Raw genomic sequence first — 142364 nt, 5'->3', positions numbered from 1 at the left:
AGGCAAGACAGTTGTGTTACTGAGTCAGTGTGGCACGGCGCAAAATGTCTATTTCAGGGCTCGTTTTAAGTAGGGTGAGTCACACCGGAGCACTAGAGGCTGCATACGTGTGTGTTTACCCCCGTGTGCTTGTGTGTATGTTTGTGTATGTGTGGAATTTTGATGGGGTGCCACCAAGTTCCTCTCCCTCTCTCTCCCCCCTTTTCTCTCTCTCTCTCTTTCTCTCTGTCTCCCTCTCTCTCTCTCTCTCTCTCTCTCTCTCTCTCTCTCTCTCTCACGTGCCTGCCTGGAGGGTGCGGGTCTGTGACAGGTTAGGCGTTTTTGGGTCGGGGCCCGTCCTCTCTGTCTCTGTCTCTCTCCCTCTCCCTCTCCCTCTCCCTCTCTCTCTCTCTCTCTCTCTCTCTCTCTCTCTCTCTCTCTCTCTCTCTCTCTCTCTCTCTCTCTCTCTCTCTCTCTCCCTCTCCCTCTCTGCTCCTAGCGGCGAGCTGGCCCCAGGACAGGAGGACAGGCAGCGACTTCAATCTGTTTGGCAAATAATGGCAATGAAAAAAAAAAAGTCAAGCGCACCCCATGGCCCAGGCAGAAAATAGCCGCCGATGCCATGACGTGTTAGCGGCAAGGGCGGCGTGCTCAGGAGAGGATTTACCTTCCCTTAAAGAGAGAGAGCGGCGAGGAAGGCAGCGCGTGGGTTTGTGAGATATGCGAGGGTGTGAAAGAGAGCTGCAGAGGCGAACAGACAATGACAGAAGAAGAAAGGGAATGGAGAGATGTGAGGGGAGAAGCAAATGAGCAATGGAGACCACCTCATGCTGCTTGTAAAATGTCAATGGATCCCCGCAGATGTATTGATTATCTGCTCTGCTCTTAATCTGCCTTCAATCCCCCCCTCGTCCTCTCGCTAAAGGAAGGCAGGACAGAAGAGCAGAGATGGAGAATCAGGGTCGCCGTGGCGTAAATGTGGAACAGACCAGGCTTTGTGTTTGTTTTTGTTATGAGGCGAAACTGAAATTGATGAAACGGGAAACACACTTTCATCATGAATGTGACTTCAGCGACAATGTGGGAACACAAAATCAAAATACACAGGATATGTTAAAGGTGGAATCCTACATACTAACCGAATATTCAAGGTTATACAGCATATTACTGTCAAAACGAGGCGAGTAGTTGTTATTTGCATTATTAAAAAGCTTTTGGCAATAATAATGTTGCAATATTAGGAAGTATTCACTGAAGATTATCTGCTTAAATTCAAACTGGCTGCATAAATCTTGCATATGGTTATTATTACTTCATGCTTAAGGGGGAGAGTTTTACATTTAAAGCAAAGATTTCATAATCTGCTAAATATGAGAAAGTTTATGACTTTTCGTTCTTCCTGTTTCCCCTCCTCCTCCTCCTCCCTCCCTTCCTCCCTCTGTCTCTCTCTCTTTCCTCTGCCGGCAGTTTGCTCTCAGTTCTCCAAAGGCGTGTACGCCATCATCGGCCTCTACGACAGGAAGACGGTCAACATGCTCATGTCCTTCTGCGGGGCGCTGCATGTCTGCTTCGTCACGCCGTCCTTCCCCATCGAGACCGCCAACCAGTTTGTCATCCAGCTGAGGCCGGAGCTCCAGGACGCGCTGGTGGGCGTGATCGAGCACTACGGATGGACCAAGTTTGTGTACATGTACAGCTCCGACTCAGGTAGGAGCCTCGTAGTGTTGTTCTGTTCTGCTCTTATCTTCTGTGAATCCACTGAAAGCTTTGCTACATCTGCATGAAAAGATGCAGCTGAACACACAGTCACAGTGGAGCAAACACAGACATTGAAACTCACTTTGAAAACATCAGGTAAAAACATTATTTCAAGGGGCTGAGAAAGGAAAGGCCGGCGGTGAGCTTGTGCTCGTGTAGAGGAGCGTGTAATGTTTCAACTGACCTGGAAGGATGGAAATCCCCCAAAATCTCTCAGGCGAAAGTACCAGAATCTCCATTTTTGCAGTGAAAGATTTGATATCACCTGATTTAACACGCTGATGCAGACTTTGGGCCATATTACTGCTAATTCATGAGCAGAATTGCAGCATTTATCCATTGTGGTAGTAGAACAGTCAGTGCAGCAGACAGATCATCTTTGAATACCAGTGTTTTAAGTATCGCCACAGGAATTCTCTTGTGCGTGTGCAAAAAAGCAGTTTCAGTACTTACCCAGCGACACTGTCACTGGCAGGATCGTCATATTGCCATGGCGACGACAGCAGTGAGGTCAATCGTAGCCATTGTGCGGCAATGAGCAGTCATCAGAGTGTTTATTCCAGACCACTGTCTTTGCACAGACGTAGTGGCACAGAGCAGAGTATTGACCTGCCCTGGCCAGCAGATAAATGGTACAATGGAGGGAGAGATTAAGCTTCTTTAGCCGGCAGTCATCAGTGCGAATCTGTGATGCAACAATGGAATAGGATTGAATCCCCCTCTTGGTGGAGGTCGAGAGACGGCAGGTGTTCTTATACAGCCGCTGTCTCCGCCTCTTGCTTCATTTCAATCACACTTCTTCCCCAGCCAATCTGCCAGACACTTCCCATAATGCATTTTCTCCACCACCGCATCTGCATCAGGTGTGTGTGTGTGTACGCGAAATACATGTATGTTATGAACAGTGCGCTTCATTCAAATGTAAATCTGCAAACATAAACACAGGCTTACTCCAACTTGCTTGATTTTGACTGGTGTGAGGGAAACACGACGGCTTAAGTCGGCTCTCAAAGACAGATGCCTTCCTATGCTTGTTGGCACCCTGCACACACACACATACACACACACGCTATTGAGCGGGAACAGTGGAAATTTCACAGTGGGCTTAAATCCCATTGATGCGTGATGGCCATAGTGCCACATATGTCTCGCTGATCTCTCTGTGATCCCTTAATTATCCAGTCACAAATTGTCCACGTGTGTGTAGCCTGTGTGTGTGTGTGTGTAAGGTCATTTACCCTCATGTGATTGAGTCGTAGGATGGTGGAATCCATATCAGTGGTCCACTGTTGCCTGGATACTACTCAGCAGCTCCCCTTGCTACACGGTTATTTTAAGCCTTTAAGAAAAATCATTTGGTTGTGAGGAGTGTGTGTGAGTGTGAGTGTGTGTGCTCCTAAGTCCATCTTGTTGTTTGAAAAGGCTAAAAGTTTCCATAACCACATATAATGGCATTTCTAAAACTTTAATAAGTGTTGAGTCCATTACCTGAGCAGCGAAAGGGGCAAATGACAAAGATCTGTCTCCCTGCACACAGCCGCCATTAATAAAAGCATCTCTCATTTTATTTGCTAAAGCAGAGAACAGGAAAACAAATTTGATAGCCCATTAAAGCCATCGTAAACAATATTCAGGAAATGGTTTCTCCAAAGTGTTATTTTCTCTATTCTCTATTGCCCGATTCCCCTGGTCTCTGTGTATTGCCTCTGGCCAGGAGGGTGCTCACGACTGCCAGATTCCATTATGTTATTATTCTCATCCGGGATGCCTTTGGAGGAGCATTTTTACCTTGGCTTTTGCCCACAAGCCTCCTTGTCACGCTGGCTCTGATTTATAGCGGCGCATTAGCCACCGAGCTACGTTTTTAAAAAAGGCACAGGAATATTCAGTGAGACAATAGGCAGCTGTAGAGGGAGGGAAGGAAGAGAGGAAGGTCAGGAGAAGGGTGTGTGGAATGCATATTATTGCTTTTACAGTCACACTGGTGGGATTGAAGCGAAGCCGGAGAAATTCTCAATTCTCGCTCACCGTTTAATGAGACGCCAGCACTAATTTTAGCCGATCCTGACTCCTGCCCAGCTGTGTGCGCCGGTGCACACGTGCATAATAATGTTCCCAAATTAGCAGATGAACAAACACGAGCAGTGTGAGGGAAGATGTCGGATCATTACAAATGGGGAGTGAAGTGAAAGGCATGATGGGAAATTAAAAAAGGGGGCAGGGCCTTCGCTTTTCAAATGGCTGGGTCAGGATGTATCACTCTGAACAGAAACCTGTCACCACTCAAGGACCGCCCGCCTCCGTCCACAGGCACTTGTCCGTTCTCCTCGGGAGCCGTTGGCGTTCCGCACCGCCTCGCAAGATTAACGGCCTCCTGTATTACCACGTCTATCATCGCTTTCACGGCTCCCATTAAATCTGTCAGCACCAAGGACTACAATTATTTACTCACGAGCAACAGTCTATGGAAAGCAGCGCCATAAACACCGCACAAAGTTGCTGCGTACGTTTCCTGTAGCGTTTTTACGGCCGTTGTTTACCTCCTAAATGTTCGTCCCTGTCATTTGTCTTATGGGTTTCTGACTTCTAAACATGTTTTGGCCGTCGTAAGTGATGAAACACCATTCCTCTTTTTATTTCTGTAATGACGTGATGGCAAAGACAGATAAGCACCTTGAATTGTCAGGAGAGTTGCCAGCGTGCATTAAAATATGGCCAAGCAATCATCCGTCAGGGGCTGTCAGTGTGGCTCTGATTCTTCTTCACCCTCTTAACTGTGGATACAGCTAATTTACATTTTTTGGGATTTATCAGGGAGCGCGATCAATCCATCATCTTTTAATCCATATGCTTCATCATAAATTATATATATATCATAAAAGTATTGTTGATTAACATGGATACATCAGCCAATAAGTTATCTTGCTTATTATCTAGCTACTTACAAAAGATATAAATCCTTTCATACAGTGTGTTTCTTTTTACATGAATTTATGAGTTTTTACAAGCTTCCACTGAGAAAAATAGTCCCGTTGCAGCTAGCTTAGCACCTGCGAGGCTACGTCAACAATAGCAGGAGAGTCTAACTAACCTACTAGCTAGCTGCAAAGCAGCAGTATGTTTAGAGTTTAGAGTTGAATTGCACATTTACATTCATTGTGAAATGCGACATAGTGAATAGGACATCTTCTGCCGAGTGGATGTTGATGTTTTGGCTTGTTTCACTTTTGAAAACCTGACTCTTCTTGTTGGCTAACGGTGAGAAGGCCATGCTAGTTTGCGGCTCGCTAGCACTGCTGATAACTCTTGACGTATTGATACAAAGGAGCTGGACTGTGTGAAACAGAAGTAACTGATAGGACCCTTGAATGCTGTTATTGTCTTTGTGACTGTCAGTTTGACACATTACAGAGAGCTGTTTAGTATCCTGTTATATCATTAACAAACAAGGCGTAGAGACATTAGCCAGTGAAAAGAAATGATCTACGGTATATGAAATGACGTTCCAAATCTTTGTACTGGCCGTAATTCATTTTTGTAATTGCTGTCACTCTGCTGGGGATAAAATGACCTTATTTACTCAGTGAAACAACGGCGGCTGGCAGCAACAGAGCAATCTGATTGGTCCACTGCCAGCAGCAGGAGTGTGTCATATTGTAAATCAGAGTCTGAAATCAATGTGTTCACTAATCACCTTTTATTTTCTGCCTTAGCATGAGGCCTATAGCCCACTTACAGCTCTAACTCTTCCTCTGTGAAGCTCAATGGCGTCAGCGGCCCGTCTGTGTAATGGAGTGGACGTGTCTGTAATTGGAGCTCGGAGGACGTAAATCTGCTCTGTGAATGCGTCGTCTGTTATCATGCAGCTGATTATTTGTTAGTGTGAGTGTGGTGATTATTTAACCTGGCACTGTACGAGAAGCACAAGTGCACCTGTGTGTGTGTGTGAGTGTGTGTGTCTCAGTGGGCTTAATGGACTGTCCCACTCGCTCACACACTTTATCACCAAAGCTTTAGGGGAGATTCTGATGGATATGCTTATCAAGGCCGGTCTCCTGAACACTGCTCCGCCTCTGCTTTGTTCAGAAGTTGTGTCCATTTATCTCTCTGCTCATAATGTAACTACACACACCGAGATTAACCTGCCCGCCATTTGTTTTGGTGTCAGGCTGGATAATAAAACGTAGGCGCTCAGCAGGTGAATAGCAGCCATTCGCTTTCATTCCTCTTAAGCCTCTTTTCAGAACTTTTGCTGCAAAGGTGCACTAGGTCACACATTTAGTTTCTTCTCTCGTTCAATCAGCTTTTATATAAGAGTGCAGAAGCGTAACCAAAAGTGTCTGACTCTCCTCTGCAGGACTGGCAGTGCTGCAAAAGGTTCTGGACACGGCAGCGGAAAAGAACTGGCTGGTGACGTCGGTCAATGTGGAGACCATGACCGAGGCCTCCTTCCTGAAGGTGTTCCAGGACCTGGACAAGAGGAAGGAAGGCCAGATCATCATCGACTGTGAGACGGAGAGGCTCACTGGCATCCTGAAGAAGGTAAAGAAAAAAAGCTTTTGGAATGATATCTTGTCATTTTTTTGAGTAATACTTTGGTGCTGGGAGTTTGATGGCTTGTTTCAGAAAAAGCCTTCAAACTTCAGAATAACACTGCAGCCCGTAGGTGTTTATCAGATGAACAAAGGAAAGCGGGATATAAATGGGGAGTGGAGGCTGCTTGGTGGTCCGCCATGGTGTTTAGTCTGCCGGAGCATCAAGGACAGGAGAGATAAATAACACGGCGTTCAGATGGAGCAATTGTTCCGTGGCAGAATCAGCACTTATACCTGTACTGACTTTGAACGGGAGGAGGATTGTTGTCATCGCAATTAATGACACGCATGCCACAAAGTGTTTACGCAGGCAGGATGACGCTTTTAGGCTCAGATTGTGACCGACGTAAAGAAATTGTCTCGGGAAAATATTCACATTGTTTGTTTTGCTCGACTGTGTCACTTGTGTGATTTATTTCTTTTCATAAAAACACTTGCATGCTTTTTAAAGATGCACATGTGACTGCACCACACACACACACAAACACACACACACACACACACACACACACACACACACACACACACACACATGGTCCCCATCTGTATGTGGAGGCTGCTCTGCGTGAGCGTTATTGATGGCCTGGTGTCTGCCGTTAAGGTTATTGCATCAGTTCTCCCCAGTTTACAGGAGCTGAGGCTGAGAAGTTCTCCATTCAGATGGCCACCATCAATCACCCACATCTGCTCCCTGTCTCGCAGTGCTGCCTGTGCACAAACACAAACACACACACAGGCCAAACAATGGATTATACACACACATACTCACACATAACGCCTCTTCTGCCCTTTAAACTTAGTCCACTGTCCACCTCATTCATCTGGCACCGCGACACTGATTCTACTACGATAATGTCAGCGAGCGTGACAGTGAGTCTGTGTGTTTTTATGAGCTGAATGTTTTGATCTCTGGAGTCTTCTGGGAGCGCGTTCGGTACAACAGAGTCGTTATCCTGAACGCCTGTGGATTATTTATCAAAATGTTTTCCTACAGAGCAACAGAAAGTGCACTGTTCTCTCAGGGGTGAACTCAGAATGACTCTTCTGCCTTGGTAATTAAAAAAGCTCCTCGCATTCCAAAACATTTCCATTTGTGTTATTAGTGCCCTCCACCCCCCACCAACCTCCCACCCCCAGTGCGGGCTGTATCAGTGTCACGGCTGGTGTGTGTGTGTGTGTGTTTGTGTGTGTGTGTGTGTGTGTGTCTGTGGTTTTTTCCTGGCCTAAAGGCAGGCCACAGGGCCCGCCTCGCGCTGGGGTCACCATTAATAACAAATGCCACCGTCTGTCACGACCCACAGCATCATTAGACCAGCGCGTACAGACATACAAATGAGAAGGCACCCCGAGCGTACACCAGGGAAAACGTTTGCAGAGAGCAGGACGAGTGAAATATGTGTGTGTACTTGTGTGTGTGTGTGTGTGTGTGCAGTGGGCAGGGACGGGGAAAAGCAGCAGAAGCATCTTATCAGTGTTAAAGCTGTTAACTGGATGGTGCATCCTTGTAAAATTAGCACTACCCACTCTGGCTTATAGTATGTGATTGCCCAGTATACTATGATAACACACACACACACACACACACAATATGATGCTGGTAGTTCACTTTATTCCAGAGATGGAGTCTACAATAGTAATGAATGAACCACTTAACTGGTGAGCACATGGTGCTACACACACACATGACCTCTACCTGCCCAGCCAGAGATGGAGTGTGGGTGTGTCACCTATTGATATGAGATGAAATTCCATGGATCAAGAATGTATTGATTTACGTTATCTAATTATAAGGTGGATCAAAGTCTCAGGTGTGAAGCAATGGAACACACCACATCAATTTGCCTCTCTTTTCTCTTTTAATTGAATATTTTATGTGTAAGAGCACATTTGGATAAGAGGGCAGAGCAATTTTCTACAGAATCTGTAATATGGAGACACCAAGGTGGTCACGGTGTGGGATCACAGGGGAGAATGTGGAACATACCTCCAGTTTTCGAGTCCCTTTTGCTCTGACGTCTTGTTAGCCTACTTACTGCCTGCAAGGACAAGGTCAGGTACGGTGTCGCCGCTGCACTGCTGGCACTGTCAAAACCCTCCTCTCACTTTCTTATACACACACACACACACACACACACACACACACACACACGGGTGAGTTTCTGCCGCTGCTACTGTGTCACAGGCATTTTATTTTCTCTTTCCTTCTGTCCTTGTTTTCCAGATTGTCGAACAAGGCAAGAATGCAAAGAGCTACCACTACATCCTGGCTAACCTGGTAAGATGACATCATCCATATTATCTTCGCACTTACCTGTCTCCTCGACTTGCCCCTCCCCCTCCCCCATTTCTCTCCAAATGCACTTTGTTCTATATAGAATCCTTTTTTGGGAATTTACTTTGTTCCTAATACTTCAGCTTTCAAAGGGATTTCAGTCCGCCGGTATTTTATTACTAATTTAACAGACTTGCATGTGCATAATCATTTTGCCTCAAACTACCTCTTCTTTATGTCTTTCATGTGCCAATCCATTTCCTTCGTCAGTGGTATCACTCGTTCCTCTTTGACGACACCTGCAGACATACCCAGAACAGGAAGCATTAGGCACTGAGAAGAAGAAACAGACTCTGAAATCCGCGCAGACCTGCTGTGATGGGAAAAGGTCACGGCGCCAATGTATGCAAGCCGTACATTATATCATTAGCTCTCTTCATCCGCTGCCACATTCCCAGTGTGAATGGTACAAAGAGCCCTACAGCGTTACTCAGGCTCACTAAATGCCACCAAATGAAGAGAAAATTAATATCAACAGACGCCGCGCTGATATCAACATTACTATGCAGCTGCTGGCGTCCACCATTTTTCACTGCCGAGGTTTTAGATTAGCTCAATCTCTGGTGTCTGGCCGCTTTCGCCCCAGATTGAATTTTAAATGATAAGGCTCGGACGGTAATAAAGGGCCGATACGCAAAGTGGCCACAGTGATTGATAATGGGCGCCGCTAAAAGGTTGAGGCAGAAATAGCTTTTACGACGTCCTTGTATGATTTCCTGATTTTGTTAATTCACCTGTAACCGCACCGTGTGTGTGTGTGAGAGACCTAGAAGAATACTAAATAGTCAAGGAAAAGGAAGGTTTCTTTCTTATTTTGGTAATATTTGGTTAAGAGCTGTGTCATAGATCTCCCCTCCCCCCACACACCCCTCCCCTGCCCAAGCATTAGGAAAGCCTAGTTTCTATAGTAACCTGTTCAGCTCACTGCACTGCATTAACTCGTACATGGAGCGTGAAAAAAAAGGCACAACTCTGTCTGTTAAGCTGATGAATATGGGCGACTGGAAACACAGCAGGTTTATTTGCGAGATGGAGGAGAGGCAGAGTTTGAGGGAGGTGGAGAGTGTGGGATGATGCAGCTCCAAAAAACACCAAGGGCATGAAATGTTTACAGCTTTAGGTTAGTGGAGGCCGCTTTGTCTCTAAAGGCTTGTCATTGTGGTGTCTCAGTAGGGAGTGTGTGTCCGACATTGTCATAGCTGCAAATCTGAAGGAGGGTCACGCCCAAAGAAACGCGGCCTGAACTGCCATTTCCTGTTTACCTCTGTAACATCTTAACTTCCACATGTGACACGTTTACTTACATGTCAACACAGTACAGTACAATGTGAAGAGAGCAAGTTTTCATCCAGGATCCAGTGTTTTGCAGCCTGTAGGTGTGTCAGCTCAGGCCAATTTGTCATCCGTTTTCACTCAGTTAGCACAATGATGAATCATAAAGCAATTTTTGTACATTAGTATGAGACCAAATCTGCTATCTTTTCACTCAAAAGTGAACACTACATTTTGAAAACTACAGTATAACTTTGATCAGAGTAACTTAAAGGCCGCTTTAGAGCTGACAGACAATCCAGACAGGCACCCTCTGTCTCTGACTGTCAGAACGTAGCTATCTCAGACAAATCAAAGATAAATCTTCAGTCCCCCCCCCCACCACCTCCTCTCATGCCCTCTTCCCCCACTCCCACCCAATCCCACTCTCTGCCTCGTCTTCTCTTGACGCTGACAAGCAGCCTGCTGAGAGACTGAAACTGCCCCTCCTGCTCTCTGCTCCACTGAAAAACAGCCTTCCCCGCAAAATAGTCAGAGGAAAAAATACAAGTGGGAGATACCATTACAGTAAATCACTCCCTTCTCTTTTTCGACTCTGCCCAAGGCGCCGCCAGCATTGTTCACAGGACTCTACAAGGTCTCGATCCCGCCATTGTTAACAGTAGCATGTGAAGAGTCACTCTATCAGAGATTAGCTCCGGACTACTCTCGCCACGAAATTAAGTTTCCAACTCTTGCTTCTTCTAGTCCCTTAGGAAAGACACGCATGAAGTCTGCTCAACGGGATAACCCCTCTGCAGAGAAGCACGAGGATTAGTCATCTTTATCACGCAGCCTAATTCTGCAGCCGCCACATACGTACATGAAACATCTGAAACCCCCGCGCTCACTTTCACGACGGGGATTCTCATTTGAGTTTTCAGACTCCACACAACCCCGCTGTGTGAAGATGGACTCTATCCGTTTTAATTGCCCGCTTGAGTAGCGAGTGGTCAAACATGCTGAATTACCTCTCTGGACAATGTCAAGATGGAAATTACAGTCAGATAATGAGATGTCCTCTGAGAAAAGGACATCTGGTGTGTGCTTGGCCTTGTTCGTCTCAGACGGAGAGTCCCTGAGCGCTCAGCGGCGCTCCAATTAAATCATCATCGGATTTAGGGTCATTCTTCTCCTGTCTGTCTCACCATTCCCTCTGCTTGTCAACCCTCTCCCAGGGGTTCCTGGACATCGACCTGACGGACCTCAGGAAAGGCGGCGCCAACATCACCGGCTTCCAGCTGGTCAACAACTCTGAGCCCAGCGTCAGCCACGTTGTCCAGCAGTGGATGGAATTTGACAACAAGGATTCCAAAGTGCCCAAGAGCGGCCTCAAAGTATTTACTCCTCCCTTCATCTGTTTTGCTCTCTTCTCTTGGTTTGTCCTCTAAGTACACATGTAAGGAGCGATCTGTCGTCTTCATGTCACTGAAATTGATCGACTGTAGTCACAGAACCAGGGAGACGGAGAAAACTGATTTTTCAGTGCTGTCAAGCTGGAATCACCTCTGTGTTATTTCCCCTGTTAGTCAGTTATTTTGTTTGTATCTGTCAGCAGGATATTGCCAGAAGTTATGAAAGAGGTAGTATTAAATCTGGTGAAGAGAGGAGTCTGGAGCTGGGGAGTAAATGATAAGATAACCAATTCAGATCTGGGATTTGAGTCAAGTATCGGGTTTTTCTTAACCGTAACAGCCATCGAACCCGAGATGGAGAAGTGATTCTGAATCTAAACAGAAAGCTTACAGGGTCAGGAAATTAATTCAGAATCGAAGTAGAATGTGATTCATGTCCGTGGGTGTGAAAGCAACGCGTTTTATTTGAGGTTTTCACACTCTGAATACGTTCCAGTTCCCACTGTGTTTCTCCTCAGTGTTGAGTGCTAATTTCCCTTAAAATGTGAAGAACTCTGAAATCGTGTCAACTATTGACAAATGTTCCTTCGTTTCTTCTCTGTTCTCTTTAAACTTTTCCCACTTACATGTTGCTGTGCTTGCTTCAGTTTGATTGGGCTGCTCTCTCTCCACAGTACACGGGGGCGCTCACGTATGACGGCGTGAAAGTCATGTCCACAGCCTTCCAGTATCTACGGAGACAGAGGATAGACATCTCTCGCAGAGGCAACGCTGGAGAGTGCCTCGCCAACCCGCCAGCGCCCTGGGGCCAGGGCATAGACATCCAGAGAGCCCTGCAGCAGGTCTGCACACACACCGCAGACAGAAGCATGCTAATGCACATGCGTACATATATAGAAGCATGCACACGCTCGCACACGGCGGTCTTGAGTGGCATATTGGCTAACAGCTCCTGAGTTGGGGTTGGCTGAACAAATTAGGTCTCATTCTGTCGCATAAAGTTCACATTAAGTTGCAGGAGAGCTCCCCGGTATCAAATGTGACATCATGGCTAGTAAACAAAAGCTGGAGGCAGTAACACACCACAGTGATCGTCATGAAATATGACATTAGCAATCGAATTCAGAGAAGGAATATTTCGCGGTGGGAATTGAATATGCAGGACTGGACAGACCTCTGGAACACAAAGCAAATGAACCGTCAGAGACATGCAGAGTGTTAGAGAAATGAGATGCATGCAGGCTAATGTATGCAAAACCATGTATGTCACTGGGAAGAGGCGTGGAAATTTATACAATATTTTAACACGCTAGATGAATGCGATTGCAAATTACAGTGTAAAAGATATAATTAAAAGTCACATAAGGTTGATTTGGATCGCCATACACAGTATTGCGGTGTGTGTGTGTGCGCGCGTGTGTAACCTGAAGGCTTCTTGTCTGCAGAGTTGCTGTGCAGAGGCCTCGGTCAGAGTCAATCTCACCATCTGCCCACGGATAGACTGGAGATTGAAGCCGTGTTCGCTCAATTAAGTCCGTCGCGGAGCCAAGACAAACACACCGCGCGCTGCACACATACATGCACACCGTCTGCCACTCAACCACCGCCGGGACGTGTGTAAGCACGGCGGCAAAACACTCACTGATGAATCCTCCACAAACACAAGCAAAAACGGCCTGGAGTATTAGTGACACCGTTCATGGTTGATGTTATCTACAAATGTGGTTACGTACAGACTGACTGATTCGCTCTGTGTGTGTGTGTGTGTCTCCTGTAAAGGTCAGAATAGAAGGACTGACCGGTCACATCCAGTTTAATGAGAAAGGCCGGAGAACCAACTACACGGTCAGCGTGATGGAACTGGCCCCATCTGGACCCAAGAAGGTACGGCCAAGCCTCCAGCTCATGATTATATAGAATCAGAAGGTGCGTCTGCAATATTAAGCGACCCCTTGTAACCCCTGAACTCGTTTCAGGTGGGCTACTGGAACGAGGACGAGAAGTACGTGACCACCGCCAGCTTCGTGCGAAGCAGCAACGACACGTACGGCCTGCAGAACAGAACGTACATCGTCACCACCATCTTGGTAAGTGTACCGCGGAGGAAAGGAAAGGAAATCCGGAGTGTTTGAGGCGCGAGGAATGAGCGACAGGGCGAGGAGCGAGGCGGGGAAACATTTTTCATCTTCTTTCATGATGGTGTTCCTAAAAGTTCATGGCTGCTGAGAGAGTTCCGCAGACATCTGTGATTGTATCTCACGCTCCCTCGCTCTCCTCCTTCCCCCCCCCCCATCCCCGACGCTATCCTGCCAGTTTCCGTACCTGTCTGGCTCCTGCTCGGAATCAGAATCACTTTATTTTGGCGAGTGCGATACTAGTGAAGAAGGGATTTGTCTTAGTGACACTAGCTCGCTGACATGCTGACAAGTAGCTGGGTTCTATAATGCATGCTTATACGTTTTAAAAGGGTGACACAAGGACGACATGAGAGAGAGAGAGAGAGATAGAGAGTGAGACATGCCGAGCAGAGAGGAATGAAATAAATTATGAGCGGAGGAGAGAGAGCGCACATTTCTGAGCGTTAATGGTTTTCTTCTTCTCTCATCTCTTCATTATGCGCCTCAGGTATCAGGTTTTTAAATTATGTCCGCGCATAAATAGCAGAGACGGACAGATGTGAGTGATCTGTGCTCAGAGTTGCCTTTACAAATGGGGCAGCAACTTGGTAATGGAAGCACCTAATGGAAGTTGGGCTAACATTAGGCTTTTATAGAAGGGTAGGGAATATTCCTGCTAATACCCGATATATGGTATAATGTAGGCGTACTGAATATCTTTGAACGTCTTTGTGGATGCAGAATGCTCACCGTGTCTCTGCCTGCGTCAGAAATGTAACACGCGGCTAGGAGAGAGTTTTCCATGTCTTTGTGAATACATCCTGAGTCCGGCTGCGGTACACTTTGTACTTCAGGCGTATCTTTCAAGTGAGAACATCTTTTTATCTCCAGCTGCCATGTAATGCTGTTAGTTATAGCAGATAGAGCTATTAAGTGTGTGTGGACCGAATGTAGGGGTGGGGGGGGGGAATACAGAAGCCCGGGAGCCGGTTTGTGCAGACTCGTCGCCTCGGCAGCCTTCGGGGGTCCAGCGGGGGCAGCGTGTGTGCAGCTGATCTCCGCTGCGAGGGTTAATGGGGTGAAGGATTTCGACTACATGCTTCCCCTACAATATCCTCCCCTGCCCTGGTCTGTGCACATGACCAGGCTCGGGGTTAGCAGAAGATCTGGAGGAGCGATACAGGCTGTGTCTAATGTAGCACTCAGGCGTGTTTCCCCTCACCACACTGGAACGGGGTGAAATTTTGAGGGATCTTTCTTTTTCCCCGCAAAGCAAGGGATGGTTTCTCAAGCGGAGATGGCGTGCTTGCTCGCTCGCTCCGTTCAGCCGCCTGGAATTACTTTAATAGGCTTTCAGCGGGAAATGGCAGCATGCAAGAGTGAATTATGTAATTTCCCGAATTCCCCTGAGGTCTGTTTTTAAATTGGTCCCAAGGGAATAAGAGTTTGAATTTTACCAATTATTCACTGATATATCCATACCTTTGCATCTGTCTTTGTGTATCATCTGTGTGTTTGCATGTTTACAGTATTTGTTGTGTGTGACGACTGCTGTCTCTTGCTTGTCATCCACTAATCAACTAAATGCCATCGATGGATTTGTGAGGAATGAAACTTCATTTTGATGTCCTTTTGCTAACTAGAAGCATCATGAGGGACTTAGCAAACTTATCAAATTCAGTTTGTTGGTCTCAGAATAATGATTCTGCATATGGAAACATCTACAGCCTCAAAGGCCTTTGTACAGATGTTTTCATTTGACTGCAGATTATATCGTCCGCAACTAATTGACAGTTGCCCCCGGCAGTGACTTGTTGTTTTAGTAATCGACTCGCTGACTTCTCCACTAAACCTCTAGTACTCGTTCTTGTCTGCCTGTGTTACATTCAACACAGCTGAGCGACAACTCATCTCAGCGGAACTGTTAAAGGTCAATGAGCGTGAATCCTGGAGGACCATCCCTATGCCATGCCATACCATCTACTGTATGTGTACGTGTGTGTGTAAGTGCACGCTTCTACTTCTGCACATGTGTGGCTGTCTTCTGCCGCGAGCGCACATCCTGTCGGAGCGCCCGCCTGCCCGACCTTTTCTCCAACGTCTCCCCGGGGTCCCGTTTCTCCACCAGAGGACCGTGGCTTTCCATGTGTAACAATGATTACCTTCATCTCAAACCATAAAGAGCAAGAGAAGCCAGATCATTTTAACACACTCTGGGAAAACACCACCGCCTCCCCCGTCTCTACACCTCGATGAAATACGGCGGTGGGATTTTCTCAGTTCAGTGCGGCTTCAGAATGGCCTTAGAGTGGGCGCACATTACAGCCAGAGGGAACTTTGAGGCCCCCTAAGTACTCGAGGACTATTCATCCAGTGCTGCCTGGAATTGTGTGTGAAGTGAGTTTCTATATATAAGATCAGAAAAAGGTGCCTCAGCTTTAATTTGTCACAACACCCAAATCGCTGTCTTGATGAACAAATGCTGGAATGACTTGAAGAGGTCAGCTGACACACACACACACACAATTCCTCCCCGCCTACTTGTTATCGACACTCTTATCACCGTGGCGATGCGTAATGATCACACTTAGGCATCTTTTGTGTTGGAATTAAAATCCATACCATCCAGGAACAAAGCCAAAAGAATACCTTGTAATTTCCCATAATTACCTTTTCTCCTGAACCTTTCATGCCGACAATTGTACTGTATTGAGCCCGATTCTTCTTCTTCCCAAAGCCTCAGCGATGAACTAGGGGGGAACAAGATTGTGCTCATTTGCGACGAAGCATCCTCCTTTAAAATTTGAATATAAACTTAACTACATGCTAAAGCTTTATTTTCCAGCTCTAACACTGTCTCTGACTTAATGCACTTAACCAATTACAGTGCTGTTAAAGTCAACCATTTACAGTAAGTCCAAGTTAGGACAGCAGAGGTCAAGGCTCTAAAATGTCGGCCTTGAGTTTTAATAATGTGCCGTTCCGATAATTAAATTTCAAGTAAGGGACATTAGTGATATTTGCTCTTACATATTGATACCCTTCATCCCGGCAGGAGTCTCCTTATGTGATGCTGAAGAAGAACCATGAGCAACTTGGGGGCAATGATAGGTACGAGGGCTACATCGTGGAGCTGGCTGCGGAGATTGCCAAACACGTGAGCTACAACTACACGCTGAAGGTCGTGTCGGATGGCAAGTACGGAGCCAGAGATCCTGAGACCAAGATGTGGAATGGAATGGTTGGAGAGCTGGTGTATGGGGTGAGTGTTAGAATTTGGACATAATCTCTGCAAAAGCGAATTTAGGCGTATTCTGACAAGTATAAAGTCAGTTTGGCAATATTGTAGAACATAAAGAACCATTAGATGTAGGTATTCCAAAAAACATTTTCCTCTGACCTGTGTGTTCCTGTTCTTCACTCAGAAAGCGGATGTCGCCGTGGCTCCTCTCACCATCACTCTGGTCCGCGAAGAAGTGATTGACTTCTCCAAGCCCTTCATGTCTCTGGGCATCTCTATCATGATAAAGAAACCCACCAAATCCAAACCAGGCGTGTTCTCCTTCCTGGATCCTTTGGCTTACGAGATCTGGATGTGCATCGTGTTCGCCTACATTGGCGTCAGCGTTGTCCTGTTCCTCGTCAGCCGATTCAGCCCGTACGAGTGGCATGCCGAAGACTACGAGGAAGGGGGCGAGCCGCAGACTCCCACCCAAGCTTCGGCCTCTAATGGGGTCCAGCAGGGCCAGACAGCAGCGCAGCAGAACACCAGTCAGCAGAGCCAAGAGCAGACCAACGAGTTTGGCATCTTCAACTCCCTTTGGTTCTCTCTGGGCGCCTTCATGCAGCAGGGCTGTGATATCTCACCACGGTAAGGAAATGAGAGCATAACTCTACTGCATTGTGTCCACGGTCCTTTGAGTCTCTTGCTTTTATTTGTTTGGGCTCAGAGACACGCTGAAAGCCACCTACGTACGGTATATTGCTGTCTGCCATGGCAACCATTCAACCTGCTGAGTTGTGGTGTCTTCCTCGACTCATTCGGGGGTTTTGTTTATTGAGAATTTGTTTGTTGCCAGACGGTTCTCATACAGAGCGCAGATAAAAGGTTGATGAAGTAGAGCAGAGGGAGTTTAGGATGTGGTCATGTTGCAAAATGTTGTAGTTTTGCATCCTCGTGTCTCCGGATTCTCCCTACACTGCATAAACCTGCCACAAACAGGACAGTAAAACGTATTATGTGGTTTCAAAAGTTGTTGCCCGTTCCCTACTTTTACTTTATTTCATGACATTCTGCTCTTATCGACTCCAACTCAGAATGTCTCTCTATTAGTCCGCCATTAATGGTTTAGTTTTTGGGAAAACATTGAGTCCTAATGAAGGACGGTGAAGGATCTTGGTGCAGGTTCACGAGTGGTACATGTTGGCTCCTCTCAAGTGCTCTCATGAGCTCTGGTACATTATGTAACACTCTGAAAAGGTCACCAATTAAAAATCTCATTAAGTGTCTGAAATTAGAGGCACCAAGGTTTGACTTTCTGAGCTCTCCGTGGGGACTGATGGTGGGGAGATTATGAGGATAACGTCAGTGTCATCACTATCAGCTCTGAACCAGTTGGGACAGGTTAGGTCACCATGTAGACAAAGAGCTTTTCGTCTTTGAATGTTTAAGTTCCAAGGTAACCAGAGGTGTGATTCATAAAAATGCATCGTCAGCGCCACGCCACTGTCGCTGCAAACCAGTATCCCACTGTAACCTTATCGTTTCTGATTATTTACCAGCAAAGAAACACAAATTGCATATACTACAGGTATTTTACAATTATTAGAGAAATAACAATGTGCTCAATCAGTCTTCAGCCAGTGTGAGTGGCTGAAGGTTAAAGAAATTACACTTCAACTGCTTCGCCTTTGATTGGCTCCCGCTAGGTGACTTTTACAAGTATCAGTAGGAGAGCAAGCAAGAGCCGCACCACCTGCAGGTTCACGAGCTACACATATAGACCCGGTGTACGCCATGGAGGCACAGATTTCCGCTTTTCCGACATTTACCATTTTCTGCCCGGAGACTCTGTTGCGTCTCTTCAACGGTAGGATGAAGCCGCGTGGGAGAATGACGCGAATCTCCCACAAATCATCCCCTCCCCGCTGTTTGTCTCCATGTGCTTCATTTTGCCTCATGTATGTACACTATGCTTGAGCACACGCGGCTTCATGCATTCAGTATATGTATCGTATTTGCATTTTGTTCTTGCTGGGCCAAATCAATCTCAAACCCCCGCCAGCACAGGTTGTTCCCGCGCTTGACTTGACGCCGGCGTTCTGCCGATGCCACCTCCGCCGGCTGCCAAATGAACCAATTATAATGCATCTCACAAGTTTTCTCGTCAGCCTCAATAATCGTGCCAAGATTGATTGTCTGGAATTTTACAGCAACGTGTCATCGAAAGCAGCGATTTGTAAATGTAATCTTGCTAATCTTTGCGGTGTTTGGCACTTTTGGGATACAAAACCAACCCTGAAGAGTACGCAGAAGAACGCTGATAGATTTTTTAGACTTTAATCCTTTCGTTTGTGCGTGAAGACGGATTGCGAGTTGAATATCGCCTCTTTTCCTCTGGTGACAGCCGGGGCAGTGTCACGCGTCCTGTTGTCTTTGGTCGTGATTGAACGACGCTTTGGGAGTTGGTAGTCTGCTCGCCCGTCTCTTGACAACCAGCGCCGGTGAATGTTTGACCCCCGTGAATGCTGCCCCGAAGGAAACATCTTCCCCTTGAAAAAATTTGGGTGACCTAGTTGCTCGAGTTAGCACAGCAAGTAGGCACACACACACACACACACAGTCACACACACAGAGGGAGAGAGAAAGAGAGAGAGATTCGTGTTGATGTATCTTCTAAAGCGTTAGTAATTCCTCCGCTAGAATTAAGAGGACGTGTTGTGTTTTTGTCAGGTGAAATTAGGGGGAAAGCTTTGAACTGTTGTGTATTTAGGTTGCGGCTTTGTTGCCTAACCTGGTTTACAAACATTCTGTGTTTCCTTTAACCTACTTCCAAGCTTGCAGTGAGATTTCACGGTCGGACTGTTATATCAGCTAAGCGTCCCTAAAATGTAACATCGTAACCTATATTATCAGATTAAGGTCTGTTTAAATTGCTAATGTAGCTTAAACATAAAGCTACATATCAAATTTACTGCGTTCCAAGCAAGAATTACTAGAATCAGAGAGAAGACAGTGACGCTTTACATAACAGAGTCTTATTATAGAACTTGCAAGGCATTTTTGTTAGTTTGCGTGTAAAATTGCGTGTGACATTTCCTGAGCATGTGCTCGCAGAGAAATCGCCGCCGCGCCGTCACCGCTAATAAGTGAGAACAGGATGTTCTGGTGCGCTCGGCGGCGCTGAAGCAGACAGTTTGAGGCTCCGCACTCTGCGTTTAATCAGACACAAAAGGCCAAGGAACAACACTGATGATCCACTCTGTCCTGGATTAATCAGCCAGCGCCTTTAATTTCCCTGTGCCTGTATCTGTGCACGTGTGTGTGTGTGTGTCTGTGTGTATCTGAGTGAGTGTGTATACGTGTGTGTGTGTTCTGGTTCTATTTAAAGCTACCACTTATTGCATTTCCATTTTCTTTGTCTGCTGCTTGATAATATCTGATTGGACCGGAAGTTATCGGTGCATCAAGACTTGTGTTCGCGTGTGTTTGTGTGTGTGTGTGCGCGTGTGTGTGTGTGTGTGTTAGGCTATACTCCTATTGGTGCCTTGATGTAACGCGCAGTATGTAAATGTGTGCGTGTGTGTTTATGTGTGTGTATATAAGACAATTCCGCTCCGTCTGCTATTTATTCTGTGTGAGGCCTTGTTTACTTTGCTCTTTCTAAATGTCAGCACTGTCAGTCAGGCCCTCCCGTAAGCCCCGGTCCGTGCTGGTGGGTGCTCCTCGTGTTTATCTCTGCAGGCAGGTGGACTCCAAGAGTGACCCCCACCCACCCGCCAACACTCACACACTCACACACACACACACACACTCATCCATCCACACATTCTATAGCAGCTTTCATTGTGTGAGAGGAAGGATACTTATCGCACCGCGCCAGATTTCCCTTTGCGTCCATAGGTGAAGGATTAACCCAAATCTCCTGTGGATCGGATTCCACCATCAGCATTTTGAGCATTCTCTCCATTAAGCCTTAAACTCCATTTGGAAAAAGTTAGTACAAATCTACATCAAGGCCGTTTCTATCTCAGCGAATCAGGCATCATTATCGGTCCAATAAAGCCGAGCTGAGGGTCGCAGATCAGAGGCCTGATCTCCATGTGCAGGATGTAAGTGATAATGGGAATTTAAAAGGGTTATGGCAAAAGATCTTAAAGGGCCGTATCATCTGATCTACAATCCTAATCCTGTTAAAGGGACATAGCTATCAAAGTTGTAATTGTGATTTAACTGCAGCTTTCAGGTGATATTCCTCTCCACATCGCAGCGCTTGGGGTCATTTTTAGTTGTTTTTTTATCTTTCCTCATTGAAAACTATGAATACAAAATATTTAAAGGCGAGTTCTAGCCCTCCTCACATATTCTGTGTGAGTGTCCCTCAGTAGGACCTTTTGGTTTGATGCTTTATACATTCCGTACTGAACTAGTTTCTTCTGAATGAAACAGGGAGGAAAACTGAAATAAAGGGGCGTGGTATCATGAATGAACATGTCTGATCTGTGTGTGTGTGTGTGTGTGTGTCTCCCCCCCCCTCCTCGGCAGCTGTGTTGTTGCTGCCGGTACACCATTTGAGCCTGAAATAAATCAGTTCTGTCACTCACGGCCCGGCCTGCCACAACAACAATTTGGCAGCCCGGCGGTCAGAGTCATTCAATAATGGATAATGTATCTGATGTATTAGGGTAACCTGGGGAGGGTCAGTGTGTGTGACGTTGAACTTTTCCCTCAAACACAGAGGCCTGCTTATGCACCCACACACACACACACACACACACATTTTGTTTTCCATCCCCAGGCTTCTGTTAATCAATCAATAGACAGAAAACACAATCTGAATTCATTTATACAACTTCAAGGAGCAAGTAGAAGACATTTTTACAAGTCAAGCGTAAACATTTCCCCTCCAGGTTTCAAAAAATAACTAATTATTGATCCTGTATGGGGATCAGCATTGTATGACACTTGTTCTTTCTGTCATTGATTATTATTAGTGAGGAGAAATCAGATTAAGTTGCATAATTGCCACGTTAGGAACTGTAGCTCCGCAGATTTGATGCCAGGGGATGATTTATTCATGAAGAGACAGTTCAGTTTAGTTCACGGCATTACTGATGTTTTATTTATCTGGAAATCATATCACACGCGTGGCATGAAGGCAGCTTTGATCATACATCTGCGCGCACACTCACCCGCACACCCACCAGTGCACACAGACATGTACTCAGAGGAAGACAGGGGAGGGTGGGGGGGGAGTGAGGATTACCCTTGTGTAACGCACTTGTATACACACAAAGACGGCGTTCTCTCTGAGGTATAGAACCTGTCAAATCTGCATTTAAAACACAGCCGCACAGAGCCGCTCAGAGCCGCTCCGACCCCCCTGCAGAGACGCTTCGGCCGTGATCAGGCTGTGACATTACGCCGGCGTCCGTCTCCGCCAGCATGAATTATACACCAGCCTCAGGGCCGCCTGGGAAATATACCGAGACCAGAGTAAACATCGGCAATACATTTGACCGGAAAGATATGTGCGGCGATGCTTGCCGGGTTTATCAGTCGCCCACGTATCTCACAGCCGGTGTGCTGAGGAGAAGCAGATAATGAGAGGTTTCCATGTGCGGTGGCAATTCTGTCCAATATTGGTGGTTGTCTCGTAGGCCCAGAGAGAGAGGGAGACAGAGAAAGAGAAAGAGAGAGAGAGAAAGAGACAGAGGAAGAGGGAGCGAGAGATAGAAAGAGAGAGAGAGGGATAGATAGATGGGGGATTGGAGAGGAAAAGAAGGAGGAGGAGTGAGATGACTAAAGTCTCTCTCAGCTCAGCTGTACTGTTTGGAGCACACAATGTGCTGCCATGGCAACAATAAAGAGACACTGATTTTCCATCCAGAGGAGTGTGTCTTCAAATGAAGTGTCAAAATGCTCTTACTGGACGTGTTGACGGACAGTATCATGTCCTCAGACGTGTTTATGCACCCTGACCTGCCCAACCTCCCAATGGGAGTGCATCGATTTGTTAGGAAACAATCGTGACGAATCTGTGTGTTTGGCTTTCTGCTTCCCTGCTGGAGTGACTAAGAGCCGCCGTGTGTGTGTGTGTGTGTGTGTGTGTGTGTGGGCGCGTAGCGAGCACTCTTGCAGTTCACCGATTGATCACAAGCTTTGCCAGCGCTGACTTATCTTCAGGTTACATGAAGAAGAGATGCAAGCAGCATCCGTGGTAATTCAAATGACCAGTTGTGAGGAGCGTGTGTGTCTGTGTCTGTCTCTGTGTGTGTCTGTGTGTGTGTGTGCAACCACAATTACAGCCGTATCGATTCCACCGTTCTCACAGTCATTACACACAGAAAATGGAATGGATGGAAGCTTGTGTGTGTGTGGGGGGGCCATATGTTGCAAAGAGCCACCTTAATGAAAATACTGCGCATTAAACAATTACATAGCATTTTACACTGTAACACTCCTGTGGAATTTTTTCCGTAACTCATTTGAATAAGTGTAATTACCGTCTTGTGGTGCGGTTGCTGTGGGCCGGTAACAACATTATCATAATGTTCTCTTTCCCGACTCGGCAGTATGGTAATGTTGACCTTTAGAGGGAGAGAGAGAGATTGTTTTAACAAGCCATTATTTCTTTTTGCTCTCTGCATAAAGCCCGCGCGTTAGCCCGGCCACGGAGATGAAAGGAAGTATATAATCTATCAATCACCAAAACCAACAATAACAAGCAAGGCAGTCGCAGTAAAATCAGAAAGCAGACTTTGCCGTCGTGTATTTGTGCATTGCGATATTGGCTACAACGCCTTCTCGTTCCCCCAGAGCCTCATTTAGCCACATTAAGACGGAGAGCGGCGTAATGAAGTGGAGGAACGCTCCGAGCGCACTGTAAGCATTAGACGAGTGCATTTTCAGGAGTGCCTGTTGTTTTCCGCGGCCCGACGCGCGCTAAAAGCATCAAGTGGCACATCAAACCAAATTGGCGCGTCTGCATTCGGGCTCGGTTCAATATTCTGAGTGGCGGCAAAACAGGGAGACCAGAGATGCCATTTTGCCGCCGGTTTCAGGAGCTGTTGACCTACGGGGTGTTAAAATGAATGGAAAAAGAAAAAAGCACGTTTATCTTTTCCTTTTCTGTTTTTTTTTATTTGCTGAAATTATGAGGTGTTTTGCTTTTATAGAGCCGTTGTTATCGCCGAGGTAATGGAGGGGAATGGAGACCTTGACAAAAAGTTTTATTCTCTTGTAAAAACTCACAGGAAGCTGAGGCATGAATGAGGTAAAGCTAATTAACACCAGCCCCTGGAATTATAAATCAACCAAAGGAAATGGCTATTAGAACAGAAGAATGCAAATGAGGTGCGAGGAGGTTTAATGTGAATCGATTCATTTGTCTGCCGCTAATCTGCTGGGTAATCTACAGCAAATCTGCAGCTTTAATGTCACTTTGTGTCCCTAAAGCCCAATCTGAACTCCTCTAAACCTATTTAAATGTTATCGGACAGCGGTGGACTGCTCTCTCCAGGTTGGGGTGTGAGTGTGTATCTGGGCTCCGGGTTGGAGAGCGAGGATAGGATGGAGGGTGAGATCCATACTGGACTGTCACAGGAAATGCAATCTATACGGTCGTGAACTTGCGAGTCAAGGATCCAATCAAGGGGGTGGGGAGGGACGGGGGGGGGGGGGGGGGGGGGGTCTCCTGGATGAACTGGTGTCTATATTCGGGGCACGTCAGGGAGGGGACCTCGGGGGGGGGCCGGACCAGAATACGCCGTCCTCCCCCAGCTATACATCCCATATGGCTGAGGGAACGCCTTGGGATATAGGAAGAGATACTGTATGTAGGCTGCTTTACTTAGCCTGCTGCCTCGCTGACCCAGACCCAGATAAGTGGAGGAGTTGGACGGATGGATGGACGGATGGATGTCACAGTCCATTGATGCCGTCTCAAATCCATTTTGCCCAAAACCATTAAATTATTTTCACGCACCGATAAGTTGCCGTCGTCTCAAACACAAAGCCTATGTTGACGCGGTGTGTGTGTGTGTGTGTTCTGAGGTGAATAACGGTCCGGGCCTTGAGTCGACAGTCATCACGTTCCCTCATAAAAGGCTTTTGGTTTATGTTGAGTAGTAATTGTCGGGGCTTGTAAATACAAATAAAGGTCACTGTTTGATTTGATTGAACGTACAAAGGTGATTGCATGAGAGAGCACAGAGAGACGACGTCACTCGTGTCTCCGTGTCCCTGTGTGTCTTTGTCTCTGTGTCCCTGTAGCCTTCTGTTGATTAGTAAATGTGCCTTGACATAAATAATGCAGTGGTGCTTTCTATTTTCCCCCTCCTAGTTCTGTCATCTAGTATGAGCTGTGTTTGCAAAGAACAAACTCACAAACACGTTCATCCTTTCATCTTGAATTAATTGATTAAAGACTCATTGTTCTGTGCTCACCTCTGTGCTTCAGATGATGTCCACACTGTCACAGATGCGTCCTCTTCACATGGATGAAGCAGTTGACCGCAGACTAAATGATGTCATGATCATCTGCAGTTGGTCCTAGTTCCTTCATACGGAAGTGCCTGGAAAGTTTCTGGAGTTATTTCATCGAGTTGTGTTGATTTCTTTGTGTCCCTGCCAGCGTCTGCGTCATGTTTGATCCATCAAAGCAATCAGGAGTAACTTTCCTCCTGATTATTAAGAACCCGCAGCTGTTTAAAGCATTTTTTTAAAAACCTGTGTAGCCGAGAAAACTGTTTTTCACGATCCCCTGTCTTAGAATCACTCTGCAATTAGAGGCCATTTTCTCTCTCATTTAAACCTCTGTAATTCCTAATCCATTGTAATATGGCCATTACCGGCTCATTTTTTACACTTGCTGAAGCCATTAGTCATTGCTAATTACCATATTGAATAGAGGCAGGACAGCCGGGGGGAATTCTAATGAGAGTTTAGACCAGAATCTCCAAGAACTGTGGGTGGAGATCATGTGGCGTCAAAGATGAAAGTTTGCCTTCTGACGCTGAGAGACGAGGCGGCGGCGGCGGCGTTCTCGACCTGCACACACTCACACCTGCGTGTACGTGCTCACAGCCTATATGTGGGGCTGCGATGTAAATAAATACAAATTGAAACCCCTTATATTCCCCTTTGGTTTGCTGATTGGTGCGTAGCTGCTTTCAGGAGCGGCACAGCGAGCATCAGCGGTGGTGAGGTTGTGCTTTTACTGCTCCCATTACCGTTCCTGCTCATTGCAACGCAATAAAAGAGGCAGGATGAATAATTGATTAATCGTTGCCTTAACAAGGCTATGAAATTATAGTGCTACTCTGAAGATTTCCTTTACTGTAATAAGACAGCATAGTTAATGCTTCGCCAAGGCGCCCAGCAATAAGGTTCGAGAAGGAAAGGAGAGGAGGGTGCAGAGGAAAGGAAGCACACACAGAGATACAGGTGTGTGTTTGCCAGGGAAGGAGGTGGACTGCTGAATGAGATCACACACACACCTTCTCACTTCCTTTTCTCTCTCCCAAACTGTGACCCTGTTGTTTTCTTGCACAGAGAATTCACACACACACACACACGCATTGTCAAAGGAGGGAAGTATACGTGTCTTTAAATGTGTGTGAGTTTGTGTGTCCGTGTACCGCCTGTGTGTGTGTGTCTGTCTCTGTCAGTTGCGAGCAGTTGTTTTGCTGGTCCAAAACAAACCTCTGTCAGCCCCCCGGCACACGAAGAAGAGACAAACAGACAGCAGAACAGACGCAAGGTACGGATAGAGGGAAGTGTAGAAGAAGAAGGAGAGGAAATGGAGAGAGTGAGAGAAGGAGAGAGGGAGAGAGGTGAAGAGGATGCCAGAGCTCGACAAATGTCAGTATGCATCTGTCTAATCCTCCTTCAATCACCTCCCTCGCTCGCTCGCTCACTCGCTTGCGCTCTCTCACCCCTTTTCTCTCTCTCGCTCTCTCACTCTTTCTCTCCTCTCTCTCTGCTGCAATTTTCTCCACATGGTGAAATCTTAATGTTACATCCATTTTAACAATGATTGTTAAGAAAGAAGATCATAACTGTGAGCGCACACCAGTTTTTAACACACTCGTCCTCACACACACACATCCTCACACACACACACACACACACACTTCAGACAGCCCTGCATTCTACCAGCTTCAGCATCCACACAATGTTTGCTCTCCCTCCCCTCCGTCTTGTAAAACCTCGCTGCTCTTTCATCATCCAGCCGTCATCTTCAAAGCATCTTAAACGATTATGTTTTTGCTTCTTCGTCTTCGTCTTCTTCTCCTTCTCTGTACTTAATCTGGCTTTCATGCTCACGCGCCATTTGACTCAGCAAGCACGAAGGTGAACTGCAAAAGCCTCTGTTTGTTTCAGATTTGTGTCATTTTAGGCTTCCACACTTCGGTCTCGCTCCAGCGGCTAACGTGACACGGTTCTGCCGTTGCTGCCCGAGCCCTTCGTCCTCTTCCTCCTCCTCGTCTTCTTCTCGAGCTGAGGAGACGTATAGAGTGAAAAGACAGAGGATGTTTCTCAGGGGATTTTGCTCGCAATTCATCCAGTTGTTGTTGTGAAAGTGCAATTAGAGCGACAGCCAAGTGTTCTCTGCTTATTAATCCGCAACAATTAATACGCGAGGCTCTGCGAAATATATTGGCAACTTTCTTAGGCTGAGATTAATTTGGCACGAGGAAGAAGAGTGGGTCTGTGTAAAACTGCTTATCTTTCCTAAGCACGCTGGACTAAGCTTGGTGCGAGGAGAGAGTGTGTGTGTGTGTGCGTGCGAGTGCAGTAGGGATTGTTTTTGTAATGTAGGTCATTTTCTTGTGGTTTTTAGATTTTAACTGTTTTTATATCGGGGAGAAAATGGACCAGGAAGGATTTGTTCCTGCTTAAAGATGAAACGGAAACAACATGTCCATCTCCTCTGGACAGGAGGCGAATCCATACCTACCTATACATTACATGTGCGGTGTGTCTGCAGCGTATGCATCTACATCCACTACTGTCCAGTTTAATATCCTTTCCCTCTGTTTTTAGGTCTCTATCTGGCCGCATTGTTGGAGGCGTGTGGTGGTTCTTCACCCTCATCATTATCTCATCATATACAGCCAACTTGGCCGCCTTCCTGACAGTGGAGAGGATGGTGTCTCCTATAGAGAGCGCCGAGGATCTGGCCAAGCAGACGGAAATAGCATATGGAACACTGGACGCCGGCTCCACCAAAGAGTTCTTCAGGGTGAGCAGAAAAAGAGGCGCCAATAGACACAAGTTTGGCCTTTGGATACTTGAGACATGAAGTGCACTCTAACACTCTCGTCTCGTCCTCTCTCTCCCCTTCTCTCCTCCTTCTGTTCACCCGTGGTTGCGTGACACCAGAGGTCTAAGATAGCTGTTTTTGAGAAGATGTGGTCCTACATGAAGGCGGCGGACCCATCCGTGTTCGTCAAGACCACAGACGAGGGTGTGATGAGAGTCAGGAAGTCCAAGGGCAAGTATGCCTACCTGCTGGAGTCCACCATGAATGAGTACATAGAGCAGAGGAAACCCTGCGACACCATGAAGGTGGGAGGAAACTTGGACTCTAAAGGTTATGGCATCGCTACTCCCAAGGGCTCCCCCCTCAGGTAAAGCCCTGCCACTGCAGTGCGAGCGGATAAAAGCCGGCGGCGCTTTTATCTGCAGGAGCGCTGCTCATCTGTCACTTTATGAGTTGTCCATCCAACTCACACACTCACACATTTGTTCACATTCAAACACAGTTTGAATTCATTTTGCCATCAATTTCACTTCTGCATCATAATAGCATGCGACATATTAGTATTCATTATTCCATTCTGCATTATGTGAAAGCCTCCAGATTCCACATTGTAAGCATGCCATTATCTGTAATTGTTTTTTAATGTTCCTACACTTACTGCATACAGTCACATCCATAAGGACATCTTGCATTGTCACCATTTAAGGCCATCATCCTTCAAATTGTGTCCCCTGCATACAAAATGAACGTGAATTTAAGCGTACATGACATGTGAGCACGAGCAAGTGGGAAGTGGGACTATGAGACGTCCGGGCCTCTTTTGGAAGCACTTACTTTTCCGGTTAGCTTTTAATTTACATTCTACGCTTCATGTGTTTTGAAACCAAACCACACGTTCCTTTCCTCTCTCAAATCGACGGGGTAAATGAATCCCTCCCATCTTCCCGCCTTCCCACTTAAGCCCGAGCTCACACATTGAATCTGAATTCCTATCTGACTTGGATTTGTAATTGCCACGTGCAAATATGAATTCACGTTCAGTGATGCAATGTTTGATAATGCATATTGAAATTATTTCTGCCATTTAATGTCCGAGAGCAGCAGCTGTTGTTTCACATCACATTAACACCCTAACCAACTTCCCCATTCGTGTTTCCGCTTTACAACTGTGGCGAGAGAAGAGAACGAGGCCGAATCTGAAGCTTTTAATCTGTCTCTTAATAGGGCCTCATTCGTTTTAATGAAGGGAGCCATATGGGACGATTTCATTGAAGCTCACTGAGGATTCATTTGGGGTTCCACCTTGGTTGACAGCCAAAGGTCAGCGCGTACTGACAAGAAGTGGCACGTTTCCCTCCACCGACCTCAGACAGCCCATTTAAACTTCACACAAAGCAGATTTTTACACAGCAAATCGCTGCTGTGCTGCTGATAAGGCAAACTACAGAAATTAGTCTGCTCCCAAGCTGTATCGTCTGATTAACCCGGACCTACACTAAAGCAATTGGATACACTGTCGAAATGCTGAGGACGGCCTCCGTTATCTTCCTCTCTCTGTGTTAATTACTTCCACAGTGACGTCTGTTATTTTCAGGTTACCACACAGGCCACTCACAGATGTCTGATACTTACTTTCATTAAGCGATAATGAACATTTATAATTGGATACGTTGGAATTAAAATCTGGATTTTTGATTATAATATTTTTCCACGGTCAGAGACGCAATTGACTCGTCGTGCTGCTCATTTACAATCAGACATCGGCGAATGTGCTGCGAATTCAAAGAGCTGCGTTCCGTTGTACCTGCCTGGCATTCTTAATAATCTCCATGCATGCACCCGACTGGGCGCAGGGAATACATTCCCTTGTTTGCATTGCAGCGCAGGCCCAATTGGAACCAGCACTTTGCAAAAGTAAACATGTATAAAATGACGCAACTCTTCATTTTTACAGGATTGACTGACAACCTGTTTCTGATTTCATATCTGTTTAATTTGTGTCCAGCCCACCTGCATGCCCTGCCTGACCTGTTAACCCCCATCCCACCTAACATGGCCTTAAACAGACCAAACTAACCCATGACCTGCAGGTCTCTGGATCATCCATGTCCACACTTCTGACTTCTTTCTTTCTGTCTGAGTCGGCTGGGCTGAGAAAGAATTCATAGGTTTTACCAGCGCTGAGGACACATGTGTTCCCTACAGCTGTGTTGTGCACTAAAGGTTGGGGACAAAGACCCTCTGTATCTCCTGATAAGAAAGGCAAAATACCAGCAACCCTCAGGAAATTATTATTTTACCCAGTGAGTGACCTTGAAAGGACAATTTAATATCAAAATGCCAAAAGCTGTCAAGATCTTCTATTCTCCCTTTTTCGCCTTTCTGTGAGCGGCGCATGGAGAGAGTTTTTGTCCGCACCCTGTCAGCTATAGGAAATGGACACACACGCTCGCCAGAGAGAGAGAGCAACCACAGGGGAGACGCCTTAGATGAGGAGCTCCATATAGTTCCATACCCACAGACATCAGGACTCCCATCCGTGGCTGGTTTCCTCTCAGCGGTGCAGTTCATTCATTCACGCACGTCAAAGTCTACTTTAGTCTCCTGTCAACACAGGTTTCTACTCAATCGGGGGGAGTTAAGGGTTGAATATTGATCAATTTAGTTGCCATAGCGACCCCTATGCTGTTTGCCGCTGAAAGGAAACGATCATCTGCGGGCTGACTTCTTGTATCTAAGGCGTCTCCATGTCTGGTTTGTGTTCTGCTTCCCTCTGAGGCCCCCTGCTTGGTAAAACCTGACTCTACTAAGGGCACTCAACATTTCAGCCATCGCAGAAATACAACTAACACATACGCATCTAAAATCCCTGACTCCTGTTTCATACCAGTAGCGCCATACGCAGGAGTTTCAAATAGTAACTCAAGTGTTGTCATAATCACCACCACCATACACAAAATCTCTTTATATCTGTCCCATAGAGTGTCAACCTAATGGCTTATCGTTTTACATTATCTTCAAGAAACCCAGTTAACCTGGCAGTGTTAAAACTGAACGAGCAGGGCCTCTTGGACAAATTGAAAAACAAGTGGTGGTACGACAAGGGAGAGTGCGGCAGCGGGGGCGGGGACTCCAAGGTCAGAGCCACTTTGTTAACCCACCACCACTGGGAGGGGGAGGCGAGGCGGGTAACCGGCAAGCCCACACTACGCCAACAAACTCCCAATACTCTCTATAGGGGAGCGGGTGGGCGGACATTCAGGCCTGGGCGGGGGCATGGAGCGAGGGGACATTTCTGTTTCCCCTCCTTGAGTAAGAACCAAGAAAAATGAGTCCTGTGAGCCGTTCAGAGGCTTTCTTAAGGGTATCAATCTGTGAAACTGAGTATGAGCAGTGTGCCGGTTACCCAAAGTGATATAGTAATACACATCTACTGCCTTAGAGAGTGAGCCAGTCAAGATAGATGGAGTATTAATGCATATCACTTTAACTCTGATGTTTCTAATGATGTCTATGCTGTACATATGTATGCAAGTGCGTGTGTGTCTGTGGGTGAGTGTGTGTATCTCTCAAACATGAACGTGTGTATGTATCTGCTGCTCTGTGTCTTCTGAATTAATAACATAAAATAACATTGGTATATAATATGTTATTTATGTTATTTCCTTATGGTTGGAAGAATCCCAGTAAACCTAGCGGTGTTGAAACTCAATGAGCAAGCCGTCTTAGACAAACTGAAAAACAAATGGTGGTACGATAAAGGGGAGTGTGGCAGCAAGGACTCCGGAAGAAAGGTCAGTCTCCAACCCCATCCTGTCACCTCACAGCACCTCCCCAGCATAACCCTGATCCTGATCCCTAGACCGGCCCACAAAGCCGGGCGGACACTGCACAGTTTAGGTTTATAGCACGTGGGTTGGTGTATGTTTTCACTCATACTGCTCGATATATATCTAGTTTTTGTCTTGGGATGATTTCGGATAGTGCTTTACTTTACTCCTCACAAAATGACGCGGTTTCATATCTCAAATATTGACAGAAAAAGACGCACACGGACCCACAGATGGCTTGGAAAATCAATCAATCAATCATTTCAGTAATTAGGCTACAGAGGTTGGCACAATTCATTGAACACTACTACAATAATGTCCAAATATGTTCAAAACGCTCGTTCTCTCTTCCTCCCTCACTCCCACACACACACACACAGGAATTTAAATGCTAAGTGAAAGTCCTCAAATTGCACGAATTGACAGCAATTTTCTGTCATTTCTGCCAGACAGAAACGCCCAGTCGTTCGGTCGCATGTCCTTTTTTGGGGGGCAGCTGGGTTTCGCCCTCCTACTTTAGTTGCACACACACGCGTTGATCGGGGCTAAAGATTTTGTCTCTTACCTCCCCAAATTCAGATGCAACCGCTAAATCGAGGGTTAAGTCTGTGCAGTGTCCACCTGGCTTTGGTCCAGCCAAACCCCTCAGCCTGCCAATTTACTGCTACTGATGAGCTGTCAGAGATTTACTGTAGATAAATAAATAATGTGTGATGGATTGGCTCAGCTTTCCTTTAAAATATTACGGTTAAGAGTCATTTGCCAGTAAGCATCCAAATTAGATAAATCCTCTTCATCTATATGGATTTTTAAACTCACTTACACGGCCCTAAATCTATAGATTGAGCATGAGTCATACTGAAAGGCATTTACTGTCACTTATTAGAATAAAATTCCTTTAAAAGAACAAAAAAGGAGGAAGATGATGTCACTGATATTTGTGGCAGCTCCTGTAATGATCCCGCCCCCCTTATGCTCTCTTACTGTAATGTGGAGTGTGTGTGTGTGTGTGTGTGTGTGCATGTATGGATGTAAACCCTGACCTAACTCTCTCTCTAAGTCCACCGGTGTGTTTGCATGTGTTTGCGGCCCGCCTGTGTGGCTCTGCCTGCCAAGTAAAGCTTCTTTGCTCTTTAGATCATATACCTGCGCGTTTGCTTGGATTACCAGCTGAACCTTTTGATCTCATGTGTCAGGGTAGGGGAGGAGGTGTTCCACCGTCCTTACTCTTGCTCGTGATTTGCCTCTGGAGCGACAAGGTGTCAAACTGTGTGCCACGGAGGGCTAACTCATCTGGGGCTCTGCTCACAAAAATTCCTAGAATACCCGACTTAAATATTCATGCCGTGCTCAGCGGCTGACAGGTGATGCATTTACCCAGAATCCAACCATCCAAGAAAAGTTTCCTTAATGTCTCAGTGCTGTATTATTAGCCTTTCTCTTTGGTATTCAGGATTTCATCTCCAGGTGTTTTCACACCTTTGGTCTGCTTGAATTACACCCGGGGTTGTTATCTCCCCGAGTAGAATTCATTTGCACTTGGGTGGGGACCAAAAAAGCTTCAGTGAGATCTGTTTGAGGAGTTTGTCTCACATAACATGTCTGCAGATTCATGTTTTGATATGTTAGCATGTCACTTATGATGATATTAGCCAGAATATTAAGTGTTAGTCTACGTGTAAACAGCTATATCGGTCTATAACTCACAATTTGTGACAATCCCCGTGTAAACGTTCACCTCTGCCTTTGCCTGAGGTGACCGCTGAATGTAACGTTAGTTTTTGCTAGCAGGTGAGGTAGCTAGTATAGTAGCAGCTAAACCTGTCAGACGTGAGTGAACGGAAGAGAAAGATACCGGAATCATCCGTTGTGACAAAGATATTAGTAGAGATAGACGTGGCTCACCATAGATACTGTAGTTGATATCTTGATGTGAAACATATCTGACGGAGGAGCACAGTTTTTATTAAATTTCCTGTGTGAACCCAGATCAAGTATGAGCGTCACAGACTGTAGCTTTGAAAAGCGTCGATAATTCTAAGACCTTGCTTTGCGTTTAGTCGCTTGTGAACTTAACCTCGGCAGATTTGACTGAACATAAATATAAAGTGAGCGGATGAATTCCTCTGTGACATCGCACGGTTTGGTGTGTCGCTGGACAAAAGCCGTCCGTTTCCTCCGTGGCACATGGTTTGACATGTGCCTTCCTGTAAAAAAGAATATTAACATCGCACTCAACTCTGTGCCGCAACACGCTATTATTCTGAGGCAGGGTTATCAAAATGTATTAAAATGCGTTTGCCAGTTTGCCCTTGGGTTTAAAATCTGCTTATTGAAGTGAATTGAAAAATAAAAGCCAGAACATCAGCAGTGACTGGAGTTTCCTGGGGCTGATACGCTGCGTTAACTGTACGCTCAACTGTCTGTGGAGGTATAATAAGGAGTAAATGCTCTCCCAGATAGAAAGAGAGCTTGATTTCATGTGGCAGTGAGCTCTCAGAGTGGCACAAAGGCTTCTCCCAAAATATATTTACCTAGAATAACAACATTTAGACCCCATTGTTCCATCAGAGTCTCTCAGATCGACTCATTTAAGTCGCAAACTTAATAATCCTGTTTCATTAAAGACTATGAATAGCCTGAATATACACACAGAAGGTAGGCGATGCTCTAATGGAGAGCGGTGACCTACAAAGTGAAGCAATTTCAGATTCGCTCACGCCGTAGATGGCTGAATGTACGCGTTTTACCCAAACATCCTCCTCAAAAATGTGAGAGGAAATATCTACGTGTAAGAGATTCAGATTTTTTGATGAATGTGATATTGTAAAATTTCAAAAAAAAATGTGTTTGTGTCTCAGTTCAAGAAATGTAGAAAAAGAATGTTTCAACTGTTGCTGTTTTGTTTAGTTTTGTTTGTATGTGTGTGTGTGTGTGTGTGTGTTAATGTGTGTATAAGTGGACTGTATCGCTCTGTGTGCCTGATTATGCAGACCTTTCTGTGTGTGAGTGAGAGTACGTGGCCCCATTTACATTTTACAGCTCCATATCTGTGTACTTAATCTGGATAATGACACTCCGTGTCAGAACTTGGTGTTTGCACCTCGCATTAAGAAGCGTTGTCGTTATCTGTCTGCTGCCAGTGTTGCGATCTGATCTCGGTAAAGAGATCACCGCCTGTCCGTGGAGGCACCATTTTTTTTTAAGAACTATTAACGTTTTGTGAAGACTGTCAACATTGAGGAAGTCATCTTGCAGCAAGCGACTATTCCTGATTCCTTCCTTCCTGATTTACGTTTTTTGTTTGGATCTTATTGCTCCCTGCCATATTTTCCCGCTCTGGATATTGTTTCTGGGTACTAATCGCATTTTAACGCAAGACGTAAATGGGGCCTAAGTGTGTGTGTGTGATGTTGGCGCGTGTATGGATGGGTTAATGTTTGTCCCTTTACTGTTCATATGAGTCGTTGAGGTTGTGATTCCTATGTATGTGCTTGTGAACGTGTGTGAATGTTCTGTGTGGAGTGTTTTTGCGTGTCGGTCCCTCCCTGTGTCCGACGCTCCTCACCGCTCTGCTCTGCCCCTCCTCCCTGTTCCTCCCGCAGGACAAGACGAGCGCTCTGAGCCTCAGCAATGTGGCGGGCGTCTTCTACATCCTGATCGGAGGCCTGGGTCTGGCCATGCTGGTGGCACTGGTGGAGTTCTGCTACAAGTCCAGGACCGAGTCGCGCCGAATGAAGGTGTCCACCGCGCGAGCCGCTGCTGCCTCAGCCGCTCAGGCCTTTCACTGCTCAGCCTTAGACAGTGGTGCTAGCGCCCCCTACACAGAGCTGCAGAGCTACGGCCTGTACGCCAACAACACTGTTAAGATATAAGGGCAGAGCACAGCCACGGGGTAGGAAACAATGTGATCAAGCCATGATGATGATGATGATGATGATGATGATGATGATGACAGCCGCCTCCTCACCTCTGCCCATCTAACCGTGATCACAGTAGGGCCACTCCTGGCTTCCACCGCAGTGCCAACGCTCTCCTGTTCCTCTCTCCCTCGCTTAGTCTTTACGTCACTGATCTGCAGTCTTCTTGAAATCACTTGATTCTAAATTGTCCTTATGCCTGTTATCCATATATGGTGCTAAGCATTTAGCAGCATATGACTCACTAAAATATTCACTAAAACAAAAATAACTAATCAGTTATGTCTTGTGTTAGTGTGTGGATTGTTGTGTTTTTATTTCAATTTGCTTTTTCCAAACCTTTAGTTCAGTCCCAGTAGAGTTTATAGTCACTGCAGTAGAGGTTCTCAAACTATGCAATGTGTGCAATTGATGGCTCCTGTCACGCCAAATCTCTATTTATTCACATCTACATTTTATAACATTTTTGCTGTGATTGCAGTTTTTTTCTCGACTAGTTCTGCATACTATAACCGACAGACATCATTCAAACGTCTATATCTTTCATATATTCCAAAATATTCAGCATTTTTCAGCTGAAACCCCTGACTAAATCCCATTCAAATCTCCCAAATTTCCCTTTATGCCCTCAGGCCCTTCTGACTTCTTCATACCTTCAGGGAGAGAAACCATTCAATCATTTTTCAGGCCTTCGTGCTCCAGGTTTCCAGCCAACCATTCAGTGTTTTCAAATATTTCACGGTTTTTCAGATGTCACAAGTTTAGAAATTCTAAAAAGATTTTTCAGCTTTCCCCTGTGTGTGTATTGCATCTTGTTAGAGTGGAGCCAAGTTGAAGCTGATTGGCGAGAGCCTTGTTTGTCCTCTTTCAGAATATCTAATAATCTTAACGTGTAATTTTGCTGTTTCTGCCTTAAAGCGAAACCAGGAAGTTCTCTTGCTTCTCAAGGTCCAACACATTTTCAGTCAGTAGTTACAGTTTTTGCTTGAGTGCCAGTTATTCAACAAGCGTTATCCAGGCGTTTCTGCTTTCGAACCGCCTCAGCTCTGTGTGGCTACTTAATTGGTTGCACCTGTTGTTTACAAACAATGGGCAGCTTCTTCATGCTTCATTCAGGTGCAGGACATCTTTCACTTCTTCAGTATTCCCAGCTAACTTCCTCTCTTAATAATTTTCCGTACTTAAATGGCTTTGAGTTGCTTGCTTGTTGATGAGGTTGTGCATCGATTGTTTCGCTTGCTAAGTTTGAGAACCACTGCGCTCCAGTGACCTCACAGCACTTTGACTCTGACAAAGTGTCACTTTTACATTGCAGGTATACAAAATAGGGCAATTTGAATCAAAGTGGTACCTGTATCTTCCTCTGTCACTCTCCGCTGCTCCCTCTTCTCTTCTCGCTGGTTGTCTCGCAAAGCAGGGCCCATTGTTGTGAACATCCTATATATGTATACCATGAGGCAGGCCTGGTGTAGCTCACATGTTTTTATTCTCTGCTTTAACCCAAAATAACAGAGCTCAGAATTTGTTGTGTTTTTCAACAGCTGCACTATCAGATTTAGCTGTCACGCTTTTCCACCCAATCGATTCACAACAATAACAAAATCTGTGCTTCATTCTTCCAACATCAAAGGTGTGTGGGCACTCTGAGATACTCCTCGTGTAAACAGCAGGGGGAAAAAAAACAAGCGAGGCACGGCCAAGATGAGAAGCCGTCTTCAACATGAATCTCTTATGTTTTAATCAGCGCACAAAGAAGCACCTGATCAGTATGCTGATGAGTTAGACTCCGCGCCTGTTAGTCCAGCGGCGCTGTTCTGCTGTTTGGCTTGAAAGAAACAACACCGCTCCAATTAGAGGCCAGTGTAATCCACCGGTCCCCATGCAACACTCACCGGCTGCTCCAGATTGTCAGCGGCTTGGCAAAAAAAAAAAAAGTAATCAGCTTACGACGGACACACACAAACGCACATGAGCGAACACACGCTGGACACACGTAGCATCGCGCATCATTAGCTCTGCTTTTCGAGCCCCGTGGCTTTTTATTGCAGTAGAATGGAGAATGGAGCTATTAAACCAATGAGTGAAGCCTTTGCTCCCGTCTTACTGCCCACACCTCGCGCCTGCTCCTCCTATTACAAATTAGGACATTGATGCACGCCGGCCAGCGCCGCGGTTTACCACCTGCGAGTAACATTCAGGACGAGATAAAGAGGATGAAAACCAACACCCTGTGACTCCTAACAGCTCGTTCGACTCCTTTATTCCTTAACGCGCCAGCACCATATTCAGTAGAAACAGCTGCTCATTCACATAATAAGTAACACGTGGAATCGCACAGCAGCCAAGTTTAATGGAATAGACATTCTAACTGTTGCATTAGCTTTATCTGTTCCCATTAGGACACAGCGCACGTCTGTGAGATAAGCCGCAATCTCCTCTACAGCTTGTTTTTGTTTTGTCCCCCCGCAGCAATCCATCAACGATGCCATGCGCTGCTCCACTCTGACCAGGATGAGCGGAAACGGGAGCGGCGGAGAGAACGGACGCATCCTTACCCACGACTTCCCCAAGACCGTCCAGACGCTGCCCTGTATGAGCCACACCGCCAGCATGGGACTGGGTGCCTCCGGTATGTGACCACCGCATGACTCTGCTGGCGGCCGGGATCAGGCAGGGTGGGGCAGGAAGAGAGCGCAGAGACTCTTTGACCTCCCAGTCATGGCCGTCATCTGTGGTTTGACCCGTTAATTATCCTCCCGGCTGTCAACATGCCCCCCCCGACCCCCCCGACTCACACAAGACTTAAAACTTACTGCCAAAATGCACTCTTTGAAACCACTCCAAACTATGAAGACACTCGCCGCATTTTTTTAAAATAAGAGGATGTTTGAAAAAGAGATCGATTTTAAAAAAAACAAAAAAAGAAGGGGATTGTGCTGCAATAAAGAAGCTGTGGACGTGGGCGTTTTTCGAGTTTTTTACAGTGTTCATTTATGTGAGAGAATTGAAAAAAAAAACAGGACTTTTCTTCAGTGTGACGCCTGCGCTGTGCCATTTCCACAGAGCTGTTTGACGTTCGTTTTGCGTGTGCAATATCTTCACCTCCACTGCTGATCTCGTCTACCTAAACGCTTCTGATGGCGGCTGGATTGTGTCTTTGCACAGATGTGGCAGAGGAGGAGAAACACTTGCTGACTGCTGTGATGGTTCCATATTGTTTTGGGGACATTACGACTCTTTCACACCACACAACCGATCTAGAAAGGACAAGGACGTTCAGCCGTATTTTCACGCGATTCACCCTCGATTGAAGGTTGACGCTCGCGAGTGGACGGAAGGGTCTGCCACAAATATCCAGCGCACACATTGCTGCTACGGCTCATTTAACACGCCATGCCTTGTCGTCATGCCACATGACCATTCTCACGACGAACGCACACAACATACACTTTACACTCGTTGCTACCGGGTTTAGCCAATAATAGACAAGAGTTTACGTATTCTAATGTTCACAAAGATGAGCCGACCGTCACCTGTTTTTACAAGACAGAAGCCAGGGTAGAGAACGGAGGAACATTTACGTGGAGACATAAATGTGTGGCTATGTACAGTACTGAGTGACCTTACACTGTATTCTACTCATTCATATTTTAGCGAGGCTGTTTTCAGCAGAGATTGACGAGATTGACGCGACGTAATCCGGAGAAAGACGCCGCCGTCGCGCTATTGTTAATCGCCGCTGCATAACTCTGTCAGCCCTGTGATATATTTTCCGCTGTGTTTCGTCGTAATGAAACGGGCAGCGCAGCGATTCACTCTCCGTTTATTGAGAGTGGCATATTCCCTGCAGATTGTCTGTGGCCTATAAAATGAAAGTCTGGCCTGCACTCTGGCTGTTGCTAGCCAGGGCGGGAAGTGGGCGGGGCCGAAAGCGCCAGTTGTGACTGAAGCTGTCGACAGTCGCTATGATCGGTGTTTATAAGAAACCAAGGTTACCGTGGTGGCGCGCTCCTCTTGCTTTCCAGCTCTCCCTTTCAGATCAAGTCAAGAAAGGGGAAATCAGAGTGGCAGGCCCCGGACAGCAGAGGGCAGAGATGACGAAGGACAGTCTGGGCCTTCAAGGAAAATTCCACCCCTACGACATTTCCATCCCTGTTAACAGACGACTATTGGTGATGTACTTTGTGTTTTTGGATTTATTTGGTTTAGTGGTGTGTTTTGTTTCTCCCTCATTGTGACTGACCACACTTACAGAAGGACAACGGGAAAGTCACGTAGAGAAAAAGAGAACTAGCCGAAGCTCTGTGTCAAAATAACAAAACCAGGCTTTGGAATCAAAGAAGCACATTTTTGATTTCATTGTGAAGGAAATAGTGTATTTTTATTTCAAAATTTGTTCCACATTTTGCTGCTGACTCCACAAATTTCCGGCCCAATTGGCTTGGTTCAGCAGATTCTAGACGAGGGGACTCACCAACAGGTTGACAGTTGATGGCAAATTACAACACTAAACAACACACATGACTAATATGTAACAGTTTGACATCGTCAAGGGGTTGGCTGGTTTTCTTTCTGTTGTGAGTTTCACCTGTTGAATATTTTAGGTCAGTTTCAAACAACAAACGCGCTCTCTCGCTGATGTTTAATCCCACCGCTGAGGCAAAGGCAGCAGTCGTCCTTTACTTCCACTACTATCCATTCGTTTTTGTTCCTCTTGTTAATTTTCTGCTTTAAGAACCAAATTTTAAACATCTCGACCTCCCGTCTCTCCACAAGGCAAGCAGGAGGGCCGAGTTCACCGAAACCCACACGCATCTCCACCTATTATGTATATAAAAGGCTTCTCTCTCCTTCTCAAAGTGAAAGTGTGTGTTCTCCTTCCGACCACGCCTCAGTGTATCTGAATTAGTTATATGTGCGAGTACTTTTCCTTTCTTCCTTGATCTATGCGTCTTCTGTTGCTGATGTTGTATTAACTAGGACACAGCACAGCACTCTTTTGCGTGGAGGCTTTTCCCTTTGAGAAGATGTTTTTTATGCCATAACAGATTTGTAAAAAGACACTCAGTGTTTGTATTATAAAGGAAAGCTGGGGTGCCAGGAAGTGTTATACACTTTTGGAAAGAGTGTACAAAGTATTTAAAAACAAAAAACAAAAAAAGGCTGGTGTTGAATAATCCGTAGACGCTGCTGTTACTGAAACAGTTGAAACCAGTTTTTGAGTTTGTTTCTGTTGAATTTGTTGAAGAATTTCCTGTTGGTGTTTTTTTAGTGTTTGGATCTTAACACCACTGAGTATTTCTTTGTTGCTGTTTTTTTTTTGACAGTATTTTACTATGAGATTGGAGTCATTTTGTTCGCCAGAAACATCAGTTATTGTTGTTTTTTTCCAAGCATCCGTATGGGAAAACAGACAGTAAATGGGTTCACTTTCAGAAAATATATACAATAATAACCACGATTAGGATTCAGACTTTTAAAGATATAAACTTTTTTTCTAACCAAAGTGTCCTGGAAGGAAGTCATCATGCTTTTGTAACTGAATAAAGAATAAACTATGTGCATTTGTCCAGTTTTATTGTCATTAAATGTATATTTCACCACCGTGGAACACAGTGATGCAGGAAATACAGGACATTTATGTTTCTTTTACTGTGAATTTGAGGTGATTTTGATCGAATTTAGTTTGAAATACTTACTTGAAGCATTCCCCGCTTCTGCACAACTAATAAATTAGCACTACTGACAGATATGACTTCATATACCATTAGAAACAAGACACAGGCAGTCACAGAAGATCAGAAAGTAGTACACAGTGGTCTCCAACCCAGTCCTACAAAGGCTGCCAACTTAATTGCTTGCACCTGGTATCTCAAGTACCTGAGAGCACAGCTGAGAACTTGGAATACAAGGTGCAATCAATTAATGTAATAGCAGGATACACAACTTGTTGGATGATCCTTGTACTACTGGGTTTGAGATTCCAGCAAGTACAGACAGAAAGCCTAAGCTTCAAAGCAGACCTGTGTATACACAACAATCTTTGCTGCATTGGAAATCTATGGCAGCCACACATAAAGGCCCATGCAACAAACCTACAAGAAACCTAAGCTCACATCTCCCAGCAACAAAGTCAAGCACATTTAAGACTTGAATCACAATTACAAATTCCTCTGCAGCCCAAACTTTAATTTTCTCTCAATTTCTTGCTTGGGTGAACACAATTCCAACAGGCGCCGTCTCGTCAATTCCATCCACTTAAATGGAGCGGCTTGTGATGTTCTGTGAAAGGCGCTCCCTGATAAAGCGGATGCGGTCTACAAGCAGCTTGATGCGTCTGCGGGATCTGCGGGACGCCTCTATTGTTTGTCCTGATAGTCAAGAGTGGCCGTGACGTTTCAAAAAGCTGCTGCTGCTGCTGGTGGAGAAACTTCCTGTGTACGTTTACGCCTGAAATTTACTCCACACATTTTCCCGACAAAACCTTTGATCGCCACTTGTGTTTTCTGTAGTTGTTCTCTCAACTGGAGAAATTCTGGAAGGGCAAAAGAGAGAAAAGGGGGGGAAGAAAAGCAGTTTGATGAGTTGGAAGAAACTTTTTTTTGTGTGTGTGTCTCTCTCTGTACTGTAGGTGCAGAAGGGGAGAAAGGTGAAATTGTGGTGCGAGACAGAACTGAAAAACAGTCGATTGGTCATCTGTTTCTGCATCAGCAATGGAAGAAGATGAGGCGTTTTAACAGGAGGGTCCACTGTGATTATGACGAGTGTGTGATGTGTGTGTGTGTAATAGTTGCTGTAATAGGCGCTATAGATCTGTTTTGCTTTTCACTGAACAAACGATTGTGTTTATGGGTAGGACTCCCACTGTGGCTCTGTTGTAGTTCAGAGATTGTTTGTTCAATGCCATGATTGTGTGTGTGTGTGTGTGTCTGTGTGTGTGTGTGTGTGTGTGTGCTTCCTGTATGTTTTGGAAGAGACGAGTGGACACCGACAGGACTGGAGGAACACAGAATAAAATAATGTCCCTGGGTTTTAAAAGCCCAAGTAATCATCTCTTATCTAAAATGAAATCTGGGTGCATCACCTGTCCTGGATCCCTGAGGACCAGTAAATCACGTCCCAAGTGCTAAAACAGGTGATGTCCTTTGAATCCTTTAATGGTCTTTGGGGGACGCAATAAAGAAGGCGCGCGTGAATAAAAGGAGAAAAAAGGTGGAGAATGGCGATAGAACAAATAGAGAGGTGAGAGGATCTTGTTGGAGCCTGGAGTATCATTGAAAGTGATTGCTGCCTAATTGTGTCCAGGTGCAGATGTCACACACTTTCTTTGTCTCATTAGGGAACTGATGAGGAGCAACAGCACCGCACCTACATAAGTGGACACACACACACTCCACACAAACAAGCACATCCACAGGTTTTTGTAATGGGGACACTTGATTAGGCACAAGGCCGGTTTCCAAGGGACAAACACACACACACACACACTTTTAAACTTTTTCTTGTAAATCAGTGTTACACGACTAAAGTCTAAGAACATATCCCTCAGAAAATGTCATGTTTACAATGACAAGACTGCTAGCTTTGGCCAAACACTGTCTGTCTGTGTGATCTGGCGCGTCTGATAATATAGCAGCAGTCTGTAACATCATGAAGTGGGTGGAAAATCAGATTAGACCAGTAGATGCTGTTACATAGACATTATATTTTTCAGAGAGTGATGCCAGGATACATATTGTAGCTATAAGATGTCTTTCCTAATCACAGATCACACTTTATTGTGTCTGTGCTCACCTTTGTAGCCTGGATTGACACAAAAAGAACAAACTGTTAAAGCTTCCATGTTTAGGGTGTAGTGAGCGTGTGTGTGTGTGTGTACCTGGGGGATGTAGCTTAGGCTGCATGAACATTAGGAGGAGGATTAATGTATGTTTTGATGAAAAATGGCTTCCCAATCTCTGCCATCTCCATTGGCTTTGGACTTGACCCTCTTAACCACACACTCCTGACAATAATCTGTGTGTGCACTTACATGGGAGCGGGTTGTGTGTGTTCTTTACTCCGCCTCATGGTTTTTGTTGGACAAATGAATTTTTGTGGGGAAGCTCAGATTGATTGTTTTCCAAGTCAAATCCATTTTCTGTCTCTCTTCCTCTTCACTTTGCGTTCCATTAATGTTGTTATGAACAGACATTCCCCAATGTTGTTGTGCCGTCTGTTCTCTCTGGCAAGTGGAACTGTGTGTTTCCAAATGGAGGAGGAAAGGAAATCGATAGCGGTGAAGCTCAGGTTGGAGGGACAGAGTAAAGTCTTGCAGCCGTCGGCGAGGAAAAGGCTTCTCCTCTTCGGAGCAACTCCAGCAAATTGCCAGAGTCTGTTGGAAAAGGGCACACACACACACACACAGACTCATGGATGTTGACTCTTCCTCATTATTTTTTTTTCTTATTAGTCATTTGTAATTCACCTCTCTCACTCTTCCTCTCTGGCCCCTGCCGCTTCTTCTTCTTCTTCTTCCCCCTCTTACACCCACAGGCAGCTGCAGGCAGCGGCTGTGCACATTTTAGTGTTAGTTAGTTTATAGAATGCACGGGCAAAGGCATGCAGCCGGTAATTAAGTGCTGGAATTGCATCTAATAATGTTAAAGGGGACACATACAGTCAGAGGGAATACATGCAAACCACCAACACATATTAAAGGTGTGATTACGAGTCACAGTCATAACTAGAAATGTGACTGCGATTGCAATTGCCGAAAGGTTTTGCCAAATGCTGAAGATTGAAGTGTGAAAGCCTGAAAAATGTTGGACCTTGATGGCTAATCTTGCTGTGACGAGCTTCAGAAGGCACTTCAATGTTCCATTTCTCTTAAATTGACGTTACTCTGTTTTGAACATCTTTTCCTTGCGTCTTAAGTAGACAGGACAAAGGGTGAGGTGTAAAAAGTGGATGCTGTTGCTGGGTCCCTTGGGTCCCTTGGGTAGTTTAGACTGGTTAGCCTGAAGGGAAAGTTGCCAATAGAGGAAAAGCCACTACGTGTGAACACAGCCTTGTTTTAAAACTAATTAGCTTGAAATGTTTGTCAGAGGGCCTACATAACCGAAATCTCATTCAACGTCTCCTCACTCACTCCCTCTTCAGTCCCTGAGGCCGCTTCCCCCGTCATCTGATTGGCTGGTAGCAAAGTGAGATGTGAAGATGCATCTCATGACGGATCGACAGCTTGGCCTTGGGACGGCTTTACTGTTCGACTCGGCTCTGCTCTGAAAACAGGCCCGTCTTTCCAGCCTCACATAAGCGGGCGGAGCGACACAGACACACTGGCCCGAGGCAGGACGGTCATAAATACTGCTTCATCACTTCAGCGGCCTGTGCACAAATCAAGGCTCACAGTTTGCTGCTTCACTTATCCCATTAGCCGTTGATTTATAAGTGGTAATGGAGCTGTATTGGTCTGTAAATGAAAACGTATGAGGTTATGATGAGTTATTATCCAGTATGAGGTTTATTGGTCTTTCCACTCCTCTGTGGCGTTCAGGGTCACCCAGGGACCGGCTGAAAAGGACGGTCAATCACAAGGAAAGCCTGCAAGTGCGTCGCTTTCAAAGATTAACTGCGTCCTGTTTGAGATATGTGTGTGCGGGGGGGGGGGGGGGACACAAAGAGTCGCTCTGCTGCCAGCCTCGACAGCCTAAGACTGGCACCCTGAACCCTCCTCTCTTCCTCTGTCCTCCACCCGTCTGTCTTTGCGGGGCGCGAAGGCAGAAGGCCTTGAAGAAGAAGATGGATCGCGGTAGTAGAAGCGGACAGAAACAGCTGGAGAGTGAAAGAGGGAGTGAGGGAGAGATGTATGGCGGAGCACATCGGCCCTGACAGGATGACAGATGAGGGGATTATAGTGCGGGGCTACTTTCCACTGCGATCAAACTTAGGGAGCCTCCCCGTATGGCCCAGGTGGACCCCCAGCCAATCTTCTCTGCTGGATAGGGTCAGAAGCAGGAAATATCCTCCAATTCAATGGAATATTTCACTCCGTATGCTGGAATACCTCTGTTAAATCATCTCGGTGCAAAGCAATGATCCCGTTCTCATTTCTTTCTTCTTTTTGTTTAAAGTGGTCTGTTCCTTTTGGACAATAGAAGATATTTTTCATTCCATCAGTGAACAGAGGAGGTGTGAGTGAGCAATATGTGTAAGTATTCCCATTTCACGATCAAGTACATTCGATTTCTATTCAATTTTCCGTAGTTGTTTGTGTTCTTCTCATTTGGAGGTTTATTTTCCAAAACTTGCACAGAGAGACAAAGCGAAAACACTCAACTCTCTCTTAAAGAATATCTGCTGTGCACACTGAGTGAAAACAGACCCTCTTCTCTTATTTGAGCCACTGTCTCTTTTTGAGTCCAGATTGGCCAACTGCATCAGACGCAATCACAAAAACACTGAAATGTCCCTGAGTAGAGTTTGTAGTGCAGTACTTGCAGGGTAGTCGTCTCTCTTCAGTAAAGGATTGCATACGCCCGCTTGGGTCTCAATGTCCTTTGAAAGACTGGCATCAGTATATGGAAACTTTTAGCCTTTCTCCCTCTATCAGGCCTAATGCATATTTAGCAGGCACACAAATCCAGTTTGCTGAGACAGTTGCAATTACCCATAATGCATTACTGCAGTAATCTTCCATCATTTAGATATGTGTGCGTGTACAAATCTAGTGGGAGCACGCGTATATGCAGGTTTGCGTGTGTGTGCGCGGGGGGAGGGGGGTTGTGCATGCAGGTGTGTGTGCAGTGTGATTGTGATTTAGGTAAACACACAGTGTGAAGTAAACCCTGAATAATGGTTTCAGCCCCAGCAAGAGTAATCAGTGAACCCTGAGCTCAGCCTATTGAAGTTTAATAACATTCTGAATGTCAGAACACATGACAGCAGAGGAACATAATCCCCTCTCCCTGGCTGCCAACTCTCTCTCTCTCCCCTCTCTCTCTCCCCTCTCCCTCTCTCTCTCACCCTCTCTCTGTGCACACACACAGGCTTTGTTAGTGCTTTTCCGATTAGTCTCTCTGATTTAAACAGCATTTAAAGAGCAGTAAATAAGGGAGAGTTCCAGCTCGACGGTTCAGAGGGGTTTTGTCATCTTATCGCCAGCATGGTTGACATTTCTCTGTTTGATAATTGGAATGAAAGTCACATAACGCTCTCCATGGCATCTTTGTGTCGTGGCGGTTGGGTGTCTGTTTAACTGGTGTGTGTATGTGTGTGTGTGCTCAGTGTTAAAGTGAAACACCTTCTCTGCTGTGAAACCATGACTTGTTTATGTTTGACACCTTGAAATATTTCTGAAGCGCCGCTGGTGGGGGGGGGCAATGTTTTTAAATACAAAATGATGATTCTCTGTGTAGGTGCATACACACACACACACACACACACACACACACACACACACACACACACACACACACACACACACACCACAATGTGAACATACTCAAATACATGTAACATTCTGCATTTAATGGCCTCACCAGGAATTCTTAGTTCCTTATAGCAACAATAACAATTTGAAGTCATTTGCACTGATTGTTACTCACAGTGAGCTGAGTAAGAGTACTGATGAGTAAAAGCAGAGCGTTGAGGTACAAGAAGGGAAGGAAACAACCAATTTCAGAAGATGTCTTGTCAACGTCTTGTTTCAGATATGTATTTCATCTCTCACACTACCTTGGGATGCAATTTTCATTACAATGCAGCATTACAGGATATTTGATTGATGGCTTCTGTTGTACTCACTGTCACTCCTGCTTGTGTTATTCAAAGCCATTGATAGCAAATATAGAACACGGAAGTAAAGATTACACAGGAAGAGAATAATTCACAATGCTGATGAGGCTGTTTGCATGTGAATGCCTCATTATCATGAGTTTGCATTCACTCAATACCTGCACACACCTCTCTCCTCCCCCTCCCTCCCCCCCGCTCTATCCACACCATGCCTACATTCCCGCTCTGTTCCCCTCTCTAATCTGTAAAACCGCACATTTGGCCCGGCACACAAAGTGACGAGAGACATTTTCCACATTCTACCGGAGGCAGCAGACCGTCACACCGGAATGTCAATGCGTTGTCGGGGGGGTGGAAGAGCGGAGAGACGGAGGGATGAATGGGCGGAGGAGTGCAGGGCGGCCAGGGCGGGAGCGGGGCCACTCCATTGTGATTTTTTTTTTGATGATTATTCTAATCCCACCAAGGACCTCTCAGGCCTGAACTGACTGCCTTATCTCCCCTCCGCAGTCATTCTCTCATTAAAACACAATCACAGGCCACCAACTCTAATAAACCTTCCACTTTCCCTTTGAAAGAGAAAGGGGGGGTGCAGATTACAGTATTCTGTCTGGCAGGCCGCCTGTAAGCGTCGCTAGGGGACGGCAATGCTGTTTCTAATCACTCTACAGCAAAAAGGCTGTTTAAAAACATCGGATTTGGTGACTTTTTCGTCTAATTCAATAAATCCACGTTCAAAAAAGGTCAGTGTTTAATAAAGGCTGCGGGGATTATAAAGGGCCGAGTAGGTTTGGGCAGCGGGTAGCTTGATTGTTTTTTTCTTTTTGGTTGCCGTGGAGAATTGACTTCCAACACACTTCTGAAAATCCGTGCACCTGGGACAAGTCGTGCAAAGTTAACGCCGAGCCAAACACCTCGGAGCAAGGCAGCAAGCAGCCCTCCATGCTGCAATCTGCAATACCTTTGATTACCGCACCCCCACACCTTCATCTCCTTCTCACACACACACACACACACACACACACACACACTCACACCCTCCAGACAGCATTTTTAAACCCTCTTTAACTCAAATGCGGTGCAGTGGAGTGAGCTAGTTTGTAGCCACAGTAAACAACTTCAGCATTTTGGAATGTTGGAAGTAACGCAGTGCGTGCAGTGAGCGATGTTGTAATCCAGTCTCAGGACGTACAGTATGTTTGTTCATGCAGGGGAAATAATCACGCCATAAACGAGCAAAACCGCCGTCTCGCCAGTTGTGAAGAATGATTTGTCGCGCTGTGACTGCTGAGCGCCGCAGTGACCAGATTTTTTGGGCTCCACTGATGATTGTAATGGGGGAAACGTCGAGATATACGAGGTAAATTAGCCAAACATCTGGAGATTGGGCAACATCTGCGTTTGTACAAAGTTAAACACCCAAACACAACGGCAGCAGGCACTGAAGAGTTTTTCTCCAGCTTCCACATCTTCGTTCCTCCTTCTGAGCATCTGTTCACGAATTTGCGTCAACGTCTTCTCGAGGGTCCACCAGCAATTATATCGGACTAGGAAATGGATAATCAATGAAAGCTGTCTGCCACCATTTACACAATGCTGATTATCTTGCATGTAAATCTATACTGGGCCGTTTTGTGCCTCACTGTTGCTCAGGTAACAGCGTGTATATATTTCCCCTCATTTCAACTTTTCTATTGAGTTCTTCAACTTTTCTTTGAGTGCAAGTTTAGCCAAGGTGGGCACAGACAAGTCCTTTCTTGAATATTCTAGAATATTTACAGAGCAGACAGAAATGTAGACAGAATGGTAAACGGGCTAAAATCAATAGGTAAGTAGAGGCTAATGATTGGCAACCAAACGATAGGCAGGTAATGCAAAAAGTCTAACAAAACATCATCAGAATTTGCATGCAGGAAAGCAGAGATAGGGCCATCAATGTTGTTTTCCATTCAACGTCCGTTATGAAAATTTCCCTGGTCAACTTCTGGCCTCCAAGCATTCTTCGACTAACAACAACTCAGAACGGCAGGCAACAGATGATCCGTGCACCTGGGACAAGTTGGTTCCAAACTCCCTGTTCAATTTGTTCCAAAGAGAGAAAGTGTTCAACCCACACAGGGATGGGAAGAAGAAGATGCTCACTGTGTGCCGTCCTCTCGCTTTGACATTAGATTTGTTTTGGTCGGCTAAGCTGGGAGATCTTGCCCGAGATTGTCTTGGAATTCCGTCTTAAATGCTGTTCAGTGGCACATTTCGAAGGTTGGATTTTCCAGGATCTCAGTATAGCTGAAGGCAGCTTTAGTGACAGAAAACAACAATCTGAAAGTGAAATAGTGATATTGTGCTGAATGAGCGCTCCAAGTGTTTGATCCAGGCCAAAGACCCTGTATTGAGGGGGCTCATCTGAGTTTGTGCTCTCTGCCCCCTCCACCTGGACATGGCGGTGAGGTGTAAAAGAGGAATTTATGGAAATTATATGCATTAAAAACGATGAGGAGAGGAGCCAAAGTCAGAGCAGGCAGCTGTCATTGGTAGTGATTCAGAGGTCTATGAGGCCTCTCACTTTGTTCCTAAATTATTCATGCAATCTGTCAATGCTGCTGTCTAGGCAGACTATACTCCTCCTGTATTTGGTGGTGACAGGGATCCTGCCTGCACTGCGTTCACCACTATGGTCTGCGTATGGAGCGTATGTTCCCCGCTCATACAGCAGCCACATACACAACACGCACATGGTGTTTAGTTCTCTGGCATTTCTTGTTTTACCCTCCTGAGACCGGGACATTTATTTTGTATCCATTTTTAATTTGTCCTTGCTATTTGGGATTAGTGGGACCTAATTAGCATGTGATCATATGTGTACTTTAAATTAACACAAAGAGTACAGCACATTTCTTCCTGTCTGCCCTGTTTTCTTGCGACCCAAAGTGGTGAGTAAACCACCAGGGGCAGTGAAAAATGTTCAGACAAGAGGACAAGTTTTAAGTTAAGCACATTGATGTTAAAGGTGTAGGGAAGAAAAAATGCGACGTCCACAAATGAGGACGCAGGGTCTCAGGAGGTTAACTCAGTGGCTCTAGAATCATCTTACATTTTACTGAGGATTGCCATTGTGTTTTTTAAGCTTATGCAACATGAGAAACACTCACACACACACACACACACACACATGCCGCACACACATGGCGTACAATCACAAAAGATAAAGAGTTTCCCCCTCTGATCCTAGCGAGACGTAGCTCTGCTGCAGTTCCACGTCTCTTTATACAGAAGTATGAAAGACAGACACGGTTCAGATGTATTATTGAAGAGCTCCCTCAAGCGCCTCTATCTCTCTCTCTACACGACTTGGGGAAAAAAAGAGAAAGGATATAAACTTTAGCAGATGAATATTCCACTGCAGACACCTGCTGTGACTCTAGCGACATCTTCATAATCCTTCCAACTTGGTGCCCGCTGAGTTCTGTGGGGACGGCGTGGCTCAAACTGAGACAAACGTGACCGAGCGTCATGGTGATTCATCGGTCCATCTCTCAGCGTTGGGGCGGTTAATGTGTATCCAGAGATGCTGTCACACTGACCTTGGTTTGTTTGCATGTTTTATCTGGATTTTTGCATTTGTAGCACATTAAAACAAGTGTGAAAAATGTGTAAGCGAATTTGGTTTCAGGCATTAAGATCTTATTTAAGACTTTGACACTGCAGATGCTCACATGGAGTGTTTGCACAGCTGCCTCGGGGGGGGCTCGCTAATGTAAACCAGATTGTGAAGAAATATATAGGCTGAAAACAGACACACACACACACACACCCACACGCACAGATGCACTTATAGACACATACGCATATGCCAATGCACAAATTTACACATCTGCACACACACACACACACACACACACACACACACACACACACACACATATTTGAATGCACAGGATGTCTGTGTCCAACGGTGCTGTAATTAGAAAATGTCCGGCGAGCAGATTAACATTGTAACAGTAACCAAGGTTGAAAGGTTCGCATCCATGACAACGGAACATGACAATCAGAGGACGTTGCTCGGCGATGAGATTTCACTGCAGAGCGCCGTGCTTGTGGTTCAAGCTGAACCACCGGGCCTTGGTTTGGTTGATAGTGATCTTGGATTGAATAGATTGGAGCTTGCGGGCTTTGAACCAGTTCAGCTCCCACCCTCCTCACCTGATTTGGCCCGTTTGCCTTCAGACGATGCCAATCAGCCGAGACAAGGACTGCTGAGGAAACTGGGATAGCAATCTGTCCAGAAGCATTGGCAGAGGTGTGTTGAGTTGGAAGGAGATTGTGTTGAGAAAACTAAACACCTCTTCTCGAGATCGTCCAAGAACGGGCCCAGAAGTTTTCAGTCGACCCCTGGCATCCCTTTGTTTCTGTTTTGAGGAGCTCAGATATGATTCTTTGCCATTCCCTTTGCCAATTGTGATAATAAGACAGTTTCAGTGAATGCTTTCTCATCCAGGTCATATCTGAGTGGTGGCATCTCTGCCGTATTGTCCCATTGTTCCCGTGCTCACTGTAACGATAAAAACCAATAAATGCGATCCCCGGCCGCAGCTAGGGATTCTGCTGTTTCTATTCACAAGTTCTTCTTATCTCCCAGACGCACCTTTGCTTCCACAAACTTAAATCCCAAACTCACCCCTGGGTGAGGCGTTCTCTCTCCCGTTAGAGGCGTCTGTGATTTATTGCTGAGGGGGGGAAATTACGAGCGTCCCTGCAATGAGACCAAATGGGGCCGATATCAGCGAATTCACTGAAATGTGCATGTTTGTCAAAAGAAAGTGGCCCCATATTGATTTTCTCTACTTTATATCCTCTCTCTCTCCTTCAACTGCTTTTCCATCTTTCATCATAGTCGGGATCATCACCCACTCCGCTCTGCTCTCTTTGTGTTTGTGCTCAGACGTATTATAGATATTATTATTATTATCACATCACACTGTCTTTCATTACCCACAAGGGTTATTATTGCTTCAGAGTTATATCTCCTTTGTGTCACCTACCTGAGTTTCTGTTTCCCTCCACAAAGAGCTGTACTTTGAGATTGTGGCTGCGTGTCGTGGGTTCAAAGCAGAGAAGAGTTCAGCAAACTATGTCAAAAGTACAACTTTAAGGTCCTGATTCATTCTTGGGGTATTTCAATTTCGTGCTACTTTCCGCTTCTGCTTTGTTCTACTTTTCACTCCACTACATTTCCCTGAAGCTTGCGGTAACCAATTATTGGGCAAATTCAAACCTTCAATTCAGAAAATTGGTGTTGTCAAGTTTTACGTCGATGACACAATGCTTTTTATTATTTGAGTTCCAGTAAAGGAACTGATTTAATCTTGCAAATGACCTCTAAGTACAGAGTATTATAAACTTTCTCTCTCTGTTTAGAAGTTTCTCCACAGTGAGTACTTTCACTTTGAGCACCTCTGCACAGGTTTGCTTTATTGCCTTTATATTTATAATAGGTACCAATATTCCATCACTCCTATGACTTCTGTGGCGATACACTCTCTTGTGGTGCAGCGAATGAGGCTGTGCAACATTTTTCGTAAGTTCAGCTGACGAGCTGGTCGTGTTGGTCACCACGTTCCTGTTTGTCAACACCTTCAATTCCATTTCCACTGGAGTACATCGCTATCCTGGCTCACACGGCACCGCATCCAGATGGAGAATTAAACATGCAAACACACTCAAACTGCTGCTTGTATTTGGCTCTGCCAGTGGCCTGAATTATTAAATTTGTCTCTCTTTGTCGCTTTCTTGCCTCCCATGCCTTAGAGCGAAAAAACACAACACATAAATGCACAGGGCCGCTTTTTTTTGGTGGCAAAAGCACAACCAGGTGTGTGTGGCAGCAGGTGGTAACTCCACGAATCAGTGAGCCAGTTGCATGACATCATGTCTCCTGCAGCGTCCCTCCCCCCTGCTTCTTCTGTCTCCATCCTCCGTCTCCCAGCAGGTGATCCGATCTGCTTCATTTATTTGTCTTTTTTTTCCTATCAGGGTTCAGACTCTGCTGGGGACACCGATGTGTTTTTTTTCTTTCTAAATTTGCTGACATTCTCTCAGTCGGCACCAGCTGTTGCCTTGGAGATTGGCTTTCTTTGTGATGGGGTGAAGAGATAACTCATCTATCTTTTTTTGACATCTTAAACTGTCAATCACGAGCCTTGGAGGGTGACATTCCTTTGTGCTCTTCACAAATCAATGGTTTCAATGGTCACAGATCTGCTCTCTTTGTTTCTTTCTGTGTCTCTTTGTTTCTTTCTGTCAGAGTTTTCATAATGTGTCCTGGGCTTCTGACACACACAGGTGACCAATAAGACCTCTAAGAGGCACAAAAGCGCAACTCACGGGTTTATCATCGCACCGACACTCAGGGGGATTATGCAAAGACAGAGAGAAGCAAGGTAAATCAGCTTCAGACCCACAGGAGGACACACACACACACACACACACACACACACACACACACACACACACACACACACACACACACACACACACACACACACACACACACACACACACACACACACACACACACACACACACACACACACACACACACACACACACACACACACACCATGCGTACTGACACACTCCTGCACATACAGGCTCGCTAATCCTCCAGAGAAGAGAGCCATTGAGTGCTGCAGAGAGAAAAAAAAACAACACACAGATTTGGCAACTTGAGCTCTTTCCCGCTATCTTCTTCTTCCCCTCGTCGCCGCTTCAATTCTGCACGCCTGCGTCCGCCTGAATTACCTCACCACGTGTCGCCTTTCATGCTGTGGAACGTAAACAAAATACTTTTCTCACTTCAAAGATTGCAAGAAACCAAAGCTGAACTATTTTGTCGTCTCTAAGTATGACATCACTGCTGTACCTTTGATTATTGGATGACGTCACTTTATTTGAGCGGCTGTAGAGTCTGACACTGTTGGAAGCAACATTGGAAGCAACGTTTTCTGTGTTTTCTAATGAAACATTTAAAGGGAAGTTACTTCTTCTCGTCGTGACAAATGTTATTTCCCAGCTTTGACCAAAACGTGACGCATCTAATCTGAAGAGGAAGTGAGACGTGCCGCCACACTACTAATCTTATAATCCCACTTTTGGACATCAAACTTTGCCAGACTGAGACAACAGAGTTCCATATCTCCTCTCACGCTTTTTGGCTCCTTCTATATCGCACAGATGCTTTTCTATTTGAGTTCACTTTCTTTTTGCTCAGAGGCCCCAGTGAGTTGTTCCATAATTATGGAGGATAGTTATTAAAGATTTACACTCACTGGATTTTATGATTACACTTTTTAGGACTTTCACCAGACCACCATCTTAATCCTCTGCAATAATCTAACGTTCAACCTGAATGTACCTAAATTTAAATCTAAATTTTGATCCTAAACCCAAATTCTAATCCGACACTGTCCTCATTCAGAGGGATTTCTTTCCTGTGTACAAGAACACACACACACATACAAACACACACACCCACACATGCGGCCGGCTCCCCCCCTTGTGATAACTCCTACAAAACGCCTGTCATCCTTACTCAGTCATACACAAGCGGGGAGTCAGCGGAAGCCGATAGATCAATTTAGCAGAGAAAAGCTGTGGCATTCTTCAAATGTAATGGGCTTTGATGTCGACGCTGAGCTGCATTACAGAAGCCAACTGAAGCCAGTGAGGCCTCTTTTCATCTGCCTGCTTCCTATGCAGAGGACGTTGGCAGGAAACGTGCCTCTCACTTCTGCTCTGCTCTTTTCCTCTGTGCCCATAAAGGAGTGGAGTGGAGTGGAGTTAACGCACACCTACAGTGGCTCACACACACACACACACACATACACACACAGCTGCTTTCATGTTCTCTCATTGCTCATCTGTGTTCTCCGGAGCTGTACGGGGAAATAACGACTTCCTCTCAGGCCCTTTCATGTGATGGGTTCGCGCTAAGTCTCACTCTTGACCCTATTTGTGACACGCCAGCGATCACCGGGAGGCCGTTTAAAATGCAAAAGTCATATTCTCTTTCTGCTTATATGAATGCAGCTGTGATGCTGGATCAGTGTGGGCTCTGATCCTTCTACAGCTACAGAGCAACCCCTGGTGGCAGCTTTGTTTATGGCATGGAGTTGAATTTTTTTCAGTGTAAAGATGAATGATTTGTCATATTAATTGTGCTGTAATTAGTTGCTGTGGATGCTTAAAGGAGCCTCCCTCTGGACTACTTGAGTATTTCTTAACAAATGCACATTATGATGATGATAATGACTATTCAGACCCGCTAATATCGTCTGAGAGATTTCACAATTAAAATGAAGTGAGCTAATCTGAAAATACGATACAGACGGCTCTTCACTCGGTAGAAATTCGCTCTCTATCCAATCTAAATCTAATTTCTGAGCAGAAGCCTGAAGCCTCTGTCTGTCTATCACTTTGTCTGTTTGTCTCTCTGTCTGTCTGGCTGTCTGTGGCTGCAGCTGCTCCACTTCCTGCTTCTCTGCTTAATTACAACACTTTCCAAAGCGCCAAATTGTTTTGCTATCAGCATTAGAGGCGTTTTTCAGCCCCATCAGAGTTTCATCTGTAACCATTTTGGACACGCTGTGAAATCACAATAGATCCCACAGCTGCCATTTGGACTGTAATGTCACTTTAATGACCCGACATTTGGTCACATAATTCAGATACAAAGCAGGCACATAAAAGGGAGATTATTCTGATTACTTTGGCCTTTATTATTTAAAACATTTACAGGGAATGTGTTGGGCTTTTTGAAAATGTCCTTAATTTTTGAGAGGCATTTCGAAAAAAGGGTTTGTGTTGTTCATTAGCAAGGCTGCAACATTTCACAGTGTTCTCAGCTCAGACCTGATGCAGTGGATCAATCAGAGGCTTTTCTAGAGTTGGCCCTGGAGCCTATATGTTCTGTTTTCACTCAGTGTGTACCGCAGTGGCGCTATGGAGAGAAGAAGTGGATCTGTGGGTGATTGTTTTTAAACAATCACAGAAATAGCTTAAGATTGAATAGATTTTGATACTTTATACTTTTCCTTAACAACAAAGTGATCTGATGGTCTGTGAGTACTAAATTGTAGACATGCAGGTTTCCTTCTCTACTCCACGTTTCACATCAGCCAAGATCTCCTGCTAGTTGCAGATTGCCGATTTGTCGTTATCGCAGCCGTCCTCTCCACACAAGTGCTGAACTCAACATCCAGACAGTTGCTGCCAAGGAACAGCTCACTTATCATGTTCCATTTTCCCGAGATAATGTGGATTAAGTACAAATTGCTTTAAATGTATTGGAGAGCATTTGGTGATGGGCAGTTGAACTCAAACTAAACTCAAACTACAGCTAATGGACATCTACCAGGCTGAAATGGAACAAATGAAGAGCTGTAGTCTAAATTATGCATGTCTGGGCTGCAGGGCAATAGCAGCATAACTTTAGCACTTATTAAAACAATGTACGCACATTAAACTTTCATTGGACACGACACAAATAGCTATATAACTATACTGAAGGAAGTCATCATAGAGATTAAGTTCTGCTTTAAAACAAAAACAAATGTGAGACAGTCTGGTGCTGATAGTTTAACACTTTACTCAATATCAAGACGACATTCTTTGAGTAAACAGACACACAACATGTGCAGATAAATCTGGAGCCACACATCAGGAAATAATGCACAAAAATAATGCACGATTGCGTTGGTAAAATAACTCCATTCCACATTTATGTCTGTAAATTCAAGAAGTTTCCCCAGTGTGATGCTTCAAATTTCAGAATACAGACTCCATTACTCCATTAATTCATGACCTAAGTGTTCCAGGCCCTGTGGTCTCTCTGATGTTAATCGTGGCGTGATAGATTCAGTATCTGTTGCTTTGAGTTGTGCTTCATCACTACACTAAAAGGTTGTTGTATTGATTCGTACGAGCTGCATGCACAGGCGTGTGTGTGTGTGTGTGTGTGTGTGTGTGTGTGTATAGTGGACTCATTCTGACTGCTTTGTTAAACTTAAATTAGACATGGGCCATGAAAAGATGGGGCGCTTCACTGATCGCTGAGACTTCAGTGTTGATGTGATGACTGTGGTCAGACTGAGGTCACTTCTTTTCATGGCTCATAGTTTGACAAGTGACAAACAAAATCTGTACACTATTTAACTAACTTTACTACAAGATAAAACCCACAATAGAAATATGTATGGCACAGTCATCAAAGTAAAAAAACAGCAGCTCCTTAGTTTCACCAAGTTAAGCTTCTATTTGATAGTAAATTAACTTTAAGGAACATTGCAACTTGAACATTCCATGGAATGTAGCATAAACCAAACGAAATAATGACTAAATAACACACGGATCGAAGATTTTAAAAGAGCATGTTTTAGTTTAACTCTAAGACTCTCAGGCACTCAAAGGCACCGTGACAGCGTGGTGAGGGGGCCATGCAGACAGGGACAGCCAGGGCCAGAGGTAGTTTGTGTGGCTTTGATAGAGGCCCCACAGGAACCCAGTCCAGACCCCAGGAATCCCAAGAAGGTCCTGGAAGTGAGGGGGAGCTGAGTCAGCGATAACCTCTGACTCACAAGGAGCTGAGATGACAGAAACTCTTATCAACCACGCAACACCACGAGTTCAATACAAATCAACAAGTGGGGATGATTTTTGGTAAAAATCACTGCTTTCTAATTCACAGCTGAGAGAAAAACACAATCATGTGATCAGACAGGTTCACAAAGCAACAACAATGCAGTTTCCCTTTCACAGATTTTAGTCCTGATTGTTGAATTTCATAGCTTTCCATAGATTTGCAGAAACACAAAATATCATTGCAATAACAAGACTTGCCAATACTAAATGTGTGCTAGTTAAACTTATAATGAATACCAATCAAGGCGTGTTCAAGGCTTATCGATGCCACCAATCTTTCAATTGTGAGTAGTGCACTTTAGTGTGGGATCATCAGTGAGATCATCCACCGTCTGATCCTTACTCCTCTGATGTGCATCGTCCTGAGAAGCTGTTGGACCTGCAGTCTCACTCCACAGGCAGAACATGAGAGTACAGGAAACCAGCTTAGTTGATGCTGTTAGTGTTGGTGTCATTTTCATATTCATGATCATAGCATAAATAATATTGTCCCCTTGTATCCAAACTATCACTGTTTGCTAACCCTTGGTTCCCGCAGGTCTTTGGTCTAACCCTGCAGTGCTTCATGGTTCAGCCAAACATTATTATTATGAAACTCATATTTGTAAGGAAACAGAAATTGAACACAGTATATTCAAGCTCAACAACAACAAAAATCCTTTTGAAAACAATTCTGTACAACTGCACTGTGCTCTTTCTGATGAAAAGACTTTCTGGAGCAGATTGTTAAATTTGGCCTTGAGCTATCACACAAGAACGTGCCTCCAAAACTCAAATCAAACACTGATGGGGTGCCGCCGTGCGTCCTCCATCGCTTTCAGTCACAAAGTCCGTGTTTGTTTATGTGGCCACAATACCGCCCCGCTGTTCACGCCTAACTCTGGGAGAAGTACTCCAGGACGAGGCGAAGGTGTCCTAAGCGGTCGTTGAGCGAGGTCAGGGACAACACAGTGGTTTGGTAGGCGGGGTCCAGCTGGAGGACGGACAGGAGCCACCAGCACCAGGCTGGACCGTTGGACGAGGCCTGGGGGATAAGGATAGAAATGAAGGATCTTGTTAATGAAAGAATCTTTTTAAGTATTAAGGAGCCGGTGAGATTGACAGTTGGTGAGGCCGCTGACCTGAATGTTCTCCTCCTGGTCAGGCATGTTGCCATACTGTCTGTTGATCTGCTCACGGACTCGGCTGCCAAGTCGCTGGTACCAGTCCTGAGCCTGCTGGTGCACGCTGTCATGGAGACGCTGCAAAAGCTCCAACTCATCTCCGTCAACCTGAGAGAGAGAGAGAGTTCTGTGTTTAACTCTTCAGTGTCTGCATGTCGTTGCGTATCACTTGTCAGCCACATGTACCAAGCCTCCCACCTTCAGGTCCTCCAAATACTCTATATCAGCCGTGTGGTAGCCGTCCTTCTGTCCCCTCCTCAGCACCTTGAATCTGCTGCCCCCTACTGTATCTACATAGGACCTTCCATCAGGCAGCTGCTCCAGGCTGTGGATCTCCAACATGCAGCCGTTGTCTGCAAACCTGTAGCACATAACACAACACGGTCTCAGGTTTATAAAGGTTAACTCAAAAACCCTCAACCACGAAATATGTGAAAAAACGGAATGAGTGAAGCCCTGAGAAATGTCTGAAAGGTTTCCACACCTTAGAGAACAAAGAAGTGACAAGTAGTTTGAGTGGCAGCTGAAGCTCAAATCCTTTGAAGTTGTTGTTTGTTTAGAAACAACAGGTGCAGCCAGTTAGGCAGGGACACAGAGCTGAGTCAGTGTGAAGGAGGACGATGCCAGACAACCACGTGTCAAACAACAGGATCTCACACAAAAAACTGTAACTTCTGCCTGCAAACATGTTGGACAGTGAGAACCGGCGAGCTAAAAAAGATGTTTAACATTTTAAAACATTTTTCTCAGCTGAAAATGTAACATTGGACTAGATGAGGAAATTTCGACCGGTTGTCGCTTCAAGGCAGAAAGAGCGACAACTGCATAATCAGAGTAAATATACCTCCTAATAAAAGCAAGGCTGTGTCATAGCAACTGCAATTCTCCATCTGTCCACCAGCTGTCCTCCTTGCGTTTGCCTTGTTTGAACAATGACCTGACACACTAACATATTAAGATAATATGGCAACTAGTCTCTTTGTGTTGTACTAGTAATCCAAATTGTCTACACCTTTTCCGTCCATTGACTTTACTTAAAGAGATAGTAGTCCTGAATGGGTGAAACCTCACTAACAGCAAGAAACCACATTAAAGACAGTGAGGCTGCCGGACCCGCTGCTGCCTCCCACTTGCCCACAACTTGTGGTGGGCAAATGTTTTGTCTAACCAGGCCATGTCAGTCTTCTGCTCATTGACATGGTTGTTGTTTGGGTTTGAGGTCTACAGGCTGCAGAGGAGCTGAATCTCTGCAGCTGCACTCAATGTTGAAGTGTACTTTTGTCTTCATTTATATCTTGAACAAAGCTATCATCTGGAAAAATCAACATTAACACACAGAAAGGAAATGATAAGGTGCATATTATTTGCATTTTAAGCTCACAGTTTGAAGCTGAATATGAATGTTTAATCTCTGATGATGTGACTCGTAACCTTTCTACAGTTTCCTCTTCCTCCGTACTCTCTGTTTGCACAACAAATCTGATGCTCCTGGTAGAGAGCGAGTGGGAGGCTGTGCTGTGTGCAATATGGTTTCACCTCCTGTGCCCCTGCCTCAGGGGAATGCATGTCAACGTGGTCTCAACACGCTCAGACAGACCTGAGCGTGATATTCTTTACTACAGCAGCGAACCTTTCAAAGATACAGGAGCTACGTAACTGTACACCTGACTCTAACCCTAAACAGAACCTTCAGCCTTTTGAGTATGAAGCGTCAGGGGAGTGGATGGAAACACATATTAGAATGCAGACATAACAGAAAGCTGCTCTAGATAGTGAAGTAATCCTATAGAAAGTTCTTTGTACCCTTTTCCAGGCTCGTAGCTGCACATGCCAAACTTCTTGGTGCCTGTCTCCATGCAGCGGCGCATCATCAGCCGGTATCGTGGCTCGAAGATGTGTAGCGGGCAGGGCACTCCGGGGTAAGCCACCGTGCAGACGAATATGGGGATGTTCTTAGTTAGGCTACAAAGCAGGAAGAAAGGGAAAGGGAAAAAGAAGAATGTAAAGATAGAGTTTGTGTTTGGGAGCTGTTATGATGGAGCGTAGATGAGGCGTGCCTACTTGGAGAGCTCGGCCATCTCGGTCTCGTGGATTTGTTTTCTCTCGGCTAATTGAGCGGGGAAAAGGCGGCTCATGATTTCCTGGAGCAGAACTGTGGGGCTGTACTTCCTGTTTTTAAAGTACTGAGAAGGGGAGACATGAGAACAGTCAGATGAAAACACAATCACAGACACACACACATCCTTCAGATAAGACCATTCAACACTGTACTGAAACAAATGGCTGACACATGACCTGCATAGATACTGCTGATTAACACACACAGACACGCACACACAGCTGATCTTGATTTATGATGGTTGCCTGGTGATCATAAATAGCTGAGGGTGCTTAACAAATTTATGAGCATTAAATGAGCACAACACATCTGTTATGTAACTTTATGTGAATTCAGAGTGACACATCGCACCCTAACCGCCTGAAGAGTTGTTACAGTGGAGATGTTTGTGTAGTTTACAAACTGCATCTATGGTATAGTAGATCTGTCACTGTGTGTGTGTGTGTGTGTGTGTGTGTGTGTGTGTGTGTGTGTGTGTGTGTGTGTGTGTGTGTGTGTGTGTGTGGTTACATCTTGTAGGGGCTGCTTGCAGAGGGGACAGCGGAAGTTGTGGTCCAGACTTCTCTCGATGCAGTTTTTGCAGAAGGTGTGACCACAGGGAGTCGTGACGGGCTCGAAAAACAACCTGAAGAGAGGAAAGAGAACCAAAACCATCCCAAACCCAGACATGAATGAGGTGGACTCCAGACAAGATGGTGGCCCCTTCAATGATCGGGTGCACTTTCTGAGACGCTGACCTGATGCAGAGGGGACACTCAATGTCGGACACGGTGAGGACAGCCAGACTCCTCTCTTTGCTGTGACAGCTTTCACCTGCAACAGAGGAAGCGGTTTACATTCAAGTTGTGAGATTATGTAATTCCAAACCATCTGGTGGGAGTTTGGACGATGCTGTTTATAGCCGCAACAACAACAACAACAAAATGTTCATAAGGACCCATGATGCTGACGCTGATGATGGCAGCCTGCGTGTGTGTCTGCTTGTGTGTGTACCTCTGCTGTGTGTGTCCTCCTTTCTCATCATCATCTCCTCATCCTCTTCTGCAGCAGGGAGGAAGGAGACAGCTTGGCAGAGGCTGAGGCAGCACTCGGCACTTGTGTCGTGGTTCAACCTCGAGCCCTGATGACACAGAATGTGTTGCGACTTGGGTTAGTTAGGATCCAAACACTCAACACACACAACAAAGCATTGACGTGCTTCTCCCACTCTGGTGTGCGAGCTTACCCGGTGTGTCTCTCTCATCCCTTTGTCCGCGTCATCCCAGTGTGTGTGTTTGGGGCTGTCGGGGAGTGTCGGCCCCTGGAAGCCGCTGAGGCTGGTGATGGGACAGGCTTCTTTCAGGTACTCAGACACGACCTGGAGCATGCAGGACACCTCCTCTGGCACTGCCACGCCCCCTGCCTCCAGGATCTAAATCCAGAACAACACACATTCTTTCATTTTAGACCAAATGCTTTTTGTAGACTTGTACCAGTCTGCATCTCACTGCAGCTGATCTTTAATGGTCTCATAGATGCATAATGAGATGTGGAGGTCAAGCAGTGAGGCGGGTGTTAATGTGCTAAGGAGCAAACCTTCTTGATTTGGCTCTTGGCAGGGACCAAGTCGGCCTGGAGTTTGAGGCAGCGGTGGAACTGCATGAGGGCTTCAGCCTGCTGGCCCATTTCCAACAGCACATTTCCTTTGCGAAAGAAGCCCTGCAATCATCACACACAACTGCCTGTGTAAGCAAATGAAGCCTATCCTATATCATACACTGTAAATATCTGCAGTCTATCAGCGCTGTAACAGAAGATAAACACTCCAGTAAAAGGCACAGAGCAGAGCAGAATGAGGTTCTAGCTGTTAAATTTCCCGATAGGATTGTAACTTTCCTGACAGCTGAGCAAAACTGTGTAAATATTAAACATGAAAATAAGGAATACTGTTACACGTCTCATACGAGTCTAATCACACAGCACAGAACTGATTACACTGTGTGTGTGTGTGTGTGTCTGTTTCTGTATTGGCAAGTAGCCACCTAGAGGTCAGAAGAGACATGACACACAGCGAGTGGCTGTTTGCATAACTTTGTGTGTGACATAACATGAATGAAGCTGATGTAATTGCTCTTTAAAAAGGAGCCGGCTTCACAATTGCAGGGACAACACAGATTTATACTGTATGCATGAGAACAATCAGCACCTCCTTGTCCTGTTGCTATGGTTATCGGTTAGATTTTACAACATGAAACACTAAGCGAGTGAGTGTGAGTGTGTGTGTTTACTTCTCTGAGCTCAAACTGGCTCGCAGGTCAACTGGAGTGAAATGAATTGACACCATGCTGGTTAACAAGTCACTGTCATCTTTGAATAATGGAAATACAGTTGAAGTGCTTTGCTTTGTTATGATGTCATGTGGCGATTCTGGCCTCAGATTGGTGATTTAGAGGAGTCAGGAGTGAGCTTTCTTAGTAAGACTATGTAGATGTGATGTACATGTAACAGACGTGACGGATGTGTGAGGTCGTGTCGACTCTGTGCTGTGTGTTTGCGTCTCTCTTACCTCGGCCCAGGTGGGACGAAGGCAGCAGAGGTGGTCCAGGTCTGTCAGGACGTCAGAGTAACGCATCAGGCCCAGGTTGGCTTCAGTTCTGTACACCTTCAGACTCTGATCGTCCGGGACTGAGGATCAAAAGTGACATGGTTTGAGATTACTTACGTTGATTCAGGCTTGGACGTGTAAACACTCAGTAGCATTTTGAAGCCTTCTGACCTTTGACCTACAGTTACTTGTGTAATGTGTGTGTGTGAGGAGGCTTCATTCCTTCTGTGTCTGCATTTGTGTGTGCTATGCTGCAGATTCTATCGACTGACCTTCCTGTGTTATATGACTTACATGCTTTTCATTTAGCTTTTCTCTTACTTTTGGAATGTTTTGTTTCCCCTCAGTATGCACACAATGCTCAGGCGCCTGCTCTGAGTAACTCTTTCTTCTTACTTGACCCACTTTCAGTTCCCACGCACATAAGGGACACCTCATATTTATCATCAGTGGGCTTAGACAGTGCTTTTAAAGTAGTAAGCATGGCTCGTCAGCACATATGTTTCCTCTGCTGGGTCAGAGTCCTGGAAAGCAGAATGGGACGCACCAGGCAGCTCACTGGGCTCCAGCCAAGACTCAAAGAGTGCAGTGCGTAAAAACTGGAACACGAACCTGTCTCACCGCTCTACTGCAGTGTGAGATTGGAGCCTAATAGAGCTACATGTGCTTTGTTTCAGCCTTTAGCAGCTACTTGCACATGTATTAGGACGCGTCCTTACACACGACACTCATCTGGACCGTCGTGTCTGCTCGTTCCTCACCTTGATCCGCCGCTTCGTTGGCGATGCGCAGCGCCTCCACGAACTCCCCGGCCCGGAGCTTCTCCTGGATGAGGCACTTCATCTTGGTCTCCTCGGGGCAGCACTTCTCCACGATGCCGCTGAGGAAGACATTGTTCCTGATGCCTTTCACGTCCCTCGGTTTTAACCTTTCCTTGCACAATGGGCACTTGGACGGCAGGCAGCCCGCCACGCACCTACGGCAGAACGTGTGGCCGCAGGACATGGACACCGGCTCGCACATCAGGAAGAGACACATCGGGCAGTCCAGCAGATCCATGCCGGCTCGGATTCGTGCTTTCAGGGGCGGTTTGGGTGTCGAGACGCCGCACCAACAGCTGGTTCCACTCGCTGCAACTTAACTAGGCCACTTATCTTCACCCCTTTTAAAACACTTTAACGTGCATCTATTTCATTCACTCGCCCCGGTGCGGTGTCGGTCCTAACAATCACTTTGATTCGGGACACAAAACATCTTCTTCCCCTCCAGCCGATCAGACACAAACTCAGGCTGCTGCTCTCCGCCTGCTGATCTCCTCGCTGCTCTCAACTCCATCAACGCCGTAAGGAAAGAAAGAGCAGAAGGAAGAATTAAGGAGAGAAATACAAACGGGTCTCATCCTCGATTGATCCGTGTCTCTGTCCGCCTCCGTGTCCGCGTTTAACCCGAAATGAGTCCAGAACCGGAGCAGCGAGTCTTCGGCTAACCCCAATTACATTACATAAATAAAGGTCACGTGACACGGTAGCTGCGCCGTGATTGGCTGAGCGGCTGCTGTGCCATCCTGTTGTGAAACCCAAAGACGGCGAGTTTCATAACAGAATTTCTGCCATAAAGTTGTGTTTTATAATCGACTTTTGTAAGAATTTAAACACGAGCGAGGATGAAGATGAAGTGCGAGTACAGCGTTCCTCTTACAGTGATGATGACGGGAAAGCGAATGGAAGCAGTGTGTGAGGTTACCACGGTGTGCAGGGAATCCCAGGCGAGGGAGGGAGGTGTGTGTGTGTGTGTGTGTGTGTGTGTGTGTGTGTGTATATATGTGTGTGCGTGTGCGCGCGAAAGAGAGAGCATCATGACATAATCCCAGTTACACACACACTTTCTGGAGGAAAAGTGACCCAGTTTCACCTTTTTCACTCTTGCTGCTCGCTTTAAAGAGACACTCGTGCTCTTGTTTCTGTGAATGAAACACACAGAGGGGCCGGTGCGCATTACAGCATTGCTGCAATGCAGAGGAGAGAGAGTCAGAACACTACAGCTGTCAACCTCGTCCACTCTGGATCACATCACAGCTCGGCCACGTCAGGACTTTTCTACTTTGACCTCTCGAAGACGGAGGACGGGACAAATCAATGCAGACTTATTATTCTGATCAGCTTCATCCCATGATGTCACACTTCTATCCTGTTGGCGCTCGTCTCTCCCTGGATCACAATGACCCACATCTTTAGGACACAGAGGTTGGATGGGTGTGAAGGTTATGGTGGCAAGCCCTTTGCCGTCACCGTGCCAACACAGTCTAACACTAAGGGGCCATGTCAGACTGTGTTTGGGATCTACACCATTATCACATCCAAATTAGGGAATACAAACATTAACTGAAAACATCATGATTCCTGTGATACTAAGCATTTTATAGAAGTGAAAAACTCTTGTTCTTATCGCGATAGACTGGTATCACCTAAACCACAGAGAACCAAGTCACCAGACCTGTTTGTGTGGTGTTCTTAGGAAAACAGCCTCTCAGAGTGTGAAGAGTACAGACTGCATTAGCAAACATTCACTTGCACAAGCTGATAAAGCAGCGTGATGTAAGGCTGTTATATGTGGATATAACTGCAACATATAGAGTTACACAGAGGAGTCAATACAGCACTGTGTATACTGTCGCTGAGTGTGTGTGTGTTTATGAAATGTAGGACAGAAGAGCTTGGTCAACACCGTTAAACTTCTAAACACACTTACCTTTCAATTACACCAAACTCTCAGTTTACAGTTCTGTGCATGTAGAGACCACAGTGAAGCATCTCTGATGTCTGACTCCGTTGTTCTACATCCACTGTATTGTCATGACAACAGTTCATTAAGATGCCCAATTCAACTGGAAAGTTATTTTATTGGATTTATTACCAAAAACATAAACTCGGCAGCCTCTCTGCCCACTTGTGTTCTAAGATATCTACATTCTTCAAATACCTATTCAGACACGAGGACAAAGAAAACACAGAAAAGGTCAAAATCAAACAGTTATACCAAATAGATTCAAAATAAAAAACACAGTCAGTTCTTGCCGTTTAGCTCAGACAGCTGTTAAACATGAAAGCTAAGCGATTTCGTCTATTATACTGCACATGGAGGCGTCTTTGTCACACGAGTTCTCCCTGCCTATCACACACACGCTCTTGTCCTGCTGAGCGGCGGCCATGCAGCTGGCCCCGACCTCCTCTACGTCCAGAGGCTCCGTTCTCATTCTGGGGCCCTGGCCAGAGGAACAGCTGGCGCCGGACGCTGCAGGCCCTGCCCTCGGCACGTCTCCGCTGCCGTCGCCACCCTCCATCTGTGGCAAGTCGTCGGGGAGCGAGGCCAGGCAGCCCTGGATCATCTCCACCACCCGCTCCAGATGTTTCTGGAATCTCTCGGCCGTCTCTAACCTCTGTCTCTTCTGCACCTCCATCATCACCCTCAGCGTCTCTCTGGCTTGGTGGGGCCTGTACTCGTTTATCAGGTGGTGCATGTGAACAAACAGGAGCTTTAAATCCTCCAGCTTCTCCTCGCGCTTTATGCTGCCTGGGCTCTTGATCAGGATGTCCAGCAGGTCCAGGAAGTTCACGAGGATGGACATGTTGAGCTTTTTAAGCTCCCGTTTGTGGTCAAACTGCATGGGATGAAGCCTCTCGATGCCTTGGCTCTCCAGAGGGCGGATGATGAGGTCGTCGCATTGGAACTGGTTGCCAAACATCATGTAGCTGTCTCTGATGGGTGGGGGCGGCTTGGGGGCCAGACCTTTGCGAATGTTCTCATCTGTGTACTCTTTGATGTACTGCATCGGTGGGGGCGGCAGGGCGCTGACCTGCTGTGGTTCACCCATGATGGCTACCTGGAGGAACAAAGACAATTAGACCTCAACACAACATCAACAATTGATTCTTCATCCCATCCAACTATACACAGCAGGAAGTGATGACGAGTTCAGCTTGTCTGGGTTTCCGATTGTTGTCACACACCTACAGACTTATAAGAAGCTAAACTTGTTGTTGCAAAACTTAAGAGTCTAGAGAAATCCTTTGTCTTTCATAATAATCCCACCAGATGAATTCTGCAGTCTCAGGAGATTTACATTTTAAATATTTAAACTGAAGGAGCCCAATAATTCCACAAGATCAAGCATGAATTAAACTTAACTTTTATTCTCCGGTAACTCGTATAGCCGTATAAAGAATTCAATCATTACACGTAACGAGCTGCTCATGTGTATATTTTTAATTTAACATTTTAGCATCAACACTTAAAAGTAAATGACACCGGATATAAACCTGATTTAACTCCGTATTTTACAAAGTATTGGGGGAATTCTCTGGCTGCTCGGTTTCGACAAACAAAGCTCAAATAACCCTCGCCTGCCTCCTTCACCGCTTAATCAGTAGACATCGCTGTTTGTTAAACACTATTAAAGTAAATGGAGGTTGTTGTTGTTGAGTGACAGAAGAATCCCGTTTGATAGCGGAACACAGCTAGGTGGCTAATGTTGGGCTAGCACTTAGCTGACGAGTTATGCCGGTAACTGATCTTAGAGCTGAAAAATTATAAATCCGTGAAGATACAAACACAGCGGTTAGTAGCAGTTGACGCACCTCAGAACGAGCCTCCGCTTGATGAAAACAGTCTTTAGGTATGACACGTAACAGTGGCAGTATGTTGTCGGGTGTTTAGCTCATAACTAGCCGCTACTAGCGTCCCCCGGCCTGAACCTCACGTTCCTCTATTCTCCAACGCCATTGGCCCATAAGAACGCATTGCTTACGGTGATTGGACCGCAGTTTTTTAACGAACAAACAATATGCTGATTGGTCACAATATGTGGAGGCGTGGCACTAAAATGACAACGATTGTGTTTAGTGATTTAATACATTCTTTTCTTTATCACTGGATTTCAGGGTAGCAGAAATCCAAAGTGGATTTCCAAAGTGGTCAAAGTGTTAATGTCAATGTAGCGTCTTTGGCAAGTTTGCCCTTGAGTGAAAGTGACATAATTTTCCATAAATTTTCCATCATTCATGATGTCATCATGGGGGTGCTGGGCTGGTTCCATTCATCAACCAAATTCTTTTTAAAATTAGAATATTTCCGAAAACACTCATAAGGATCTGGATTTCTTTTTAAATGGGTAGAGATGTGGCACAGATTGGTTTTACAATATTTTATGAAGTACTTAATGAAGTAATAGATCATTCACAATCAAAACAATCAAACTACATTTTCTTATTATAATTAAAGCATTTTTCGGTTATTTTTGTGCTTTTGTCTTCCTCTCTAGTTTATTGTATATTTATTTATTTTATTATATATTTATTTTGGTCTCAGCTTGTTTGACCTTGGCGGATGAGTGTAGGTAGAATGTGGTCCTGTAGTGACTTAAAGTTCATTATCTTTTTATAGTGTTCACACCACCTGCCACACTCAAATATACACCACAACACACTGCATACTATGTTAAAGCCCTAAATAAATAACCCATTTTCCATTCATCCTGTCAACCGCCCACCCTGCGCCCACCCGCCCGCCCCCGCTGCTCCGTAAGTCATAAATATTTCATCTTGACATTTATCAATATGTGTACACACCAACAGGAAATTGCAACACACTCACTATAGGATTCTACTGAATTGGTTGTCAGCAGCCGTCTAGAAGGCTGTTTTTAAGAAAAATTAATTACTTCTGTGGATACAAATGATGAAACTAATAGTTACATATGTGGGTGTATTTTTTGATTTACTGTCTGATAGGTGGATTTGTTTTCAAACAATGGATTAACAGTAAAAAATCAAATGTTACTAAATACAATAAGTGGACTTAGTAACACCTTAATCACAGACAAGCATGATCATTTAGAATCTAATGTGTCTAATTAACGAATCACCCAGCTGCACATACTGCACAATGCACTGGGTTATTGCAACATAGCTGTGTGTGTGTGTGTGTGTGTGTGTGTGTGTGTGTGTGTGTGTGTGTGTGTGTGTCTGCGTGTGTGTGTGTGTGTTTTTAAGCACATTTCCCTCCGTACGTAAGGATGTGGTTTACCCACTGCAACAACTTTAGGCCGGATGCTCCACAGCTTCTCTCAAGCTTCATCCCCCCCTTCTTCTTCTCGCACTCCTCCTCGCCTGTGAACCATAACACATAACACACACTTGCCTCGCCTCTCAGTGTGCTGCCGGTCGCTTTTCACAATGTACCCCAGGGTTATCTTGAAGGGGACGCTGATCAAGAAATCCCAACAGAAGAAAAGAACGTCTCCGTGTAATTATAAAGAGAGGTTCTTTGTGTTGGATACGCAAGATTTGAAGTATTCTGAACGGCGTCCTGGGGTAAGTGTGTATAATTTGCAGTAACATTTCAAAGCCAATTATTCGCTTCTGTGAGAAAATGTCAGAAAAACAATCACAAGTCTAATTACATCATATTCTTTTAGAAAAAGCCCACTCTGAAAGGTTGCATTGAGCTCTCCAGAATAAAGTGCGTGGAGATTGTGTGTAGCGACGTTCCCATACCATGCAATTACAAATACCCTTTTCAGGTGAGCTGCAACATTTCAAACACCCAGAGGTTATAATGAAATGTATTCTCGTAACACTGCAATGTTTCCACAGGTGTTTCACGACAACCATTACCTCTACATGTTCGCTCCAGACAACGACTGCCGCCAGAGATGGGTCAGGGCTCTGAAAGAGGGTGAGCCACAGTCACAACGCTGCAGCAGCCAGAGAAATGCCTTGAAATATCTGATACCCCCAAATGTAACGTCTCTTCTTCACTTATACAGAAACAAAGTACAACAATTTGGTTGCCAAGTATCACCTGAACTTCTGGATGGATGGAAGATGGAGATGTTGCAACCAAACGGAGAAACTGGCACCAGGTTGTCAGGAATACGTTCCATTAGGTTATGGTGTGTATTCTCTCTTAAATACATATTTTCACCTAAAGCAAACATATCACCTAACTGCTTTGTGTACATGTGGTCAGGACAAATTTCAGGACTATTCTTTATTAATTATTTCCTATTTGTGTTTCACCCGCAGCGTCCAAGAAGCCTCTGCCTCAGACACCAGATGAGAAGGTATCAATTCATAAAGCTTCAGTAATATATCAGCTGTTTCATGCTTGTGCTTGTTCGTGCTTTCAAATGTCCAACCTTTAACTTTAAAGTCATTGAATTACAAAGACGCCGAGTCGGCACCAGCCAGTGTCATCTTGCGACTGCCGATGTTCTTTGATGGTGCAGCTTCTTTTATCTGTCATCTGTAAACAACAATAATAACAGCCTTTATTCTTTTTGATGGTGAACCTGCCGGTGATGTCACATGTTAGCGTTCTGTTTGTTGCCTCGTGTTGCTTGTGAGCTGATTGCGGACTCACAACTGACAAATCCTACTTGTAATGCAACATTTATATGAATTTACAGCCCATAGTCATTACAGTTCTTCCATATAATCGCTTCAAAGATGGTTGAGTTTTCTTTGTATGTGTGGCAGATGGATGCGTACGATGGCGGTCAGAGGATGGCCATCGCTCTGCAGGACTACACACCCCAAGACCACAGTGATTTGCCTCTTTGGAAGGATCAGGTGTATGTCTTGATTGACAGCTCCAACTCAGACTGGTGGACCATACAGGACGACAGCGGGTACAGAACACACACAACATCCATTTTAATCTCGCAATAAGGAAGGTTATTTTTGACTTTTCTCCCTCCCTCTCCTTAGGAACACGGGGTTTGTACCAAGCATGTATGTCACGGAGAAATTTGGCACCAACTTTGAAAGATTTGAGTGAGTTTGACGTCGTTTCTTTTCTACTTCTCCAATTGTTAACGTGTGTGAACCAGTAAATCCATGCCAGTTTCCTCTTCCACATGAATGGCTTAAATGTGGTTCATTGACCCTTTCACAGATGGTACAACAAAAATATAACCAGAGGCCGAGCAGAGGACCTGTTAATGACAGAGGTAAAGTGTTAGTAGTTTCAGCTGCGTCTTAACGGGAAGCCGCCCTCTTATTCATGCTTATATGTGATTATTAGGAGGATGCAGATGTTTGAAATGACTGTACCACTCACACTGTATGCTGCATTTGCAAATTAAATGCGCACACACCTACACAACAACAATCTCACGATGGCATAAAACGTTTCACAACCCCTTTGTAAGAATTTCCTGCTGTACTCATGCTTGCAAGTGTGCAGTAGAGTGGTGTGACAAGAGTTCATCACTGTTGTCTGTTACGTCACCATCAAACAAGCCGTTGCCACATTTGATTAGAACGCACATTGGAGGTGTGGTATTTGATTTGGGCGATTCCATCTGTTTTCAGGGGAAAGAAGGTGCGTTCATGGTGCGAGACTCCAGACAAGCAGGCGTGTACACGGTGTCAGTGTTCACCAAGGCACCGGGGTGAGTTGACTCCCTTCAGATATCTCACTGGAGTTTGACGATAAAGTGAACGAGAGATATCAAGTGTCAACCTACGAGTTGATTTGATGTATTTGGTCACGTTATTAAAAGGTTATACATAGAATGTCTGTCTGATCAACGTTTACTTCAATTTAACTTAGAGCCATTTGTGGTTTTGCTACTGAAGAAACATCACCGCAACATCTCATTTTTCAGGTCTAACGGAGAGAAGAATCCAAGAGTGAAACATTATCAAATCAGACAAAATGAAACAGAAGAGTCCACATTTTACTTGGCAGAGAAGTACCTGTTCAGCACCATTCCTGAGCTCATCCATTACCACCAACACAACGCTGCAGGTACGGTAGCTGAGCAGCAGCCGTATAAGGGTTGAATGAGGAACTCGACAAGTGATTGATGCTGTACCCTCTGTGTAGACGCTCTGTTTGAATTTCTCTGTGTGTGTGTGTGTGTGTGTGTGTGTGTGTGTGTGTGTGTGTGTGTGTGTGTGTGTGTTGGCAGGCCTGATTACTCGCCTGAGACATCCCGTCTCCCAGGACAGAGGCTGCTGCCAGGACCTCACTCAACCCTCCCAAGGTTAGAGGACAAACAGATAAACTCTCTCAAATCTCTGAGTAATTAATCAGGATTTTTTCTAAATTTTACCCCAAATTTCACCAAAATCACCATTTTAAAATTTTGGAAACCTTCAGATCGCCATCAAGAACCCTATATATATATATGTCTTTGTCTTGTTAATATAGTTGAGATAATGACTGTTGTTGTTCACCACCAGCAAATCAGTGGGAGGTGGACCCCCAGGAGCTGAGCCTTGGGCAGGTGCTGGGCACCGGCCAGTTTGGGCTGGTGCTGGAGGGGAGGTGGAGGGAGAGGAAGGTGGCGGTGAAGATGATAAAAGAGGAAGGAATGTCCGAGGAGGAATTCAAAGAGGAGGCCAGGAACATGATGTAAGGGCGGCTTATAGTGATCAAGCTCACCCACTGAGGAAACTTTACAACCATTTACCCTGTGTGTGTGTGTGTGTGTGTGTGTGTGTGTGTGTGTGTGTGTGTGTGTTAACAGGAGGTTGTCCCACTGTAAGCTGGTGCAGCTGTACGGTGTGTGCACCCAGCGCTCACCCACCTGTCTGGTGTTTGAGTTCATGGAGAGCGGCTGTCTGTCAGAGCACCTGCGGGCCAGAAGAGGGCGCTTGTCCCAGGACATCATGCTGGGGATGTGCCTGGACGTCAGCGAGGGAATGGCTTATCTGGAGAGCTCCAACTTCATCCACAGAGATCTGGTACCTGAACATGGATGATTATGCACTTTTATATTATTATTATCATTATTATCTTTTTGTAGTTGACAGGTTTGATTTCTTCTGCAGGCTGCCAGGAACTGCCTGGTTTCACACAACAACGAGGTGAAGGTGTCGGACTTTGGCATGACAAGGTTATTCATCCTTATTGCTCACTAAACCACCACACTGTGTGCTACCCAGTGCTCTTTATAGTGTAGCGTTTGATTTAAAAACTCATCTTCCTCCCTCTGCACTGTAGATTTGTTCTGGATGATCAGTACACGAGCTCCCTGGGCTCCAAGTTCCCCATAAAGTGGTCGGCACCAGAGGTCATTAAATACAGCAAGTTCAGCAGCAAGTCTGACGCCTGGTCATTTGGTGAGTCTGTCCATCCTTCTGCCTTTCAGCCATTTGTTTTGTCTTGATCTTCTTCTGCTACGGGGCCATTTATTATCATATAGCCAGGTATTTGTAAATGCAATGCAGCTGCTATTAATGTTGCAAGTTACAGTGGTGTGTGTCGAGGCTGCACATCTGTGAATGTGCACAGGAAACCAAAGTGGTTAACGCGTCACGCTAAATATTTGAACTAAATGTCAGAAACTGCGAGACACACTGTATTTGACTGTACCTTTCTAAAAACAGAACATGCTCCGAATTGGAAATAATCGTAAGATGGTTTCTCCTCACTGTGTCCAGAGTTGTACCAGAATATTCTTCTTTTTTGTTAATTATTTCACGATTACCTGTAACTGAGGCTTCACTAATGTTAGAAGTGACACCTGCGTTTCCTGCTCAGACTCTTTCTGACAGTTTGCACTTTTTTTCCAGGCTTCAAGCAGTTAATATTCAACCAAATAGCTGAATAATCATTTTTAACTTTACATTGAAAAATCCCTGTTACATATTATATATATTGTAACAGTCCAAACTAGGATGCTGAGCTTTGGTTGTATCAGCACAAATGCATAACCAGGGACATTGTAGATTCTTAAGTCATCATTACTTGAAAGGTTCACTCTCTCCCTTGCTCAGGCGTTCTCATGTGGGAGGTGTACAGCGAGGGCCGGCTTCCCTACGAGCACCGATCCAACGCCGAGGTGGTGGAGTCCCTAAACGCAGGCCTGAGGCTCCTGAAGCCCCGGTTGACCCCAGAGACTGTGCACCCACTCATGGAGTGGTGCTGGAAGGAGGTGGGCACAAGCAGAAAACCACTTACACATAACAGATTTATCGCATCAGAATTTTAAAACTATGACCTATATGTGTTCATATCCTCAGAAAGCAGACGATCGTCCGTCCTTTGCTGTCCTACTGCATCAGCTGGCCTCCATTTCAGACCTTTGAACCGAGGAAAAAGGAAACGGAAGATTTATTTATTTATTTATTACTGTGTATTGCATGTGAAATGTTTGTCAAATGTATATAAAGTTGTTCAAGCTTATATCTCTACAAAACACAGTCCATCTGAACCCCTGGTGTTTGCACTACAGTATGTATTTGTGATCAATAATAGCTCTGTATATATCAAGCAATGCACACTGCTGAACTGATCACTAGTCTGTCTGAAGGCCTCTCGTGTGCTTTATTATCCTCTGTACATTGAATAAGTGAGATGTTTCTGATAAGTTCTCAATAAATATGTTTCTGTGGTTTTCCAGTTCTATTCTAAGCAGTGCAATAATATTATCTATTTCTAATCTATGCAAAGATGCCACATCTGTAAATCCTGCAAAAGCTTGTATTCGGTTTTCACTTTTCCTTTTCCCATAAACTTTTTCAGCGTGTGTGCCACCATGTTTGATCAGTGAACGAGCCAACCAGCCTGTTTGCCAACACACCAGCCAGCTATTGAACAAAGAAGGCACCAAGCCAGTCAGTTAGTCAGGCTAGCTCTCATTATCAAGCCTACCAGTTAATAAAGGCCAACAATGTCATCTTATTACGACTATTTATTAGTTTTAAATCAAATAAAAAGAAATAGTAAGTGGAGTGAGAGTGTGCCAGTGTAACTTCCACCACCAGGGGGTGGAAGATGTTAAATATTTCATTCTGCCCTGCATCATTTAAGCAACCATAGCCTCTAGAATGCAAACATGCAAGGTAAACTCATTAAGTAAGGAGACAGAATAAAAAAAAGGAATATAAAGCAAAAATAGAGAACGAAATAAAAAGAAAAAGAAGGAAAAACATGGCTAACAGGACTATGTTATGTATTATTATCTCAAATTAACCTCATTATTAAGCAACGGTATGAATCCCATGGACACCATCATGTAATATAGTGTGTATTATTCACATTGTGACACTGTGACCTATTTCTTGCCTAGGCTCTCTCTCTCTCACACACACACACACACACACACACAACCATGAGCGAGCACACTACTGTTTTCTTTAAAAAATTCTAACTTTATTGTAAACGTGACAACAGTTTCTAATATGTTATTTCCACGGGTGAACTCTGACCTTTGGCCCGGCCGGTATGCAGTGACCACGCCGGGGCCCCATCAGCACCAGCGGGCCCCTCGCCGTCACTGTCCCTTTAAGAAAATGCACTTGCAGCCATTTTCTGCTCTTTGTGTGGGGCGGATTAGCAGCGGGTAGATGCGGGGCGAAGCCGGAGCATCAGTCGGCGGAGAAGACGAGCGAATTAAAACGGAAAGAAGCGGCCAGGAAACGCCGGGTCACCGTCGCACAACGCGACAATCGTCCGCCTTCGTCTTCACCGTTTACCGAACGGACATGAGATATTACAGGTATGTTGCAAAACGTAGGCGGGATGGAGGAACGCGAGAAGATGAGCGGCGGCGGCGGTGGTGGTGATGTGAGCTGGGTGGTGATGATGGCTGGAGACCGTTCTAGCTCCCTCGTTGTGGGCATATTTTTGCTTTCGCTCGTCACGGTACCGTGTTGATCAGCCGTGCCGATCAATCATCCACCCCTCCTCTCCTGTGATCCAGACCTATGTCCCCGCTTCCGCGAACCATGAATGGGATCCCCGTTAGCTTCCATCGGCACCGTAGCTCGCTGATGGGTGGGGTGAGGGGATGAGGGGAGGGGAGGAGAGGGCGCCTGTGTAGCAAGTGCACCGATGGCTGATGTGCATGCAGGGTGGACGCTCGATCGGTCGGTCGGTCGGTGTGTCGGTGTGTCGGTTTGTGGAGCGAATCGAGTCTGTTTCCTCCCCGCGCACAGTGGAGGGATTCCGGCCTCGACGAAGAGAAGAAACCGGGGGATCATTTTGCTTTTGCTGGATCCTCTTTCAGCCATGTTTCTCTCCCATTTCACCGTTTTTACGCCCGTTTCTCCCCCTTGACGCACCCACCCATCACGACACAACACACACACGCCAGCAGACGCACACACAGTATTTTAACGCGGAGTAACAGCCGTGAGCCGTGCTTACATGTAGGCCTGTAGTGATGCATACATGACAGGTGCTCTCACTTCCGTCTGTCACTCTGGTTTTGGTTTGTCACGTTAATCTTCCTTTGATCTCATTTAGATTCCGTGATAATCCTCCACTTTACACATAAACACAATATGAATGTGCCACTATGGGAATTTGGTGTGTGTCTGCATGAACCTCACCAAGCAGTGATGTCATGATTTGCTGCTGCTCTCCTCTTCCTCTTCATACTAATGGGGAGAGAACTCATAATGTTCCTGTCCTATTGTGACATTTAAGCATCAAACCTTCTTCATTTGTATTCTGTTACATTCTACCACATTTCCTCAGCAAACACAACCCCCAGCATTCATTTATGGATAGAAGCTTGCTCCTTATGTTGTTTATTATAGCGAGTTGTGTAACTAAGAGTCTCTAAGAGATACTACTAACTAAATACAGGAACAGTAATGAATTTATAATGTTGTAAAAGTTGCATCAGTGGAGTTTGTGTTTGTCCAGTGAGGCGTTCCATGTATGGTTGATGTGTGAGGTCATAATGTGAGAAAGTCGTGGCTGTAAAGAATGTGCAAACTGTCAACACGCCTCATTAGGTGGCGTGAAGTGGAGCGGCGTTCTATTTGTGGTTAACGCACTGTAATCGAAAATAAATTATATTTTAACAGAAAGGGTATTTCAGTGCTCGTTTCTGTGAGAGCCGTAGAGTTAAGTCTGTATTCTGTAAGGGAAAAGTCTGTGGACTGTCGAGCTCAGCGTCGGTTTGATGAATCTGTTCCTCAACCGTGAGCGGCTGGAAAAACTCCCAAACATTTGGCATGGAGAGAACGTGGTAAACGGATGTGAGGGGACCGGGTCAGCGTCTGCTCCACATAAAGCTGCTAGACATTCTCATCCATGCATCCATCCATCCATGCATCCATTCTCTCTCTGTCCCTGCGTGTCCCTTTGTGGGGGGGCTGGACCTCGTCCCAGAATTCCTTGGACAAGAGGGCTGACACACACACACACACACACACATACAAACACTTTCACAGCTACTTTCACACCAACAGGCAATTTAGAGTGTCCAGTTCTAATCGCACATAAAAACATTTAAAGAAATTAAACATATCACGAACAAGCTTCCAAAGAACATCAACAACCACACACACACACACACACACATATGATTCATGTATTTGTGTATGAAGGGTTTACATGTTATATTTGTTAATGAGCAGTTGTTTGTTTTGGTCACGTGAAGCCCGTGTGTTTCTTCACACCGTTGCTTATTCATGTGACGGTCATTGTTTATGTTCTGTAGAGGAAGTATGACATCATGGGGATCATGGGACAATTCGGCTTGTCTGAAATGACAATCGGCCCTGAGGCAGCGATCCCTCAGTCAGACACACTGCAGCCTGTGAACATCCTGCCTCAACACACACTCACTATGCACCGCCTATGAAGCCGTGTTTGTGCAGACGGGCGTGTGTGTGTGTGTGTGTATGAGTGAATGATTTGTAAATGATCACGCCAGTGGGTGTCTAAACGCCCGGGTTTACTTTTCCTCCCCGTTGATGGGAGCTGATGTTGGTGTAATGATGATAACATACTATAGAGCCGGCCTGGGGGGAAACCCAGTGAGTGGTGTGACCCCGGACCTGACACACTTTCTCTCTCTCTGTGTCTCTCTCCCTCTCTCTCTCTCTCTGTGTCTCTCTGTCTCTGTCTCTCACAGTAGTCATACCCTATATAAAATAACAATAATAACACCATGTCTCTCTCCTCTTCTCTTCTTTCATGTACATATTTAATGTTCTCCTTCGTTTCATATTCAGCCTCACCCCGTTTCCTCCATATGTTCTTTGTGGCGCCTCCCTACTTCCCATATTGCATTCTGCAGGTTGCAGTTTGTTTTGGCTCCCATCCTCCCGCTTTCGTCACGAGGTTTCCACTTTAAGATCCCATTGAAGCACTTGATGTATAGAAGCTTTAATGTCGGGCGCACCGCAGGGCAGTTTGTTGTGCGTATCATTGGCGACAAGGCTTCTTCTTACATCAGGACTTGTGTTTACTCTACAGAGAGTTGTTGTTGTCTTCTACCGTCTCACTTTGTTCTTCCTTGGTAACAAAGTCCTATAGTCACCAAGTGTGCCAAAGGGGATAAAGAGGCCCTTTGCTGTGTTAAGACACAGGCACACACACCCAAACACACACAACCACGCACACACACCCACACTAACTGTTGAACAGTGTCTGGTGTGGGAAAGTTTGTTCAGCTAACCCAGGCCTCAGACTGCATCTGTACTCTCAGGCACAGATGGGAGTTTGGTGGCACTGAGCATCTTTGCCTGCTTGTCAGTCCTCTTTATAATAAGCTACATTCCCTTTTCCACGAGCTGAACAACCATTGTGCTTAAGCAAGCCTTCTCACTGTGTGTGTGTGTGTGTGTGTGTGTGTGTGTGTGTGTGTGTGTGTGTGTGTGTGTGTGTGTGTGTGTGTGTGTGTGTGTGTGTGTGTGTGTGTGTGTGTGTGTGTGTGTGTGTGTGTGTGTGTGTGTGTGTGTGTGTGTGTGTGTGTGTGTGTGTGTGTGTGTTTAAACTCACAGCAGAGCAGAAATATAAGATGTGTGAACCCAAACTGTCAAGTCAACTAGCTTTTGTTTATTTCCGTATAAATGAAACAGAGTGAGTCTGGTCTGCGTTGCTTTGCTTTGTGTGGATGGGCTTCACACACACACACACACACACACACACACACACACACACACACACACACACACACACACACACACACACACACACACACGCACACACACTCCCAACATGTCAGCAATCTGAGGCCACTCGCAAATGTGATTTTTTGTTATTCAAAGCTCGTCAGGGCTGAATAACTTTTGGCTGACGGCTCGGGCAGCACACACACACACACACACACACACACACACACACACACGCCGGTGAACAGCAGGCGGAGTGCAGTCGCCCCAAAGTATCATCATAACGAGCAGATTCACCCTGAGGATCATTCATCTCAGTCGCCGCTCGATGCCGGCGCCTTACCTCACCCAACCACGGCTGTCTCATCTCTCACTGTGGCTGTTTGATTTGAGAGGAAACTCCACCCGCCTCTGCCTCGTGCTATTAGCGCTGCCATCAGACTGGCCTGAACAATGTGTGTGATCAATAACAATGTATCCCACGTAATGTAATCATGTACAGTGGACGCATGCTGGCACCGGACCCAGGGTGCTGTTAGTGAGCGATGTCGTTGTCGTCGTTGTTCTCCAGTTATTCCGATGTCACCTATGATTGATGTTCACCCGGTTTCACCCTGAATTGCGAAAACTTGCCTCTGTGGTTTCGCTGCTCATCCTCAAACGTCAGCGTCTGTTCTCGGACGTCGGACAAAACGGCAACCGTGACAAAGAACACTGCGTGAGCTCGGGACAAACACTGTCAGGCCTCAGGAGAAACGTTGTGTTCAGACACACGGCAGGCCTACGTGTGTGTGTGCGCGCCCCACGGTGACAGGCTGCTGTTTGGACATTTGGCCGTGTTGACTGTAGCCTGCATGTGACAGCGTTGAGTCAGGCGAGTCCACTTTCACGCCACTGCATGTCAAATTGGACAACTGCCATCTAAAATAGAACACAGTCTTTGGACTCTTAAGGCTCACGTAAGCTGACATTGTCCATAACAAACTTAAATATGTTCCAGCCGGGTGCGACACTGTCCCGTCTGTCTGTCTGTCTGTCTGTCTGTCTGTCTGTCTGTCTGTCTGTCTGCCATCGTCGGGCGTTTAAAGTCTCTCTCTCTTTTTGTTCATTTGGCCCCGGGCCGTCTCAGCCTTGTCGGCTCTGTCAGTGTTCACTCCAGCTGTTGATGTTAAGCAGATTATGGGCCTGGTCAAGGCTGTTCAACCAGGTCAGAGGTAAAACACACACTTCTGAGAGGCACATGATCGGCGAGTGGACACACACGCACTCACACACACGCACACACACACAGAGGCTCCCAGACACTGCTAATAATGACGGCCAAGGATTTCTCACGATGGCTTTCTTTGCCAGTATGCATCATCTAACAGAAACGCATTACATAAACAAATAGATTTGGCGAGCGGTTCTTCACATTTGTACCGGCACACACTGTTTAACAGAGCAATAATGGCTTAAACATGCAGAACATTCTGTAGGTAACATGGAAGCACAGAGCGGCAGTTCCCTTACTTCCCCTGAGAGTCGGTCTGCTTTTGACATATAAAGAAATTGGATCCAGGTGCAGGAATGAACATGCAGACGTATAAATATCACCTTCTTTTATAGCTCGATGTAGTTTCATAAGAACAAACGGCGTGTTGTTGATTTCGGGTCTGTGGTGAAGATACAACCACGTCTCTTTCCTGTCGTGCATCGTCATTTAACGCCCCTGCTCTCTCATTTTCTTTCAGACCGGGGTGCTGAGTGAATGACCCGCTGTTACCATGACGACCCACGTGACCCTCGAGGATGCTCTGTCCAATGTGGACCTGCTGGAGGAGCTGCCGCTGCCAGACCAGCAGCCATGCATCGAGCCCCCGCCCTCCTCCATCATGTACCAGGTACACACACACACACACACACACACACACACACACACACACACACACACACACACACACACACACACACACACACACACACACAGGCCACCATCATGCACAATCCTCCCAATCTGTCATTTTCTCTTCACTCATCCCCTCCCCTCTCTCTCTCTCTCCCTCTCCCTCTCTCTCTCTCTCTCTCTCTCTACAGGCTAATTTCGACACCAATTTTGAGGACAGGAATGCGTTTGTGACCGGCATCGCTCGTTATATAGAGCAGGCCACAGTCCACTCCAGCATGGTAAGACTGCTGCTCCTCTGTCGGCCGGCACATAAAGAGAAAATGTGTGAAACGTGACGACGGTCCAACCTGAGCTCTGATATCTGCGGCCTGTACTCATTGTTTGTTTGTTCCCGTTGCGGCGAACATGGAAGCTATTTGCGGGCGACTTTGAAGAGAGAGACTTGTAATGTTAATCACTTATCATTCGGGCCCTTTGTTAGGTTTTGGCTACACTTACGGAAGGACACACACACACACACACACTCACACACATACACACACTCAGTACACGCTGGTGATTCAGGCGAGCAGCGGAGCACTAAACCTCTCCCTCTCTCCCCTGATGGGAATGAATGGAGAGTGTGATTTGACTGGCAAAGAGGGGAAGTGGAGCTGTATTTAACCTGATTTAATGAGGAAGTCCCATTGAGGGTGCTATTTGAGGACATTCCTCTTTAACCAGGGGAATGAAGAAGTCAGTCTCACCTAGATCATGCAGGAGGAAACACATCTCTAATCCAATTTAATCCCAGGAACGTATGACGGGCTGAAGACCGCCGCCCTCAATCTAAACCACCTCAAATCACCCACAGGCCACAAATCACACAAATCAACAACATTTAATGGGTTTGTGCCCCGGCCCCGTGCCAGATATCAGCGAACTCACAGTTTGAGAACCACAGGGGCGAGACGTTTACATTTACATTGATTTGCATTTGTGTTTTATTTACTTGTCTGTTTTGGCCAGAATGAGATGCTGGAGGAAGGACACGAGTACGCTGTGATGCTCTACACCTGGAGGAGCTGCTCTAGAGCCATACCGCAGGTGGACACACACACACACACACACACACACCGTCATCTGGTGTCTTGGCCCAGAAGTCCTGGTTGTTGTTACAGACGTTTAACACGACAACATCTCTCATAAGATACTGCTACATGATGGGGAAACGTTTCTGTCACGTCATGCTGTTTGTGGTCACACATACACACACACACATACACACACACGCCCTTACACCGAGACGTCGTCCACATCTTGGTCAGCACAAATTCCCTAGAATCATACATATTGTCAAGACATGTGTGCTTCAACTGTCACGTTCACGCCACAAGTTCCTCATGGTCGCACCCGGCTGAGTTTCTGGCGTGTGCAGCTGTTCTGTCTTGATCAACAGACGCCACAGCTGCTGCGATGTTTTGTTAATATCACGAGCATGTGGGTGGGGTTTATTAGATGATATTTTAAAATAAACATATTTAAATACTCCCATGTGTTCTATATTTACCCTTTATGTTGTTGATCATGTCACTGCAGTCGTCCAGTCTTTGACAGTCCCATCACACTGCACGCCGCTGTTTCAGTGTGATCAAGCTGTGTAATGGCACCCTCTTGTGTTCGGTAGGTGAAATGCAACGAGCAGCCCAACAGAGTGGAGATCTACGAGAAAACAGTGGAGGTGTTAGAGCCTGAGGTGACCAAGCTCATGAAGTTCATGTACTTCCAGGTGAGACTACGGCTGCCATCTGCATTAAAGTATTAGTAAAGGATGAAGTGAAGTGATCGTTCCATGTTGATCCGTTTTGTCTCTGTCGCAGAGGAAAGCCATCGAGCGTTTCTGCAGCGAGGTGAAGCGTCTGTGTCACGCCGAGAGGAGGAAGGACTTTGTGTCCGAGGCGTATCTGCTCACTCTGGGCAAATTCATCAACATGTTCGCCGTGCTGGACGAACTGAAGAACATGAAGTGCAGCGTCAAGAACGATCACTCGGCTTACAAAAGGTGCCAAAGACGGACAAGACGAGCGTGGATGGAGAATTTAGTTTGTTGTTGTCTCTCTTGCTCATTTAAACGTCGTCTCTCTCTCTTTTATCTCCAGGGCGGCCCAGTTCCTGAGGAAGATGGCCGACCCTCAGTCCATCCAGGAGTCCCAGAATCTGTCTATGTTTTTAGCCAATCACAACAGGATCACACAGGTCAGCACAAAGACGCAACCATCCATTAGTTCTAGAGGATTACTGCTGTACTGACTGTACATGTACACCTCTGCAGTATCTTCTGTGTCGACCTGTCAGGCCTCTATTCCGTTGCACTCGACGTCCTCACGCCTTCTCTGTTTCTGTCTCTGTCTCCGTCTCTTTGCAGTGCCTGCACCAACAGCTGGAGGTGATCCCCGGCTACGAGGAGCTTTTGGCAGACATCGTCAACATCTGCGTGGATTATTACGAGAACAAGATGTATCTGACACCCAGCGAGAAGCACATGCTGCTCAAGGTACGCCGCCGTTTGACAGCAGATGATGTCGCCGTGTAAGATAGAGTCCGTCACTAACATCAAACTAATCTGTGTCGTTACGTGTGTGTGTGTGTGCAGGTGATGGGCTTTGGCCTGTACCTGATGGACGGGAACGTGAGTAATATCTACAAACTAGATGCCAAAAAGAGGATCAACCTGAGCAAGATCGATAAGTTCTTTAAAGTAAGTCCTCTGGTTTTCTGCACCTCTTTTATCCAGGATTTGCATTTGTATGAGTGTGTTTGTTTCATTTGCTCGTGTGTGTGTGTGTGTGTGTGTGTGTGTGTGTGTGTGTGTGTGTGTGTGTGTGTGTGTGTGTGTGTGTGTGTGTGTGTGTGTGTGTGTGTGTGTGTGTGTGTGTGTGTGTGTGTGTGTGTGTGTGTGTGTGTGTGTGTGTGTGTGTGTGTGTGTGTGTGTGTGTGACTGCAGCTCCAAGTGGTGCCGCTATTCGGCGATATGCAGATAGAGCTGTCGCGCTACATCGAGACCAGCGCTCACTACGAGGAAAACAAGTCCAAGTAAAAGAACACACACCCATCTTCTGCCTAGTCTCTTCTTCTTCTTCACCGTCTCTCTCGCCCTTTGCAAACAATCTCTGACCACCTGGCCATCTGCTCCCCTCTGTGCTCAGGTGGACGTGCACCCAGAGCAGCATCTCACCGCAGTACAACCTGTGTGAGCAGATGGTGCAGATCAGGGAGGACCACATCCGCTTCATCTCCGAGCTGGCGCGCTACAGCAACAGCGAGGTGGTGACGGGCTCGGGCCTGGACAGTCAGAAGTCAGACGAGGAGTACCGCGAGCTGTTCGACCTGGCGCTCAGGGGCCTGCAGCTGCTGTCCAAGTGGAGCACGCACGTCATGGAAGTGGTGGGTGTCGGGGACGGGTCGGAGGGTGTGTGTGTGGGCGAACAGCTGCACGAGATGTTTGCCGTTGACGGTCTTTGTGTCTCTCCGTCTCCTGCAGTACTCGTGGAAGCTCGTCCACCCCACAGACAAATTCTGTAACAAGGACTGTCCAGGCACGGCGGAGGAGTACGAGCGAGCGACGCGCTACAACTACACCAGCGAGGAGAAGTTTGCCCTGGTGGAGGTGATCGCCATGATCAAAGGCTTGCAGGTAAGACAGGCGACTCCATCAGCTCCTCTATATGATGACCTGACAACCACCACCATGACGACGATGATGATGATGCATCCTTTCTAGGTTCTGATGGGCCGAATGGAGTCGGTGTTTAATCAGGCCATCAGAAACACCATCTATGCAGCGCTGCAGGACTTTGCCCAGATGACCCTCAGAGAGCCTCTGCGCCAGGCCGTACGCAAGAAGAAGAACGTCCTCATTAGGTACGGCTGAACAGAAGAGCCGCTCAAACCCCAGTGTTCATCCTCTGAATCTGAATCTGTGTGTGTGATTAATTGTGTTGCTATCGCTGTAGCGTTCTCCAGGCCATCAGGAAGACTGTGTGTGATTGGGAGGGAGCGAGGGAACCCCCAAATGACCCCTGCCTGAGGGGGGAGAAGGACCCCAAAGGAGGGTTTGACATCAAGGTGCCACGAAGAGCCGTGGGACCGTCCAGCACCCAGGTGAGACCTGCAGGACGGGACAGGAAGGGGACAGGAGGGGGAACGAAGCTGAGAAGCTGTTTGCTCTCACTTTTTGTTTCTCAAACACAATAAATCAAGGCAGGATCGTCTAAATTCCACCAACACAACCATTTTTCTTCCAGGACGATAACGCACATTTGTATGCAGAACAATTGGGAATAATCTGTCCATCACTCATCTCTCGATAGTGAGTGATGGTCGCAGAAGAGCTCATATCGGGCCGCTCGGCTGCTCCTGTAACCAGGCAACGCTCCCCCGGGGATCAAGCGTGTGGGCTTCAGGGCAGATTAGGATGAATAAAACATTACAAAACATAAAACACACTTTGTTTAATTGTTTCTGTTGGTGAACTTAATGCACTAAAGCTTTCAGATAATAATAGCTGCTGAATTCTTTCTTTTTTGAGGGGCGGGGTTTCATTTAAACATTAGGATTCAGACTTTCACGCCAGCTGCTTCTTCCTCTGCAGAAACACAAATCATTTTATAACTTCGCTCCCTGAGAAGGAGACGTGTTCAATGACACGGAGGGGAATGATTCATACGATCCATCAGACATTCAAATGTTCAGGATATTCAGGCGTTTCTTCAGGAAATGCATTCCTAGTTCTTTATCTTCTTCATCTTCTTCCTCCTCCCTCCCAGCTGTACATGGTGCGCACAATGCTGGAGTCCTTGATAGCGGATAAGAGCGGCTCAAAGAAGACGCTCCGCAGCAGCCTGGACGGGCCCATCGTGGTCGCCATCGAAGACTTCCACAAGCACTCCTTCTTCTTCACACACCTGCTCAACTTCAGCGGTGAGGAGGAACTCCGGCCTCGTGTAACTGCTTCAGAAAGAAAGAGACAGATAATGATCCTCCCCCTTTCTCCCCCCAGAGGCCCTGCAGCAGTGCTGTGACCTCTCCCAGCTGTGGTTCAGAGAGTTCTTCCTGGAGCTGACCATGGGCCGCAGGATCCAGTTCCCCATCGAGATGTCCATGCCCTGGATCCTCACCGACCACATCCTGGAGACCAAGGAGCCGTCCATGATGGAGTGAGACAAGCCTCCCGCCCTGCTGATTGTGTGATTGTGTTCTGTGTCCTTTTTGAGAGAAGCTTACAGTGACGTGATGTTCCTCTCCTCCCTCCTTCCTGCAGATACGTCCTCTATCCTCTGGACTTGTACAACGACAGCGGCTACTACGCGCTCACCAAATTCAAGAAGCAGTTCCTGTATGATGAAATCGAGGCCGAGGTAACGTCCCGACCCTTCCAAATGTTCGCCGTGTTCACTTTGAGGATAACAGCTTGACGGTGCTCTTCCTGTTTGGCAGGTGAACCTCTGCTTCGACCAGTTTGTGTACAAGCTGGCAGATCAGATATTTGCGTACTACAAAGCGATGGCTGGCAGGTAGGGACTCGGGACGACTCTCTGTGTTTGTCGGCCGTAATTGGAACACGCCGGCTTGTGGGTTCTGCAGTGTTGATCTAATGAAACGTGAGGAGATTAGATGTGACGTCCTTTGCTGTTTGCGTCCCACAGCGTCCTCCTGGACAAGCGCTTCAGAGCAGAGTGTAAAAACTATGGTGTGATCATCCCGTACCCTCCATCTAACCGCTATGAGACGCTGCTCAAGCAGAGACACGTACAGGTAACAGACAATCTGTGTGAGACGATAACAACCACGATGCTTGTTTTTGTCCTGGTGACACATTTCCCGTTTATCTGTACTTTATTTCCTGACTCGTCCTCCTGTGTCTTGCAGCTGTTGGGACGTTCGATCGATCTAAACCGCCTGATCACCCAGAGGATCTCGGCGGCCATGTACAAGTCTCTGGATCACGCCATCAGCCGCTTTGAGAGCGAGGACCTCACTTCCATCGTGGTAAGAAGCCGACTTTAGCTCTATAAGCTTGTGTGCGTGTGTGTGTGCGCGCCCGTATGCTTAAATGCCTCACACACATCCTCCTGCAGATTTGAAGTGTCTGGCACTGGATTTCCCCTCTCAGATCTTGGTCAAACATTGAACTCTCTCTCTCTCTTCCTCTGTGTGTGTGTTCAGGAGCTGGAGTGGCTGCTGGAGATCAACAGACTAACCCACCGCCTCCTGTGCAAGCACATGACCCTGGACAGCTTTGACGCCATGTTCCGCGAGGCCAACCACAACGTCTCCGCTCCCTACGGACGCATCACGCTGCACGTCTTCTGGGAGCTCAACTTTGACTTCCTCCCCAACTACTGCTACAACGGCTCCACCAACCGGTCAGTGGCTTTCAACTGCGGATACTTTTCTGAGGATTCGAGTCTTTGTTTAGATTTCTAACGCCCCTCTCTCCTCTCCCCTCTCTCCTCCCCCCTCTCTCCTCTCCCCTCTCCCCTCAGCTTTGTACGCACAGCCATCCCCTTCACCCAGGAGCCTCAGCGAGACAAACCAGCCAACGTGCAGCCTTACTACCTGTATGGGTCTAAGGTATGAGGTCATCTATGGACTGCAGCAGGCTGATCAGGACCTAATCGGCATCCGTCCATCTTAACGGCGTCTCTCCCCTCCTCCGTCTCTCTCTTCCTTCCAGCCTCTGAACATCGCCTACTCCCACATATACAGCTCCTACAGAAACTTCGTCGGCCCGCCCCACTTCAAGACCATCTGCCGTCTCCTTGGATACCAAGGCATCGCCGTGGTGATGGAGGAGCTGCTTAAGATCGTCAAAAGCCTGGTATCCGTCTTTGTTATCCCCTTTTTCTGCCGCGTTTGACGCCGCAAGCTCCCCCAGTGTGTCTGATCCGTCTTCCTCGCCGCTCTCCAGTTGCAGGGCACCATCCTGCAGTACGTGAAGACGCTGATCGAAGTCATGCCCAAAATCTGCCGCCTGCCGCGACACGAGTACGGCTCTCCAGGTGAGTGTGAAGCCCGGGCTGTCACGTTGAATGGAACACCTGCGCGCTCTCTACAGGCTGCAGTATTTGCATGACGTTTGCCGGTTTGAATGACATTTAAAGCTGTAATTGACTTTTAAAGGATCCTGCCAAACGCATCAACTGGTTTCAATTAGAAAATGTCAAAGTAAAGCGAGCGGGGGTGCACTCAAAGGGCCGCCGCACTGTTTGACTCTCTTTTTCATGTAGAATCTAAAGGTGTTCCATCACATTTTAGGAATTTGAGCCCATATTTGTGTTTGGAGGCAGCAAAGACAGAAAACGGAACAAAATGAAAGGCTGCAAGTAAAGTAAAACCTCAGAATAGAGCTTATTGTAGCGCCAGACTGTGCATTCACCAAATAAACCAATGTATAAATACACACACTAGTACATTTCCGACCACTTGCATGCAAATAGGAAAGCAAATCTATAAGAGTTATTAGCAGACACTCGTCTCGTCAACTTACTGTGTTCAGATGCAGAATGAGGCTTGTTGAGTCCAAAGCTGGCAGATTGCAGCGTCACAGTGGGACCTTTGTGTGAGATGTCAGTGTAGAACACAGCAGGGACATTGTGTGTGTGTGTGTGTGTGTGTGTGGACTCGACATTAAACTGCTCTACATAGAAGATCTCACCTTCTTCTTCTTCATGTTCCTTATTAGAGATGAGATTAGTTTGAGCTGCGACTTTGATCCGTGGATAATATTTGCAAATCATCACATCATCAAAAGTTATTTACAAAAACTATAAATTATGAAGTAAAGGGATGTAAAATGAGTCATTTCAGGGCGGAGTAGGAGAATATGGCCTCGTCTGTCAAGCTTCCTATAGATGAGACCGTTTCTGCTTGTGATAAATGATCAATCGGGCTCACAAACGTCTTAAATCATCAAATCTTCCTTTGTGTGTTTTACTGCTTCCTGTCTTGGGATCTTGCTGTCAGCAATTAATGACCTATACACATGTATGTTTGATACAAGTTCCACGTCTTCTTCCTCTCGACAGGCATCCTGGAGTTCTTCCACCATCAGCTCAAAGACATCATCGAGTACGCCGAGCTGAAGACGGACGTCTTCCAGAGCTTGCGGGAGGTGGGGAACGCCATCCTCTTCTGCCTCCTCATCGAGCAGGCACTGGTGAGACGTTTCACATTCCACTGCACTGTCACATCATCGTTACCAGACTCTCCCCCTCTGCTAACTCTCCCCCCTCTGGTCCCCCGGGGGCGTGCTCACTAATGCGACTCCCTCATGTGTCCCACGTCTCCACTTGTCATGTTTAGTGGGAGTTTTTTTGTTGCCTGGGTGACCGGCGGTACCCTGGGTTTCTGCCCGGATTTACGATGACAAAGCACTTTGTAAATCTGATAGCATGGACAGAAACTTGTCAGGTCCCCCCGAGTGTCCGAGTGTGTGTCGGAGATGTGTGTTTGATATTTGATGTCCTGTTCTGAAATACAAACTCTATTTCTCATTACACGCTGGCAACCATCACAGGTGGTAAGAATCAGGTCTTCTCATTGGTCACAAACTAACACCCAGATTAGATTTGTCTTTCTCTCTGTCTCTCTGTCTTTCTCTCTGTCTCTCTCTCTGTCTATCTCTCTCTCTCTCCGTCTCTCTCTCTCTCTTCCTCTGTCTATCTCTCCCTCTCTCGCTCTCTGTCTCATTGGTTTGATCTGCTGTGTCTCTGCTTGTTTCCTTCTTCACCTTGTTAGTTTGACACACACACACACACACACACACACACATGTAGTAGATTCACCTCGTCTCAGCCATGAAAGCAAAAGGACTCAGACTATTTGTGTCGCCTTAAATTCCACGGAGCGCTACAAACTATCTTTTAAAACGGAGTAAGGCTAAAATAAATGAATAATCTGCGTGTCCTCGTCTTCCATGGACGAGACGAGGCGACTTTCCTTCTCTGGTTCCTCTTCTCTCTCTCCTCTTCCTCCCTCGTCTCATTCTGACTCTTATGTAAACGCTCAGCTGTCAGTCTTCTCCCTCTCTGACTGCACTCAACATTTGCATTGTGCGTCGGCATGTGTGTGCGTGGGCGGGCGGGCGCGTGTGTGTCAGGGTGTGTGTGTGTGTGTGTCTTTGCATGGCTCCTACTCATCCCTCACCCTCTCTCAAAGCCTTCAGGATACTACTGCTTGTGTGTTTCTAACCTGATTTATTGCTTGTGCTTTTATTGACTTAACAATTACCATGGCAACTACCTGGATAAACACGTTATACAAATAGTTACGGCCTATGCCTGAGTGAGCATTTTATTATTTATTGAACAGACACACACTAACGCCACTCTTAACAGGCCCATTATTCATCCGATGCTTTTTACGTCGTGGAGGATTTATCCAGACCGGCGTAAATCTGACCGCTCGGTGTTTAACTAGATTAGACGGAGACAAATTATAATCCGGCTAATACTTTGCTCGCTGCGTGTTTTTTCCGTAAACACAGATTTGTCACCCGAGCCGATCTTCTCCTTTTGCATAAACTGGAGATGGCGCGTTCATTAATCAACCAGTACGCACCAGTAACACAAACCCTCACGGCGGTATTCGTATTACCGCCGTCATCGGAACAGACGTCCGTAATGCAAACGTTTAATCTTCATCTGGGGGTAGAAAAGCTCTAAAGCAAACAGTTCCAGTGGTGTGTTCTTCACGTAAACACGTCCCTTCTAACTAACCGCATGCTCCGTGACAAAGACTGTGATGTTACCTGCTGTTGTGTTTCCAACCTCAGTCACAGGAGGAAGTGTGCGACCTGCTTCACGCCGCGCCTTTCCAGAACATCCTGCCCAGAGTCTACATCAAAGGTAAGGATGAAAGGGGGCTCAGACGTGACATATGTGGGGGGGAGGGGGGGACATGTGAGGGGGTCTGTGTGTGACGGGTTTGGCGTTGTGTCGCAGAGGGAGAGCGCCTGGAGGTGAGGATGAAAAGGCTGGAGGCCAAGTACGCCCCCCTCCACCTCGTGCCTCTGATCGAGAGGTTGGGAACCCCGCAGGTGAGGTCACCCCCGATTCCAATCTGCGAATCTGGAACAGTGCGTCGTCTCTGGGTCTTCACTTAAACTCACGTCTGCTCTCGCTGTCGTCTTTTCCTCAGCAAATTGCCATTGCTCGTGAGGGCGACCTGCTGACCAAAGAGCGTTTGTGCTGTGGCCTTTCCATGTTCGAGGTCATCCTGACGCGCATCCGCAGCTTCCTGCAGGACGGGGTGTGGCGTGGGCCCCCGCCCACCAACGGCGTGATGCACGTGGACGAGTGCATGGAGTTCCACCGCTTGTGGAGCGCCATGCAGTTTGTCTACTGCATCCCTGTGGGCACACACGAGTTCACCGCAGAGTAAGAGCGACCAACAGCTGTGTGTGTTAATGTGTGGGGTTGCACTCTTGGGTGCAAATTGGTTTAAAGTGATAATCCTAAAACCCATGAAAAATGACCAGAATGCCCCTGAAGAACAGGTCAATGATGTGTTTTTGCCCCGTGTTTGTCCTGGATTGATCTGTTTGCCTTCTCTGTTTGAGTGCTTGATGTTTGCTTGTGTCTGGTGTTGTCCTCCAGGCAGTGCTTTGGGGACGGGCTGAACTGGGCCGGCTGTGCCATCATCGTGCTGCTTGGACAGCAGCGTCGCTTTGACCTCTTCGACTTCTGTTACCACCTGCTGAAAGTCCAACGACAGGACGGCAAGGACGAGATCATCAAGAATGTGGTGGGTGTACACGCTTGAATACACCCTTACACACACACACACACACACACACACAGCGTTGATAATACCCGGTTCACTGATTGACAACCGCCTCTCTCTCACTTAGCCCCTGAAGAAGATGGCAGACCGCATCAGGAAGTACCAGATCCTGAACAATGAAATCTTTGCCATCCTCAACAAGTACATGAAGGCTGTGGAGACGGACAGTTCCACTGTGGAGCATGTCCGCTGTTTCCAGCCTCCTATACACCAGTCCTTGGCTACCACCTGTTGAAAAGACCCTTAATACACACACACACACACTCACATGCACACTCACATGCACACACACACACACACTTCCCCCATAGCTGTGATCCTATTTCCTATTTTGTCAAACAGGTAAAAAAAAATAATGATTCCACATTGGCTATAAGGAGGCAAAAAGACAAAGTGTGACCTTTGAACTCTTGAAGCATTTAACCCATAGACGTCCTGTATCAGTCCTGCCTGGACCAGACAAGAGGTGGAAGTGTAATATTCACACCTTTTGCTTTTTCTTTCTTTTACGTTACAATGTGTGTGTGTGGCTCTCACTCAGACTCATGCATGCTTTCACATAGTCGCTCCCGCTTTACACACCTGTGGATCCGGACCACTGACACACAAATGCCCAAAAGTGTAACTTCACCCTCCTTCTCCTCCCCGTCCCCTCCGGTTTGGAGTCACATCGAATGAGACGTTATTGAACCTAAACTGTTACTAAATCCATAAATAACCCAAAGTGTAACTGATTTTAGGAGATGTTTTATTTGCAAACTGGTGCTCTCACATGTGCTTCTACTGCAACTGCTCATAGCGGCAGCACAGACACCAACACGGCTCTGTTATTTATGACCCCATCCTGTCTTAACGCTGTCACACATTTCACCCATTTGCATAATAATCTGGTCGGCCCCCAGTTCATGATACCTAATGTTTATCATGATGCGTTCAGGTACTTCCCCCAGTACGAGTTTCACACTTTGAAAGGAAGGAAGATATGTTGCTCTTTTCTCCCATTTGCTTTATTTATATCAGCACATCTGTTTTCCTCCTGGCATTCTATTCAGTACCAGTTCCACTGTAAATCTTACTGTTGAACTAAGTGAAGTGTTGAGTGTTGTAATTGTTCTCGTTTTTAATTATTAATATTTTAAGTTGCATCCTTGGCATATTTGCCTCTACTACTGACCGGAAACCTCATCAACTCTATTTTTTATTTTCTGCCCTTCTTCCTTTTGTCTGTTGAGAAGATTTTATATACTGTACACAAATACAGTGCTATTGTTTACCATTTACACATCTGCATCAAAAGGGTTAATGTGTTTGCTTTCTTTCCAGATGAAAAAGACAAAAGAAGCAAGATTAGAAAAATACCTCTAGGATTGTATAAAGACAGTTATACTAGATTAACCCCTTTGAGTGTGAATGGAGTGATGAAATACTCTGCACATTGGAAACTTGTAAGGGAAGAGATGTCCCTTAAAGGTAAAAAATAAAATAAATAACTAAACAGTTATAATTACAGGGCAGTTTCCTCAATATAGTCAGTATTTACTATTGTCCGACTTTTGATTTAGATCTAGCAGTGTTATTCAAATATGCAAAATGTGTCCCTATTTTTTTTCACATGAAGGAAATGGAATTATTAAGACATAATTCTCTCCAAACAGCCCCGCGATCTTTTTTCTGCTCCGTAATGAATGAAGGAAGTTTCTTTTTTAATTCCAGTGGTGTTTTTTTATTATATTTATTCACACAACCCTGACTCCTTATTGTTCATTTAAAGGTTAATCTAGTCAAAAATGACAGTACCAATGTATCATCTCCAAACCTTAGCATGGCAAGTGTAATTTATTGTCATCAATGGCTCCATTTGTGACATGAGGCTTTGTTTATGATATTGTTGTACAAGTGACCATGTTTTGAAGAACAAAAAATGGAGAAAAAGAATATAAGATGTACAACAATGTTCCTGCAAAGGATTTAAAATTATGTTGTATTTCCATGAAATAAAAAATGTTTAACTGAACAAAAATGAAGAGTTGTGTTTGTGATGTTGGATCTTGTACGATTCAAGTTACAATTTTCAAACTGAAGTGTTACATCCAGACTATTTTAATCTGTGAGAAATAGGTGAGTCACTTTAACTTTAGAAACTAACTTAAACGTAAATAAATTATACGGATCATAAAAGATTAAATTGTCACAAATGCGTAGTTTTCTGTCGGATAATAACGCCGTTCAAAAAGCTAACTGACAGGAGGGGTGACGTCACGTATAACAAGGACGCTGATTGGTCGCCTATGCATCCGCGTGCGTTTGACGCGTTTTGAAATTTTAGCGGTGGAGCTGTTTGTTGTGTTGTTCTGTGTGATCCGGAGTTTCTGGATTAGAATCCCTGCGGCGGGGAAACTACACATCTCAGCCTGTAAAACGAAATATATCGGGTCAAAATGTCTTTCTCCAGAGCGCCTATGAAAAGGTTCAACGACAACATCGGTGAGTAACGTGAAAGCGGCCGTAGCGTACCAACATGTTATCCACTGACGCTGTTAGCTTATGGCAGCTAGTTGGCTAACGTCAAGTCAGAACTGAACGTTTTTCCACTGTTGTATCAAATAAATTTAGCTAATCTGGGTCTTGTAGAAACTCCGTAAATTAGCCGAGCTGTTACTCTGTTGAATGAAGTGGCGTTGGGTTCAGTTCAGTGCTGACGGCTTCGCTCCCGTCCAGGTTGCGCCCCTGCACCGGGGTCCTACGAGGTGAAACCTGGAGAGCTGAAGGGAGTTGCGTCATTCGACAAATCGGATCGTTTCAAAGCTGTTAAGGCCGGTGGGTTCAAGTCAAAAGTGTCCACACAGTACATGACGTCACCGTAGTTACGGTATCTGCCACTTCAAACCTTGTCTGTGTCTCCAGCGGCTGCATCTTTACTGCCACCTCCAACTCCCTCCGTCCTGGTGTCACCTGTGCGCAGGACCATGTCTGTTGATGGTCTTGTAAGTTGCCAGTTTACCTTAAAGTTACTTTGACGTGACTGTGTGCCACATCCTCATCCTCCTGTAACTGCCACAACAATCATTTCTCTGTGGTGTGTGTGTGTGTCAAAACACAGGTTGAACCATCGAGTGTAAAGAAAGATCGGACCGGCTTGACCACGGACATTAAAAAGCAGAAAGTCTTGGAGAAAGAGGTAAACTTCATCTTGTTTACTTTTCCATCGTTAGGTTTCAGTGGTTTGTGGCGGTTGTGTCACCGTCTGCCTCGTCTGTACTTCCTGTCAGATCCGCTCCCTGGTGCAGCAGCGTGGGGAGCAGGACAGCCGCCTGCAGGCCCTGGAGGAGCAGCTGAAGAAGGTGGAGGCCAAGCTCCTGGCTGCGGTGCGGGAGAGGACCGGCCTCTCCGCCAACGTGGCCACGCTGGAGAGGCAGCAGGCCGAGCTCAAGAAGATCAACGAGTTTCTCAAGAACAAGGTGAAGAAAGCCACCGTGTCTCACTGTGTTTACAAATCCAGCCTAGACGGCACCTGAGTGGATGTGTCTGACAAGTTTTGATTTTGTGTGTGTGTGTGATAACTTAGGTTTCCGCTGACACAACAAAGAGGAGGATCAATTCTCTCACAATGGAACTGATGGACGCCAGGAACCATTTAGATGTTAAAAACAAAGTACGACTGCTTGATACAATATCACACTCACAATTTCAGAGTTTACAAGCAGATGACTGGGCTGCTGCTGATTTCACTTATGTTCTATATGTGTGTGTGTGTGTGTGTGTGTGTGTGTGTGTGTTTAGGAGTTGAGTGTTCTGCAGATTAACAGTGAGGGTCAGCTCAAAGTGCTAGAGACGGACCTGCAGGCGGTCAGAGGCAGCGTCACAGCTCTGAAGGACAGAAACAAAGACTTGGAGGATCTCCACCAAGTGACCAAGACACAAAACAAAGAGCTGGAGACGGCAAATGCTAAACTGCAAGGTGAGCTTCGAGAATTCCAAAGTTTCTTTTACTGAAATGTAATTCTTCGAACCACAACTGCTTGGGTTTTTTTCATATGTGCTCAATCCTTTATCATTTTCCAGCTGTTATCCTGGAGCTGAGGGAGGAGATCAGAGCACTGGAGGAATATCTAGACACAGCCAACGATGATCTCCAGGTAAGACTGAAGCTTTCACTCTGGCCGTTACAACAAAGGACACGTTTGATCTATTTCAGTTCTACAGATCCATTCAGATTGCTTGAACTGTGTGTTTGTGGATGCAGGATCTCCGCTTTAAGCTCCGCGAGAAGACGGAGGTAGAGCAGAATGTTTCAGGTTCTCAGGTGGAAAGAGTGAGGTAAGCAAAGCGTGAAGCGCCTGAGACGTGCTCGCTCGATCTCGGGTTGATTTGACGCTTCTTTGTCACCTCCACAGACAACTAGAGACAGAATTGGAGCAACAGACTGCTGAGCTTGAAACCACCCAAGATGCCCTGAAGCACAAAGAGGAGGAGTCACAGAAGCTCCAGCAAGAGCTTCAGGCGTCCAAGGATGTGTTGTGGGACGCAGAGAAGCGGCTGGAGAACCAAGAGCTGGAGCTGAAGTCCTCACAGAAGTCACTGAGAGACATGGAAGTGCAAATGGAGCTCGTAGACGAAGAAGTTTGTGATTCTCAAGCTAAAGTGCGTCAGCAGGAGGCGGAGCTGTCCAGGCTGAAGGAGGTGCTGAGGAGGACGGAGCAGGAGCTGGACGAGAGAGTGGCTCACCTGGAGCAGAGATGTCTCTTCTCTGAGGAGGAGAGGAGTAAGTCCAGGCCCGCAGTCATGTCAGTCCAGAGGGCACAGGGTCGTGTGTTAAAGTTGTGTTTGTATGTGTTTCTGTTTTAGGTAGGACTCAGGAGGAGGGGCTGAGGAGAGTGGGGGAGCTGAGGACGGAGCTCAACACCCTGAAGGAGGAGAAGAAGAAGCAGGTTCAGCTTCAACAAGAACAAGCTGCTCTGACAGAGGGTCTGGAGAGAGAGAAGGTCAAACTCAGACTTTAGCCTTAAATGACATTCGGTCAGATTACATCATCATCCACACATCTGAACAGTCGCATTTCATCTGCAGAAGCTGGTCGACACACTGACCGTGCTGCTGGAGCAAGAGAGGGAGGAGTCAGAGGAGCGGCAGAGCCAGCTGAAGGACGAGCTGGAGGAGGTGATGGGAGAGCTCTTTGTCCTGGAGGAAGAGGAGCAGAGGAGGCTGGAGGTCGTCCAGAAGCTGCAGGGGGAAAACAAAGAGCTGGACACACAACTGAGTAACACACAGGCGTCGCTGGACAGGTGGGCGTCCACTCGACACAAGGGGGGAAAACTTTCATTATTAAGATTAAGACGTCACGCTTTGGTGTGTCTTTCAGCAGGAGCAGTGATGTCACAGCTTTGGAAGAGAAACACGCAGAAGCCATGAGAAAACTCCAAGAGGAACACGCAAACTCACTGAGCAAGATGGGAGACATAGTTACTGAGCTGCAGAGGTGAGTTCAGTGGTTTGTATGTCAGCAATTTGTATTCATGGATGTGTAATCTTCACTAACGTCTATCGTTTTTTTTTCTCTCCCCCGCAGCGCCAAAGAGGCTCTGAGGGCAGCGGAGGAGCGGCAGAAGGAGCTGGAAGCCGAGCGCGAAGGCGTGACTCGGCACATGAAGGAGGAGATGGACAGAGCGATCGAGCAGAAGGAGGACGAGATCAAGAAAGCGAGGGAGGGTTTAGAGGAGCATCGGGAGAGGTGCTTAGCCGCCCAGAAGGCCGAGCAGGAAGCCAAGCGGGAGCATGCAGGGTAAGTGCTCACGTGTTCACGCCCAGAAGGAGGAATCATCACAATACTGTGGCTTTTGGATCATTTGTGTGCTCAAGACTGACATCCAATTAGCTAAATCTGCTTATCAGTGGTGCTGTTTTAGATAAATAAACATGAATTACATTAAATTGCATCACCCGGTCGTGTGATCGGCTGGATTTGCATTCAAAATGAGCGCTGGTGGAGAACAGTGGAAATTGTTCCAAACTGTATCCACTCTGAAGTGATATTCTGGGATTTGTGAAGCAGACTTGCCAAAATCTGAGGCTTGGTGAGGATCTGGTGTTGACATAAGTGTTGGTTTGTTTGTTTGTTTGTTTGTTTCATCCTCGCCTCCATATAGAAAGTTGCTGGAGGTTCAGACTCGCCTCGCGCAAAAAGATGAAGAGATGAAGGCCGTGGAGGCGAGCCACGGGAGCCTGATCAGTCAGCTGCAGCGAGAGATCGAGCTGCAGACGGGGGCGAAGGAAGAGGCAGAGGGGCAGCTGGAGGAACAGAGGGGTCGGATCATTACCGGGCTCCAAGATGAGAAAGAGGAGGCTCGCAAACTGTTGGAGAAGGCCAGCCGAGAAAAAGAGGAAACGGCCGTGCAACTCCAACTGGAGAGAGAAGAGAAGGCTCGGATTGAGGCGTCTCTTCAAGATGCAAGGGGAGAACTGGAAGAGGAGAAGAGAGAGAGGCAAGAGTTCATGACCGAGACGGTCAGACTGAAGTCCCAGTTAGAGGAAGTGAATGAAGAAAGAAGGAGTCTTCTCTGCCAAGTAGAACAGGAGAGGTTATCTGTCCAAGAGGAGAGGAAGCAGCTCCAGACCCACCTGGACGAAGCCGAGCAGGAGTGCGTGAACCTCCGGACCCACGTGGAGGTCGTCGAGGAGCACCGGCGAGATCTTCAGCAGGAGGCGGAACAGCGTGGACGAGACGGCCAGGCTCTCCAGGAGCAGGTCAAGGTGCTGGCCCAGGAGAAGGTTACTCTGCAGTGGGAGATGGAGGAGCAACAACAGGAACTCCAAAGACAACTGGCAGAAGCACAAGAGCAGAGGTGAGAGGAGAACATCTGGGGGAACGTGTTTGGAATGGATTCTTCCAGATTTCAGTGAGATTAAATTCTTATTTCCTTTGTTCTCAGCTACCCACATTCAGAGGTGGAACACTGGAGGAGACAGTATGAGGAGCTGTTTGCCAAAGTGAAGCCTTTCCAGGTCAGTCATCTCCTCACCAAAGGACTGTGTAACATCTCAGGCCAGAACATCTCAAGTTAAGATCGACAGGATTCATGGGTTGAAGTATGTAATGGTGGTTTGGTGGTCGTGTTCCATGCAGGAGCAGCTCAACGGGTTTGCAGCAGAGAGAGACGCGCTGCTCAACGAGAACGGGGTGAACCAGGAGGAACTCAACAAGCTGGCCAACGCTTACGCTCGTCTGATGGGCCACCAGAACCAAAAGCAGAAGATCAAGCACGTGATGAAGCTGAAAGACGAGAACATCTCCCTGAAACAGGTGAAGCATCACAGGCTAGGTGGTGGGGGAGAAAGCGAGACCATGTGCATCTTCGTCTCCTGTACTTCATCCTCCCTTATTTCCATACTGTGCATGTGTATGTGTGTGTGTTTGTTGTAGGAGCTGTCAAAGCTCCGTTCCCTGGCGAGCCGGCAGAAGAGCGATCTGGAGCAGATGAAGTCGGAGCTCCCCGGAGCTCCTCGCCGCAGGTTTGATCCCAGCAAAGCTTTCCAACATCACAACAAAGAGAACGAGCAGACGGAGGCCCTCAGAGAAGGTGAGCGCAACGACGACCGCTCCTTCCATCAGAACCACTGACCTGGTGAGTTAGCGTGAAAATTGCCGAGGCGCTAATTGTTTTTTAATTTCTCAGGTAATCACTGAGCCGTCAAGGTGCTCGTCTACTGGACTGTGGACTAGTCTATCCTGGACTGACAAACCTCTCCTGCTGAGCTCCCAACACTCTGTCTCTGCTTTTACGGTAATCTTAACGTCAAAGGCACCATTTTAATCCTTAACCTATGGAATGTGTGAATTTGTAAGAGAGATTCCTACATTGCTGCTTTTTTTAAAACTAGAATCTCATAGTATCTGTTCTGTGGACAGTAGTTGCGAATGTGTTTGGAATACAAAAGGAGGCGGGAGAGGTGTGCACGAAACAGCATGTGTCAAAATAATGAGCAAATAGATGGAAGCAAATCTGGAGTGCACACACACACACACACACACACAAGCAAACAAAAAAGCATCGTCGGTATGGAAACGTGAGGGGAATTTGAGTGTGAAATGTGTTTTGGATTCTTATCAGTGTGTTGTTTTTTTTCTTTATTAGCAGCAGCACTACAGGGCAGCAGAATGAGTGAGTCTGAATGTAGGGTTGTTGTTGTTTTTGTTTCCTTTAGTGTACAAACGTTTCTTTCTTCCTATTCTGTAAATAAAGACAGATTGTGGTAAAACAAAGTTGCTACTGAAGTGGATTTGCTTCCTTTATAAATGTAAAATTTCTGTATCTATCTTATTTGTCCTTGGTTCGTCTGATCTCCAGTCGTGTCTGCGCTCAGCCACTAGAGGGCACTGTGAGACTACGGCCAGAATCCGGAGCAGCAGCAAGCAAAGGCTCATTACAAACCCTCATGTCCCAGCCAGAGAGAAAAGAAATTCACATCTTTGCAGAGAGTCTGGGGTTATGGGTCATGAAGCTTTATTTCCTTTAGTTGATAAGACATAGCCAGCAAATATTGGACCAGAAATTGACTTGGGGGATGTTTTTACAAGCCGTGAGTGGTGTCTGGCTGCAGAGTCGGAGTGAGTCAGTTGCAGTAGCCCTCCAGGTGGTAAACGCTGCACGGCTTATGGCAGCACTCTTCCACGATGCCTCGCTTCACCTTGGGCTTGTGGCCAGACCGAGTCCTCCGTAGCCTGACACGTCTGGCCCTTTGAGACGGGAACCCTTTGAAGAGGAGAAAGTTTCCGTATTAAGTCGTCCCAAGTTCCTCAAGCTCCCATTTAAGGCTTTTTCACACTTTAATGGAGAGTTAATGGCGACATAATCTAATCTTCACAATCTATTTCGCCTCGTTAAAAAGTCTACTTCAAGATGAGATGCGACGGTGGTCCGACTGAGTTCAAACCATCAATGGAGTGTTTGAGGTGGAGGAGCCAAATAATGTGGCTTAGGAATTAACATAATGAGGAATTTGGAGAATTCACAAGATTCATCTGAAGAAATTTGTCTCACTGCTTCAGTAGGAACAATAAGAAACCCCGAGCAGAGCCGCGCCGTAGAAATAGCGCGGGGAGGCCTCGCACGCTAATGATGCTGTGGACAAATGGAAAGATTTAGTTCAGTGAGTTCTTCCAGCTTTCACTCCCCAGACATTTTCTCCGGCTAACAATCCCACATTCACATTCCTTGTTAGATTGAGTTTGATCTTTTTGAACACAGTGGGCAGAGACTGCAGAGGCACAAAGCCCGCCCGGGATCTAAGGGGGGGGGGGGGGCAATGTCCAGCTGCTCCTATCTGAACTCCCTCCATCAAAGAGACGGTTACAAATTATTTTTGCAGGGGAAATTATTTTAAAAAACTACCATCTTTGTTACAGAGCTAATTTGTCCTCACCTAGCGCCGGCTGCAGATCCCTCTTGCGATTCCGGCTCGGGTTGTGGAAAAAGCCCCGATCTCCGCATACGGAGTGCAGGATGTCCACCAGACCGGGGCCGCACAGGTACTGGGCGGGGGCGGAGCCTGAGGCCACACCCGGGCAGTGCAGCACCAGCAGGAGCAGCATGGTGGCCCACGATAGACAGGCCATAGGAGGGAGGGAGGAAAAGGGAGGGAGGGACGCTTCCTGGCTTAAACACAGAGTAGACACACAGCAGATATTTAATCAAAGACTGGCTAAGATGGAGTGAAACTGAATGCACCTATTAACACTTAATGCGTGAGGCCAGATGGTTGGCGCCGAATGGAAGAAAAGTTCAAATTAAATGGGATGTTTGTCAGTGTCACTCGGGCATTACAGATCGTTCTTTAAATGACTGGAGATAATGGATATTTCCTGGTGTCCTGTGAGAGTCTGCCGGATTGCGTCGGGGGCCTTTTGAGCGTAATAGCACAAAGACAATACAGAGGCATAGAGATATATCCCAACTCGGAAGAAAAAGGCTTTGAAGTGAGCAGAAAACTGAATAATTCATCCTTTCATTGGAAATCAAAGGCCAAGATGAAAAGCCAACGGTGGAACAAAATCTGTAGGAAGGTGGTGGGATGATATCTGATTTGATCTTTCACAAATTAGGAAGTCTAAACCGCGACAACGGATTAAGCTAAAAAAGATAAGTTCAAAAATCAGATCTTGATGACGAAGGTGTTTCATTCGTTTTTTTTCCCTTAATGAACTAATACTGACAGTTCTTCTCAGTCACTTTGGTGCATTTCTCAGCTCAGAAGTGAATCATCAGTCACTTGTGCACATCATAAAAGCTCTTTCTTATTCTTTTGAACAACTTGCAACTGCTTTGGCTCATGGCTCATACACACACAACCCTCTGCTGTTTCCTATTTTATCGATTGCTCCTGTCGTGTTGATCAAAATGGAATGCTTTATGGTTGAACCAGTTGTTATAATCTATCAGGCACATTTTCTTTACATTTCTATGAGACTTTATGGTTTTGTGTGTCCTGAATTGATGAATTGCTCTCAGGCGAAGCTTGACTTTCACTAATGGAGCAGAATGAGTGGAGCATCACATCAACCAATGATCAACCAGGTCCCTAAAATAGCTCAGAGGTGGAGCTCATGAACCTTCAATTGGCAAACACGTATAGACAGAGAACCACACAGTGTAACAATGGAAGAACAACAAGGAAATGAACAGGGTCAACATGCAGGGAAGTAGAAGAAGAAGAGAGGTGAGGCTGTGTGGTGGAAAGGTAGGGAGATGAGCAAGCTGCTACATTACTCTATTTTAAATGTGAATCCAGTCCAATCTCTTGCAATCAATCCCCCTCATACAGTAATGTGTCACTCGTGTACACAGAAAAAGTGCAGCCTTGTGTATTTTAGCCGTATTTTCCATCAGCGAGCTCACTGTGGCTCAGCATTTAGACAATCATGTCTGTGAACAATCGCACAAGGACGTGTCGTTCTGATGAAGCTGATAAATATCTACTTTTGAAAGATAAACTAAGGATTTTGAGTAAGTTACGAAATTTTGCAGGTTCATACATTGTGTGTTGCTGTTTGCTGTTTGCACTTACAGTTTTTGCAAACGTTGAAGATGATTCAAGAAATGAACCAAAGTGTCTCCCCTGACTCTTCCTGGAATAGTGCATAATGTCATCCAGCAGACTTTACACCTGTGCTCTCATGTGCTAACAGCAGTGATGTCATTTGAACCCCCTAGGTTAACAATGATGTCATCATAACTGGCTGCGTTTTTCTCGCCGTGGCTTTGTTTCCTTTTTCACCCATTCCTCATGTATATTAGATATTCTTGTTCTCATTATGCTTCTTTGACTCTCTCTATGTATAAAAACAAACTCGAGCATGTCTGCTCATTGTTACGTGTTCAGACACTTTCTTCAATAAAAAATACTTTGCAATCTAATGAACTAATATCCCAGCAAAAAGCCACAAACCCTAAAACAGTATCTTCTCTTTTTCAGACCAAATATATATCAAAGCTCTGTTAAATTGCTGCGCCCGCCGCTCCAATGAAAGCTTGTTGGAAATTGATTTAGCTTTGTTCCATTTCGTTTTTCTTTACCCCACATGAACTTTATTTTATTGCGCCGGCGTCATCTACAAATCACGCGTCGGACTAAAAATCAGTCCTCGACGCTGGCGGATGCGTTGTCAAGGTCAGATCCCTCCTTCTGTCCACTTTAACAGCCATGATGTTTATGTCTCGGCTCCTTCCTCCGGAGTGGAGCGCCGCGGCCCGAGCTTACATAATTAATTACTATTATTATTAATTAAATCCTATTTGTGATGGATTCTCTCCTGAGCTTCAAGTTCAGCTCCTTTTTACCAAGGTGAAAAACATATTTAGCATGTCATTTAGAAACTTTATAGACCTTTTGTGGACATCTTACGGTGTATTGCAGAGTATTGGATGGAAAATAAATCATTTTAACAGTGTCTTTAACAATGTGCCTGTGCCAGACGTTGCAGCAGTGCCAGATCGTTTTATCTGGCCGGTTACCTTTCTATCCCTCCTGGCTCCGAGCCAGCCTTTCCTCAGCACTGTAGATTAGTGGAGTCACACATCAGCTCATGCTACTCTGTGCTTTCATCCTAATTATTACACAAATAAATTTCAGAAGTTAAAATCAGCGGGGAACACAGAGAAACGTGCTTACCTGTGTTTGAGGGCCTCGGTGCAGCAGAGCAGCTGGCAGATGCAGATGAGAAGCCGTAGGCCTGGAGGACTTTACGGGTACAGAGAACATCTCCACTTGGCAACCTCTCCTCTTTATAACTCCTCTCCTCCACCTGGCCTTTGTCGGCCTCAGCGGAAAACGCTAAAGTCCTCTCATTAACACCCTGGCCTGTAAGTGCCTTAAGTGGCACTAAGTCATTCCTGTGCGTGTGGCCGGCACGAGAAAACCGGGCAAAGCGGCGGAGTTGGGATAAAGTCGAGTCGCCAGTCACCGAGGCTGATCTCTCTCTGCTGCGCCGCGGCCCAACTGGCACAGTTCACAAACCAGGCAGACAAACACCATATGGCACCTTGTGATCACAAAGTGTACATTAGAGGACATCCAGGGGTGCGGAGACCATTAGTGTTGTATTGCTTGTTTCATCATGCAGGCTCCGATTAGAGGTTATATATGTGTCCAGACAGAGACGCACAATATGCTCAGTATGTGTAAAATATGATAATCCAGCTCTGATAACCTGCAGAAGCTTTTCTTTATAATTTAGCTTAGCGGAGGGTCGGCCCAACTCAGCTCTGTAGTGACATAATAATGTCATTTTATATCAATGGATGAGTAAATTTCCAGGCTTATGCTGTCACTGCAATGCTTTTGTATTTTAATTCCACTCTCAATAGGTTTAATAATGGGCTGCGCTCCATGGGGGAGTGCTTTGCTGTCTGGTACCTTCAACAAAAGAGCAGGAACAGAAAATACAACAGAAGCTTTCATCAATAACAACACAGTACTGCCAATAAGAGATCAGGTGTATTTATAAACATCGTACTCAGATAGAAGCACTGGTTCAGAAGTAACTTGAAATTTTCCAATTGACTTCCAATTATATGGTGCATAAAATCTTAAATAAGGGGTCCTGGTTAATTGAAAGGTCTTTTTGGTAGAAATCTGTGTCATTGTAATTATGCAGGAGCCATAATTGTGATCTCAGAGAGATACTGTGCACATTCTGTACATTAAAGCAAAGCCAGGCGTTTAAAGGAGTCAGAGTGAAGCCTGGAACCAATGGTGAGATAATGAGCTTTAGTTGTGTGCTCACATTTTAATCGCGGGTCCTGAACTGCATCATTTGTGATTAGTCCATTACCTCGATCATGCTTATGCTTATGTTTATATCAACATGCCTATACTGAGCCAACCAGTAGGAAATGCCAGTTCGGGGCTGATGTAGTTGACCAATCGGAGCCTAAACCAACCGGTTTTGCCTCAGTGTGCATAGCAGTGCTGCAGCAAAGGTTTCACAACATGCCCCTCAATAGAAACAGGGCCATGTAATTCTGTGTATGCACCCTTTAAAGCTAAATTTGTGATCAATTTTGCCCTTTTATTGTCAAGTCGAGTTACTGTACCTTTAAATATCAGGGTTTTAGGTTGTCAGTGAGTGGAATATACACTGAGAAATGAAAGTATCCATGTCCTCTTTTTATACCGGGTTTGTTGATCACTGAAAGCTGCTGTATGGGGCTTTGAAAAGCTCGCACATGGTGGAAGTTGTGTTGTATCAGTGGTGTTGGGGCTGCTTTTATTCAGCATCCTAATGAGGCAGACTGGGAATATGCAACCCTGGCTGCAGATTGATTCAATCAGCACGAGAGCGATGTCAGGCAGAAACAAACCAGAAATCCCACCGACGACGCTGTAAGAAGCACCATCGTCTGCTGCCCTTGAGTTAAATCTAAAGAAAATTTAATCTACCAGGTATTGTAGGGGGATAATTAACCTCATGTACAACTTAATGATCTTACATTTCTGCATTAATCGAGGCTGTAACATTGCATCAACTAATCATTCTGTCTGAGGAGGAGGAAATGAGACGCTCAGCTCCTGTAAATGTGACATTTTAGGCCAAATGCTGCATGTTTTTTATTACAGTTAATGAAGGATGAACTTTGGGGCGAAGAGAGAGGAAGAAAGGTGTGAAGAAAGTGTATTCAGCGCCTTCACTCTGCACTTTAGAACCCAGGAAAGGTCCAACTTTGCCACGCTTTGAAACTCGACGCCCGGGGAGGAAACGGTGCAAAGCAACAGGAACCGTTACCAACAGGAACATCCTCCTCAGCCAGTCACACGGCGTCTTCAAACGCAGACATCAAATAGCAGAGGACCGGCGGACGCCCCAGACGTGTAAGAGACAGACAGAAGTTGGGTGGAAAAGTCGGCTGGGTCCCTGAGGTGCCGGGTTGCGTAACTTGTCTTCTCTTCATGCCGCGTTTGAGGGAGATAAAAGGGAGAGAGAAGTGCAGCCTACTGAGATGTTGTTAATCTGCTGTGATAGTGAGTCTTTTTACTGCTATAATTATCCCCGACTTTCTGAGGATGAAAAACGGAAAAAGTCTTTCAAAACATCAAACATGGCAGACTGGCGCGGTAGACAAAAGAAACAGCTTGGATCATTCTGTTTTTTATGCCGGCATGTGAACCGTATGAAGGCGGACGTAATGAGACAGATATCCATAAGTCGGGCGCTGAGAACCCAGAGTGGTACGTTGACACAAAGGAGACGCGATTCTGCCGCGGATGAGATTTGAATATGGAACGTCGCCGCCATTAAAATGACTCAGAGGAAGCGTCAAGAAAAAGCATCAAAAGTCCAAAAGTTTTAGGAAGAAATCTTTGGCAAGGGCAAACAGTTTGGATCCTTGGCAGTCTGTCACACACAAACACTGTCCTGTGTGTGTGTGTGTGTGTGTGTGTGTGTGTGTGCGCGCGCGCGAGAGAGAGACAGACAGACTGGACACGTCCGCCTGTTCCGGACGGTGCCCTCCGTGTGTGTCATGGCCCGCTGGCTCAGATCCATGACAGAACAGCGTACAGTCTTAGAAAGCGCAAGTGTGGGTCTGTATTTGTGTGTGTGTGTGTGTGACTGAGTGAGGGAGGGAGAGAGAGAGAGGGGTGCCCTGGTGTCTGCACTTTCCTGTCCTGGCAGTGACAGTCGCTAATGCAGTACTAACCTCTGTCGTGACCTACTTTGCTATGCCAACCCTGTCCGGACCAGCACACACACTCTCTCACACACACACACACACGTGCACACACACGGACACGCAATGGAATACAGCAAAGGGAATGAAATCTCCTATCTCCTTGTAATTCCGCGGACGTTTTTGAGACTTTTACTAAGGATTAACACTTGATTCGTCATGCGCACACACATTCACACACACTCACACACGCACACACACACATTTGAGCAGATTAGAATTAGAAGTTGACAGGCCGGGTTAGGGTACAAAGCTGGCTAAGAGTGCAGTGTGACAGCTGAGAAAATGACTCCATGTTATAAATGTGACACGTCCCCCAGAGAGGTGAGGCAGGACAGAATGATGGCCGCTTTGATTCTCAGGCCAGAAAATAGATTTCTAGTTAAGCTCTCTGGTGGCTTCTTTTGTCTTTTTTTCTCCTTCAAGTTGAGCCGAGACTGAGACAAGAGAATTCCATTTTAAATTGGTGTTTTAGGTTTTTTACTTTGTGATTGATTGATATGAGAGCGTCTCCTCGCCTCTCCTCTTCTCTGGGGAGATTTCTTCTCTCGCCACATGTGAGACGACCACATGTTGGGCATCATTACCCTTCAAACCAACAATGAAATCTAGCAACAGCTTGAATTTCTCCTAATCTCATGTTACATTGTTTACTCGATGCAGGTTTCGGAATCAATTTTGTGGTTTTATCCATTTTATAATAGCAGCGACTTTCTGATCAGCGTCGTCATCGATACTCATCTACTGAGATCGCTGTCCTGACTTACAGAAGCTTACGCAACCTAAATCCATTTATAGAGGAGGCAGCCTGCGGAACCACTTTTCACCTGCTCACAACTCTTGTCCAGCAGCACTACCATGCCGTTATCAATTGCAGAGCAGTTTGTATCTCCAATCCTGCGACTCTATGGGTCCTGTTATGGGTTAATGTGCAGAACTTTAAGACTAAAACACGAGTTTAGGTGCCTTCTGTACTCCAATAACATGAAAGACTGAGACACGTTTTATTCTCAATTCAAACGTCTCTGTTGGTGAGGACAGGATGAGGATTTTGTGTCTGTGGAAGGAGAACAGGACGGTTTGTCCGGCCACCTGCCATTAGCAAATGTCTACGTCTGTGCCGAAAGAGAGGAAAACCTGTTGTTGTTGTGTGTGATAATCTTTGTGTGTCTGTGTGTACAAATCGATACGGCTGGTATCGCCCCCCCCCGCCTGCTCCCCCCCCTTCCAGCCCGTCTCCCCTGCTCTCAGAGATAAAGTAGCGAGCGCAGACCTACAGGCAGACGTATGAGCGGGATTAACAACAGGCGCTTACTCGGACGAAGAAAGAGGCCCGAGCTACAGATAGAGGGATTTCTACAGTTTTCATTATTTGTCTGAGTGTGTGTACGGCCGCGTATTGTTAAAGTAAAAGGTCAGAATCAATCAATCCAAGGTTCTCCGCCATCCTGCCTCAAATTGCATATTGACTCAGTGTAACAGCCTGCAAACTCGCGGGCGAGGCAATGGTTTTTCCACGTGCGACTGTTAACATTTTATCGTGTCATTTCGGGACACTTTAGGGCATTTGGGGTTCCGTCAGAACTTTACACAGTTCAGGTCTCTCTCTCTCTCTCTCTCTCTCTCTCTCTCTCTCTCTCTCTCTCTCTCTCTCTCTCTCTCTCTCTTTCTCTGTGTTTGTGTGTGTGTACCTGACATCAGAAAGTTATCTGGGGCCTGTAAGCACTATCTGTAGGAGCTGTCAACGCTGCATGAAAGCGGCGAGGAGTCGCAGAACTGACAGCGCATCGCCTGGTTGGCTTCCAGTGGCGTTGGATATCTCATGTTGAACAGGAGGTGCTACAGCTTTGATATGTTGATGAGAAGCTTTTATGTTGCGCGTGTGTGTCCGCGCGCTTCTCTGTGTGTGTGTGTGTGTGTGTGTGTGTGTGTGTGTGTGTGTTTGGCTCCTTTTCTTGGAGAGCAGGCGGGGGGGCGGGGGAGGAGATGTCGATGTCGTCCTTTCATTCCAGAGTCGTCCTCGGAGGTCAAAGGATCCCGTGAAACTTAGCGTTTCATTGTGGTGCCGCCGCAGATAAAGATTGAATTATCTGTGTTCTCCTTAAATCCCCGTTCTCTTATTTTTCTTTCCCTTTTCTGCGGCGGATGAAAGATTTTGTCTCGGCCGCCCGGGGAGCTGTGTACCCCCGCTGTTTGGTAATATCTGAAATTAATTCCTCCAGCCGTCCCAGTTGTACCTAAACAATCCAAGGGCAGCGTTAGATCCTTAAATTGAGAATTTGCTTTAAAGGCGCTCGTAGCACCGCCGCTGATAGCCTCTCTGCTAACCATAATTCCATTTATCATTACCGTGTCCTCGCTACAACTGGTTTGTATCGCCCCGAATAACAAACTATACGTGACACTTCATCACAAGCTTTATTACCCATTAATGGATATATATATTTGCTGTGGAGTGTTGGAGAAGTTAAAGAAAGGAGGAAACTCTAAGTCACCACAAAGAGACGTTTCAAGGCACAGAAGGCAGCGAGGGAGCGGAGAGGAGAGGTGGAAGCAGAGGAGGCTTCACTGACACCGCACAAGAATGCCTAATTCTTCACAGATAGGCTTATACTCCATAATTTACCACCGTCTAGACCCCAGCTACACACACACACACGCACACACAGAGATATAGCGTCTCTGTGGAGTTTCCTAAAGCAGATATTGCATCGCGGCCTTTAACCTTCAAATCTAACAAAATACCGCAGGTCATTGTAAAGTACTTTAAAGTGACCGGACTTATAGTTTTGCCACTTATCTGACACTGGGCGGTATGTTGAATATTTATCCTGTATTTGCAATGATTTTCCTTGAGAGGTAGACTCCATCTCACTGTTTACCACCTCCCTTTAATCTATGTATACGCTCGCTCTGTATTTTAGCCTCACTCTAAATACAGATAAAGAATTTCACAGCTGCATAAACGTAAACTTGCTCCCTTCTCAACTCGTCATATTTCATTTTGCAGCCAAGTTTGCAGCCAAACTGGTTCAAACACAAACGCACACTTTGACTTTCTTCTTCTCCGCGTTGTCGTTGGCGCGCCCCTTCCCTGTCTCTGCGGCGGCTCGTCGCTATGCGGGAGAGCACAAACATCATATTTGGGCACTTCGGCATTAAAATGGGTTAAGAAAAGAGCTTTAATAAAGCAAACAGCCAAGATGATGTAGTGTGGCCAACCTGACTTGTCACCGAGGCAATCCTTCTAATAGAACCTCGCTGATTTATGGCCCAGGCTCTCCACAATAGAGACCGTAATGGGCTTTATTCATATTTTTATTTTATGAAACACGATGAAAGGGGTCATGGTGGCCATTAAGTGGATTAATGGTATGTGTTGGGTAAAGAAGATGCTATAAAGCCTTAAAAGTTAATGCTGTCATCCACGGCCTGCTGTCCTGATGGAGTGGGAGGGGCCACATGCAGCTAATAGACATAATTCAGCCAGGTAATGTCAGAGCGCCGCGGACAAGATGGATGTCCCTTGGCAACGTTATGGGCTGTGTTGTGGTGCGGCGGCACATTTATGCGGATTATTTATGCTCCATAATGAAGAGCATAATGAAAATTGGGTGCAACTATAAATATGAGCAGGGAGGGCGTAATGTGGAGGGATAATCATTGATGCAATTAAGGTGTCGTACACATGCAGCGTGAGCCCGGCCTCCTCTGACTTTCTCCTCTCCCCTGCACCAAGGCCGTATTTTATCCTCAAACATCACATTTAATCAGCCTTGCCGGCGTAAATCCACTGGCGCTGCGCGAGGAGGCTTGACATTTTAAATATGCTAAAGCCAAAGCAGCACAATCTTTGGTTAATATCGCCCAAGTTATATTGGCGGCCATTAGGAGATGGTTAATTGTGTGTCTTCATCTTAATTTGAGGGAGAGAGAGAGGGAGAGAGAGAGGTGGCTGCCAGCGCCTTTTGTTACCGTGTCAGCGCCATCGCCGCGTGAGTGAGAGAATATGGGGGGAGAGAAAGCACGGATAAGGTGATAGGGAAGGCAGAGAGAGAGAGATGGAGAGAGAGAGAGATGGAGATAGATGAGAGAGGGAGTCCGGGAGCTGGAGTGACCCAGAGGACCAGATGCTGATAAACTGCCATCGCTGAGCACTCTGTCAGCTCTGGCACTCATCTGTCACTGTCATCCACGTCTCACCCCCCCTCCCCCCTCCCCCTCCTCCTCCTCCTCCTCGTCTTCTTATTCCTGTATCTTTACCATCCCCCCGCTCCCTCCTACCCTTTTGCGTCATCTTCCTTCTTTAGTATTCCTGCTTTCTCTCTCCTTCTCTTTTACATATTACCTCCTTAACCATCTTCCTCTCCACCTGCAGCGGTCACCATGTGGGCACAATGAAACTAGCAATTTATCCGAAATTACCGCACTTCCTTTTCTGTAGAAACGGCCACAGGTGCAGGCGAAGGCTCCGTACGCGTGAAGCCTTCGTGGAGTAGATGAGTTATGACTTCCCAAGTTGAGTGTCGGCACAGTGGTGTGCTGATATATGCTGAGTCATTATGAGGATTAAGTGGAGTTAGCGTATCCAGGTGGAGATGTCCGCCGCGTTCTTACTGTTATCCCCATTGATCCTTGGCCCCAACAATTATTAGATTAATAGCCTCTTGCTGACAGTGTAGTATCTGTGTGTGAGCACTGCAGGCCCACAGGCAGGACAGATGGATAGATAGATAGATAGATAGATAGATAGATAGATAGATAGATAGATAGATAGATAGATAGATAGATAGATAGATAGATAGATAGATAGAGAGATAGAGAGATAGAGAGATGGAGAGATGGAGAGATGGAGAGATAGAGAGATAGATAGTGGTAGACAAATAAATGTGTTTGATATGAATTTACTCTCCCTGTCACTCTGACTGTGGGGTGGAATGCTTGATGTTGCAGCATCTACAGCACCTCTGGGCCCAATGATGCCATATTATCTGAGTCAGGTGACAGAGAGCAGAAGATTCCTGAAAAGATTTTTGTCAGCGGAGTTGTAAAAAAAATAAACACAATTCGTTCTCTTTTTTTTTTTTTTTTTACAGGAACTATGCTGTCATACATCCTGTCCCCTAAAACAACACAGAGTAAGGCTGTCCTCCCCTGGCAGCAGGAGTACGGTTAATTTGTCTAATAGCCGCTATCCTGGCTGTCACCACCAGGCTTGGACCGCCACTCGCAGGCTCAGATGACTTTGTTTTGTCCCCATCTGAGAAAGCCCTTCTCCCAAATGATTTGGGGTGTGTGTGTGTGTGTGTGTGTGTGTGTGTGTGTGGCTTGAAAATGGAGCCACAAAGACATTGATTTATGTTTGGTGGAACAGATCAGATTGTCTCTTCATGCCTTTACCTGTTTTCCCGATGCCGGCTTGTTTGGGTGTACAAGTGCATGAGAGTGTGTGTGTGTGTGTGTGTGTGTGACGTGCCTTCCTGATTCCTGGGCCAAACCCTGACATTTTGCGCTTGTCACATTCTGTTAAGTGTAGCTCACACTCCTTCCTTAATTCCCCACATTCGCTTGTCGCCTCCAACGTCAGTCCAGGCAGTCATAAACAGTGTCTCTCAAAACGGCATCCGATTCATTACAGCCCATCAGACACAAAGAAGTGAGAAACACACACACACATGTACACACAGAGACACACAATGGTTTTTGGTGTTCTGGTAAAATCCTCAGCTTCATTTCTCTCTCAGCCCACCTGTCTCTCTATCACCTGCTGTCTATTAACACTTGATGGACATTATTCTCAAACGCACCTTATAATGATGCAAATATGTGGTTTATTAACCTTCTTGGCCTTGTTTGCAAGATGATTTACTCTCTGAGACGCCTGTGGAAATATTGGAAATACATGTAGATACTTAATGAGGCGTTATTGTTCGCCTTTGCACCAAAAAGATGGAAAGATGTCATCCGTATGTTTACAATCCTACATTCAGGAACTTCTCCTCCTTCTCATGGTCCAGCCTGTTTTCATGGAGGACTTAAGGTTGTTCAACATGTGGTATTCAGGCATCTTCTGCCTTCACACTGACTCAGCTGTGTCTCTGCTAAATTCGCTGCACCTGTTGTTTATTAACAATCGACAGCTTTAAAGGATTTGACCTTTAGCTGTCTCTCAAACTGCTTGTAACTTCTTCATTGCTCAGTTGTAGAAACATTCAGACATTTTTCAGGCCTTCACAGTTCAACCTTTCAGGCACTTTTTTAGCATTTGGAAAAACTTTTCAGCAATTGCTATCACAGCACAATTTCCTCAGGAAATGCATTTTTAGTTCATCATATAATTCATGTTAATGAGAAAAATAAAATAAAAGCAGTAGGTGATGGATTTGCAACTAGTTTTTAAGGGTAAACTATTGCTGATAAACAGGCTGCTTGAGGACACTCTGCTTCTGAATAGCTTCTATTGAAAATCAGAACCAAGTCGGAATACAAAGCAGCAGCATATGGTGCAGTAAAACTTGTTATCCACCTCCCTCTTGAGGTGCGAAACACACAAACGGGGACCCAAATATGCAATAAACTCACATCCCAACTCGATTTATTGTAGTAGTAAGACTTGTTGATTTTCTGTATCTAACTAAAAAGGCTGAGACACAGCACCTGTTGGCTGGTATGGATTGTGCTCTGAATCCCATCAATGAACCATGATGCATTAGTGGGACCGAGCGGAACATGACCCGTGACTGAGATGACACCACGCTTCCTCTGACACGGTGATGTTTAAGAAGGTGCGCGGTGAAGAGCTGAGCAGCAATGTGTCGTCCTCGCGGGATGTTAACCAGAAAGTGAACAGAGAAAAGTTCCTTTGATGGGGGAACCATAGAGAGATGAAAGTGAGTGCATTTTATCTTTGTCTTGGTAAACTAATTGCCAAGCTGGACCAGGTCCAACAGCTTCTTCAAAGCGAGCGTGTGCAGAATGATCTATACGTGATACACACAGCAGGCACGAGTCCAGCCAGTGTTATTTGGTATTTGGAAAAACACAAAAAAATATTGTCTTATATGAAACCGCTCCTGCATTTCCTCTCCCAGATGTGCTATCCTCTTTTATTCAAACGGCCACAATTTCAATAAAGGATTAAATATAAATCAAAAACATTTTCTTTGTTGTGGGCTTGTTTTGGTTGTTTGTTTTTTTTGACAATGCACTGCTATGAAATCATATTCTCCCTTGTGTTTCTTTTGCATTTTTGAGCCCTGTAAGAAGGGAAGGTGGTATAGTTCAATGCAAATGAGTCGCCATAAATAGCTAAGCCAAGTTTCGGTACAGTGTGATATTTCCGTGATTCTGCCATTAAGTGAAAAGCAAGTACCTGGTGGGAACACGCTGCATGTTCAGAATAATACTGGATAATGTGAACAATTACTTTCTCCAACAAGTGTGCACATGTGGATTGACATAAAAAACAACTTTAAGGGTATTGTAGCTTGGGTACTTTAAAAGTAACCTGAAATTGATGGGTGATCACCACCAGCTGCTTTCAGACTGTATGAAAGCTTCTCCCAGCAGGTTGATAACAGCCTTACAGCCGTCTGAAAGCGAGCGTGGCAGCACCCAGTCAGCTCTGCTCTACTCAAGGTCCACAATTACAGATGTTGCCATGACGTCACATGGCAACAGCACTGCTGCCGCATCACGGCCAGCCTCACCCCAATAAAAGAGACTCCACAAGTGCTCTGGAGAAGTGTAAAGCCTCAGAAAGAGCTTCAAACACCAGGGGAAATTCACTACATATTTGCAACAGGTTGCCGCAGAAACAGCCTTGTTATTGTCACGCAGAGTGTCAGAATTAAATCATTTCTTAAATAACCTATTTCACAGTTTTATCCCATTTTGCAAACTCATTATGTCTGTCTAAATGGTGGCTCATTTGATTGATTGGATTAAAAAATTAAACTCTCCGTCCTCAAGAGCTCACATGGTCTGCACTGATTTATACTGTATATTTATATATATATGTATTCATGCAAATTTAGATTACATTTTGACTTCTTCAAAACTAAGCTGTAGGACTGAAATGTGTTTATTTTTAAATGGATTTGTGAATATATTTTAATTACAGCGAAACAGATCACAGTGTTGACTAGATGAGTAGAGGGAGTCGTCACTTTATCTGGCTGACATTCAGTGTATCCAATGTCATCTCACACACACACACACACACACACACACACACACACACACACACACACACACACACACACACACGCACAACCAGTTAGCCCTTTTCATTTGAATGGTCTTTTCAGGAAAATTAACTATTAGCATTAACACTGGCCACATTCCATTTCGCTGTCTGTGCCTGGACTTCATATGGTGCATTCAGGCGCATTTCCCGGGACACCAGAATGCAGCGTTCATGTCCAGTCCGCCGCTGCCAAGTTTAAATGGTCAATCTAAATCATATATATATTAACCAACCAGATGGGGGCGCTGTTAGGTGTTTGCCAAATTGTGTGTGTTTATGGCATGGATGGAAAAGAAAAATCATTGTTTTATTATTCATTCTCATATTTGCTGAATGTAATCTGATATTTGACCGGAATCAATGGCGACAAAGTCAATCCTCCAATCAGTGAATAAATGATTAACTGGGGGGGAAAGTGATGAACTAAACCAACCACGCCCACGCAATAAGACCAATCAGATCACAGCAAGTGACGCAAGCGGAACCACCTGAATGAAGGTAAGTGCTGCTGAGTGTGAAGGGTTTGATGGAGGAAAAAACCCTCCATCAAAGATGAATATTACAAATTGCTCAGGGTATTGATTATTGATTGTGTTCGGGTCGCGTTCAGCCATGAGGAAGTCCGGCAGCTGAAACCTACGTGACGAATAGTGTGTTTGCGTTTGCGTTTCCATTAGACAAGCGATGCGTGTGAATGAATGCTGCAGTTTGTCTTAATAAACTATAGATGTTTTACTTACTGACTACACCAATCAGTTGAAAATCAGTTTGTAATGATACTGAATCATGAAGCTCTGTGTCTCCTCTACAGAGTACAGTGCATGAGTCAGTCAGTCAATCTATCTAACTAACTATCTATCTAACTAACTGTCCAACTAAAACCAAAACGATTAAAAACTAATACTAAAAATAATAATTTGCTTTCTGTAGTCTTGCACCACAAAGGTTGAAGTCAGGCAATAGATTCCACTTTCTTCTGTTTCGAGGGTAAAGGTAAGGGGGTCAGCGCCATCATATAGCCGCTGACGGTCACAGCCTGCGGCGCCGCTCGCCTCTTCCCATCCAGTTTGGAGGTTTGTCGAGTGGCGGTAGGGCTGAAAATGAAACACCTGCCTCGTCTGTCACCCCATCTCCGTTCATTTTCATTCAGTCTGATTCCTCCTCTGATCACATAAAGGTGCTCTGCAGAAACCCGGGGGGGAATAGATAGTGAACCAGATTTTGCGTTCCCACTGCATCCGTCCACATCAGAACACGGCACATCTGATCGTCCTGGGACTTTTCTCCAAATCGACTGCCAAGGAGCTGCGAAACCTCAGGCTCAGAACTTGTTTCAACGCATGAAACTCCAAAGTGTCTGCAATCCCAGCTGGGCATTGGCATCCAGAATTAGAAGAGATGTGGTGCTGGACACGCTGGAGACAGAATGTGAGCTCTACAGACCTGCTGCAGCTCGCCTCTGCCTGCCTGGAAGAGCGACCTTTGCTCTCTGAAAGCTGGGATAGTCGATCTCCTGCTCCCGGGGATAAAACTAGTGACATAAATAATCCCCTTTAACTCGCGGACGCTGGCCTCTGCTAGAGAAGAGTGGAGTTTGTCACCGAAGCAGGAAACCTCTCTCGTTATCCCGCTTCCCACCCACCCACACACACACATGTCCACAGCCAGAAGACGCGGTCTGTGTTACAACCAGAGGGAACGAAGAGCGTGGGACGTTGTTACTGGCAGGGTCTGCTTCCACATCGGTGCCCAAAGTCCGTAGGAGACGAGGGGAGCAGGACAGCAGAAATACACGGATGTCAAAAAGGACATTGTGTCCTCGTCCCCACTGTGCAGAAGTGAGTAATCCTTTCTTTCCTGTGGCGGGCCGAGCGACGGGGGGTCGGATACAGAGGCAGAGGAGCAGGAGGGGGCGAGGAGGGGTCGCCACCTCGCTCTTCCTCATTGGCAGCACAGTCGAGTTCCACGGAGAGGAGATGGCAGCAGTCTCACAGTTGGTCTCACAGCGGGCGGCGTAGACTGACCACTGACTGGACAAAGGCAGCTTGGTACAAAGGCACAGAAAACATCACCAGTGTGACTCAACTGGCCTCTTATGGTGGCAGATTCAGGGAGTTGAATGGGGCTGATTTTGATGATCTAAACTACAGCAACAACAACAACCCTCACAAACTTCCATCCGTGTTAGAACCGATAATAGACAAAGACACAAAGAGAAGGACACTCACTGGATATGTTGATATTACGTATTCATTGATAAATGAAAAGTAGAGAAACATGAGGGAAACGACTGCAGTGCAGAGATTTGGAGGAAGAACAGCAGCCATCGACAAGGCCGCCATCTTGAGTACATCAATATGTTGTGTTTATGGCAGGTAAAAGGGTGTAAACAAAGTGGATATGTATGCATTATGCATAAATATGAGTGCATTCCAGTAAAGTTCTTTGCAGTATATCTACATTTTCAGTGTCTGTGTGTAGCGGTGAAAGGCTCGACTGATGATGGGTCGTTTGGGGATTCACTCAAAAGGGCAAAGACGGTCAAAAAAAGGGACGCAGGGAACGAGTGAGATGGGAATGAAAGGAAGGACGTGACAAAGTAGTGTGTGGTTAGTACGACCTGCACGATGAGCACGTAGGCGCTGGTGTATCAGGTTTGAGGAGGACTCTTAATGAATCACTGCTTCACACGCTGTAGGACATGAACTAGTTCCAGTGGCCTGTTTGTCTCCGTGGAGACACACACACAGACTTATGCCAGGATCGAGGATAAACTAAATATGTTTCTTTTCTGGTTTATTGGAACTCTAACGAACCCACGGCTGTAAACATCAAGGAGCGCTTGAGGGATTTGGGAGTAATTATATCGTTATTGTTGATAAAGATGCGTGACATTTACTCAACCTCCCCCGTGCCTCTGAGATGCACATAAAGCACACATAAGTTTCCACTGATCTTTAATCAAATTACCCAGAGATAGGATGATGAAATTGGTTGGGAAGATGGCGCCGCATTAGAAATGAAGTTTTATTTCACTTCAGAGGGTTCTGACACCTCTTACCTTTTTGGAGATTTGTCTCTTTGGATGATTCCTTTACCGGGATTTACGTTTCAGAGAGCTGTGGTAGAATACAGAGCAGGTAAAGTTCTGCCGTCTTTTGAAGTCTGATTTGATTTTCTGCCTTTTAATGTGATGTGACTCAACTGTTCCGTATCTAATGTTTGATCTGTGCAGGGAATGATGCAATCTCATAATCACGGGCTGTAGTAATAAAGAATGTTGGTACAGGTAGAGAATAAGTAGAAGCTCGTATCTATGAGGTGACACAGGCGGACACTTTGAGGGGGTTTGGAGAAAACATGGCCTTGGAATGTTTTTGCTGCAACCAAAAACTTCTCAAATCTCAAACAAATCTGTGAATTATGAACAAAATTGCCGGCGTGTCTTGCATCGCTCTCCCTGTCCATATGCTGCTCTCCCTCTGCTTCACAACAGCTGAATCACTGATCATCTCTCTTAACCAGAACACACAACATGAGCGCGCTTGGCCGAGGCCCGCTTCACATCTAAAACACTCAAGTCGGTGCCAAACCTCCTCTGCCTGTTAGGATGAATGGAGTCAAGTGGCCGGTCAGTAGGTGGCAGTGTTGCTCTTCTGCAGATCAGCACACACACTTCTTGGCCTCTGCCGAGGCCCAACATTGATGAATTAGTTTATAAAATGTTGTGTAGACTTTGGTGTATTGGCTCTCGTCCGCTTTGGCTCTCCACCCCCGGTCGCAGACAGATTAACAGATAAATGGATCACCATAGAGTATTCCAATGTGTGGTGCAGCAGGAATCAATATCTATTGTCCAGTAATGGCTCGAGAAAAGAGACGAGAATCTCTTTCTTTCTTTCCCTCTGTCCCCTTCTGCCCTCACTTTTCTTTCTTTAAATATATTCTTTAAAACACCCAAAGAATATGGAAGAAAAGTTTTTTTGTAGTATTTGTATATGTAAAAATGTCCTTTTATTCAGTACAGAGCAGTACTTTAACCAAATCAGGGTTCCTTCATCGTCCATAATAGTTGAGGAAAGGGTTGGAAAAGTCTATTGTGTCCAGTGAATATTCATACAGGAGGAAGAAAAGCATTCAAGCTTTGCTAAGTTGTCATTGGTTGTTAAGGCATATTGTTAATTTCAATGAAAATTAATTTCCTTTCATTTCTATTTCGTAAGGTCAACTAACTTTGAATAGCTAAGTGCGAATTCGCCATTATCATTAAATGTGTTCTGATTGGAATTGGCCTTGAATGACGGTTTATATGCTTGAAATAGAACAGGAAATTATGGGTGCAAACCTTCAGGGAGAGCGATTAGCACAATCCTCTCTTCTTTTTTTTTCTTTTTTTTTTAATGAATCAATTGTGGCTCCCGCTAAAGAAATTAATTACATACCTAAATATCCCTTATTGAAATGGACAAAGAAGTTAAACACTTTGCAATGAGCTGAGATAGAAAAGTCACTTAATGTGCCCTGAATGAAACGTGATTTCTTGGGGCAAGAACAAGAGTAATTGTTTGGAAGGATACGTTAAAAGGGTGAACGTTCCAAAGCGATCAAAGCTCAAGTTAAGATCAGAAAGAATGCCTCTTCATTGATTGATAATCGCTGTGAGCGAGCAGCGCTCCGCTACAAAAGGCCTAGACTAGGCGGCTGCAGATAAGTATTGGTTAGCTGTGGCTAATCAGGTCATCATGTCCTTTGGGTCTTTCTCTTTCTGCATCTGGTGAGAAATGTAAAGATTGAATTGTTGCGTATTTTGCAAAGAAATGTGTTTAAGTAATATGGAAAGTTCAAACTGGGATCAGCCATTTTTACCATGAGAAAAGACAGCCTAGAGAGCCAGAACCGTGGACATACATTCATATCCCTTCTTTTGAACCTAGAATGTAAAGCTTTGAAAGGTGTAAAGGCATTCAATAGTACTGACAGTTTCAATGATTTCTAAAGATTTACCGACATCAAGGATTCAATCTTATTAAATCTGACATTGACCTTTGCCGCTGTGTGTTTGTGCTCTTGGCGTACAGTTGAAAGAATGACTTGATCTAATTCCCAATTTAAAGAGCTAAAAAGGGTAAAGCTTGAGTAATTTATGGAACTACTGAGATGTTGGTGGGAGGCAGTAGTCGAGTGGGTAGAGCTTCTGCTTAAGAACCGGAGGGTTGCCGGTTCAAGTCCCTGCCGAGGTGCCCCTGAGCAAGGCACTGAACCCTCAATTTCTCCCCCCTCTGCGAAGGGTGGTAATGTAAGTCGCTTTGGATAAAAGCGTCTGCCAAATGATCGTTATTTATTTATTTTATTTTTTTATGTTCAGTCTGATGTCTGATGTCTGTCTACCCTCAGCTCGTCCTGTAATGGGAGAGCGAGGAGGCTATACGGGTGTGAACGACAGGGTGACCTGGGCCTTATTTCCGTGTGGAGTCCCCATCGTATCTCTTCTGCCCCTCCCCACCCACCAAGCAGGCTTGTTGGGTTAAAGCTCCTGTCATTACCCTTGAACCAGGCACTAGGTTATAGATCTCGGATTAATCTACTAGGAAGACTGGATTGATATCATGGGAAGAACAACCAAATTCCAAACAAACTTACATAAAAACATCCTTTAGTGTAACGGTACGATGAATGGGCTTTGATCAAATCTCCACGTGATGCCATGACGTGTTGGACTGACTCTGTGCCCTCTGAGAATCCTCTTCAAACTACTTTAAGAGGGTCCCACCATGAAGGTCGGCTCTAATTCAGCGCTCCACGCCCTGATCAGGCTGCACAAAGGTCCCCCAGAACGGAGGGAGAGAGGCTCTGTTTAGCATATTTAATGCCGGGGCTTGTGTGGATCTAATCAGCCTTGTTCTTTTTGAAACCCTGGAAAGTGATAATTAATATTTCATAATGTGATTTAGAATCCTAATTTGGAAATGGTGAGATCAAAAGGAGCCATTTCAATGACTGGTTAGTGGAAGTAATCCTTAGTGGCTGGAGACAAGAGGCTGTGGTTCTTCCGTGGAGATATTCCCAGAGGCGACATAGCGGCCCAAGGAAAAGCGGGATTTACAGTTTTTGCTGAGTCACATTCTACCGTAGTTGCATTCGTTGGAGGAATTTCTCCAGTCTTCACCCTATTGAGTTCTTAGCTGTGTCTAAAATGTCAGTTTTGAACAAATGAGTTAAGGATCTTCCACATTGTTGTCTGAGTCTTCTCCATAACATGTACGTGTGTGTGTGTGTGTGGGCAAGTGTGTTCATTATCGGCCCGTCATAAAGGTGTAAGTTGTTGAGAAATGAGCTAAACGAGCGGCGCACAGAGGGGAAGCGATAACAAAGGTCGGCACAGTTCTGCAGGCTGGATTGAAAGGTCGCCGAGGTTGCGAATCGCAGAAGAATCTTAATCAGGCCTTGTTGCAACTCTAATTAATTACAGCCCAGAGGGCAAGAGATCATACACAGACCGACACGCTCACACACTTGCAAACACTGACTCATGGGTACCGGGAGACACACACACGCGCACAAAGGAAACGGTGTTGTCGGAGGCTGCTTATGCTGCCATACACACATCAATCAGTGCGTTATAGAATACACACCTGAGATGAAGAGTTCTATAACTTTTATTTGACCTACTTTCTCTCTCCCTCTGTGAGATACGTTTTATCTCTCTTACCGCTTCAGCACTTGCTACTTGAGAAAACGCGATTCAGAAGTCAGGAATCGGTATTTGTTCATTTCTCTGTTGATCGTCTGTCAAAATAGTCAGGTAAGCGATCTAACGTCAAAGACTCACTTTAAAAACTCTCTATTTAAATGAGGCCAGAGTTCAACATAACAGCTGCAGAATTATCTTGCTGGGATGTCGCATCAACTAAATATCTTGCCAAACAACCAAAATCAATTCAGAAATGTGTGGATTTCTTTAATTAGATCATTATAGTTCTTGTTACTGGGGAAGGAATTGCTATATCAGAGATGTCATGGCCTGTATCTGAAGTAGCACGATGTTACGTTTGTGTCCTGAGGCCTGTTTAGGAATTTCGTGACTCCTATGTGTGTTTGCTATCTTTAAGTAATGAGTCATACAAACAGGGATAACGGTTGACACTTTCCCTTTCACTTCTCCCCTCAAAGGTCTCCAAGTTGTGAAGCAGGTGTATAAACAGTGACAGCAGTAGTTACATGAAGAAAGGAATAAAAGTAGGACTTACTTAGTCGTGATTTACTTGTTTTATCAAGTTCCAACATGGAAACTTAGTGGCTTTTAAGTAACCTGAGCGTGATGAAGGACTGAATGAATTTAATTTACCTTATTTCAAAATGTCACCCGCATGAATAATGTAGGTCTTCTTTGGCAGAGAAGTTTAAATTAAATTTAGTGCTAGAAACTCTGAAAACACGATCAGACATTCCGACAGGCACTTTGTTTGAAGCAGCGACAAGGACTCGACCTCTCTATAAGAACTCAATCCCCACACTGGAGCGCCACCTGCAAACGATAGTGACCCAGGATGCACCAACATGGCTGGAGTGAACTCGTCTCCTACATACATACTGAACCAACCTTATCTTGGCTTTCTATAGAATGCAGATTTGAAGCGGTTTGAGCAATGTCGGTGTGTTTGTGTTTGTGTGTGTGTGTGTGTGTGTGTGTGTGTGTGTGTGTGTGTGTGTGTGTGCTGATGCTGATGTTGGATGCTGTATGTTGTGATTGTGGCGGAGGGAGCTGTGATTAGCTGCAGAGAGGCCAGCCAGAGGTTTCCAGGGCAGCTTTATTTGCAAACGGTGATGAGAGCAAGGGCAAAGCCAAAGCAGGAGCACACCAGGGTGTGTGTGTGTGTGTGTGTGTGTGTGTACGACTGAGCGAGAGTGTGAATACGTAATCACGACTTAAACTTGGCGGAGTCAAATTCTCTGAGTCACTTAGAATCATTTACTGTATAATCCCCTGATCTTTGACAGCGCTGGGATCAAAATGGACTGATCGGGAAATTTCAGGTGATAAATCATTGACTAACAAAGGGATGGCCAGTGTGAATATGTTAACCTTGACTTTAACATTTTTCCTAATGTGCTGAGTAGGCGAAAAACAGCGACTAAGCTCGGATAATGCCAAGTTCTAAAACTCATACTGATGCAGAGTACATATTTTCCTAATCGATTTGGGAGCAAATCCTGCGCTGAAGGCAAACACGGCTTTAGTATTCATGCAGGCGCGTCTGCCTCTCACTATGTTAATAACGCTGTCTTCAGACAGACAGACCCGGCCTGTAATGAGGATTCACATATTCAAATCACAGTCTGCCTCGTGTGTCAATGGCGTCGATACGCCACAGCGCCGCTCCTCCTCTCCTCTCCTCTCCCCTCTCCATTCCTGACACGGGACGACCTTTTTGACCCTTCCCACCTCATCCGGGAAGCGGCTAAGGAAGTTATCGGTGCTTCCATCAGATAATGACAAGATGATGATTGGCCCATGGCCCGCGTTCGCCCTCCACGCCGCGGTTTACAGCAGCACTGTTGGCAAGCTAAGGGCATAAAAGGGGAAAAACAGAGGAGAAAATGGAGGTCTGAGCTCTACAGCTATTTACTACTTGTCAACATATCGGCGAGTGTGATGCAAGCGGAGGTCGGCGAAATCCAATTCCCTCCACTTTTCCTAAATAGACTCGCAATCTTGAGTTTCTAAAATGTCCTTTCGGTTTCTCTGCACGGCTGTTTAACTGTTTATTACAACAGGACCCCCGTCTCTGCTTTAAGTATGTTTAATAAATGTTTAATAGGATGCGTACATGAGAGTCAATCTACTTTAGCCCGCCTGCTCTCTCTGTATTGAACAGTAAGTGTTTATGCAAATGAGGCCCTGCTCACATCTCTCCCTCTGGTCTGCTCGGGCTGGATGCTATTTATTCACATGAAAACGGCTTTTGGAGTGGATTGTTCGTACGGGAAGTCAGCCGCTGACACCGAGCTGCCGAGTACACGCAGCGGTTAGCGTTTTACAAGTGAGATACTGTAGGTGAGCACGGGGCAGCTCGGACACATCCACACCGTAATCTGCACTTCAGGCTGAGTTTACACGGAGGGTATTAATAAGTTTCTCTCATTCGTGGAATATAAATAATGTGTTGCTAAAGGAAGACGTGATGCTTGAGTGAAGCGGCTCTTACGTTTATAGAATCTATGTCTGTAACTCGGAGTGCGGCGATGGTTCAAGGTTGTGTAAAGTATCAAAGTATCAGCACTGACATTTTGAATGGTACCCATATTCGTTTTGCACATTCTGCCGTCTGCAGCCTACATATGAAATGTATTTACTGCTTAGAGAATGTATTGACATGGGAGTGTCAGTACAGTCTTAGAGGCTTTTGGACTGAGCGTATCTGTCTTTACTGTGAAAATGAAGCTATTGTCGCTGTTTACTGACTGTGTTTGCTATTTATCGAAGGAAAAGCTGCATCTCAAAAGAATAATATTCCCTTTAGTCATGTGCAGCTGCTTTTGAGAATGAAAAACGGCACCAATTTCGTTTCTTTTCTCTCCCAAAGTTTTCGCTATTGAATTTCTATACTTTTCTAAGTGTCGTATAGAAGCTTCAAATTGTGGCATTGTGACGTAGAATTTATACGTCTTCAATCTGCTGACGGTCTTGGAATCGTGGCTTTATTGCCTTTAATCTGAGTGGAATCGGAGCTTTGACGTTGGTGTTAAACGTACCGACTCCCTCACTTCTCCTCCTCACAGCTGCAGGCTTTTATTTGCCGTCTCTGGATTAATTTCTGTCCCCTTTTCCTTTAGTTTCTTTCAGCTTTCCAAACTGCTTCCTCTCCTTTCTAAACAGTTACTTTGAAGAATGGACTTAAATTCATTACAGCTGAAGTGCTTGACTAATTAAGTAGTGAAAAGGTGGGGGGAGGAGGGGGGGGGGGGGGTGTAGGGGGTTTGTTGCCTTTTGCTCCGCGCTCGTTTGCTTCTGTTTATTAAAGTCGATCCTGCGGGTGAAAGCGAAACGTTCCTGCGTGGAATAATACGCACGGCGGGCTCTGAGCATGCGCCCGCTCGCTTGAAACGTCGGGATCAAACGACGCCTGGGGCGTGTTTACCTGAGACGACTCTTTCCTGCTCTCCCTCCCTCCCTGCCGTCCTCCTCTCCTCTCCTCTTCCTCTCCTCTCCACCCTCTAATCAGTCTGATAAAGCATGTCCTCTGCAGTCCCCCAGCCATGGCTCTGCAGCAACAGATTAGGCAGTCAGCACATATACGCCGGCTGCTGCGGGGAGATGATGGGGCCTCTGGAAGTGGTCAGACGGGGACAGACGGAATTATACATGGACAAAGGTGCAATCACTGAGCACGCACACACACACACACACACTCATAGACAGGCAGAGGCAGATCGTCTGGCGGTTCCCCCTCCACACATGCGCGCTTGCGGCCGCACGTGCACCCGAGACTTGACGAACCCTCAGACGTGAAGTACTCGGCTAACAAGAGGAAGTGAGTGGCTCTGACAAATTGGCGCGCGCTGATGAATCGGTGCGTGTGTACTTTCGCTAACAACACTTGGAGTAATGAGCAGGTTGCCCCTAATGTAACCTCTGCATGCTGAGTTAGAGAGATGGATGCTGCCTCAGACGGCTCCAGGAGAAGCACGTGGATCTGTGTGTGTGTGTGTGTGAGTGAGAGTATGTGTGCACACGTGTGTCTTTTTGTAGGTTAGTGAGAGAATTAGGAAGATAAATGAGCTTCTGGTTGAAAGCGAACTCTGCGGGAATGCAGGAGTGGAATCCTTTTTTGGGGTCATTGACCTGGATATCGCAGATTTCTTGGACTTTTTATGTTTGCTACTCCGGCGACAGATGATGTGTGTGTGTGTGTGCGTGCCTGTAAACACAGAGTAGAGCAGAAGGGCTCGTTCGATTGCTCCTATTTTAGGGAGTGTTGAGACTGTTTACTCATCTACAAATGCCAAGTCAGAAACATTAGTCGATGGTGTTGCTGATTTCAGACAGATTTTGATTCGCTCCGAGCTTGAAATTACACCACTCAAGCTGTTTGTGCCACTAGAAATCCTCTGATTTTGTAACCTCCTGGTGGCTCTTGGAGGCGTCCCAGACCATTGTTCCCAGAATACACATGGCAACGCTGCCGCCTCTGCCACAAACCCATCACGCTTTGCTGCCAACGGCTTTTTACAACTTTGTGGAACGGGGCTGCAGAGAGCTGCTTTATGGCGCCGCCCCGGCTCAGGCTGTATGTTCATTAAAAACGCGCCATCTTGCCAGTTTTAATGTGACTGTTCATCAAAAAGAATGCCGTTTGCGATCCGGGCGTATTCTTTGCGAGGTATTTATATTGGACGCCGCTCGTTTCGTTCTTTCAAATACAATCTCCATCCCTGTGTGTGTGTGTGTGTGTGTGTGTGTGTGTGTGTGTGTGTGTGAGAGACGTGGCTCCCGGTGTAATATTGCGTATTCCTCTTTACTTGGCCTGGTGTCGAGTGGAAGCTGTTACAAGCCCAGATTCGCCCAACCTTGATGAGTGTGTCGCTGAGCTTAAATCACACACTTTTACGACCCCAGCCACCCGCCATGACACACTAGACTGAATAAAATGGCATTGTTTGTAATTGCTGCATTGGGAAAACGCCGCACCTAAACAACCTCTCCAGCCTGCAGTGTCGCCATGTTAGTTGGCTTTTGATTTACAGTGGATGGGAGTTATTAAAAGACAGGGAAAAAAAACAAAACCTTTGCAACGCCGGGTTCCTCGTGCATATGGCTGTCGCGTGAAGTTTCCGCGCTAATTCATGGCGTTGGCACGGCGATGGTCGCGTCTCTCCTTGACCTGAGGGTGTGGTTTATGTGGGCAATAAAAGCGGCGCAGACGTTAAAAGTCAGAGTTCGTCAAATGGAGAAAAGTTACCTTGAAACGAAGAACAGGAAGTAGCGCTGTGATGACTGAGCCACACGTCGTCTAGGGAAACAGCCGGAGAGGAAGTTTAGACTCTTTATTGGCAAGCTATTGTCACTACTTTTGAGGAATTTGCCTGGTTGGGCTTGGTTTCGTCAACAAAAAACTATTTTTGAGGAATGTTCGTGGGTGTGGGAGCGACAGAGCCAAAAACAGGAAGTAGTTTATGCATTGTAATGACAGAAATGTAGCCAAATACTTCAAGCTTGACTGATTCACAAAGCAAAACACTGCTGAATTTGAATTCAAGACGACTCCTCACCACCGTGTTCCCACTTGAGAGTCCCGGTTGCTTCTGTTTCTCCGTGCCGATCTCTCGTGTTTCCTGCTGGAAAAACGAATTGCAACAAGCAGGAAAAGGTAGAGCGCCGCTATAGAAAAGGGCCGTAGTTGTGAATACGCCTTTTAAACGTGTTTAAGTGTTTTGTAACTATGGGTAAAGCCTGTGTATGTGTCTCTTTAATAACGTCCTGAACTTCATCAAGACACACACCACGACACCATTATCTGCACCCAGAGAGCCATGCAGGGCTCCAGTGGCTGATGGGATTAGAGCATAAAAGAGAATCGCGGGATTAGTGGGGTATGGCGGAGGTGTTATGTGTGTGTGTGTGTGTGTGTGTGACTGCAAGGCGACCATTTTGTTTACCTTTTGTCTTTATTCTTTGATTCCATTTCTCCTACGTGCTCGGTGTTGTGACTCCCCGGCGGGGGTGGGAGGAGAGCGATATCTTGTTTGGCTCCTGACAGCACCACTCGGCGAGGAAAATGAAAAGAGATGGTGATAACACGGAGACTCACGCATTCACACACACCCCCCGCCAGCCTGTCCACCCCACGCTGTTCATAGGGCAATTCAGGCCCGGCAATTTAGGGGCCGAGTTAAAGTGGAGAGAAAAGGCCTAAAATAGTGAAGCGAGGAGGGGGGGGAGGGGGAGGAGGAGAGGAGGAGGAAGGAGACCTGGGGAGTGATTGGTGGAATGGCGGGGGACAGATGTAATTTTCAGACAACGGCGGGGGAAGTGATGTAATTTTCTGGATGCAATTTGTGTGCGGGAGTGTTTTGTGCATGCAAGCATGGGCGTGCGCGTGTGTGTGTGCGTGTGTGTGTACGTGTTTGTCTGCGCGGGACACAATGTGAAACAATGCAGATGCTAAAGTAGCACTTTGACTCTGAGCGCCTCTACTGAGAAACAAAATGTGCCTCATTTTGGCACTCGTGATTGTTTGGAGACAGAAATTGATGCAAGTTTTCCTTTTTATGACATAATGGCAGCGGTGAGAATGATGGCAGAGTTTTCACACGGCGTGGGCTTAGCAAGTTTGGTCGCACACATTTGTCTTGGGGCAGTTCGCTTCCACTGTGTGACTGATGACTGTCAAAGTAAACCAATATTTCCGTTATTTCCATCTTATCCGGCGACACAGCGAGCGCTATCTTTAGCAAATGAGCTTTAAACTTGTGCAAGGACACAATTGATATTCCCATCAATGCAATTTGTGGGTTTTATTTCACCGTCCGCGTCCGACTCGCCAAACTAATGTTGTGCAGGGAGGAAGAGCGCAGCGTTGTTAGATGCATTACGCTCCTGGCTGTCTTGGTAGACAATTAGTCTGACAGATGAATTAAACAATATGAGGCCATTTTCTGCAGGAGATGGATCCATACTGCCTATGCATACATCCATTTATGGGGGGGGTGTGTTTTATAACGTAGAATGGAGAAACATTAAAAGTTTACTGTGGTAATTGAGTGGTTTAATAGCAGCACTCCCAAAGTGAAGCAAGGACGTTTACTGTATATTTCTTAATCTAAAGTTTTAATGCAAAGATGCACTCATGTGCTGCGTCGGCGTAAACAAAACCTCCAGATGACCTTTAAGTGGTTTGGTCCTAATGCTTGAAACTTCAGATCTGCTCATTTACTGCGCTCGTATATTCATCCTTTACGTTTTAAAATGTTGTCATGTTGTCATGTTGGCGTTGAGCGAATTCTCCTCGCCTTCCTCTCCATCCAATCAGCCGCCCGGCCTTAATTAAAATCAGCATTTAAAAATAAATGTCACGTTGAATTCATTCCCTCCATAACCGTGAGTGATGGCGGCGTATTAATCTAAATAAAACCGGGTGATGTCATCCGGTCAGCGTAAATGCGACTCCCCGACTCCCCCCGTTGTTAAACTGTCCCCTCGCCTCATCCTTCTCTCATTATGCAGACAGCAGGTCAGCCCAAAGGTGGCGAACAGCTCGAAGGACAAGATGGATCCTGGGACGTCTCTCTGCTAGTCTGTGCATTAAAATGGAGGCTGATGAGATTTATTGAGCTGTGTCATAAAGTGACTGATCGCAGCTGATTTAGGAAAAACCGCAACCACGGCAGAAAGGCAGACGCGTCGCGAAACCGCCTCATCATCTGCTCAGATAATTGGGTAGTTTAGAATAAGACCCCATAACAAATCGCACACCAACCAATCAACCACTTTGTGAAGGTGTAAATTTGCGGGTCGCGACCCCATGAAATTTCCCAAATTTAAGCAGTCAGGCAGATTTTATTTTAGTGTTGGCGTGATGATAAAACAACGTTTACTGTCTCCACTTGTGACCTCCTCGTCCTTGTGATCCTCACTGGGACCGTTAGCGCCTTGCTGGAAGGTTACCTCCCAGGATAAAGCACTCAGCCTCAGCAACAACAACTTTATAGAACACCTGTGGGAGCCGGCGTTTACGAGCTCGTCGGCTGCATGATTTTACATTTTCCAGTTGGCAAAGCGACATATGCTGCAGGAAACAAACACCGAGTCCTCAAGGAACCCCAGCCCGACCCTGACGAGCCGCGCGCAGACGCCGAAAGGCTACAGTCAATCACCTCGCGACAACGTGACAACGGCGCCCTAACCAAACTGCTGCTCCCCTTTATTGCCCCGCTGAGGCGACACGAGCACAACTTTGATCGGGAAAATGAAATGTAGATTGTAATATTTATCTGGAACCTGGGGGCCAATTCTCATGAACATTATTTGATGAATTGTCGCTGAGCACAAATGCATCATTACATTTAGCCATCATCTGATAAACAACTCAAACTGTTGAGTCAACAATGGTTGATGCAAAGCGTTAATACTCAATTAGCACTCTTCTTTAAGTGCCTCTAATAACTATATCCATTTGCATGCATTTTGCATAGCGGTGCTGGCAGGGCAGACTGAGCAGAGCAGTTGTTATATATCTCCTTGAGGCGCAGCACCTCAATCCTTTTGGGGGCCGTTGAGATTCTGCCGAAGCCCAATTTTCATTTTCATGGCTGCATTTACATGCTGTCCTACTGTCTGTCCCTTTGAGTTATATCTGGAGTTTTTATCACCTGAAATAAAGCAGAGATAAATGTTGCTGAGAAAGTGTAAAACACAATTCACGTCGTGTGTGTGTGTGTGGGTGTGTGTGGGTGTACGTGAGTCCGGGTGCGTGTATGTGTTATTTAGTGCTGGGGAAGCTGGAGCTGTTATGCGTGTAAACTATGAACATTCTGCAGACTCGGCTCCTCCGCCGTTCTTTTGGATCTGCTGAGGATGCACTTTCCGCTCGGGGCTGCAGGAGGTCAATGTCTGACAGCACACACTCACACACACGCACAGCCACGTGCGCACATACACACCTTTGCTGACATTTGACACATATATGGATCCACCTGCCACTAAAGCAGTCTACTCCCCCTGATGACATTTTGCCCGGGTTACCAGAGATCATTAGTTAAGGTCAGTTTTCTCTGGAAGTTCTGAGTGGGGAGGGCGAGTAGACTTGATTTGATCAAGTTTTCCCTTCAGGCTGTGTGTGAATGAGGCCAGTGTGCTGTTATAAGATGCCTTATATTGGATCCTGTGGAGGGGCCCCAACCATTCTCAGTGAATATACAACTTTAAATTGCATGGGAGGTAAAAAAACAAACAGACTGGGTGTAAAGTCAGGCTGCTGGCTCATCTCACACACAGCATGTGGACATTGATGTGCGTATATCACAGTCCAAGCAGAGACAGAGGGAGACGCCAGTGAGTCACAGATCGAGGGTGTTGCTGTCTACAAAGAGGAAGGGTCAGATATCGATGGAAGACGACAACAATGACAATGGTGACGACGATGACGGTCCCCCGGGAGATTTGCACTCCGCCGCTGGTCAGTCGTTTCGACCACGCCGCTGTTTGTGGTTCCTGAGGTCTCACTTCAAAGGCAACAGAGGGAGCCAGAGTTTGGTCACAGACATGAAAGCTGCCAAACTCAAAGCAGCCAAAGCACCAAACACTGGGGAGACGGATTCAATCCTTCAAAACTAAAAGTCCAGGCATATAAAAATACAAACTTGCATAAGAAATCTGTAGAGTTCAAGGTGCAAAACATCAGACGTAGAAGATAAGAGTGAGAATAAAACTACAAGGACAGCTTCAAGTCGAGGAGACTTTCCTAAAACTGAGATTTATAAATAAATAAAAGCAAGTTACATTTTTAATTAAAAGCTAATATGTTTTAAGGCTTTTCATCTTCTCTCCTCTCATCCCTGTGTTTGTTTATAAATGGAAGAAAGAAAATTAGACCGTCTTCAAATTCTCTTTAGCCCTAAAAAGAGTATTTGTAGGTATAATCATGATAATATGAATATTAAATGTTTCTATTAAGAATGCAACTGAAGAGGCTTTGTATTGTGGTCATGATGGTGTTATTCTGTGATCAAACATCAGATCTGGTGTTCAGCGTGCACAGAAATATTGGAAAAAACTAACAATCTGCCATAAAACAAGACAAATATGAGGAACAAATTAATGAAGGATGGAACATCTGACCTCCACTGCTCAGTTTGGGTTGGATGCCCGTCAATTGAAGCCGCGTTCGGTCTTAGTTTGGCGTCAGCAGTAACGACGGTCTGCATCGCTTCCTGTAAGTTACACCAGCACCCTGTGAACAACATCGTGTGTGTGTGGACAAATCTGTGCGTACACCGAAAACACATCCTGACACCGCCCAGCTCCTATAGTTCCTGTTTTTACCTCCTGCGCCTTTGTTACGCTCTTACTTTGGAGCTCAACTATTCCTCCAGTCTTGCACTCCTTTTATTTTGGTGTGTGTGCGTGTGTGTGGGGGGGAACGCTTCGCTGAAGTTCTGAGCTCTCCTGAGAGGTTTGTCTCCACTGCTTCTGAAGAAGGGTCTCAAGAGAGCAGCCAGAGGAAAATCAAAGCGCGGAGGGAAGAACAACGCTCAGAATATATACAGTAAACATAAACACGGGGTAGTGTGTGTGGGTTTGTGTGTGTGTGTCGATATGTATGCAGCTGAGATGTAATGAGTACCAGTGGAGGGATTAGGAACAGGTTGATCCACAGTGGCCTTGTGAATAATTAGCTCACACACACTCCACTATTTCTCACACTAACTCGCCGCCTTTCTCATCGCTGGGAAAACCCAATTCGCCATTCTTCTTCTTCTCTTGCTTCTACCTCAACGCCGTAGCTCTCTCCCTTTGTACACAATGTATCCCTACAGAGTCCAACCAAATGGGATTCACTCACTGATTCGGTGTCTGCATGGTAACGAGTGCGAGTGTGTGGACAAAAGAGAAACACAACCTTTAGAGCTCATAAATGCAAATGGTTTCATTAGGGGGCCGACCTCATTGGTTCGCCCCGAATCAGTTGACAGGAAGGACACAAATATTCTGATCATGTAGCGTTGGCGTAAGTTATTCCTTCCTTCCTCTCCCCTTTTCCTGCTCTCGAGTCAATAACACACTGACCACACGTCAGCGTTTTGTGATTAGGCTCATATTTGGTTAGCTAATGATGGCTGACGGTCATGAGCACCTGTGATATGTGAGAAATAATAAAACATAAACCACCATCTTGACAGTCTGAAGTGTGTTTTCATCATTCACAGCCCACACCAGCGGCCGCCGTACGCAGCAGAGGAGGTTTTATAGGAGACAAAGAACCACTTCCTGCCGTATACACGCAGGGTGAAAGCCTCTCGTATAATGTTCTGACCCAGGAGTGGCGAGGGAGAGCGAGAGAGCAGGAGACGTCGCTTACTCGCCAAAGCTGTGCAGAGACGAGCAGAGGCCAAGCAGAGCAAGGCAGGACTGGACTGGACCAGATCGGATCCCTCTCTCCCTTTCATCTCCGCCGTGACTGAGGAAGGAGGAGGAGGAGGAGGAGGATGAGAAGAAGATACATGCAGGTAGGACGCTGACTGTGTGTGTGTGTGTGTGTGTGAGTGTGTGTGTAGACAAGAGATGCTGCTTCTTCTCTACCCAGCAGGTCCAACGTAAACATACAGAGATCCTTTCTGTTTTCATCGGCTTTGAAAGTGTCGCAAATTTAAACATCAATTTCTAAAGTGGAAATAAATCGTATGTTTGTGTCGTTTATCTGAATTAAAATACATTACCTTCACTCAAACGTCAAAAGTAGCTTCACGTCAGAATAGATCTTTGCTATGTACTTAGTGAAGATATCGACACATTCTAGTTGATTGACTGTAAGCTGTCCATCTGTCACTTTAAGGACGGACATGGAGACTGATTAATCGCCCGCTTCCTGTTTCATTGAGTGATTGGGCGTTCAGATAGATGAGTGTTGGACATCTTTCCTTAGCTCTTAGTTTGCAACGTCTGTCTAAACCTTTGCTTAGATCATATTGTGAACTGAGGTGGAAGAAACTAGAACCAGAATCTCCAAGTTGTAAAATTTCCAATACCTCTAACGAGTTGACCGTCTCGAATGAACCAGCACAAAGTTGAATTCTTTTGAATTTACACCTGTTTGTGTTCATATCTACTGGGATTCTGTGATTTTAATTGATGTCGAGTTGATGATATAGTTGCACCGATCCAAACTAGCTTGTTCTTGATTGTGACTCGTGCCTCCACAAGTGTCGTTTCCCCCTTTGGCTCACCTTCAGACGGAGTTCTCTGTCTGTGTGCCTGTGAAGGAGCCGGAGGCGTGTCCTCAAATGAAGCCTGTTTTCTTCAAGTTTTACATGATTGTGTTGTCGCACAGCTTCATCTAAAGGGCTCAGCCACACACACACACACCCCCCTCCTATCTCTCTGGGACTCTGCCTGCAAACTGTGTTAACACACTTTGACAGCAGAGAGATGATAGCCCAGTATCATAAACATAAATACACCAAGCGCCTCTTTGTATAATCCTGACCCTTGTACATCTGAGAGGGTGTTGTGAGGACAGCAGTAAATTCAGTTTGTTTGTTGTTTCTTAGTGGTCAGCTGTTTTGTGTTGATATCCCCACGTGTTTGGCTTTTTTTTCTATGGGAGTTCTCATATTTTATTCACCACAAGACAACACCGGCTATTTCTTTGCAGGAAAGAGTTAGAAACTAATATGTTGCAAATTGTATCTGAAGATATCTAGAGAATTGAAGTGTCTGCATGCATTTATCAAGTTTGTCAAACTTGCGGCACCGCCACAGCACGCCACCGGGTAGTTTCCACTGTGTTCTCAGTGAGCGAGCAATGTCATCCTGATAAATTAATTGTCTGTATTCCCTATGCAGAGACGGAGAGATGGATGGAAAGAAAGGGAGGGGGAAGGAGGAGGAGGAGGGGACGAACACAGCAAACGGTGGGGTAGAATGATAGAATCTTGAATTTATTAATTTAGCCAGAACATCACTACAGGAGACCTACAGCCAGGCATTTAGTCGTCTGAAATACTCTGATTAGCATATACGCCGCTAATTACAGCCTTATTGTAATTATGCTCTTTCTCTCTCTCTCTCTCTCTCTGCATGCCTCTTTATTCCCTCTCTTCACCCGTTTCCTATTTGGCTGTCTTCTTCCGATCCTCACGTTTTCCTCTTGCTGCATCTGTCTGCCGTCTTATAAACCGAGGTTGAAGGTCGCGCTTTTCTTCAAACAAAGCAGAATTTTCAGGGCAAAAAAGGCTCCAGCACGCAGCGACTAGACTCTTCAGGGTTTTCTCTGTGTGAGGCCCTGACAGTGTTTGACCTCTGCATAATTGGTCTTTGTAGGTATGACATGGCTGGTTGCAGCTCTGGTTTTCATTTTGTTTTTCAGTTTAAAATAAACGTACCATCTCGTCTCCTTTGCCTTCCTTTTATTCCTCTATAAGCTCAACCTGCTGTGAGCCCCCTTTTTCCACATCGACCACAACAAGCCTGATGCATCGACTTGCGCCCCCTACCAGCGCCGAGTGACACTGAGAACTCCGGCCCTAACCCTCTCAGGGGCCAAACGTTGTGTCTCTCTTACCCGACCACCTAGCAGCCCCCCTGCACATACAAACGAGCTGTGAATGTCTATCAAACGTGGAGGCCTGCAGCTTTTAAGGCAGTGTTTCTTTTTGGTTCCATTACAGCCACCGGAGGGCAGTGATTGACTGTAGCGATATGTGATGTCACACGAAGCCGAGAACTGCGGCCGTGTGCTCGCCCGGAGTCCCGCCTGGCTCTGTGCGGGTGTCCACAAATGGTTTTGGTAATTTTAATTCCTCTTCCTGGTCTTGTTTGTGCCTGTGTATCTAGCAGAGAGGAGAGGCGTCGTATCACAGCTGTGTTCAGTAGACAATCTGGAGGTCGGCATGATGAAAGGACCTCAGCTGCAACAAATAGCCGTTACTTTTCAATAAAAAGCCCAATTTACACAAAAGGAGGGCTGGAAGCTGGAAACACATTTTTTTTGGCATGCTCACTTAATGTTTTTTGCAGAACTGTGACCAAAATTGCACAAAATTGTAACATCCCCTTACTGCAGATATACACAGTAAACGCGTACGTCTGTGTTTGATGGTGAGTGACAGAATGAGCTCAGTATAACATGATTTATGCAAGTTGAGTCCAAGCGTGAGAGAGATTGGCGGGCCCGCGGGAGTCGAGGACAATACCACACACCGCGTTCACCAGCCTATTCTTCCATTTGTCTTTTGAATTATACCGTGGCCTTAATACCGCTTCCCTTCCGCTCTCCCACCTTATATAAGTTATTCTCTCACTACTACAGTTACTGCCCCGATCATACATATGCTTGCGAAGGGGCCAAAAGCTTTTCCAGCAGCGCTTAAGTCATGTTTCTCTTCCCCGGGCCCAGGGCCAAAAGGCCAGAACCGATGTTTTACAACGTAACATCGGTTGGCGGCGGCGGTGAGGCAGAACTGCAACGATGGCACTTTTCCTACCTCGGCCCTGGCTCTCCCCTCCTCTCCCCTCCCTCTCCAGCCTCTCAGCCCCCGGGGATCTATGGAGATAAGGATTGAACATCTCCGGATGCCACTTTGCATAAATGTTTAATAGCAGGGAAAACATTAACATCAGTAATTAAAGCAGTAATTTAAGCCTAGACGCCATCAACAGGCGAGCTACTTCCATGCTGGAATAACACCAGTGAAACACAGTAATTAGCTTTGGCTTGATTGGACAGGAGACTGGGTTCAGAGAGTCTGTGAGTGTGTGTGTGTGTGTGTGTGTGTTCTGTGTGCACGTCATGCCTGTGCTGAGTCTTGGTTGTTGTTTCTACATGCCTGGTGTTTAAGCCTTTTCTATGCAGGGAAGTGTTTAGTAAATAGATCCTGCTTACCCTTGATTCGTGATTGATCCACCGCCCCCCCCTGTATGGGCTGCTCACATGATTGATCGCTGGTGATGGTGTGTGCATACATCCAGCTCGTGAATGGCGTTTCCCCATCGGTTTCGACAGTGTTAAACATCGGCCTGAGGAGGTCAAATATTGTCTAAGACTTCCCCAAGGAAGCTGCTGTTGTCCTATTTCATCATCCACATCCTGCGAGCCTTTTCCTTCCTCTAATTCCCCCTAAACTCCAGACTCTAACCTTTCTATCCGTGTGAGACCTCTGGGACAGAGCCCTGCATTCTTTTTCATTAAAGTGCTATGATAGCAATATGGCTGTGAGGGGAGATGATATGTTTTGCTCTTTTTTTTCCACCGGCATCAAAAATCGTTAGGAGTGCAAGGAGGTCAGGCCGGCTCGTATCTTGCTTTTAATGGCTCCTTAAAGCTAGACCCTGGGGACGGGTGTCCTAGCGTCTACATAAAACACACACGCATGCGCACACACTCCCTACAGGGCATCTGAAACCAAGCCAAGACCTTGCTCTTGCCCCCCTCCCTCTCTCCCCTCTTATTTCATTCTCTTTTGCTCATTCTTTCCTTCTCTGGAGCCAAACAGCTTCAGCCTTTGATGTGCTGCTGAAGCGTCAGAGGTGTTCTGTGATTCTACCTCATCCTCACTCTGGGTGGAGTCTTCGCCATCCCGTCTTGCGATTCTAAAGAGTATGATGCATTCTTACTATTTTTCAGCGGACTGTCAGTAATTCCTCCTGAGCCCGGGCTGTGGCTGAACTCACTCCGACCCCTGACCTTTCCGGAGAGGATAACTTTTCACTGTCGGCCGCCGCTCCCTCTGCCGCTGTTTCTCGGCATGCTGATAGAGTTTCTGTGCAGTTTAATTAAGCGTATTGAGTTTGCATCAGCGTGCGGGGTATTATATGGCTGCACTGACGGGGCCGGGGCGCGCACGCTCACACACACGCGCTCACATAGACACACACTCACCAGCCGCTGCCTCTCTTAGTCCAATCCATCCCAGCTGACGGCTTGTTAATTGCCAGGGGGTTAACTGGAAGTGGTGGTGTAATTGCATCAGAGTTTTCATTTACCCTGGCCTCTTATTTATTTACCTCGACTTTAAAGCAGCATTAATCGTCCGTGCACGCCGGGACAAAGTGAGGATCGACAGGCTCCGTGTCAGTCTCTGATCAGACGGGCTGAGGGCCGACCTGTTGAACGCCCCAGTTCCACTTACGTGAACTGTGATGAAACCCAACAGAGGAGCCGCACGCGCTCGTAGCAGAATGCTTAAAATTTATTGAAAAGGAGAAAATAATTGAGTCACTGATGTTCTTCAAGGCTTCGGGGTCTTTTCTTACTGAGCGGCCACTGTGTTTTATAATCTCTGGAAGTGATGAATGACTTGTCTCTGCATAGCTGTCTTATTATATCTTTGTGTAGCCAGACTATTCTGAAAAATATTGAATATTTTGGATTACCGGGTCCTTGAGGCTTGAATGCGCCGCATTTTATGACTGCATTGACTTCTCTTGCTTTTTTCTTCTCCCGTGACCTCAGGAAAACGTCAAAGCAGCAAGGCCTTGATAATCAAATTTATTTGACAGGGAGGCGACTTAAAAGCCTCGCTGCAGACTAGCCTTTAGTTCAAGGCTTTAAGAGAAGAAGAGGGGAAGACACTCAAATACCTATCAAACACACTTTAGAAAAATGTCATCTCCTTGATCCATCTAACAGCGCTGGCTTTTGAAAAATGACTGGATTGATTGGAAAAATTATAAAATCTGTTTGAGTTAAGACTTCCTTTTGATGATGAAGGTCTCTCTCTCTCTCTCTCTCTCTCTGTCTCTCTCTCTCTCTCCCTGTCTCTGTCTCTCTCTCTGTCTCTCTCTCTCTCTCTCTCTCTTCACGTGTTTGTATGTATGGCTGCGTGCTGCGTTTGTTGAGGTTGTAGAGCGGAACGGCGCTGGGCGTGGAAGGTTGGAAATGGGATAAATTCCCAGAAGCCTTCCAAATCTGCAGCTCCCTTTTAAGATGCCTTCCCTCTGCTTATCTGTCTGCCCCCCAGCATACCCCGACACACACACACACACACCCACACACAGTCACTCACTCCTATGCACCCATCCATCCGTCTCCTTGACATGATTGTTCCTCTCTTGTTACTTTATGTTCTAATCCATCAGCTATGAGTAAAACGGCAATTACACCCGGCCATCGATGCAGCCAGCAGACAGTGAGAATTATGGCATGGTGCATTACTGCAAATTGCTATTAAAGTTTCGTTTTTTTCCTGCAGAGCACGGGGAGCAAGCGGAGAGTAATGGACAATCATAAGGCACATCATTAGGATGGATTTAGTCATCTTGTAGTTTTAATTGCAGCCTTCAGATTTCCCATACAATGCTTAAGCAGTGATTTTCTCTCAGTGTTCGCTCGGCTCCGGAGGCGAGTGGCTCACTTTGTCTTACAGTCGCAGGGAAACGCCACTTAGGGCCGTAGCACGCTTAAAAATGCAGAACAACAGGGGTTATTCTAGGTTCTACGCTTTAGAAAAGTATTCGAGATTTGAGATTCGAACTTCTTTAACGTGGAATATGATGACAGGATGGTGCTTGATCAGGTAAAGCAGCCGTCTGTGTAGATTGAGATTGATTACCGCCTCCTCCTCCTCCTCCGCTGCCGCCACCACACCCCAGTCCGGCCTCCGCAGCTCCTCCCGGTCGAGAACAGGAGACATGATCGACAACCCGAGGCAGTGATTCGCTTTGTCGTAAATTCAGATTCCATCAGTAGGAAGGTGTTGTGGAGACGAGTTATTTTTCACCGGCAGCACCCGATTCCTGACCTCGCAACAGGATGAAATGAAGATGTTGGTAAATTGATCCACTGAGGAAGATGTTTCTAAAATGTTCAGCCACTGGGATTTGTCACATTCTCGTTAAGGATAAGATGACGCCCAGTAGGTGGAGGTTGGAGGTGCTGATGGACACATGAAGGCCGTCCTAAAGCAGCTGTCCTGTCTTCTGTCTTTGTAACGTCTTTGTATTCACATTCTGTATGTTCTCTATCTTCCGTCAGGGTTTACAGGTTGACTGTTTGTGATCTCATTTGCACAAATACCCGCTAAAACCGTCACGCGCCGCGAAAAATGAAAGATGGCTTCAAATCTTGACGTGTCAGAGTGATGCATGAAAGTCTGCCAGCGTGCTCCAGAATTCCGGTGACATAATGAGCGACCAAAGTATATCTGCTCGCATCATATATACGGGAAAGGATGCAAAGCCAGAGAGAGAGAGAGAGAAAGAGCGAGAGAGAAAGAGAGTGAGTGAGCGAGCGAGTATAAATGGAGGGAAAGGTGAGGTGATGAGCGGTGTCCTATAAGTCAGTGCTTGAGGAGATGGATGGTGTGTGTGGGTGGAGTTGTCCTTGGTGTGGCGCTGATTGTGTATGAGGTGGTGCTCAGCAGGACAGATGGTGCTAGTGGGCAGATGAGTGAATAATGATGTCTCACCGCAGTGCAGTAATTACCTGCTCCCAGGCCCTCGCCGTGCTCGACAGCCACATCCACGCGTGCATATGGATGCTGGCACACACACACACACACACGCACACGCACACACGCACAGTCACACTCCCTCATGAATCTGTGGACTCGGCCGTGTACACATACTGTAAACACAAAACGTAATACCGCGCGGCGTCGTTATTCCTCTCTGGGAAGCGACGGAGACACATCTGACGCAGTGCACCGTGATGTAAGCGTGTGAGAGATTAGTACACGCTTTATATGAGGTGAGATGTACTTTCTGCATGTATGTGATGTGGCTGTGTAAGGTGTAACGTGCGCTGACGTGCGAGTCCATCGATACCCGCAGCACTGGAAACTGCCGGGCCGCTAAATGAATCCCGGAGTTGTGATCTGTTGTGAATAAATAATCAGTGGTTTAAATCTCTGTAAAGTGCACTCAGGGGCCATATTGGATCGCCGCCTTTCGTCCTGTACGAGTCCGTCTGTGTGTTTTACGGTGATCTAACGTCAGTTTCGGTGGGAAACTGGATACATGCAACAATTCTTAAGCATTACTCATCAGTTATTTACACCCACTGCTCATGTACGCCGCAACACGGCGCTAAATCACCAGTCTTCCAAGAGAACAATACGTTTCATTGCAACGGTTGCATAATAGACGCTTTACATGGAAAATAAAAGCAGGAAAAATCTGTAAAAATGTCCCCTTTAAGGCCAGAATACTAAATATTTGTTGGTGTATTGACAGTTGATGTTCAGGATTCCTCAGGCAGCGTTATATTCATTAGGTCAGAAGTATCACTGTATAACTGTGAAACTGCCACTTAAACCTGGTGAAGGGAAAAATTGACAATGAAACATTACCGTCGCCCTGGTAACTGACCTCTGGGAACGCCTACACACAGACACACAGGAGGGAGGTGTGTTCTGTTAAAAGCCCATTGGTCGACTTCTCTCACATTGATCTGTCGCATTGCATCTTTGGCACGTGTAGAACTTTAATATAAAACAGATTTGAAGATTTGTTTTCACTCTTGCCAAATCATTTACCCGGTCGGTTTGATTTCTTGTGCCTTTTGTTCACATTTCTGCTTGTATACACGGAGTTATTGATGTGGTTTGCTGAGATGGGGATTGTTTGGATCAACAAGATCA

The 142364-nt window shown here is 46.0% G+C and overlaps 7 protein-coding genes across 8 annotated transcripts; 4 read left to right on the top strand and 3 right to left on the bottom strand.

Moving 5' to 3' along the window:
* The first annotated feature begins 1496 nt into the window (after positions 1 to 1496).
* gria1a (glutamate receptor, ionotropic, AMPA 1a) lies at positions 1497 to 41242 on the top strand. Its single transcript, XM_076162839.1, has 14 exons — positions 1497 to 1686; positions 6095 to 6279; positions 8554 to 8607; positions 11154 to 11312; positions 12005 to 12172; positions 13110 to 13214; positions 13307 to 13417; positions 16503 to 16709; positions 16873 to 17318; positions 27717 to 27915; positions 28056 to 28303; positions 30959 to 31073; positions 35372 to 35506; positions 38156 to 41242. The coding sequence occupies exons 1-14, from the start codon at positions 1512 to 1514 to the stop codon at positions 38321 to 38323; spliced, it is 2475 nt and encodes an 824-aa protein (XP_076018954.1). The 5' UTR covers positions 1497 to 1511; the 3' UTR covers positions 38324 to 41242.
* Positions 41243 to 57084: 15842 nt separating this feature from the next.
* On the bottom strand, positions 57085 to 65531 carry lonrf4 (LON peptidase N-terminal domain and ring finger 4). The gene is made up of 12 exons (XM_076162848.1): positions 64787 to 65531; positions 63987 to 64105; positions 63017 to 63139; positions 62667 to 62852; positions 62435 to 62561; positions 62179 to 62254; positions 61952 to 62066; positions 61384 to 61505; positions 61126 to 61284; positions 59521 to 59683; positions 59281 to 59430; positions 57085 to 59183 (listed from the first exon to the last, which is right to left on the bottom strand). Exons 1-12 carry the CDS (start codon positions 65082 to 65084, stop codon positions 59034 to 59036), a joined length of 1788 nt encoding a protein of 595 aa, XP_076018963.1. The 5' UTR covers positions 65085 to 65531; the 3' UTR covers positions 57085 to 59033.
* Positions 65532 to 66904: 1373 nt separating this feature from the next.
* On the bottom strand, positions 66905 to 68811 carry med7 (mediator complex subunit 7). Its single transcript, XM_076162793.1, has 2 exons — positions 68660 to 68811; positions 66905 to 67905 (listed from the first exon to the last, which is right to left on the bottom strand). The coding sequence occupies exon 2, from the start codon at positions 67894 to 67896 to the stop codon at positions 67132 to 67134; it is 765 nt and encodes a 254-aa protein (XP_076018908.1). The 5' UTR covers positions 67897 to 67905; positions 68660 to 68811; the 3' UTR covers positions 66905 to 67131.
* Positions 68812 to 70164: 1353 nt separating this feature from the next.
* itk (IL2 inducible T cell kinase) lies at positions 70165 to 75449 on the top strand. Its single transcript, XM_076162866.1, has 17 exons — positions 70165 to 70393; positions 70498 to 70602; positions 70676 to 70757; positions 70849 to 70974; positions 71108 to 71145; positions 71561 to 71712; positions 71792 to 71857; positions 71979 to 72033; positions 72398 to 72477; positions 72694 to 72836; positions 73000 to 73074; positions 73274 to 73445; positions 73561 to 73777; positions 73865 to 73929; positions 74037 to 74155; positions 74813 to 74970; positions 75059 to 75449. Exons 1-17 carry the CDS (start codon positions 70256 to 70258, stop codon positions 75122 to 75124), a joined length of 1857 nt encoding a protein of 618 aa, XP_076018981.1. The 5' UTR covers positions 70165 to 70255; the 3' UTR covers positions 75125 to 75449.
* Positions 75450 to 76370: 921 nt separating this feature from the next.
* On the top strand, positions 76371 to 93918 carry cyfip2 (cytoplasmic FMR1 interacting protein 2). Its single transcript, XM_076162759.1, has 30 exons — positions 76371 to 76536; positions 81625 to 81774; positions 81968 to 82057; positions 82788 to 82865; positions 83446 to 83547; positions 83639 to 83820; positions 83918 to 84014; positions 84184 to 84312; positions 84412 to 84516; positions 84763 to 84851; positions 84965 to 85202; positions 85300 to 85452; positions 85540 to 85679; positions 85772 to 85919; positions 86585 to 86738; positions 86818 to 86974; positions 87079 to 87175; positions 87255 to 87331; positions 87464 to 87572; positions 87687 to 87806; positions 87984 to 88183; positions 88304 to 88391; positions 88495 to 88638; positions 88729 to 88819; positions 89846 to 89976; positions 91594 to 91666; positions 91763 to 91857; positions 91959 to 92197; positions 92417 to 92564; positions 92671 to 93918. Exons 2-30 carry the CDS (start codon positions 81658 to 81660, stop codon positions 92836 to 92838), a joined length of 3759 nt encoding a protein of 1252 aa, XP_076018874.1. The 5' UTR covers positions 76371 to 76536; positions 81625 to 81657; the 3' UTR covers positions 92839 to 93918.
* Positions 93919 to 94928: 1010 nt separating this feature from the next.
* Positions 94929 to 100851, top strand: hmmr (hyaluronan-mediated motility receptor (RHAMM)). 2 transcript variants are annotated; one of them, XM_076162702.1, is made up of 19 exons: positions 94929 to 95087; positions 95322 to 95420; positions 95508 to 95587; positions 95704 to 95781; positions 95873 to 96061; positions 96169 to 96255; positions 96384 to 96561; positions 96666 to 96739; positions 96847 to 96920; positions 96998 to 97365; positions 97449 to 97585; positions 97671 to 97885; positions 97966 to 98079; positions 98170 to 98382; positions 98747 to 99442; positions 99530 to 99602; positions 99724 to 99900; positions 100021 to 100177; positions 100274 to 100851. In XM_076162702.1, the coding sequence occupies exons 1-19, from the start codon at positions 95042 to 95044 to the stop codon at positions 100282 to 100284; spliced, it is 3066 nt and encodes a 1021-aa protein (XP_076018817.1). In that variant the 5' UTR covers positions 94929 to 95041; the 3' UTR covers positions 100285 to 100851. The 2 variants fall into 2 exon arrangements, with proteins under 2 accessions (XP_076018817.1, XP_076018816.1); XM_076162701.1 differs by having other exon boundaries at positions 97963 to 98079.
* A 359-nt stretch (positions 100852 to 101210) lies between these two features.
* LOC143010493 (insulin-like) lies at positions 101211 to 102213 on the bottom strand. Its single transcript, XM_076162837.1, has 2 exons — positions 102021 to 102213; positions 101211 to 101350 (listed from the first exon to the last, which is right to left on the bottom strand). The coding sequence occupies exons 1-2, from the start codon at positions 102211 to 102213 to the stop codon at positions 101211 to 101213; spliced, it is 333 nt and encodes a 110-aa protein (XP_076018952.1).
* Between the last annotated feature and the right edge of the window lie 40151 nt (positions 102214 to 142364).

Source organism: Genypterus blacodes, unplaced genomic scaffold (genome assembly GCF_046128005.1).
Source record: "Genypterus blacodes isolate CSIRO-AG114 ecotype Tasmania unplaced genomic scaffold, CSIRO-AGI_Gbla_v1 ptg000128l_1, whole genome shotgun sequence".
In the NCBI taxonomy this organism is placed as follows: Eukaryota; Metazoa; Chordata; class Actinopteri; order Ophidiiformes; family Ophidiidae; genus Genypterus; species Genypterus blacodes.
The sequence above is the reverse complement of the archived record's forward strand: the minus strand, read 5'-3'. Positions and strand labels throughout refer to the sequence as shown.

Coding starts and splice junctions, on each gene's coding strand:
- gria1a (XM_076162839.1), top strand. CDS start 1,512: ATGCTCATGTCCTTCTGCGGGGCGCTGCATGTCTGCTTCGTCACGCCG. Junction 16,710..16,872: donor TTGGAGAGCTGGTGTATGGG/GTGAGTGTTAGA, acceptor TTCTTCACTCAG/AAAGCGGATGTCGCCGTGGC. Junction 35,507..38,155: donor CCGAGTCGCGCCGAATGAAG/GTGTCCACCGCG, acceptor GTCCCCCCGCAG/CAATCCATCAACGATGCCAT.
- lonrf4 (XM_076162848.1), bottom strand. CDS start 65,084: ATGGATCTGCTGGACTGCCCGATGTGTCTCTTCCTGATGTGCGAGCCG. Junction 61,506..61,951: donor GCAAGCAGCCCCTACAAGAT/GTAACCACACAC, acceptor TCCCCTTCTCAG/TACTTTAAAAACAGGAAGTA. Junction 59,431..59,520: donor AGTATTTGGAGGACCTGAAG/GTGGGAGGCTTG, acceptor TCTCTCTCTCAG/GTTGACGGAGATGAGTTGGA.
- med7 (XM_076162793.1), bottom strand. CDS start 67,896: ATGGGTGAACCACAGCAGGTCAGCGCCCTGCCGCCCCCACCGATGCAG.
- itk (XM_076162866.1), top strand. CDS start 70,256: ATGTACCCCAGGGTTATCTTGAAGGGGACGCTGATCAAGAAATCCCAA. Junction 70,758..70,848: donor GGTCAGGGCTCTGAAAGAGG/GTGAGCCACAGT, acceptor TCACTTATACAG/AAACAAAGTACAACAATTTG. Junction 74,971..75,058: donor TGGAGTGGTGCTGGAAGGAG/GTGGGCACAAGC, acceptor TCATATCCTCAG/AAAGCAGACGATCGTCCGTC.
- cyfip2 (XM_076162759.1), top strand. CDS start 81,658: ATGACGACCCACGTGACCCTCGAGGATGCTCTGTCCAATGTGGACCTG. Junction 81,775..81,967: donor CCTCCTCCATCATGTACCAG/GTACACACACAC, acceptor CTCTCTCTACAG/GCTAATTTCGACACCAATTT. Junction 88,820..89,845: donor ACACGAGTACGGCTCTCCAG/GTGAGTGTGAAG, acceptor TCCTCTCGACAG/GCATCCTGGAGTTCTTCCAC.
- hmmr (XM_076162701.1), top strand. CDS start 95,042: ATGTCTTTCTCCAGAGCGCCTATGAAAAGGTTCAACGACAACATCG. Junction 95,088..95,321: donor AAGGTTCAACGACAACATCG/GTGAGTAACGTG, acceptor GCTCCCGTCCAG/GTTGCGCCCCTGCACCGGGG. Junction 95,782..95,872: donor AGAAAGTCTTGGAGAAAGAG/GTAAACTTCATC, acceptor ACTTCCTGTCAG/ATCCGCTCCCTGGTGCAGCA.
- LOC143010493 (XM_076162837.1), bottom strand. CDS start 102,213: ATGGCCTGTCTATCGTGGGCCACCATGCTGCTCCTGCTGGTGCTGCAC. Junction 101,351..102,020: donor GGATCTGCAGCCGGCGCTAG/GTGAGGACAAAT, acceptor TCCTCTTCAAAG/GGTTCCCGTCTCAAAGGGCC.